Raw genomic sequence first — 121,896 nt, forward strand, 5'->3', positions numbered from 1 at the left:
GCTATGATGCAGTGCCCATCACTAACTCTAACACCAAATAAGAAAAGAGACATAGTTTTTTTTATTTGCCATAATACTTTCAAATCCAGAAATCTTGTAATAAAAGTTGTTCTTCTTTCTAGAGATGATCACTTAAAAAAATGTATTTTGAAACACCTTCAGGTTGACTGATTTGGTGCATTCAACTGAAGTAAAATGTTTTCATTTCATCTTTTGTTTCTACCTCAGTTCATTCCTCAATGTGTTTTTTGTCACTTGTGGCTTTGTTTATCCATCTGTCTGCTCTTTCTCTGATTACAATTTCCATTCATGTTTCTTGCAGAGATGGTTGGAGCAATGAACTACTTTTGCTGTTTTGTAGTTACCTTTATTATCCATCCAGTCATGTACTGTATATTTATATTCCCCTAATTATAATTCCGGAGATCACATCCTTACAGTGTTGCTATGGTACTGCTTAGTAAGAATGACAAAAAAAATCCTTTTTGGGGGTATAATATATTGAATTCAGTTTGTTCTTTAACAGAACGTAGCTGAATGTTTAAAATGAAGGTGTGAAATACTGATTTAATAAGAAGGGGTGCAATTGCAGCCAAGCTACCCCTAGGGGCTGCTGTATCACCACTAGCACCATGAACACTGTGTGACAATGTGATTTTCAAAACTTTCATCATTTATACAATAATTAAGCCAATTACCCCTTGTGTGGCTATTTACAAGTAGAGGCAGTATAGCGGCCTCTAGTGGCAGTACTGCAGTCTGTAATTACAGTCCCTTAAACCCGTCTACCACAGATTTTGTTTCCAAAAAAATTTGCACATTTCCATAAATTGGAAGGAAATCCTGCAATTTCTATTATGTGATGAAGAGCCTATATTATATGTCCTGTTTTTCTTTTTGAAGCTGGCAAACTATCAGAAATCATTCTTACTGTCATGTAGAACTGTAGGCTAACATATGTTTATTATGTGATAACATTTTACCCTTCTTTTGCAGCACATAATGTTAAAAGACAGAAATATTTATAGAGACTCAAATACTTCTACATACTTTACACATTTCTTGCCCTAGGCCATATAGCTACAAAAAGAACTGTTTCTTCTTCTTTTACAGTATCTTCTGTGAACTAATATGTTAACCATGTAGAAATTCAGCCTAGCCTTTCTAAATGCTTTTTATTTTTTTTAAACAATTACTAACTAAAGTTTTATCTGATTTACTGTTGTGGATTCATTGTCTATGAAGTCAGTTTTTAAAGTCAAATGTGAAATAACTTCTTTAACATTTTGCAGTTCTTTTATGTACAATACAATTCTTACAATCAATGATACAAATAACATTGTTCTCTTGATAAACAAAATATATTTACAGTTTTTTGGAATTGTGTTTTTTTTTTACCAGAAATGACATTCAGCATTTTAAATAATCTCATCACCTGTGTTATTTAGTTATTTAGTGCTTATGTACAGTACAGTACCAGTCACATATATGTGAACAGTAAAATGCACACAGTTTCATTTTTATTGTGATTAGGTGTAGTTGTTCAATGTTCTTTGAAAGGACCAATACTTTACCTGATCACAGTGAAAAAATAGACTATACTGCACAGGATATCTTACCATGATGATTCAATAACCCAATGCATAACTTTCATTGATATTCTTTAAACACAGTCTAACAGGGTACAGAAGACACATTAAGCCTTTGCAAAAAATGGAGACACCTCAATAAGAACTGGTGATGAAAGATCAAGAAGAAAAATTATTTTATGTGTGATCAAAAGCAGTTCACTTCTATACACAGATATTGTATCTGATGGAGAACTTGCGTAAATGAACAAGAGTAAATTGATTTTACGTTTGATGGATTTTTGTGCTTTCTGAATGCTAAACATAGTATATTCCATCTTCACAGTCGGTTTTCTTATTAAGACTTTTCTCTTGAAAACATTGACTGGAGCTTGTTTTCTGTTTTATATATACTGCCAGCTTTCGCCTACTCCTGCCCACATCCATTTTGGCACTGTGTTCTACATACAAGCAGCTGCAAAATTGGAAGCCAGGCAGCCCTGGCCTGGTTTTGGTATGGGACCTGGAGGGATTAGAGAGGCATTCAGATGAAAGACCAAGCTCCTCAATGCATGAGTAGAGAACAGAATATTTAGGCATATTTGATTGTGATATTTGCAGCTTTTTGGAAAACATTTTTTTCGTGTTACATTGAGTAAATAATGACATTAAAGGTTGAACTACCTTATTTTTTAACTCGCTTTTGTTTATATGACCTAATCTTACATTTATGAGTATTTTATGTATTTGCAATTATAAATGTAAATTAAGACATTCCAAAATAATAAAAAAAGGGGTTTAGGGTACATCCATCTAAACATTTTCCTCTGCCTGTCAGTGTCTAGATTTGTCTCCACTAAGGCCTTTAGACTGCATTTGGACTCAGCAACATCTGTAGAAGGAGCACCTGTGAAGTGTTAATGCTCTTTAATTTGCCGATGCCCTGTGATTGCACAGCCATTGTGTCCTTTGTGGTCTGTAGTCCCATTCCTCAGCTCCTGGCACACTCACAATCTCTCTAAAGGGCATGCTAACTTGTTTGTCCAATCATGCTTAATTTGTGCTGCAGCAGAGATATCCAAGCTGGGTCTCGAGTCCACAGACCTTGGACTCACCATGCTCAAGCAGCTGATATTGTCACAATCCCAGCATGTAGCCACCAGAGAGCACCTCAAACTAGTGCCTACTTCATCTGTGCAGCAGAGGTGTAGATCAAGCAGATGGTATTAGCCAATCCCTGCTTGCCCAGAGACCGTACATCACCATGCCTCCCCTCCCCAAACCTATTTAAACCCTTCTCTTTGTTTAAGCTGTGCTCAGTATTGTTTTCAAATCTTGAACTCTTGATCTAGCCTTAGCTGAATTCTCCCTGGACTCCTTGCGTGACTCCTGGATTTTGTCCTTTTTCCTGACCGTGGTTTTGGATTGTGTCTTTGGCGCTTGATACTGATTTGTGTTCTAGCTTTGGACTTTCGCTCGCCTCTTAACCCTGGCTTTGGACTTCCCTAATTTACTGGTTTAGGATTTTTGTGATCTTGAAACCTTCATAGGATCCTTTCCTTGTTTTCTGAGTTGCGGACAAGCTTAACAGAATGCTGATGTGGCCCCCGCGGAAACCAGCAAAATCCGTGCAGTGCTGACTCATTACCATCTCTAAATATCCCAAAGAGGTTTGATGGTACCCTGGTTTTTAAACTACACCTCAAGAAAAGATAGCATTCATTATCACTTTGTTACCTGGACAAGCCCTTGAGTGGGCTACTGCCCATCTGGGGAGAAGCCCCAGAAGTCTCAGACCTTACATTTTTTTTAGGAATGTCTCTGGACAGTTTTTAATCATCCTGTGCCTGGTCAAGTTGCAGCTCTTCGTCTCCCATCTCTTCAACAGGGCAAAAACAGGGCTGCAGAATATGCTACTGAGTCCTGCCCTAATTGCTATTTTTCATCATGGGCTCTCAGAGGAAATAAAGGACCATCCCGTACATCACCCAGTGAAGGGCAAATGACCCATACATTTCCTGGGCAAAAGGAGAGCTACTTCCTTGGGGATCCAAACGTCAATCCACTTGCTGTCACCTTCCATTGAAACTTGCTCAAACCTCTTTACCACAAGCTGCTCACCCTACGATTCCACCATAATATTCTGATTTATCAGAAACATTCAATGAACAGAAGGCCTTATCTCTGCCTCCCCATCGGTCGTATGATTGTGCTGTCGACCTCCTACCTGGAACTCTGCCACCCAAGGGTCGGGTGTATACACTGTCTCATCCAGAATCTGAGGCCATGGAACAATACATTCAGGATTCTCTCAAAGCTGGAACTATTCGATCTTCTACTTCTCCTGCATTTGCCACCTTCTTTTCCATCGAAAGAAAGATGGAAGCCTACGGCCTTGCATTGATTATCGAGGGGTTAAATTAATACCAGCTGATTTGGTATCTAAGATCACTTTATTAGCCATATACAATTTCTTGCATTAGGAATTTGTCTTTTCACATACCCCAGCTTATTCTCCATGAGACACACAGACAGGGAGAGAGAAGCTTGGGGTCAGAGTGCAGGATCATCCATTTATACAGCACCCTTAGAGCAGTTGGAGTTAAGGGGCCCAAAGGAGTAGGAATTCTCTGCCAGTCATGGGATTTGAACCGGCAACCTTCTAGCCATAGGCACAGACCCATAGCCACGGTGCCACCACTCCATCTAAAAAAAAAAAAGAAAAACTTGTTCCCCGAATCAGATGTGGACAATTTGTATGGCTCTCCACTCGCTATATACCTCTACTCCAGTTGTCCCGCAAATTAGGTCCCTGGTTTGTTGGACCTTTCCATGTCCTTCCCAGATCGCACCAGTTACCTACCATCTGGCCCTTTCACCTTCACTTTGGATTAATTCAACTTTCCACATCTCCCTCCTGAAACCTTATCACAGATCTCCATTATCATGACCACAGCCTCAAGCACCTCCACCTCCTGTGATTGATGGCCTGCCAGCTTACACTGTCAATGACATCCAATGACTCACGCTGGAACCATGGAAATCTACAATATCTTGTTGACTGGGAGGGTTATGGACCAGAGGAACTGAAGAGGACATTTTGGTCCGTTCCTTGATTGACAATTTTCATTGTCAATTCCCAGGTCATCCCTTGAGGGTGTCAGGAGCTGCCCCTAGGAGGGTGGGAAATTTAACAATCCCAGCATGTCGCCACCAGAGGGCACCTCAACCTCTAGTGCCTATTTCATCTGTGCAGCAGAGGTGTAGATCAAGCAGACAGCATTAGTCAATCCTTGCTTGCCCAGTCCCTACATAATCATGCCTGCCCCCCACACCTATTTAGTCCCTGTTCTTAGTTCGAGCTGTGCTCAGTATTGTTTTCAAACCTTGAGCTCTTGATCTAGCCTTAGCTGAATTCTCCGTGGACTCCTTGCCTGACTCCTGGATTTTAGCCTGTTTCTTGACCATGGTTTTTGGATTGTGTCTCTGGCGCTTGATACTGAATTTGGATTCTGGCCTTTGACTTCCCTAATTTACTGATTCAGGATTTCTGTGATCTTGAAACCCGCATACAGTAGGATCCTTTCATTGTTTTCTGAGCTGTGAACCAGCTTAACAGATATCATTCACAGATCTTCCTTGGATGTCTTCATCCAGAAAGCCAATCATTGAGCAAGCTATATGCTGCAGTGCCATCCAACTGCAGTTTCTTTTTCCTATTTGTGAAATGCACTGTTAAATCAAACCTAGGCATCCAAAAAAAATGTTAAATATATAGCTATATTGCAGTGCCTAAATCAATGGTTTAAATGTTTCTTTCTTCACATTTGTGAATACAGAATTTAAAAAATACTAAAACAGTGCATGGATGTAGGAAGAAAGCCTTGCTAAAAGGATAACTAAACTTACAAAGGGTAAAGGTAAATGAACAAGATTGAAGTTTGTGTCATGTGATGGCAGAATAGGGAATATATGTGTTCTTTAAAAACTATGTGAAGGATTAATGAAATAGCCTGTGCTACTGTGAGAACCTTCGTGTGAAAATGAAGGGAAAACCATACATTGAGAAAATGCTATTTAAGTAATTTTAATAGAAATGCAGCTCCTTCTGTCTGTGTATCTACTTTGGGCTAAACTTTACTTTGTTGATTTGGATTGCACCTGAGGAGGTGAAAAACATGGAAAAATGATGGATGAGGAAAACCTAGATTCAATTCCTTCTCAGCCCCTCCTGGTAACAAGAAACAAGTGCAGGGTGCAAAACAGATTTATTTTTAATTGAAATCGAGTAATGCACAAAACTATAAAGGTTTCAGCAACGATCACAAGCAAACAGTTAAAAGACACTTTTCCTTCTCCTAGAATACACTGTATATTTTATCTCTGTGCAACTCCAATCTGAATTCACTTTGTTAATACTGTATTTAGCATTTTGACACATGCATTTTAAATTTCATACTAAAATGTGATGATGGTATGAAGTAATGTTGTTGTTTTGTTTACAGTAGAAGCACCCTGCTCTGTAATAATTAAAATAATATCACTTCTTGGAATGATTCTTTATAAAAACCTACAGTACATTTCCTTTAAATAGCTGATACAATATAGTGCATTGTGTCAGTTTAAGGAAGATTTCTTCTTGCTGCACTTGTAAAAAGTACTTACTGTACAGTATATGCAGCTGAATATTTCTTCTTGGAAAATCTGAATTTTCATAAATTATTTTTAAATCCCCTTAATAATAAATGCACTTATTGTTAGATGGGCATTAATAGCATAGTGAATGAAATGGCATTCAACTTTTCCAGTATCAAAGTGAATAGCTCATCTTTTTAGATATTTTTTATAATACGATAACTGTCATTTTAATCCTGTTATACTGTACATGAGACAATATATAGTAATTGAAATGCTGTATTGTATGAGTAAAGACATTACAGGAATACTTGTGTGCTTAATAAGTATACAAAGTATTCCCTTTTTCAAACAGGTGACATGTTTCACACATTTCACCTACAGTATCTGAGAATCAAGATGATGTTAATGCCTTGGGGCTGCTGAGGTGAAAGTGCAAGGGTATTATTTAAAATCATTGCATTTCATTCGAGAATGATTCCATGTTTATACTTGGATATTATCAAGGCTTCTGTGTGAGGTACAAATTGACTGCGGTAATGATAAGGTCAATATTCTGGAATTTATAACAAAAAAGTAAGACTTAAGAAAGAAAAACTGCAGCAAATATTTTACTTTCAGTGTTCGCTTTTTTCACACACAGTTTTCATATACAGAACACTAAGGTATGACAGTTATGATCACCTATTCTCTGGCACAGGCAATCTAACTACAATTCAGCTCTTTCGCACAGTCCCCACTAGATGTTTGTGAAACATTTTAAAATTATTTTAATGTTTGACACATTGCAGCAATTTATGCATTTTTTAATTTTTACAATAAAGCTTTTCCAGATAATGAGTAGTGAGAGCTTTTCCTCATGAAATAAGACTTAAAATATGATGCAATGTCATTCAGACAGAATATACTGTATATATATTCAAAATATAACAGGAGTGTAGAGCAGAAATTTCCAGTAGAAAAATATGAAAGCTGGAATAAGAAACTATTTAATCACTGCTGTCTTAAATCTAGGTGATGCAGTACAAGCACATTTACATTGTGATCTTGAACTTCAACCCAAGATTTTATAAGAGGTCACGCCACATACCGTAGTGTCAATTGGTTCCATAATGTGCCAAAGCTAAACGTGGTTTGCCTAGAGTAACTAAAGTGAAGAGATCAGAGAGATACACATCTCCCCTGTTAAATGAGAAAAAAAGAATTCCATTTTAAAACATGCTTATTGACTTCTGTGAGACTGTGGAGAACCACATTTTGCCTGTCAAGGACATTAAAAAAGATCTCCTCTTAAATTTGCCTGTATTTGTGCAACTGCATATTGGCTTTTACAATGCAATTAAAATTATCGGTATTGTTCCAATTTGGTCATGACTGAGACTGGAAACCATAGAATGGAAACCATGATTTTGGTTATCTGCTTATTAAGGAAGTATGGAAGCAAGCAGGTGCAGGTGCTTGAAATTCTACAATGTGATTGTTTAAGAAACATTAATGTTATTATTTGAATGTAACTTCTGAGAGTAGGGGTGTGAAGAGAGAGACAGAAAGTGCAATTAAGAATGACAGGTTGCAGGTCAGGCAGTTATGAAGAAGATAATGGCAACCTGATGAGTTATTGCCATTGGCACAAGAAACTTTCTGCATGAGAAACTTAAGCTTCCTTTGCATAATTAACTAAAGCAGTATGACAAGCTACTGAACACATTTCATTAACATGCACTCGCTCTTGTAGGTTATGGGTATCATTTTTTTCTAGGACAATTTTTTAATTAAAATTTTAGAACAAAACAAGAAAATGTTTCATAAACCTGGAAATACCACAATTATATATAGCACTTTTTAAGCAGCGTGATTTTAATTCAATATTGCAACAAGTCTGGTGCATCCTCTGTTTCACAATATGTGGAAAAGAATATGAACTAGCTAAAATTGTAAATTATTTATGAACTGTGTTTTATTAGCTGATGTCAAGCACATGAAAACACTACAGTATAGTATTTCCAAAAATGTAACTGCACTTGTGCTTCTTAAAAGATACACACATTATTTTAATGTCTTTATTTCATTTTCCTTTATCTATTAAATTATGTTAGAATTTAAATAATTATTTCATAATGCAGGGTAACTCTTTGAGTGAAAATAAAAAGCCTTTAATCGGCAAAGTCAGGAATTCTTCCTTTCAGGCAACTGGTACCTGAAAACATTCACATTTAACGGCAACCAGTGGCATTTTCACAAATAAAACAGTACTAGACAAAACAGTACAGTATTCTCTGTTTATTACAGTACTAACATACTGTACTGTATTCAATGCTATCACTTTAAGATTCTCTTTCTATAGCTAAGGAAATGCAGTTCAAGATCTTTTGAAGTGGTTTGTGTGTTCATTTAGAATGCAAATGCAACATATACTGTATATAGTCCCTCAGTTTTTGTTTACTAGATGGTTTTATTTAAAATACACCAAATCCCTGTTTTGTTATGTAACAGTGTTGCCCAGTATTATAAATGATTGTCCTTTTTTTCTGATTATGGAGTAAAATATGCATCCATTTGTTACAGAATAAAGTAACTGTAAACTGTCAGCTGTTGTTTGATTCACTTTCTAATTGCATAATACCTCCAAGTAGAGTCAACTTAAAAATATTTTAGTTCTACATTCTAACTTACAAATGAGCTTTGAGCATTTCATTTCAAACAGAATTGTATCCCCAAGTTAAGTTAGCACAAAGAATACTGATCCGATTTCAAGGTTCTTAAAATACTCTAGAAATGTGAAATGAAAGGAATGAATTCAAATATTTTTTTCTGATCACTTTCTTTCATTTTTTCACTTTCAGATATTTTATCCTCCAAAGTTGAGGGTAAAATTAACTGCATCAAGACTTTCTGTAAGTTATTTTAAAAGAGTTATAGCCCATTTCCAGGTAATGCCCAGGTTCACCTTGACAATTACGCACCTGAACTAGTTCATTGTAGTAGCTGAAATGTCTGGCTTTCCTTCTGTGTGTCATGTTACTAGGCAATAGCATGTTCAGTGTGGGGAAATACATGCACCTCAAAAGGAAAATTATCTGCAACTGTTTGTGTTTTGCAGTGACACATTAAACAGCAAGCGAATGTGACTATGAATACACTTCAAAACCCAAATTTCAGGGTGGAGTTACACTGATTCAAGCAGGACTGGACTACTGAAAAATACCCATTAATGAAGTACTATGACAGCTTCCAAGAAACTCTCCACGGCCTGTCAGATTGTAATACTCATGCAAGTTTGGGCTTTTGATAAATCTCTTCCAGAATAGCTGGGATTGTTCAAGACAATGAGTCATACAATGTTGCCTCAATGTGCTTCAACATAGAGACAATTCCCAATCTTTAATTAACAGCTAACATTGAAACAAAAAAAATCAACAGCTAATACACAGCATTTTAACTGGTTTGTAAAAAGCAGAAATCATATCACAGTCTTCAAAACCTTTCAGACCTTATAATTCACCCTGTGTAATCTCACAGAACAAAATTAGCCACAGGCTGTAACAGCTGTTGTTCGCATTACTGCATAAAATAAAGAGAGTGCCCTTTTCCATATGTAAACTAGAACCAAAAGACAGTATTCTTAATTGGATGCAATTAGAAATGAAAGAAAACAAACCTGTGAATTTCACTTTGAACGCTGTAATTAAATTGGTTTGATGTGCTTACAATTTATCATAACATTTGTGGGTAATGTCTATTATTACAGTCTCCAAGAAACATTATGTCTGGTGAACAGTATAATGAATAAGATGAAGATTTTATTTTATTGTTTGCTTTGATATGAAACAATTAAAATTTATTTCCTTTTATCAATTAACAGACTTTCTCTGGGAACCACTCTATAACTTTTATACTTAAATGTAAAGAATCGGTAAATGATTTTTTCCTGAAATATATGTTTAAGTATGAAAAATTGCTTTTGTCTTAATATTAATTAACTACATATTCTACAAATGTGACAACTACATATTCTCACCAATAATTGTTTTTGTCATTTACTGTATTGAAATTATTGATAAAGTACGTACATTAACTGCTACAGTATGTACTACAGACATTAAGCTGTGTGTGCTTAATGAAATAGTAATTGCTCTAAAGCTGAGATGAAATAATAGCTATAGTTATATTGAATATTAGAAAAACCTATGCATGCCATTTAAAAGACATGATTTATTAGAAAGACCATTATAACAGAGCCTGGTATTTACATTTCTAATGACTTCTTTCATCTGAGAGTATTATAATGAGAACAGATTTATACTGTAAGTTATTCTATAAAAATTGACAAAAGCTACAGGCCTTTTGCTTAGATAATTACAGGCATACTCTATATGTATATGTGGCATCACTTTCCTCCTTTCTGGTAATTGCTATAATTGCTATAAAGGGCCCAACACAGTGTATTACATCAGTGGGTTTTTTTAGTTCCAAAAGTAGACTTTGGTGGTACAATAATCTTCTCAGGAATTGCACTGTAGGTCTACAAAAACATTATACAGTAGTATGTAGAAACAGATGAAAATTGATGTACATTTACAGTAAGTGCATACCTCACACACATTTGGTGTGATGTCACACTTACAGATTCTGCCAACCTCTGTACCTATCTGTACAAAAGGCCCATAGCATTAGTTTATTTTTAAATCATAATGTAATAAGAGTTGAAGGAATCAATTAAAAGCAAATATATCCGGATGTTTCTCTATACTCAGGTCTTTAAATTTAGAACCTACTGTATAGAAACATTTGTTGGTATACTTAACACAACCATAACACATCATTTCATAATATCTGAGAAATGGGAATGTTGGTATATTTGACACAGACAGCATTTTATAGCCAAAGAAAAACCATGAATTGATGTGTGGTGACCTACTTTACACAATATTATTGCACTCATCCCTTGAATTTCATAACAAGGACAGAACTGTTTTTTTTTTCCTGAGAATGTTTCCTGGGGTATAATAAAATGTGACCTTTTGTATTTGCATTAATGATGTGTATATTAGAATAATTTCACTGATGAATCAACAAAGCACAAATAAACGCAAGAGACTTAGATGAGAAGAAAATACAATTGAACCTGAACAAATCTCAGAATGCTTGTTTACTTTTTTAGATTCATGATAAATCTGTCACATTTAATTACTCATTTCTAAGCATAATCCTACAGTAGTTTCTTTACAAATCAACACATGGAGATGGACAAATCAGTTCAGAGCACTATTTTAGAGATGTGTTCTTGTATGTTCTTGTATATATAATTATCAGAAAGTTTACTAACTCTTCTTCCCCCCTATTATATTGTAGGACATGAAAACTCCAGAACACTGATACTTTCCGTTTTTTGGGATTCCTTTTCAAGCTACATTTTTAGTGGTTGGAAATCATTTCACTGTATGGAAAGAGGAATGTTATGGCACAATTGTACAATGCAGTAAAAGACCTAATTTAGAATATTATGTACATATTTTGATTGCAACATTCTAAAAAGATATTCTTGCTCTGAAATCAGTCCAGAACACCAACCACATCATTCATCCTGAGTAGAGTGACCCAGTACAAGTACCTTTTGAGACTCAAATAAATGTCCTACTCTGAAAGGATGAAAGAAATGAATTTTTACAGCCTTCAACAGAGAAGACTACACAAGGATTTCATACAGGTATTTAAAACTTGGAAGTTTCTATTTATGTCCCCTGGTTTCCCTGTTGATTCTGAAAATATTCACTGGATTGACTTTGTCCATGTCTTTAAAAGCAAGGCTGTGGGACAAGCTAGGTTGTTAAAGCTTTTTGGATCAATTAAGTTATTTTGCAAAACAGTCTAGATGGGTCAAATGGTCTCTTATTTGCAACCTTTCTTATGTTCTTAAAACAAAATGTATGTAAAACACAAAATTTAGCTACCAGCCTGTGAAACCATCATCAATACAGGAAAGTCTACTGTATGTCACGCCCTCTGCAGCCAGAGGGCGCTCCTTCTCGGTCCTGTCCCTAGTTTCCGGTCTGCTGTCCTTCCTGTCCCTCTCTTTCCCTTGGGCTATATATTTCCGGGTCTTGCACTCTGTCCTGGCTCAGCATTGATGTTCGGATGTCCTGAGACCCGCCTAGCACCAGGGCGCCCCACGTCTGCTCCCTGAGGGCATAGGTTTCTATATGGCATTCCTGAACTCTTTGCACTAATGAGCCCGGGCCTTTTTCCTGTCTCGCCGCTGCGCATATGGGTCTGTTTCTGCTCTCCTGCTCCCCACGGTTAGTCCCTTCGGACGTCCGTGACAGTCTAAGAGGCTGTGCAGATGGAGGGAAGAAAGCTATGGTGATGCGTGTGAAGGTCTTTGTAAACAAACTTACAAACCTGGAGCAAGTGGGAACACCAAACGACTGTACTGAGTCATAACAGGCAGAAGAGCCCATGGCCCTTGAAGAACATGTGGGTTCTCTAATGTCCAACTCACAGAAGAAGGCAGATTATGGAACTCACTGCAGCTGCTCTGAAGAGAGAGCAGTTAGCACCTCTGAAGCAGCCTCTTTGTCTCTATGCATAGCCTCAGAAAGTGACAATAACCACTGACAGAGTACAACCAGAGCAGCCTGGGTATACAGAGCTGAAGATTTAACTTCAGGCGAGGAGATTCAGATTATTGGTTGTCCCTGTGTTCAAGTTGGACGAGGTAATCAATCTCAGGCCTGTGAGCTGCCCAGGTCTCTAGCCAGTGAGAGTGAACCGGTGTGGGAGCCACAGAATATAAATTGACAGGCACTCCCCAGACGAAGCACGAGGTAACCATGGAAAGGCTGGGCAAGTCCCAGGACTATGGCAGCTTCCCAAGCTGCATTCCCAGTGGCAGCACAGGAGCAACGCCAGGATGTAGCCAAGTCCCTAGTGTAAACAGAGGACCCCAATGGGGCTGGCACAGACAGCTGGGCCATGGGCTGACTCAGAAGTCCTAAGGTCTCTTGCGGCTGCTGAACTCTTGTGAGGGGCTGAGCAGGACCATCACAGCCTGCAAAGAGGTTTTTGGACCTGGCCTAGGACTTGTGTGTGTGTGTGCCTGGTGGGGATAACCCTGCTTCACCACGGGATTCCAAAAATGACCTCTCTGGACCGTTTGAACTCCAGAATCCAGCACTTTAATGTGAGCAAGATGTCGTAGACAAGAGCTGAGACCTGAGGCTTCACTCAGAACTAAACAACAACTAAGCCATTGAGATACAGCTCAGGCCAGAGTGGGAGTCAAAAAGACATGTCTGAGAATCAGGTAGAAGTATATAAAGTACTGTACCAATTTATAAAATAATTGATTTAGGCTTCAGATATTCTAATTATTTATTTGGGTACACACTGGTAGGTGAGAAGATGTCCACTGTTATGTTCAAAGGATTTAATATTTTTCCTATGCCAGTCTTAACTTTAACAAACCTGATTTGTCATATTAAGAACCTTTTAGGTTAATATCCATAATATTTCACAACTTTTGCTCCTCATATCTAATTAGAGTCTTCTTTATTCATTAGATTCATTATTTAGATGAGTTATGAAAAATTAAACACATTTTGAGCTCTGCACCATGAAATTGCATATCAGTGAGCCTTATAACACTTCACACTAATAGATAGTAATTAGATTTAGTTATACTATACTTCTTAGTAAACAGTTGGTCTGTGTTTGGTAACTATAAAATATATAGCATATCAACAAATTAATATTTGAGGATAATTGTTTTTCTTAATAGTACACATGTAAGCAAATTTGATTCAAAATAGTTTCCTGTGCTATAAATACACTCCCATTATTATTTAAGTTGTTGTCTATCTTGATTCTTGTTATTATATACAATTTGCACAATTTTTAATGCATTTCTCTTAATGCATTTCTCTGCTGCTAAAGCTGTCCTTTCAGATTACCCTGTAAGAAGCAGTGTTTTTCTTCTTATTATCTCAGTGTCTATCCCATCACCCAGGAAACTGCATTAATGAATTCACAGCAGAGCAGTAACGATGATAGTCCAAATTCCTGTAATAATGTCACAGCTATGTCAGCTGTAGAAGCTGTACCGCAGTGAAGATTATAGTGGAAATTCCAGTAACAATGTCACAGCCACGTTAGCAGTGGAGGCTAACGGGGCAGATATCTTCACTTTAAAAAACACATCAATGACTAACAAAACTAATTACTAATTATTTATGGCAACATCAAAGTGTTTAGCAATGATGTTGTTCTGTCACATGGATATACAGTAAGTACAGTATATGCACATGAAATATAATGTCAATAATATAAAAACATTGATATAGTCTATGTTTAATAGTTTCTTCAAAAACACAGAAAAATCCTAGTAGTAGTCATCTCTGGTATGAAAACTAATTGTATATTTTAAAACTATGTTTGCTTTTCATTTTACAGTTGACAATAAACCTTTCAAGAAGTTTAATTGTCTTAACAATGCATTATAGGTTCTTAAAACAACAAATGTTGTTTATGAAATATAGAATACCACAGATAATCATAATTACAAATTTTGCAAATATTTCAGTTCTTCCTTCTTCCCCGAGAGCAAATACGATTAGCAATCACCCACCTCAGCTTTATTTACGGAATATCAGACATCTTTCTTCCATGAAAATTCTTATTATTTTCTTGGTTTTTGAAGCAGACAATACAAACAAGGCTCCATTCTGTATCTAAAATATTACTACCTACATTAATTTCTCCTATTAATTAAGAAACTGGAGGCAATTGTTTTTTTTTTAAATATCAACATTTCCCTTATAATCTTTTTTTTTGCAGAAACCATTATTATTTGCTGGTCAAACAAAACGAACATTGTATGGTTTAGGTTAAAAATGTGATTTCATTCTCTTGCACAGCTCTAAAATTCCCACCTGGGAACTCACTTGCCTCTATGTTTGTTCCTGTTTTCCTCATCCAATCAGCATTTGACAGCTGCTGGAACTTAATACCTAGGCCAGTAGGGACTAAGCAGTGTTTCTTTGTATGCCCACATTTTGAAGTGTTAGTAATTTGCCTGAGAGGAAGATATACCATTCATTTGAGTATTCATTGTTTTTTTTAACATCTGTTCTGGCTGTCCTACCTTTTACCAAAAATATGTGAAATTAATATCCTCAATTGTAAATGTGTATGAATGTACTGTGAGCTATACAGCCCCTGAAGAGTATGAGACCAGGAATGTATTAAGTCCAATGTACACGTTTCATTTGTGCCACTAATTTTGTGAAACATCATCACACTCAGTACTGTATGTATTTATCAACTCACACTTTTAAGAATTTGAAGACTAACAAAATGTCTTGCACCTTTATATTTTAGATAAATAAAAAGCCTTCAGTTAAATCAAATGTTTAACTCAAAATTCTCAACACATAGTACTGTAAATCTATTCAGGTTCAATACAGTATGTGAATAATAATACAATTAAAAATTTAGTTTAATAAAAAATAGAAAAAAACAATTTTAGCATGGTCAAATCAGGTTCTTGTATCTACAAGGTTAGAAACAAACACTATTACATGTAAATCATCTACTGTTATAGGCTTATTGTGGTAGACACAGGCACGTGAATCTGTTTCATCACCTTTCAACAAGAAAACACACTGCATAATACTGTGTAAGATACTGATTGGTTTCCCAATATACAGTACCTGCTCTAAAATCAAGACATTGTATACAGTACATATATCCCTCCTGCTCCTCAATCACTGTTCTACAGTCCTTAGAACTATTCTTTAAATAGGAAAAATCTAATTGTGTAAAATAAAAAAGTAAATAATTTAATACAATGATTTTTGACATGCTCTTAATAAAAAATAATTGGAATCAATCCATCTGGTCCAAGACTAGTAGAAGCAAAAACATACAGTAGTTTAGATGTTTGTTTTTTCCTGTTAATGTTTTAAATTATATTGATGGTACAATATTTTATAAAATCATAATAACATCTAAACAGATGATCAGTTTACAAACTAACAAATGAAATTAACTTAGACAATAAGATTTAAAATGGAAATACATATTTTAATCAGAATGTTTAGGAAAAAAAGCTGATTTCTGAAATTGTATGAGTATTATACAGTATGTGTCAGGGAATCTATTGGTAGAATAGGAGGATCCTTATGTGTAACCGTGAATCCCATAGAACACGGAGCAGCGCAGGAATAATCCAAAAGACAAAATCCAGGGCCTAGGTCAATTAGGGAGGCAAAGAGTCCGGTAACGAGAGAAATCCAAAAGGCGTGGTCAAAAGGCAGGAGCAAAGATTTGGTATCAGGAGATCAATCAAAAGGCACCACACACACCCACACACCCACACACCCACACACCCATACAGCCACACCCACACACACACACCCACAGACACACACACATTAATAATAATTGGTTCAGGAGTGAGAATTTGTGGAATCTAGTGCATGTGGGAAGGAATGTGATGGCTTCGATTAGGAATGAGATTGTGAAACAGTGGTTTTGGGAATGCAGTGCCGTTTGCGAGGGAGAGTGTGGGGCGTGACAGTATGAGAAGGATAGAAAAGTCAGACACTATAAGGTCTTATTGTTACACACCATTTGTATGACTACAAACTGCAGAGCCCAATGCAGCCAATAGATTACCAATGAAACATGTCTCCTTTTGTGTCCTGTTTTCTTTTATGTCCTCTGTGTTGGTTTTATCTCCCAATCAAGTCTCTTCAGATTCTAGCCTGGATGATTAGATTTATTTTTACTCATGCAATAAAAACATCTTAACCAACTCACAGCAAACAGAAAGAAATAATTTAAGAGTCAAAATACATTTCTTTGCTTGATATACAGTAGTATATGACTTACCCCAGTCTAACTGAATAAGTACGGAATATTAAGGATAGTATTTCTAAATTATCTCAATAACAACAAAGGATCAGTCCTTAATTATTGGGGGTGACACTTGTCACACATGTACAGTAACGTGACATGTACATTAGAGAGCTGAAATAAATTATAGGCATAAGAAGCGGAAGGGAGTAAGTTACTGTGCTATCTCAAGAAAAACATTAATAAATAGGTTTAAATCCCTTGTCTAAGCTCATAATTGCTTTAATAGTAAAAAAATATATAGTTTACAATACTTTACAATATACTGTACATACAGCAGGAGAGGTCCACTTATCATTTTATGCACTGTTATAATTTTTGATAGGTACACAACGTCTCTGTTTAAAATGTCACTGAATAAAATTTCTGAAGCCATTGTTAATTGTAGGTTTGTGTCAAGTATTTATGTTTCCCTTGTGCTACATTTAGTGGTAATGCAATTTGTTTTGTGGGACATTACATTAAAATTGGGTAGCACAATGAACAACTTGGATTTCTCTTTAAAGGTATTTAAAGGAGAATATTATGACAAATTAGAAAATATAGTGCTTTTAGTTCTAATGGTTATTTATACATATCCAAAACTTCAGATGTCTGACAACATGGCACTTTCCAATTCATCCTTTAATACACTGTGTATGAGTGCGTAACTCAACACATTCAAGCTCTATGATACCTTAGATATTTTCAAATAACTGTAGTTAAATATCCCAAAAATCAATGTTGGTCCTTTGCCTTATACAGTATATAGTGTCAATGCATTCAAAAATGTACAAGCCACAGAAACAAAACAAAAATAAAAGAAACTAAAAAGTGGGTGTCTACAATGAGAAATATTAATCAAAAATGAAAAAGCTTAATGTTTTCAAAAAGTAATAATCACATTTAAAGACCATTTTTTTAAAAAAATACAATAATAATTGATAGAACACAATGATAGTAATAGAATAGAAAGGCAATAGAAAATAAGAGGGTATTCTGTTGGGAATATAAGAGGTCTAAGTTTGTCTCTTTTAAAATTACATATTTTCATACTGTAGTACACTTTAAAATTGAACTGAAATCTACTTAAACTGCTAGGCATTCAAACAGTGACCCATAATTGCTAACTTATGAGTTATAAGCTGTCACTTCTGCATACACCCTTCAAAACATGTACAAAATGGCAAGGTGACAGTGAACGTACTTTAATATTTATAGCAACTACTGGACTCTGAGCAATCACTTCATATTACTGTACTGTATGTGTCTGATCTTTCAAGAAAGGTTCCTTAGGATAAAGATTTTCTTACATAAAAGAAAACTGTCCATATGCTGTTCACTTTCTCTGAATATTTATAGATATAATTGGTAAATTACTAAACGAACCACCTATTTACAGTAATTGAGCAGGTAAAATATTCCATGATTCTGAGAAGGTGTTCATTTGAAATGTGTTCTCTCCAGGAATAGAGAATCTTTGACTGCCTTCTCAAAGCCTTCCACACAGTGCAAGCATTAGGAGAAGACCCCGCTTGTCCCTTTTGCAGAAATCACAATTGTGTAATTGTGTAAGGCTGACTGAGTTTGTTATCAAAGTTGTTCAAAAACAGGGCTGTCTGTCTCATTATTTTTGCAAGCACACCCACACAACATGCAGAACATCAATAAAAGACTTTGTTGCCACCAGTTACTAAAACAGTTCTTACAATTATTTTCAAAAATAGTATTAAACATATTTGCAAGGGTCCTGGAAATCTGTCTCTGCAACAGATAAATACATCTGAGTAGTACATCAGCAATTTGATTCAATTATTGCTTTGAATAAATGGGTAGGTTGCACTGGTGACCTTAATGCTACAGTATACTGTGAATAACAAAGCTCACAGAAACACAATCATAGACTTTCATATGTGCATTTTTTTATATTTAAACCTATTCTTCCTGTGTTTTATAGTAATTGAAAATTGTTCTACAAAAGCTATGTTACTTGTCTTCTTGCTTACAGCAGGAATCAATATATCTATATTATCTATATTGAATAAAGGTTCCTTTATTTGTTGTCATCTCCCTTTAACTTTGATTGATTTCTAATCATCTCTTCTTAACACTTTTTAAAATATTTTGAAACCATAATTATTTGCAATTATATTGCATTTTTTATCCAGAAGAATCTCAAAGTGTTTTACATGTACTGTAGAAGCTGATCTACAGTATGTACAGTATCTCACAGCTGAAGGGCAGCCTTCACTTCGGTGATGTGTGACAACCATTATGCAAGAGCAGCCCCTCTTCCCAGCTGATCAGAAGGAGAGACCAAAAATTACTTCACCAATTAAATTAATGGGGGATTTTAAATAGGCCGAATTGTACAAATCTGCATTTAATTTTAGTTAGGATGCCCAGGGTTAATACCCTTTTTCATCCAAACAGTACCGTAGGGACATATTTAGTAAACATATTTACTAGCCAAGAAGACACAACCTCGGTTTTAGGACAGCACCTCCTAAATCTGAGGTTATATCTGCTTGGCTAGTAAATATGTTTACCCTATGTTTGGAAATTCTGGTCCAGAGGGAAGACTGCCACCTATTGATCACAAACTCCACTTAAAGAACATTCAAGAACATCCTGACAACCTGGTTTACTCTGAAGGCATCCTATCCTTGTATTGAACAGATCCATTCTAGTGGCATCATCTATATAATGATAAGCATCAGAATGGAGTAGGAGAAAATACCTTTCATTTTTTTTCTTATAAAATGTATGTGAAATTAAACCAGGATAAATCCAACCACTTTAAAAGGTTTAAGCAACGATCAAGTGGTACATAGGTGGGAAGGACTATAGAGTAACATAGGTCTATGGTGAAGAAACAGAGTATATCCCCTGAAATCTCTAAAACATTAGGCTAATACTATTTAAGACAGTTATCTTGATACTTCCCATAGTAATCTATTACTTTTCCATTTCATGATATAAACAGGTGCTTTCTTCATTTCTGTTTACATAAAACATTAAACAATCTTTATTTTATTCTCTTATTTTTGGTTAACGGTTGGCTTTGCTTCACATTTCTAAGTTTGGGTATTTTTAAATCCATAAGATACAGAGGTTCAAACAGAGCTTGTAAAAAGGCAGCTCTGCACAGGGATTAAGTGCATAATCCTGCAGAAAGCAGTATGTCATGCTTTTTGCCTCCTCTGGAATTGAATCTAAAATAGCTCATAAAGAGGCCTTGTCCTTCACAAACTGGCAATGGCTTTAATATTATAAGAAGTGAGCTTATGAGCATCAATACAATAGTAGTAACAAGGACATCTTTGGCAACTTATTCAAGTCTGACAGAAAAGTCCTTATTTAGGATTATTACAGAACCTTTTATGCATTGCTGTATGCACCTTTGATATATTATAAAGTGTGAAAAAATGCAACACTACAAAGAAAATATCTACAAATACCTAAACAATCTTATTATTGTTAACATTAATTGACTGAACACAAAGAGAAGGGTTCTATGATGTTGGTGTATTTTTTCATACCCAATTAAAATAGAGTGGAACTGTTACCTTATTTTTTTTTTCATTTCTGTGAGAAACGAAGAATATAAATTAAATATTATCCCATTAAAAATAAAATAATTTCTTTACGTCATGGTTTTGTTGCTACACTACACTACCAATATGTTGAACCTTAAATTGAGGATACTGAGAACTGCAAATCAAAATGTATAAAATTACCTGTGGAATGCGCTGAAAATAATTTATGTAAATGTGAAATCACATGGCATATCACATATTATTTGTATTGGTACATTTTCAAATTGGCTTTGAAGCCTTAAAACAATGGTGAATTACCATTGTCTTTCAAACCACATGCAATCAACGGCAAGAAGCTCAAGTTCATATTTATTGTCATACAGTATGTACCTGCATACTGTACAATGGAATGCTTATTTGCGTGTCTTTCTCGCAAACAGATTATATAAAGATGACATAACATTGACATAGAAAATGACATCACATTTCTTGGAGACAGGAACAGGGTAGCAGCTATAATTTAACCAGCATTTAGATAGCAGCTGTGCAAGATTCAGCAGTGCATTTTCTGTTCAGTGCAGAACAGAAGGTAGTAAGGTGGGGGGTATTAAAGAGGTGTTAGGTACAACACAGGTTTTCATGTTGTATCTAGCAATGGATGACATGTTATGATACAATATACTGGACACCATTACGAAATTTCTTAGAAAACTTCAACATGTGAAATATTTTGCAATGTATAGGCAGGATTATGACAGCATATTAAAGTTTAAAGGCCAGCAGTGACAGGGCAGCAATGTGGAGTAGTGGTTTGATGTTCTGGATCCCTTATTAGAAGGATAGGGATGTGGGTTGAAATGACAGCTGGAGACCACTCCTGCTGTACTTTACCTGCATTGCTCCAGTGAAACCGGGCTGTGTAAATTAATACAGAAATTGAGTAATTACATTACTTTGGCTAAACAACGAAGAATAAACACTGCATACAATGTAAGAATGACACGTATTTCATTGCTTCATTGTGTCTATACCCATTCCATATCACATTACCATACAGTCTAATGTAATGTAGGCCAAGGCGTGGGAGGACTTAAAGCCATTAAAAGAATGCAACTAAGGACCAAACATACCCCCCTTTATTGTCAGTAGTGTGATGCAATTGTTGCCCTTTGGGGACTGGTGACATTGTCAACATTTCTTTAACAGATTGTTAACAGCTTCCAGGGGAAGAAAAGTACAGTTAATGTGCACAAGAGACATAGGAAGAGGCTGGTTCATTGCTACATTCTGACCAACGATATAAATTTAACCAAAGATGTGGTTGTGTTTTGAGTGTTTTGCCAAGTCTCTGTCTGTCTGTCCCAGTTTACAGTTACCAAAACTTGCAAACACCCTGGAAATGCCTCTTGCCACCAAGGGAAAGGTAATTTGAACTAAAAATATATTTCAAAATCCAGTCCAATTTGATTTACTGAGAAGAAGAGCCCCCACAAAAGGGGATGAGATCAGGAAGCTTAACAGTGACACTAAACTGCTGAAACAAGCTAGGATTCTTAAGATAAAAAGAGCACTTACAAACACTTAAAATATCTGTGCATGTGTTTAAAATATCTGTATGATTAAATAACATTGGATTATGATGAAATAACTATTTAGCGCTTAAAAAATGAAAATTATATGTTGCTAATTCTTTAAACAGTCTAAACTTTGACTGATTTTAAGCTGTACATTTAATTTAAAACACACAGTTAAAAATTTAAGCATAATACAAAAGAAAAAATATAAAATATACTTATCCAACACTTTAGAGCTCAACATAGTTTTTCACTAAGAATGAAAACCATTAAGCAACCATTACACGGTTGTGACATTAAGACCTGTAACTGCCTTCTTGTATAGCTGACTTCTAAGCAATTAAAATCAATGTAATGGATTTTTATAACAAGGCTGAAATGTGTAAAAACTTCAAAATATAAAGATACATTTCCTGATTATATTCAAACTTACCATAGTAACCAGTTGGATTCTTAATTGAAGTAAAATAGACAGTATACTTCACACTTTAAAGCAAAGCGATTGCAAAATTGAAATATTTAGCACATTTATTTCAGTTTCTAATACGTAACTTCACATGTCAGGATTAATCTTCATTTCCCATTAGCCTTTGAGTACAGACCACATGCAATCTTCTGAGTAACCTGAATAAATACTTTTGCCTGACTAATGTTTTGCTCTCCAAACAGTAGGAATGGAGCACATCTAAAGTACAGTAGGTCTGATCAAAACCATGCTGAATAACTCCAAAGCTTTCTACTAGTGAAAATTTGAGACTTTAGACTTTAGAAATTGAGATTTTAGAAAGCAGGTGAGGACCACACCCCTATTCATATCAATGGGGTGGCTGCAGAGATTGTTAGCAGCTTCAAGTTCTGGACCACATTAAGTGATTTAATGTGGTCCAGCCCAGCATGTAGCTGGAGCTACAAAGAAGGTGTAACAGCGCATTTTTCCTCAGACAGTTGAAAAAATATTTTCAACTATTCTTCCTACATTTTACAAGTGCGATATCGAGAATGGAATTACAGGGTGGTTTGGCAGCAACTCGTTGTCCAACTGAAAGACATTACAGGTAAGCGTTATAGGAGCATAAAGGCACATACAGTAGGTCTACATTTAGAGGCAGTTTCTTCCGTGAGCTGTCATTTTGCCTCTATCACTGACTCACACTGATGTTTTTTTCACATTGCTTGCGATGACTTGTGTTTAAGTTGTACTGTATGTTACTTAATTTAGTTGTTGCTGCTGTTCTGTGTTTAGGTTTTGGTGTTTCCTTTGTATTGGAGCAGACATGCAAATAAGCATTTCACTGTAATGCAATTACACTATTTCATGGTAATTGTTCATATGACAAATAAACTGAACTGTAGTTGTTGTACATTAACTTTTGATAAGAGTATTTCTATCCCATTTACTGGATGGTGGTCAAGGAATCAAATAATGAGAAATAGTAACCTACATGACTGCAAAAAAACTTAAATGAAGATGACACGTCTAATGAAGCTCAGTGGACCTCTAGTATGTTTTTTGTGCGTTGTTCTAATTTTCTTTTTCCTTGCCACTCAATAGTAGTGTGGATCTGTAAAAAAGGGAGCAGTACCAAATGTTTTCCAAAAGTTAAATAATAATTCTGTGCAAACCATATTGCACCCAACACGTATCTCAAGTATTTCGATAGTACTGTAGGTCTGTTGTACTGTAGCACTAAGCTACAATTTAGAAAAAATAAAATGTCAAAAGCCCAATTACTGAGAATCTTTGAAGCCAGTGAATTTTAGGTTTTTAACATTTGGATGAAAAAATCTAAACTGCTTACTGTATACTACTGTACATAAGAGACAATAATGCCAAAGGAGCGACTTCTAACAAAGGATATCTGAATATATTAAAAAAATATGTGATGTTCAATTTAAACAATATTTCATATAAGGGATCAGAAAATTGTTTTTTCTTTTTTTTAAATAACTAAATAAAATCATATAAACAAGGTTTAAGCCTTAATAAGGTAATAATATTTCTTATTTATCCGTGTGTGACATAATATTAGGAAAAGTGTGTCAACAATTCTATTATACATATACCGTACTTGCCCTCCAGATGTATTCATACCCCCAATGGAAAAGGAAGAAAAAAACCATAGTGAAGTTACAGGTTGGATAACATGTGTTGCTTAAAATAATTTTAACAATGATATACTGTAATCGGAATAGTGTCTCACTGAGCAAACTCATATCTAGGGTTTATCATTTCTGAATTCTAGAAAACATTAGGTACACATTTAATCACACCACATCTCCAACTATTCTTTAAATAACATCTAACAAAAACACATTGCTCTTGGGAAGTGCAATTCAGGCCTCTGGTACTGCATAGATTCCCCAGAAATTTTCCTGTGTACCTGGAGTAGTAAAGAAAGTGACACATCTAAGACATGCATCATTATGGTTAAGATCAGAGAGCTCTCCAAAGACAAATGATCATTAACCTCTACTACTGGGGTAGTTATGAAAGAGTCCACTAACAACTGAATCTGCCACTTTACAGTCTAGTCTGTTATTCAGAATAGTACTGGTATATTAGAAACCCTGCAAGGGAGAGCAAGGAAGAGGACACATGTACTGTGCATCTATAATTTGAAGTATTAGCACCAATTACTGTACTTGATTAGCATTTCATAAAACCTTGATAATACTCAGATTGTGAGAATTTATCTTCTAAAGCTGCTGAATTATATCGCAAAGGTAGTGCTAAGAAAAAAAAGATCTCTCTCATAGTGTTTGATCTATTATTTATGTAATGTGTATCGGGTCTCTGATGTAATAAAACTGATATTTGTTTGCAGCCCCCAACCCTCATCATTTACCTTCCCTCTGCCGCAAAACCAAAGCTCAGATCATAACCATCCGGAAAACTGAATCTAACATCTTGTTGACTTCTTTCAGAAAGCACTACTTAGAAAAATGTTTGCATTTGGTGAAGCCCTTTCATTTTTTCCTAACTCGCGTTAGTATGTAGCAATAGTAGTTGAGGTGTAGATTTCAAGGTTTAAGCATTCATTGCATACTGTGACATTGTTAGCTAATGAAATCTGATCTACCTGGAATTGTGAGGTCAGAAGAATACTATTTTGTGTTTGAGGAAAGCTATGTGGATAATGTGGATATAGTCCCTTCCATTACTGCTATTGGATATTCTTACAGTAAGAAAATATAAATTACTTTCAGGCTACAAAACCCATTACTAGTAATGACTTTCTATAGATATTTTATAAGAAATCTTTTTTTATTTGCTATTAAGCGTGTATGATCGCAGAAGCAATTCCAATCTGATTTCACAGTGCTACATCTTTCCATCTGCAATAATGATAACGTTTATATTTGCCTGGAGATAAGTACTGTATATCTGGCCTTGCATTTTCAGAAGCGGAAATGTTGTCAAAAATTCACATCTCATATTGTGAGAAATTCTTTAAATGCCCCCGAGTAACCCCTTGTTAATGGGATTAGCTTTTCTGGCAAGGGACTCATAATTAGTAGATTTCTGAACTTGGTTTTTTGTCATGCTCTTCCTAACAGAATAATTAATTTTCAAAACAGCTTTATGTGTCTTTTCACTTGTTATCTAAAAATTATTTTTTCACAATTATGCTGCTTAATGTCAGAGAGTATGCCTGTGATTTTTGTATTCTCTGAAGACTGCTTTTTATCTGTGAGGATTGATAAGTAATTTTTTATCTTAAATATTCACAGCAGCATACAATAAACCAATATAAAGAACAAATTTTGTTTTTACTTTTTGATATAATGGGAATTTTAAATGTAAAAAAACATTAAATGTACATTATCAACAGCTAAGGTTTTAAAGTAGTAAATCAAATGAATACAAGGCTAAAATATATAATATATACAGTAATATATATTTAATTCATACTGTTCTGTGCATTCACTGAAATTACAAAGTAGTCTGATAATGGGCAACCATAATAGGTTGACATTTATTAAGGGTTTTAGCACTACTGCATGATAAATGTTTTCATACTTATTCAGAATTATAATTGCAACAAACTGCATTAATAGGAATGAAATCTGTACAGTTACAGTATTTCAGTGAAAGAAACTAATGGTACCTTAAAACAACATGACAGAAGCATACCAACCATCAAAACTCCCTTCTTCAGATCAAATGAAGAAATATTTATTGTATATTTCCTTAAGACGTACAGTAACTGTAAAAATAATTACTATCCACAGGGATGCTGAACAGCACAACTACGTTTTCTGTTCTAAAATAATGAGCTGAGAAACTAGTTTGAGTGTCATAGCACACAGGAGAGAAAAATATTGATAACAAGACAGTTGGAGACATCAAGTTTAATTTTTAAAGAGACTTGGCATTTTCCACAGGCCTCTGTGTTAATCCTTTTCAAAATTCAAACCTTACATTTAGGAATTCTGCCAGAAGATCCCCTGAGTCTGCAAGAAACTAAGCCCTCTTAGTCTTTTTCTGGATTATGTCAGTATGAATAATATATTTTGTAGAGAAAAAAAATGAACAGCTAAAAACGACAAAACAAATTTGTAAATAAAAATTGATTATTTCATTATTTTGAAAAAGCAGTTTTTATCACAGACACATATTTAACTTAATGAATTATTATCATGGATGACACAGTGGTTGCCTCAGCATTGATGCCCCGAGTTCAGTTTCTAGGGTACTATCTGTAATGAGTTTGTATGTTCTCCCAGTGCTTCTGTTTGGTCTCCACTGGGTACTCCAGTTTACACACTCATTTCAAAGACATAAGGGTAGATTAATTAGGTTCTGGGAGAACTGGTCCTGATGTGAACGTCTCTGTGTGCTTTGTGTGTCTTTGGGTGTATGCTGCCTTGTATTCGTTGCTTGCTGGGATAGGCTCCCAGCAAGCAACTGTCTGTTACGAAGCTGACATCTCTGACTCAGTAATTCTATTCCAAAGCTGAGTTGGTCGGAGCAAAAGTGGGAACAGAACTCTAATAAATCTGATAAATCTCAGCTTTTCTCAATGGCTTTGATAGTTTCTCACTCGCCCAATTTGGGTTGGGGAACTTGTCATTATCCGATAACTGGCAGGATTCATAGACAGGTTGCAAAACTGCTTAGTTAAAGCCCCAGCTAGGGTTAGGATTAGCGTTTCCCACACTGATTAGACAATTTTTAAGGTCAGGGCTGAATTTTGGGGCCCAAGCCAGGTTTAGGATGAGTGGTTTTTTGCTTTTATCTGAATTTTTTTTTCCCGGAAATTCTCTGGGGCCTGGATGGTGCGGTGCACCACCAGTCATTATATCGCAAAAATATGTCAGTCACATAAAAAGTTGTTGCCAATCATTACTGAATCCCATTCATTTACAAGGGCTTAGATCAATGGTTTTGATTGTTTCCCACTCCTACTTTTTGGTTGGGGAACATGTCAAAATCTGATGCCCAGAGACGTTCAGATATAATTGCGGAAATACTCGGTTCACACCCCAGGTAGAGTTAGGGTTAGCGTTCACGCACTACTTAGACAATTGTTATGGTCAGGGCTGGACTTGGGGCCCCAATTCAGGTTTAAATTGAGTGGGTTATTGCTCCTATCTGAATTTATTTTGGGAAACTGCTAGCTGTCTGGCTGGGGCAGTATACTGTTCACAAATTGTATAGCAAAGCTGATTCTGTCAGATCAAAAGTTTAACAAGACATTATAGAATCTTTTAAATTTCTACCAGCTTTTCTCAATGGCTTCTATTGTTTCTCACTAATACAATTTGGTTTGGGGAATGTCAAAATCTGATGACTGGAGATAGATTGCAAAGGTTAGCGTTCACACACTTTTTAGACAATTGTTATTGTCAGCGCCGAATATTGGGGCCTAAGACTCAAATGCTTGTTATAAATGCTTGTTTTAGCATTATTAAAAATAAGAAGATTCCCTTCAAAATTATAAGGGAACAGTACAAAACTAGAACAAAAACAAAATAAAACAGCTGAGAATTATCCACTGCCTTTCTAAAGACTAGGCTCTTTTCTGTTATGTGGTCATTAACAGATTTATTTCTGCTTGTGAATATGAAAGCAAGATTTTAGAAATTTCATTCTCAACTTTGGGCTCCACCTGCTTTTAAAGAAATTAATAAAGATACATGGCGCATGTGGCAGGGTATCCAGGCCATTACTGCCTACAGGGCTACTCCACGCACCAGTGACAGAGATGCCTCCCTTCTGGAATCGCTGAATAACTTCTATGAGGGATTTGAAACACTAAATACAGTGCCTGCGATAAAGACCATACCTCCTCCCTTTGATCAGGTGCTTTGCCTGTCCTCGGCTGATGTTAGGAAGACACTAGCAAAAGTTATCCCATGTAAGGCTGCTGGACCTGCCAACATGCCTGGTTGTGTGCTCAAGGAATGTGCAGCACAGTTTGCTGAAATTTTTTACAGACATTTTAATATCTCCCTGTGCCAAGGCAGTTATTCCTGTATGTTTCAAGACCACCAAGATTATATCAGAGCTGAAGAAGACTACTGTGTCCTGTCTCAATGATTATCACCCCATGGCACTTACACCATATGTTTTTCCTGTCTAGCAGTGCACAGCACTGTGTCAATTTGCAAGGAGAAAGTGATATAAAAACACCCAAAAGATTGCAAGAGAGCAAAAAATTAATGGAGAACGGCTATTTCTTTTTACCCGTGGGTCGCTTTATCACATTCCATCTAGTTTTGAGGATGTACAAATTGTTGTACTATAAATGTGACTACCTTCTCCAGGATTTTTTTTTTTGAGGCAGGTTTTAGGAGACTTTTATTTTGAAAGATGCTGCCAAACTAGCATCGCTTAATATAGCTGGCTTCACGCTACTACAGGGCATTTTGTCCTCCTTTCCTTACCGTCGTTTTCAAGAGCGTTCGGTTGCTAAGATACCTAACCCTGCAACAAAAAGTTAAAGTAGTACGCCTGGATTTAGCAAACGAAAGTCCATAAAAAGGAACAAAAAGGTTATATAAATAATTAAAAATATGTAATTATGGTTTAATTTATTTTTGTGATTGGAGTCTTGAAACGTCTGTTCTAAACATTTCTTGGTAAGTTATTAGTGTAATACAAAGTATTAAGAGTAGTTTGTCGTTCGTACCGTCTTTCTAACTGCTTTAGACAAGGAAAAGTCATGTAACAATAACGTTTTCATTTATTTAAATATGTCACGAGGCTTTACGGTTTGAGTTTTCTTTTATTAGATTTTCCAAAGCGTTGGCACTTGTGGAAGACAATGGATTTCAGCATTCGTCAGTTATTGGCAAAAGCCGAATCTGAACAGGGTATGCGCTCTAGCTGTCTCAAGTGTTTATTAGCTAATTTTATGTGAATGCATTTTTGATTAACTCTCTCTCCTATAGACGTCGAGGCTTTGAAGAATGCGTATCATTTGATCAAAGCAGCTACGGAAGAAAGAACAGCATCGGATACGACTGGGAGCTTCAGTCCCGAATTAAATGTTCTTTGTGCAGAGCAAGCGCTCCAGGTACAAAATCCAAATCCTTATTCTGTAATACCTATCAACAGATTCAAACTAACAAATCCTGGTATTGAATTCTTCCAGTTTTCTGATTTTGTGCACTGATTGAAACAGGCCACAGAAAAAGAGCAGCATCGGGTACATTACAAAAGAAAGTTTAACAACTTTAATGGAGACTCACTTTAAGTGTGTCGTTAAGTTTTACACTTTTCACCATGGAATAAATGTGGGGAGGCCTTTTATCCAGTCTGCTCCATTTGGTAGTTAGGAGCTATTTGATCCCAGCTGTTTGTGAGCACCAGGGTATCAGCTTCAGCAGTATGGCTGAATGGTTTGTTCCATACTCCTCCCACCCTTTAAAAAGTGTAAATAAGTATGTCCTGTCCTTAGTTTGAAATTAACTTCCAAATAATTTCTACTTCTGTCCTCTGGTTTGTGTTTCACTTTTTTTCTAGTGTATTCCATGTTTTATTTTGGAAAGTCAACTGGGTTGAGGCAAAGTGTCCTTAAGAATTCTGAATACTTGTATTAGGTCCCCATATTGTCTTCTCTGTTCAAGACTAAACAACTGTAGGGCAGGGATCAGTGGTCTAAAACTCAGGTCTTGGAAGGCCTTCTGGCTTTTGTTCCAACATTAGTAGTCAATTAAACAATTATCCTAATTATTTTTTAAATTCACACCTGAAGAAGGCTCCACGGCCAAAATGTTGTGTTTTCTTTCTTCTCTTTTCAGCATGGAATAAACCTATTACTTGTTCCTTTACAGCCTACACATGCTGGCACAGCTACCCACCTGAAACATTTTCTAAATTATACACATACAGTATATTTCTTATGATCTTTCCCAATTGATTACAAAAAGATGGAGTTGAGTATAAATCACCTTGAAGCCTGGTTAGAAGTTTTACATTTATGCAGTTAAATAAATGACTGACTCTAACTCTAGGCCCTCCAGGAATTGAGTTTGAGATCCCTTGTTTAGGACATTCCCTTCAGCCTTGGAATATTTTATGGTGTTTTCCTCTGTTTTCAGCATACATTCACTGTGCTTTACTGCTCTGACCATAGTATTAACATGGATCATTTCCCATTTTCAGGGAAGGCATATTGAAACTACAGGACAAAGCTACATAATAGCTACAGATGCCACAACAAAGCTACAGTATAATGATTTGTAAAAGCTGTTGGTAAATTATTTACCGTAATATTCAGTGGTTTTTGGATAGAATCAAAAAGTCCATCGTAGAAAGCAATAAAATCAATTGAGTTAACTTGAATATTGACATTATTTAAACCAGGAAAAAGCTTTCAAGAGATCAAATTCGAGCACTTCATTTTATACTGATGCCAGTCTCAATAGTCAGCATTAATTAATCATTACAAATTGATAAAGAGTTTGCAATGTAAGGATAATAAAAACATACCACAATTATGTACAGTTTCAGTATTTGAATGATTTTTTTGTTTGCTTTAAGCAGTATTGTATATTTTAGGTCATCTTGGATCAGAGGATATGCTAAGGTAGAAAAATAATAAACACTGCAAGGTCAGGAAAATATTTTTTATCACATTAATACTACCAATTAGACATTTGGAACTAAAAAAGTGACAGTGGGTCAGTGGGTTTCTAATTAGAAGAGTAACATTTTTTAGATCTTGGTCATTTCTTTCCAAGCTGTGGCTTTCATACATAGATGATAGACATGATGACATACTGCTTTCTCAAAATATAACATCTAATTTTTATAATGAAACAGGTGTTAGGTTAGCAGCAGGTGGTCTATTGTAGAAATATTATCACAAATAGAAAGCAACCCTTAATGTGATAAATAAATGTTCGTTTTTTAAAACCAGCTCTACATATGTTAAACATTAGCTGTCTACATTGTGTCAGACCCATATCACTGTATCTATAAATGTACATTTTATACTGTAATTGTCTTTGGGGAGTGACCTATTGGATATTTCACCTAACCAATCAGTATCACTGGATTATTATCTGTGATTATATATACCCAGGAAGTGAGGCTTTCTGACAATCTGTCAATATGACGCCTGAAGCGTAGAGCAGATCCTATCTGAATGCATTGTACAGGTTAGAACCTGGGTCATGTCACTAATACCTAAGCAGCAGCAAACATCTCTGCGTTGCTGAGTGTAGGTAATAGGGAATAGTCAGGCTCTCTCAGCTCTGGGTTAACACCGTGCCTGCAGCGGCTTCCAAAGTGCTTTCAAGTTTTCAGTGTTGCCAATCTGGACATACAGTACCTGCTGTCTGCGATGTGCTGAAAAAAGGTGAGGGGCTTGAAGGTGGACACATTGGAAGTGTTTGCCTACACTTTGCCGTTCTCCTCTCCCGTGTTAATGGGTTTGTAACTGTGCGCCAAGATATGAAAAACACAGAACTGGTCATTCCAAAATATGGTGGACATACCCAAAATATTTGGCAATTCTAAATGTAAGAAAAAAGAAAACTGCTGAATGTGATTTTCTGCATATTGTGTTTTAACCTGATATCTGAAAACAATAAGCAAATTATCAAAGTTGACATTACAAAATGTAATTCCCGTAACTCCCTGAATCCAACTGAATGAAATCTGGCAAGGTCTAGTGCACCTTAAGAAAATAGATTTTTGGGACAATTGTTTTTTGGTTAAGGGTGAAGTGGGAAGGGTTGAGCCATAAGTGTTATTAAACATAATCTTGAATATAATCATAAATAAATATTCTGTAGTCTCTAACACCCTTGGGAAAATTTGGTAAGTGTAGCCTTATGAGTATTGCAAAGTATTTGTGTTCTGAAGTTTTAATGACCTATAAACCTGCAGGGTGCAAAACAAAGATAAATAAATAATAAATTAATGCACTTATCAGTAAATGTAATTTTAATATTTAACTTTCAGGACTTAGTTTTAACAGTTAATTTTTTTTTTTACATTTCTACTTAGAAGTTGGATTTTTTTATATTATCTAAATACGATTAATGTGATTAATCATTTCTCAAATTAAATGTTTTTTTCCCAAGTTGGGCAATAAGGAGATCAGTAAGGACTGCCTAAAGATGTACTTTAAGGGACAACCTCCAAAAAGTCAATTTCTTGGCAGAGCTTATTTGTGCCAAGGCCAGCTGTTTGCTCCAGAAACTTTTGGAAACGTGGTAAGAGTACTTTTCTTAATTTTATTAAATATTTTTCAACCTTCAGTTGAAGTTGAAGAAATTCATTTAAAATAACTATGTACATTTCAATCTCCATCTATTCCTTTATATCTTGAGTTAATTTTTAAAAGCTTACTTTTTCCTCTGGCAGTTTGTTTCTGCTAAGTAGTGTTTCTACGACATGTATATCATATATTGTTTATGAGACAATACAAACAGTAGCACAGGGGATGCAAGCAATTTAACAATATTTTTAACTATAAATTGTAATCCACAAAATAAATGTACAGTACTAACATTTGCCTAATTGAATAATTACAAACAAATATCAAAACTCCACCCTTAAACACAATATTGTGCAAAGGTGACAAGGTATAAAATCCATCATCATTATTATTTAGGGTAAGCTTTTTCTATTGAGATCATTTCTCCTGTAATTTACAGTAAATGGTTCTTAGACTTCCCTTTTTTTGTCTGGAGCATAGGGATTTTATTACGGGGATGCAAATGATATGCAGTTTCATATTACTTTGGAATCATTGAATACCTATTTGACGTTCTCTAGTGTTTAACATTTTTTCTTGTCAAATTGGATAGTTAAAAAAACTTTGTTTTGGTTATAAAAATGCTGCTTTCATGTTTAATTTTATCAAATTTTCTGCTGATTTTAGGAAGAACTGGAAAAGGCAGCTGTGTATTTCCTTAAAGCAATTGAGATTTCAAAAGAACAGCCAAGGTATGCTATTTAAGCAGAAATCTGAGTTATCTTTCTCTGTTATCTTTTTCTGCTTAAAAGTGAATTATGGTCAAATTGTTTTAACTTCAGAAAATATATATTTTTGTATTTACTAGTATTATTCAATCAGAATTTGTATGTATGCAGTAATATAAACATAACTATGCCAGTAAGAAATGTAAACTGTTATTATTATCCAGAAATATTTAGCAGAACTAACCAATCAAAGGCAACTGCTTAAAATATTTATAAAAGTGTAGCTATATTGTAGGACTTCAAAGTTATGAAGTTTGCATGTCCATGGTGGACATTATTGCACAAACCTTCAAGATGTTCATTATTAACTAATGGTCAGGAGACAACACTTGAGGCCAATAGTCTTTAATCAACTTTAATGATAATGGTTAATTATTTTAGTGTTTATTCTGAAGGAAGACATTTCCTAGAATCTAGAATCCTTATTAATAATATTATTTAGTTATTTATTTAATTATTCTGAATATACTGTTGCTATTGATGTGTATTAAAGAGAAAAGTGGTCATTATAGACTGCTCAACTTTCTTTAACACCTGAGTTTCTGAGATGTTTATCTGAGCATAACTGTTACAAGTATCAAATGCAGGTAGTAAATTCCAGCCCTGTCCAAATCTATATATTTTAGATAATTAATGAGGGCTGCATTACTTTAATGCAATTGAATTAAGAGAAGGCAGTAGAACAAAGTTTAATATTCAATATTTAGATACTAGATATGGCCTCTAAACCTTTTTCCTACAATAAAATGTCAGAGGTATAATGTATTAATATGACCCCATTGACCAATTGTTTCTTTGTCTACTTAAATATTTAATTAGGGAAACTTTTACAGTTGATATAGAGTCAAATAAATTAAAATGATTAGAGTAAGACCATATTATCTTTCTTAATTGCACAATAAATGTGAAAATGTGAATTTTCATTTTGAAACTGTTTCTATCATGAGTGAAATTGCTTTTAGTGATTTCTGGTTTTCAAATACTGTTTTTTAATATCTATGTTTTTGCCCTTTTTTAAAATAATAGTAGTGGCTAAAAAAGAACTGATTTACATAAATAACATATATTAATTTGGTTTTTATTTTGAAGTTTTTTGTTGTTGTTGGTCATGAAAAACAAGTTTTTGATTTGCAAAAAGATACAAAAGTTAATAGAATTTTGTAAATTGTTATTGTATTTATTATAAAGGTCATTTTAGGATGGAACACAAAAGCATTTTGTAAGTTTTAATTATCTAATAATATAATCCAGACCCAGTTTTGTAAAAGAGCAAATTTACTCACTTGTGACTCCTCTCAAACCATCTTCAAAATGTTTTATTGTCCCACTAAGAATAAATGTGACATTTGTATATATTTAAATTTTTCCTTCACAGGTACTACTTTGTGATTTTCAATGCATCTGTGCTTTACTGGCAAATGGTCAGACCATTCCTCAGACCTGGATTTCGTCAATTTTTAATACCCACTTTAACTCAGGTCTGCAAATCTCTGGAGGAAATCGGAGAGTCAGATTACAGTTGGAGGGCACAGCTAATGTTGTGAGTTTTCAGTTGGTTTCACATTAAATTACCAAGGCCTGATTATTTGTGAGTTAGTTTGGTTTTGCACTTCAAAAAGGTAAACAATTTGCAAGCTCAATTAATTAGATGTTGATTTCTTGCATCAAATGTAATTTGATGTGACATTTTACAAATATGAACCTGGAAATTTTACTTTTCCAGTCTCAGTTTGTTATTGCAGTTAATAGGCTATATTCAGAATACAATCCAAAAACACCAAGAAAATACCTCTGAAAGATATACTGTGTATGTTGACATATACAGTATGTGCAAAAACTGCATAAAGATGATCAAGTTCACTAAGAGGTGCACAAAAAAGTTCAATCACAGGCCAAGAATGCAAATATAAAATACATTACACAGAAAATTAATAAATATATAATATTAATACAGAAAATAAATATAATAAAAAATAATTTCAACGTTTAGTGTCAGGTTACTCAAAAATAAAATTCCTGTTTTCCCATTAACAGAGAGCTAGTGGAGTCCTTTTTAGATGCAAGAAAAATTAAAGAAGCTGCCAGTTTTGCTAAAGTTACATCAGAATTCATTGAAGCAAATGCTCCAGATCTCTACCCAAAGATCTTTTCCCTTCAGGTAACTGTTTTTTGTCTGTAAAATAGTTGAATACTTCGTGAACAGTGTTTGGTAAGAAGATGAATGTAGACTTTCAGGGATGATTAAAGATTTTAAATATACATTTCATGGTTTGTTTTTAAGCTATGAGACTGCTTATTAAGTAATGACTTTTTTAAAACTTTTTTATTGGTTTTGACAATTTTACTACTGCATAGTGTATTTAAAATTCTCATCCATAATTAAGCGTTATTTCCGTTTGGTGTAATGCATAATTAAGCAATAATTTATGTAAGACATCACATTAATCATAGAATTAACTTGTCTTCCATCACTTTGATTTGAAATGAGAGATCTATTATTTTATTTTGTAATATAGTTAGTGTAAAATCTATTAATAAGAGGATATTATCTACATTTTTTTCAGGTACGCCACAAACTAATGGATCTTGCCAAAGCAGCCAAGAAAGCCAAAGCTAATCTTGGTTTAGCAGTTATTTATAAAATGCAGAAAATAAAATCGTAAGTTATTTGGAAATATTACCTGTAACATTCTAACATTTCACCAGATTTTGTAAGTAATGAGAGTGTCTTCATTTATAGAGGGTTCTGTCAAGAAATGTTTTTTGATTTGTTATTAAGTGCTTACAATAATATGTACACTGGTATTTTTTACTTTTATGAGACACCCATTATTATTTATTGTCAAGATACAACTTACCTCTTCCTCTCTTTTTCCACAATGTCTTATTTATGTAAATGAAATATTAACATAAGTATATAAGTATTAACATATGTATTATTCTCCATTTAGTCAACTGGAGACCAATGAATCAGTAAAAGACAGCGCAGCACAACTGAAAAACATTTACCTTCTTCTGGTGCAGTCTGAATTAGGACGCTCACTAAGTCCATTCCAAGGTTCTGCTTCTAAGCTGACAGAGAGTGTTTCTCAGATCCCGGTGTCAGAAAGGTATGTATATATTATCTGAAATGAGAACCTTATGGGCAAAAAGCACTATACAGAATAGTGAGGTTGCTTTAATTTCTGCCCTAACAGAAAATAGGCAATCTGTAATGAAAAAGTATTTTATTTCTGTAAAATCCATATTCAAAAAATACTCCCTGACATGAGCTCCGTGAAGTTGGTCCCCCTACAGACAGCACAAATGATGAAACCCACCTCATTCGTTAGTGTTACGTTTGTGCCGGCCTGTGCCATTGAAAGCAGCGTTTGTACTGCTTTCGTTTCCGAGATATAGCGCCTTGTTTTTCGGGGTCGTGACATCACTCAGCCCCCCTACAATGTCGTAGGGGAACCGGATCGGTCTCATTTGTTAGTGCTGTATTTGTGCCGTTGAGAGTAACTTGGTCTGGTCCATAGATATAACATCTTCTTTTCAGGGGGTGACATCACTCAGCCCCCCCCCCACAACGTCGTAGGGGTACCAGACTGGTCTCAATCGTTAGTGCTGCATTTGTGCCGTTTTTTCAAAGAACCTAGATATATGTTCACTTCTGTTCGGTGAAAATAAAAATATTTTCCAATATTGCCATGGTCTGCATGTGTGAGATGGTGGTAGACCCTTGTTTCTTGGATGTGTTATTAACTGTGTAAACTTTGTATATAGTGCCCCTTTAAAAAACAAAAGTCCTGAAGTCCTGGTTCCTTTTCATGTTGGCGAATGTGCTTTGCATAAAAAAGAGCAATGTCACATGCCCCTGGATGCCTATGTTTATTTAAGAAGACGACAATGTGAAACTGATTAAATGCAGCACTAATAATTGAGGCCAGTCTGGTTTCCCTACGACTTTGTATGGGGGCTGAGTGACGTCACCCCCTAAAAAAGAAGACGTTATATCTAAGGAATGAAAGCAGCTGGGAAGTTACTTTCAACGGCACAAATGCAGCACTTACAATTGAGATCGGTCCAGTTTCCCTACGATGTTGTAGGGGGGCTGAGTGACGCCACACCCCAAAAACAGAAAGGCGCTATATCTCGGAAACGAAAGCAGAACAAACACTTCTTTCAACGGCACAAACCGTTTACCATACATTTTGGTAAAATAGTTCATATGTTGTTAAAATTGACTATTTAATCCGATAATTTAGAGAATTCAGTGTACATCCTGTGAATTTGTTTTACTTAAACTGTGCCACTTTGGATTTGTACAGTACGTTATTTGTTTAGGTCAGTTGTACTTCTCTTTGATGATGATATCTGTGTTCCTACAAAGGAGTAAATTACATATAATATGATAGGTTTTCTATTTTTTTATTGAAAGTGCTGTATTCCAGCTCCATTTCTAAAAAATTAAATTTGAGTTTGATATGCGATTTGTTAGTGTACTGTATTTGATCCATTTGTAATATTGAGATTATAAAAAGAACATCTCCATGTGTTCTCCACTTACAATAACATAAAATCTTTCATTTTTTGGGGAATTTGTAGGATTTCACTGCTTAAGGAATTAACTCGCCTTTCATTAGAATTAAGATGCCCTCAAATTGCTGCTGAATGTTTAAAAGAACTGAAGCGAGTTGGACTTTCAGTAAGTGCTCATTTCTTTTTGTTTATCATTACCCCAGTTTATGACAGAACTATGAGTCATTATTTGCTTATATATCTGCTCTTTATCAACATAGTAAGTATAGTTTGACACACCATTGCTCTGATGTTTTGGTTTGTTTTCCATTGGCAATTAAACCACAATATCCTGAAGTGGTAATGCTTGAAAGTTAAAGTACCTCCTTTAGAATTCATTTAAAGTAGGAGCAGGGAATTAACAAGTAATCATATTTATTAGTGTATGTTGGTCAAAATTATACTTGTTGATAAAAGTATACATGGAACTTGTTGGTGGAAAGAAGAAGGTGAGGACGAATTTTAAGAAGATAATGATCTCAAGCTGTTTTGAGTATTACACGATTTTCAAGTCAGGAGTTAAAGAACTGTAACCAACTTTCTGTTGTAAAGGAATCATTTTGTATATGTACAGAACTCATGATTTAACATTCTTGAGGATCTGTTGTATATTTTGTGATAACTGTATTTTATTAGTTTTCTATAACATAAATACGCACCTGTCTGTCTTGTCTCAACTACAGACATTTGAGGGTATTCATTGTGGGTAAAACAAGATCTGTGAAATCAATCATAGAAAACTTTCTGAAGAAATTGGCAGGCAAACAGTAGTTATTAATAGTTTAAACTATTATTTCAATAGTATAATTGGTTACTGATGTTGAATATTCAGCATGTTATATAAAAATGTTTTTTCCTGTCACTGTATATGCTGGATTTACTTTGTACAATATTTTATCTTTGCTATTTTTGTCTTTTTTATATTTTTTTAGGATATTGGAGTTCTTATAGAGATAGAATGCTTGAATTGTGAACTTGAGCTGCAAAACCAAGGAACAAAAATTGAAGAATATTCTAGAAGTGCTGTAGAGGTATTTCCTTAACATTTGTTTTTCTTCAAACTTAATTTTGAATTTGACAAACATCCAGTGAAAAAAGCATAAGGTTTTATGTTTTGTATTTTAAATCTGTGAGGATAGTGAAATATTCAGATTCTGATTCAGCAGGTTTCCATAAAAAGCCATAAAAAATAAGAATTATTTTTATCTAGTCATTTCTTGGGGATTTTAGGCAGATTTACTGCCCTCTGAGTGCATTTATGTAGGATCAAGATTCAGATTACTCTAGGGACTTATCTGCAATCATCATTAATTCTGCAGTCTTTCTGTGCATTTTTTTTACAGACACATTTAAAAATGATCAAGAAATTAGATCAAACTCTACAGAATGCTGTAAGAGAGGGAGACATAAATGTAATTCAAGTTGTGTGTGCGACACAGTGGAACCTATGTCTGCCTCTTCTCCAGCCCAACTTAAGAAAGAACATTAGAAATCAGCTTACTCGTGTGGCTGAGGTCTTGGAAAAGACAAATAGGTAAACCATTTTTTTTTTAAATAATGTGGAACATTTAAGAGCATGGTAATAACAGTTTGAGTTATTTTGGTTACACTTAAATGAGGTTGCACAAATAGTTGTAAAATATTATTTTGCCACCATTTCTCTGTTATGCAAACAGTCTAATAATAGAAATGCAAAGGAACAAGTAATAGGTTTATTCCATGCTGAATAAAAGAAGAAAGAGAACACAACGTTTCGGCCATGGAGCCTTCTTCAGGTGTGAGAGAGACAGGGCAGTAGGTAAAGATAAAGTAGCGGGAGAACAAAGGTTGGGAGGGAGGAGGAGTGAGAGCCAGGAGCAGGGGACAGAAAGAGAGGCCAATCAAGAGGTGTGAAGTCAGAATGGCTGCAAAGAGGTGTGAAATGAAACTTCCAATGAATGGAGAAAATTTAAAAGAACAGTAGTCTGTTAAGAGAAGGGAGAATGTGTGATCCTAGCTGCAGAATAATTTTAGTTTCGGTGGTCTTTCTGATGTATGAGTTCGGAAAACCGTCTTTAAAAACACAGGCGGAGAGATTAGAGTGGTCGTGGCCGTCAAAGGTGAAATGAGAAACAATGGGCTTGGAGAGATCTTTAATCTTCACAGCCCTGACCTGTTCTCTGAAGCGGTCTCCGAGTCTCCTTCCTGTTTCTCCAATGTAGATGGCTGGGCATTTACTGCAAGAGATACAGTAAATAAGGTTGCTGGAGGTACAAGATGCTGTCTGGGTGATCCGGAATTGTCCTGAGGGGCCTTGAATGAGTGTGGTGGTGGCTGTGTACTTGCAGGTGATACAGCGAGCTTTGTTGCAAGGGAAAGTGCCTGGTGTGGATGGTTGTTGAGGGCGCTCATGGGAGCTGTGAACAAGGAGGTTACGCAGATTAGGTGGTCGGCGATATGAGATGATAGGGCGATTAGACAAGAGGGCCCCAATGGAGGGATCATCCTGTAGGATGGAAAAGTTGTGGTTAATGGTCCTGGGGATAGGAAGTGTGTTAAGGTGGTAAGGAAGCACCAAAGGAATTTGGTTGTTACGGCGGGAGTTCCTGATCGGGTTGATGGTCCGGGGGGTGTTTTTGGCTCAGGCAAGGGCCCTGTCAATCACACTGCTGGGGTATCCTCTGTTGATAAAAAAGGAGTACATTTCGAGGGCTTGGTTCTCGAAATCGATGTCGTCGCTGCATAATCGTCGAGCCTAAGGAACTGTGAAAAAGGAGGAGAGTTTTTAGTGTGGTTGGTGTGAAATGAGCTGTACAGGAGGTAGCTGTGTGAATCCGTGGGTTTGTAATAAACTGAAGTGGATAGTCGGGGGTAGTTGATAGAGAAGTTGATGTCTAGAAACGGAAGAGTAGTGGAAGATATGTTAAGCGTATATTTGAGGGATGGGTGGAAGTTGGTGAAATGGTGCAGGAATAACTCAAGCTGATCATTGGAGCATGTGGTGGCACCGACCCAGGCATCAATATATCGTTTGTAGAGGTCAGGGACATAGCTAGTGTAGGAAGCGAAGAAGCGTTCTTCTACCCAGCTGACAAAAATATTGGCATAGCTGGGTCCCATTCTGGTGCCCATGGCAACTCCACTGACCTTATGGTAAAAAAGATTATTGAAAGAGAATGCGTTCAGTGTGAGGACCAATTCTGCAAGGCGTACCAGGGTGTGGGTGGGTGGATCAAGCACTGTGCATTTGTCCAGCGTGTGCTTGATGGCTGTATGTGCTGTGCAGATCAAGAAGATCTTCCCTCATACATCAAAGTATGGCCCTTGCCCGAGCGAAAAACACCCCCGAACCATCAACCGCATTCCTTTGGTGCTTCCTTACCACCCTAACACACTTCCTATCCCCAGGACCATTAACCACAACTTTTCCATCCTACAGGATGATCCCTCCATTGGGGCCCTCTTTTCTGATTGCCTTATCATCTCATATCGCCGACCACCTAATCTGCGTAACGTCCTTGTTCACAGCTCCCTTGACCGCCCTCAACAACCATCTACACCAGGCACTTTCCCTTGCAACAGAGCTAGCTGTATCACCTGCAAGTACACAGCCACCACCACACTCATTCAAGGCCCCTCAGGACAATTCCGGATCACCCAGACAGCATCTTGTACCTCCAGCAACCTTATTTACTGTATCTCTTGCAGTAAATGCCCAGCCATCTACATTGGAGAAACAGGAAGGAGACTCGGAGACCGCTTCAGAGAACACGTCAGGGCTGTGAAGATTAAAGATCTCTCCAAGCCCATTGTTTCTCATTTCACTTTTGACGGCCACGACCACTCTAATCTCTCCGCCTGTGTTTTTAAAGACGGTTTTCCGAACTCATACATCAGAAAGACCACCTAAACTAAAGTTATTCTGTAGCTAGGATCACACATTCTCCCTTCTCTTAACGACAGACTACTGTTCTTTTAAATTTTCTCCATTCATTGGAAGTTTCATTTCACACCTCTCTGCACCCATTCTGACTTCACACCTCTTGATTGGCCTCTCTTTCTGTCCCCTGCTCCCAGCTCTCACTCCTCCTCCCTCCCAACCTTTGTTCTCCCGCTACTTTACCTTGACCTACTGCCCTGTCTCTCTCACACCTGAAGAAGGCTCCACGGCCGAAACGTTGTGTTCTCTTTCTTTTTTTCAGCATGGAATAAACCTATTACTTGTTCCTTTGCAGCCTACGCATGCTGACGCAGCTACCCACCTGTAATAATAGAAATGTTTTATTGTCCTATTTAATAGAAAGAAACTTCCTAAGTGTCTTTTTTTAGCCTTTTGTTTCAGTTGCGATGTCAAGTCCATACAGAGTTAAGTCTCATAGAAGAAGGTGAAGATCGAATAGAGACTGCTGTAGAGCATATTCAGAAAGCGTTACGTTTGGATGAAAAAGGAATATATCATGATCGTCTTCACTCAGCACTTCACCCACTTCAGTTGCGTAAGATGTTGTATGAGACTCCTGAAAGAAATGAAGACCAGGCAGCACTGTTCATAGAGCAGGTTTGTTACAGGCACCTAAAGGTATAGGTATAAAATATTTATCTGATGGGGTTGTGAAGAGGATATTTATTTTCTCAGAAATGTCCCAAACCTGCTTAAAATCTGTAATCACATTAATATTTTTCATCTCTTGCCCTGTTTAAATTCCCTGTTCTTTGTGATTAACATTATTTAATAATTGAAGGATTAAAAATATATTATTTATAATTCAAATAAAATACCAAATATCCTGTAGATTGTTATATTATTTTACCAAATATATGAATAAATCTGTTTTATTGGCCTATAATGCTGATTTATTTGTAATTAAATTCTAGCACATTTTAAATGAAACTGGAACATCTGAATACAGTTTTGAAGTCTTTCTAAGTCCATGTGTCACAACTAAAATAAAAGCAATATGGACGTAACAAGGGTTGAACAATAATAGTAATATACAGTAAGAAAGAAACGGCAGTCTGGGTTTCTATTTGTACGCAAACCAAGTGATCATCTGTTTCGCTATACTATAATTTTCTTGCCAATACAATGTTACCTGCTGAGTTTGAAGTTTGCTCTCTTTATGTACAAGACCTGTTTGTTACAGGCTGAATTTTGCCAAGGCCACGATTACCAGGTTTGTGCACCAGAAGTATTGGTGCAACTTGCAAGTCTTCTGCATATTTGAATTTTCAGGAAAGAAATGACAGTCAGGACAAATATCTGGACATTTCTTACTTTGACATGAACTGATGAATTGTATTGTTACTAGTATGGTACCTACTAAATTTGTAATTTATTGATTTATTAAAAGCAATTTTTGTTCAAGAGCATTTTGTGGTTCCGTTAAGCTAGTAAATTTACTGTCTGGTCACCACTGTACTGTATGTTTGCTCATAAATTGACCTGGACCTGCTAATCAGAAGTAATTTTGGTTGTTAAATTTGATGTTTTGACTCAGTCAGTATTGAGCATTTCCAAAGACAGAGGCCATTTTATTTGCAAGAACAAGATGGCAGTCATGCATTAACCTTACTACATGCTAGAGTGATAGAGTGTCATGTTATGGCATGCACAGCAGAATTAGTACCACATATGCAATTAACAGACCATGTGTTTTTAGACAGCAGGAGTTGGTGTTATGTGCTCTGTATTGGCAGTGAAGGAGAAAAGAAATGTGGTCATGTTTTATGTAGGAAGACCTTTTAATGTACTGTATGTTTATTCAGTTTATTTAAGACTTATACTTAGAAAAATTGGCTTTAATACAATAAACATTTTTTGTGCAAGAACTGGTTTATACGACTGGCCTTATTTCTCAACATGGCTGATGCTGTCTTGCATAAATTATGGTAAGAAAGTTCCAGGTACTAATTTTGAATTTATTTGGTTGTTGATGAAACCTTTAATTTAGTAGGGATGAATGTCTATGAGAATACAATTTTAAAAAGAATTATAGCTATGTTGGTCCAAATGTTATCTTGGGTAGCACATCACACATTGAGTGGCTTATCTGTCCCAGGATATATGTGTAGTATGAAGTGTAGTGCTTGACTGCACAGGTCTTTGGAAACAAGCAGTTTCAAAAGTAAAAAAAAACAACAAAATCCTTAAAATCACTATATAGTAGGCTTCTACTACTATTATTCTTTCCAATTTCTAGGCAAAGAAGGGAAACCCAAATGATGATGTGAGGAAGAAACGCCCACTTTTGGTAAATTCGGGTATAGCTCTGGCTCCTGATGCATTTCAGGTTGTTCTTGATGGAGACAACGAAACCAAAGGTAATTCTGGTAATGGCAAAAAGTGAAAGAGCTCAGTAAATGTTATCTTTAACTATTGTTTGTACAGTATTTTGTAAAACATACTCTGTGTCCTGTCACATAGCCTTATCTTGGAAGCTGAAATGCATAATGGAAGACAGCTGTTAGTGTTAGAAGGGAAATTGTTGTGATGAAACAAGACACCCTAACACATGACACAGCCTGTTGAAATCTGCTTCCAAATCTATAAAATCTTAGTTACAACTCTGGATCATACAATAACAAAAAGAAGAGCACTGTTGAACTATTGTCATTCTTGATGAAGTGCTTCTGTCTTTGGTCCTCCTTTCTGCTGTGGGTGTTGACTTTTGAGGTTTGGTCTGCCTTACCAATTAACTTGACTGGTTTTTCCATTCATTTGTAACTGGCTAATCGAAGTTAAGGAAATTTCAGTTTGTTCAGATATTTTCCCTCACTTCAAATATCCTACAATGCAATATACTGGTAAGTTAACTTTTTAAATGTTTTTGTCATTCTTTTTGTCTGCAGTTCCAAAAACTAGCAACAGAAATTGTCCAATAAGCCAACTGTGTGCTAAAGCTCAGCATCATATGTGTTGTATAAAGAAGGCAGACGGACACTTAAAAAGACTTGGAAATAAAAATGACAAAGAAAGGTTTGTGTTTCTAGTTTAATTTATGTATTGGATTCAAGCTTTTTTTAAACAAAGGTTTAAGGTTTTTATATTTTCTCAACTATGTAAGTTCCTGTTATACACTACTACAGGAACATTGTGAATAAGATTAAGGACTCTTTTACAGCATGTATCCACTGACCAATGCAAGTATGCATTGATATTTAGTTTCATTTTGTTAAGAAGTAATTTACAGTTGTATTGTAATGATCATAAAAACTTTCAGTATTTTTTAGTATTTATTTGTGTTAATCTATAGTTCATAATGCATTAAGTTTTTGATACCACCTAATCAGTTCTAATTCATCATCAAGTATTAAAGAAAGGATTGCTCCGTATTTAGATACAGTAGTGAGTTATTGGGGGCTGATTTATCAATATTTTTTTCTTCTAATGAAATTCCACATTGTATAAACATTCCATTATTAAATAAAGTAAACTCAGAAAAACTTACCAAAAGTAACATTTCTTAACTGTTTGGCCAGTTGTTTAAAATTAAAAAAAATTAAATTTGAAAATTACAAATGTAACTTCTTTAGAACCTTAAACTAAATATCATTATTTTAGGGTGAAGATATGGGCTGCTTTAGCAAAATTAGCAAGAAAACAGGAGGTTTGGGATGTTTGTCGTGCAGCTTGCAGGTTTTGTCTAATGTATGAAGATGGACGTTGGAAAGCCTCAAAAGATAACTGTAAGTATTAATAATAGTGCAATAAATCAAATTCTTAGTATCACCTATCTGATACTGGAATAACTTTGATAACAAATATTGTAGAATACAGTGTGTCCTCTCATACGGCTAAGGAGATGTTTTGTCAGAAGGATCTCATATTTATCTTAAGATGAATTCAGATTATTTGCCAGAAGTCATATATAAATTATTTTGTTATGTTTTTTCATTACTTTCCATGTAAGAAATGTACAGTGCAGTCTGTAAGTATTTGGACAGTGACACAATTATTGTTTTGGCTCTGTACTCCAGCACATTTGATATGAAATGAAATAATGACTGAGGTTAAAGTGCAGAATTTAAGCTTTAATTCAAGAGTATTTAAGTCTATATTGGATGAACCATATAGGGATCACTTTTTATACATAGTCCCTCTATTTCAGGGGACCAAAGGTAATTGGACACAATAACATAATCTTAAATAAAATTATGTTTAGTACTTTGCAGTCAATGACTGCCTGAAGTCTGCGACCCATAGACATCACCAGACGCTGGGTATCTTCACTGGTGATGCTCTGCCAGGCCTGTAATGCAGCCATTTTTGGTTCCTGCTTGTTTCGAGGGCTTTTTGCTTTCAGTCTTGTCTGCAGTAGGTGAAATGCATGCTCAGTGGGATTCAGGTCAGGTGATTGACTTAGCCAGTCAAAAACATTCCACTTCTTTGCCCTGAAAAACTCCATAGTTGCTTTAGCAATATGTTTGGGGTCATTGTCCTGCTGCAAGGTGAGGTCCAATGAGTTTTGAGGCATTTGGTTTGATCTAAGCACACTTTAGAATTCATCCTGTAGCTGCGGTCAGCAGTCACATCATCAGTAAAGACACGGAACAATATTTAATAATTTAATATTTAATAATTTAGCCATACATGTCTTGTTATTTTATGGCTGTTCCTTTTAATTCCTATTGTTCTGTGTATTTTGTGTTACTGGTTATTAAGCATTCTAGAAAAAATGGCTGCTCGAGCGTACACAAAATGTGATGAAATGTACAAGGTAGAACCATTGGGATGTAACCATACATGCAAGAGATGTACTCCGCAAATCAATTTCTCTGTGTCTTGTGGTGATCTTTTCACCTTATGAAGTTATGAAGTGGTCCATAAGTATAGTTGAAGAATGTTTATTTACCCAATATGCATGGAATAGAGTACTATCAGAAGTAGTAAATAAACCAGAAAATAGCGGAGTATATATTTTTGTTATTACACAGAAATGTAACTGGGGATTATTAATGTAAATTTTTGTCTTAAGGTGAACTGAAAGATGATGAAGGTACAGTTCAAAGAAATCAGACTGAAGGAAGTTTATCAACTGGATCAATACCAATGCAAAAGCAATGTTGTACATCTGAAAGGGATTTGATCAGACTGCTTGCAGAAATTCGATTCATAAATGCAGAGGTAACACTTTCATTCATAGGAGACAGAACTGCAAAATCTGAACTCATGGCAATATTGCTTAAATGTCTTCAAAGTAATTTGCATTTCAAAAATATTTTTATACTGTAAATAAGTTCTACAAGTATGTTTTGTCAGATGAGCTTGATATGTTTTCTAAAAAAAGTAGCCATAGAAATTTACAAAAGTAAATTATAGGAAAATAATTAACTGTAAATGTTATGTTTTCATGTCAGTCTTTATTAGATAAACTTTTGATAGATCTATAACGTGCTTTCCTCCTCATAGTGCTAGGATTTCCTTTGGTCTTTCAAATATGCTGCCACCTCCTTCAATAAAAGATATGCTTTTCACTTGTACTTTAAAATAAATGTAGTGAGTACTTACATTTTAATTTAATTTAATAGCTAAGACTTTTGTTAAAGTCTCCTTTTACAGTTCACTTCACAAATTTCTAGGCAACAGTTCACAAATTAATGTCAGAAGGCGTACAGCTTAATGCCAAGCCTGTTCCACAAGAAGATAGAAGCAAACATCCTGCAGGATACATTAAAAAAAATCCAGAAGAAAATCCAGAATGGCTAATCTACAGGTATGTATTTCTATGAGAATAGTGTGTTGAACCACAAGAAAAATTACAATGTTGCAGTTTACTTTATTGACAATTAACTATAATAGCGTATTGTACTTAACATAAAACTGTTAATATTTTGTGATTGTCATCCAATGTTTCATGGCCTGCAAATATTTGTTTCAGAGACTGGATTCAATACTTGTCACTTTATGCAACAGAAAACTTTTTGCGAGCTGCAGAGATGGGAGCAGAGTTAAATGAGTCTTGGATTGTTTATAATGCTGCTGTTTACATCTGGAACTACAACAGCCACCTTATAAAAGTTGGACGACAAAAGGAGCTTGTTGATACATTTCAGAAATTGATAGATTTGCTTAAACAGACGGGGCACTCTGGGTGAGTATAACCCCTATGATATTTGTGGGTGTTATTTAGAGATTTCAGTTTTTCAGATAATCTTTTGTATTTTAATTGATACCTTTTTTCTTTATTTTTTTTATCATTGTGTGTGTTGCTTCATAGGGAGACCATACTTCTAGTAATGCTCTGCAATACTGCTGCACAAGGCCTGATTCTTCCATGGATTCCAACATCGGCCAAAACCAGTAATGAGAAACGAGATCTCGAAAAGACTTCTCCCACTGATAAGAGCAAGAAAGGTGCTGTAAAAGGAATTGAAAAGGCAGGCAGTGTGCAGAGCTTTTTATTGGATCCCAGTGGAGTAGTAGATGTAAAAAGAGCATTGGAGGTAAAAAAATATTTCATGCAGTGTGTTGTAAATAGTTAACATTTCGTGGTTCATAATTTTCTATGTTAATGAGATAAATGGATTAGGTACACTGTGCAGCAGAGGTGTATCAAAAGCTGAATGATAATACATACTTATCAAAGAAATATAATGCATTGGCCCTCACTATATGTGAAAAATTGAACAGCACTTTATTTGACCACCTACCTAATTTATTTAAAATGTTCATTATGATTTGATGGTGTTTGCTGTGGATGGTATCTTAATATGTTTATAAGAAAAGCATTTTATGACCAAGATAGACAATTTTATTAGAATGTGTGTGTATCAATTCCCTCACATGCATATGTTTCCATTTAAAATTCATTTTTAAATTCTTTCTTTTATCGTCATTACGTAGATATCTCAATACAGCAGTAATACTAATTGAGAAACATATTGTTAGAAGGGTAACAAGTAAGAGTAGGGTGTTGTATTATGGTTTCTAACACCATATAGATCCAGCAACCATGTCAAGTATCAGAGTAAATCAGATTCCTGGTTAATGATATTCTGATCACTTTTGTTATGATTCACATTTATTTTTGTTTCATTTAAATATTCTTCTTTAAGGACCTTGTAATTGAGTATATTTTCCTCCTTCACTTATTTTTATGGCTTTAGGTTTGTGAATATGCACTGCATTTGACAATTGGCAATGTGCCTGCTAATACGGTGCCCATTGCTGTACGACATCAGATTATTGTTACTTGGGTGAGAGTGAAGCAGCTTCTCCAGCAACAAATTGGACTGAAGCTTGACTTTGATGATGAGGTACATATTTTAAACTAAAACTTATTTTTAACTTTTAAAGCTTTTGTTCAATTGCTAAGGTATAATTATTAACCTCTTTTAATTGCAATTGTAATGAATCAATTGAACCAAATGAGATTAATTTTTAGTTATGGCACTGAGAAATATTGTTTTCAAAAACTAAAACATATCAGTAAAAATCTATAACAGACTTTTAATATGTTGTGCAGCCCACTAAGAAAAAATGCATTCTGTTTTATTCCAATAATTGTGTACTTTCAGAGTAAGAATGATCGTCAGAGTGCTATGACAAAAGTGCTCGTTGGACTTGAAATGCATGCATGTAATAACTCCAAGTTAATGGAATTTTCTACTCCTACTCTTTCTGTGGTGAGTGTCCAATATCAGGCATATGTACAGTAGCTATCAAACTAAATCGATTACATGTTCATTGATTTTGAATATTTAACACTAGTTGAATCATATTTGTTACATGAGTTTTATGTTTCTGGAACACAAATAAGCCATTTCATAAGCCATAAACATAAGCACAAAATGTTGGTACCGACTTAAAATTAAACTTAATTTAAAACACACATTTAAATGTAGTACACAATGCATTATTACTCAATTTAATGGATGCCTGCCCAACACTGAAGTGACAGCTTCAAACTGAAAAAAAATAGGAGTTGATTTTTTTTAAGTGAAGATGAAAGGTTTGTGATGTCCACGAGCATTTCTGAAAGGAGGCTTCTTATAAAGAAGTATTTTTATTGTGCTGTTTTAAGGAGACTAAAACAAAACCAAAGAATTTGTGAGATTAATATTTTTCTCTGTACCTTTCCAGTTAGCCAAAATGACCTCAGAGTGCAAATGGACTGATCCAGTTGTTGAACTTCAGGTTTGGCTGCAGCTAACACACTTTGCTCACTTGTGCCGTGATCATGAATTAGTGATGATGTGCTCCCAGCGGGCACTAGAGCTGGAAGCTGCAGCTGTAAAAAAAGTAACTTCTAAAAAGCAAGAAATGTAAGTCGTGGATTACATGATATCTGTATAGTGGGCTCTGTGTATTTGGATGCTCACAGCAATATCTTCGGACTTAGACTTGAGTTAATTAAAAATGTAAAATGTAAACAGTGATGGTTGAACCACTCTCTTACTTTTCTCCCCTGCCATTTATGTCATACCATGTGCCAGAATTCTAATAAACCACATATTTCAATAAGAATACACTATCTCTTATAACTGTACGAAAACAATATTGGATTAACTCCGTGACCCGTAACATGCTATGCTGTCATATGGTTATAATGCCAAAATTAGACAAATTTGAAGATTGCTATATGTGAGTTAATGTAATGTCAGTAAGAAATAATCAATTCTATGACCAGGACTGTATTACTGTCACTCATTACTGTTTACTAACGAGATTTTAGAAAACACCATATTCTGCTTTAGATCACTAATATTTAAACATTGTAAATTGTGGCGGCTACCAAAGCTAGAGTTTAGTCCATTTGTTATTGTAGTGTGATTAGGTGGCTTCATGACTAAATTAAAAAGAAAAAACTATAACAATAATATTTTGTGACTTCTTAGCAGAGAATGCATTTTTGTGCTATGTGCGTATGTTTTGTAAAGGTCATTTTCTAAAGATCAAAAAAGGTCATTTTTAACTCTGAGAACAGAAACTTTAAAGACATGTTTAGGCATTCTTTTCAAAATTGTTTTAATTTAACAAGTTAAATGACAAAATGTGTTGGTATTGTATTGTTTATCTGAGGTTGCTTCAAATTTGCCCTCATGTCCTTGTCTATTATTATGTGCAGGATTGTAAATCAGTGCATGAAATAAATATGACATCTAGTGACCATTATGAGCACTGCACTTTCGGATACATGTATAATAATGATGGAAACTCTGATGCATAGATAACAGAAACTCTGAAAGAGAAAATTTGTTTTCATATATTTATTTTGTACATACGTGTACAGTCACAGTCTTGGATTCATACACCTGTCTTTACATTTTTCTTTTTTTAAAGATACAATTCCAAATTAGTCCAGGAGATGTTGAGTAATGCAGCTTGTATTAAGGGACAAAGTATAATGCAACAATCAACAGGACAGCCACATATATGTGACATGGCCTTGGCATCATTTGAATTAAGTGCCTGGTAAGCAACTCCCCAACCAACTTCTATTTTGTATTATGGGGTATTAAACTTTAAGAAGTGAATAGTTTTGGTGAATATTACATAACGTGAGTTGAGATGTTGCACAAAAAACAACGTAATTAATATTTTCTAGATTGCTAATTGAAAGCTTGCAGTTTATTAATCTATAATAAAATAAAATTCAAAATTCTTCACACTCTGAAGTATTTTCTAGTCCTCATTGTTTTTACTTTTCAGTTATGCAGAAAAGGCTGGCAGTCAGTCACTTTGCATGATAGCTGCACGACACTTCTGGAATGCTTGTCTGCCTTTTACACATTCGCCGTCAGGGAGAGAACAGTTAAGAAAACCCATAGAAAAGATTCTAAAAGCCATCTCTCGTACAAGCAAAAAAGAGAAAACGGTAAGGTTTTATCTAGAGGTACAATAAAAAATGTTTTTGTAACCATTTTCTCCAATCCTATTGATACTGTCATAATTTAAAATAGTGTACTTTGTGTATTTAACATTTTTGTGTTTCCTTTCTTAAGGGTGAATTGAGTAAATTTAATGTACCACAAAATACATTATCAGAAGATTCTTCTGTGGTAATTGGATCGGCATTTGAATTTTCAGCTACAAGTGAGTAAAAGTAATATAGAGGTTAATTTTTTTTTTAAATATCCATTATTAAATTAAATGCAGTTTACCTAAAACTAGTCAGTCTAAAGCACTAATTGCAAGTTACCCTAAACTAAAAGCTGTATTAGTTTCAGTTACTCTACAGTAAATGAATCTTTGCTTGGTGTTATTTGTCTTGTTTACAGTATGAGCTACATGCCTAGATAAAATTCACCTGGCCTTCTTTTTTTACCCAATATTCTGATGCTTATGTCTTAGAAACAAAATCCTATGAGAACTGAAAATGGGCTAGTCTTTAACTCAAGGGAGTGTTTCCCAAAAAATGTAACTTAAGAATTGAAAAAGTGGTATTCCATAGTCATAAAGAAGAATTCTGGTAAGTTATAACAATTGTTGTACAAATAATGCATTTCAAATAAGCAATTAAAAATTGGAAACATAATGTATAGAAATTCAATTTACTGTTCTGAACTGGCTGTTTAAGTATTATGACGGCTTGCTATTGAATGAGCTTTTATTTCATCTAAAGAAATTTACATTTTTCACACAGGTGCTCCTGTTTTCTTTCACCTCCCAAAGACATGCTAGCTAGGTTAATTAGTGTCCTTAAATTACACTTGTGTATGTGCAAGCTAAGATGCTTTCAGATGGTTGTCCCATGTAACACTATGTGCTTTCAAGATCAAGCTTTCAAGAGGCATCTCATTGCCTCTTTCCTTACCAGGAATAAGCAGCTTTCTGATAATGGATAATTATATTACCAGTACATTGTGTATGTGTAAATGCATATTAAGGGATTTCAAGAAGTCTCTGGTATCATATTTTTCACATAACATGTATAGGTTCAAGTATATTTATAGATGTGTTATGTATATAAATATACACAGTCTGTTACTACATATGATTTCTTTTGCTTTTATAGAAAATGCTGTACTTGTACAAACCTTTCCCATTGGAACTTTAAACCCCTTTTCAAAAATGAAAAATGTTGCTCTTTATCCTTTAACCATAACGCAGCCATGGTGAAGCATGTCTTACGAAACTTGAACTGCATTTGAACTAGAATTTTTAAGTGTGCAAGAGCAATTTCAAATTGATAAGGGATCGCACATTAAGGTGAAACCATATGTTATTTTAGTTTTTTTAATGTTGTTTTTCAGGTTTAGGAAATCCAGAGGATGATCTTACTCTGAGAGCTGCTTTATATGGACTTTTATTCCATATTCAGGCTGACAGGAATGACTGGGAATCTGGGCTTCAAGTTCTTGATGAAGCAATTAGGGAGATGCCACGAACAAAACATAGACTGTGAGTACGTTAGTAGATGCCTCTGCAAAATGAACAATCAATATTTTGCCTGTAATACTCCACAAATATGCTCTTTCTTTACGTTTCTTACATTTTGTTTCTCCTGTACACTCATTCTCAATCTGTGATGCTTTTTAAATAAAGTGTCGGATTTTAGGATGAATGTATGAATAAGTAATAAGTAAGAAATTGATGGGATTACATTGTCTTCTTGTAACTTGTTGGTTTTTGTCTTGTTTTCTAGCCTCATTTTCAAACACCGTGTTACTGTAAAGGCAAGACTTGGGCAGAGTACACTAATGGATATTCAGAAATTCAAAGACGAGAACGAAGATTATGTTTCCTACATGTGGCACCGTGTTGCTTTGTGCTCTAAAGAAACTACTGAACAACTGATATGTTTTCAGAATGCAATTTCATCACTGCAGGTTTCTGTTTTATTAATATTGTTTTATGAAATTAGAAAAACAATTAGATATATTGTAAAATTGCACATTAACCCTGATCAGCTTTTTTTTAAATTAAATTAGTATACACTTATTTGACAAATCTGTCAAGTAAATGCATTAGAAGCTCTTGCCTGCTTAAATTCAAAGCATAGATTTCTTTACTGTTCATTGAGATATCGTTATTTTTAATGTGTGCTACCATTCTAGTTTATAGATATTATACATAAAACATTGATGCTCACATAATGTCAATAGAGAGGTATATATTTTTTAATCTTCCAGAATTTCACAATCAATAAAGGCATATATCAATAAGTACAGTTTGAGTGTTAGAGACCACATATGACTGGTTCAAATGTGGGTCATGTTACATTCAAGTAATGGCATCACTCTTTAACTGAGTGCCCCAGGTTTATGTGGGCTTTACTGAACCAGGCTCTCTTTGGTTTTCTGAGCAGCACTCTCTGTGTAATCTGACAGATCCTTCACTGCTCCCGTCACTAATGAGGGATTTACATTGTGAAAAACAGTATAGCTTGACTGTGCATATTCTTTTTATGAAGGCCCTATCCTGGTACAAGGATTGTAGTGCTGACCCAGTTAAATTTACAGTTGGCCATTCCAAATTACAGAGTTTAAAAGGAAAAATAAATCTAGATTTTATTGATTTCAGAGTGTAAGAGTGGTTGGTGAAAAAGTGGCTTAAAAGAAAAATTGATTGATAAGAGAAAGGTTGATAAATAACACATTGAATTAGTACACTGTCATCGGAAAAAAATAGTACAAATCATCTACTGAAAACATGACTGAAAGGTTCTGCTAGTACATTAATTCAGCTCTACAGACTATTTTTTCTCAACTCTTCCCAGTGAAGGAAAAGTATAACAATTAATTTCCCTATTATGTATTTTCTCAAATATAACCATTTCAAATGCTTCTTTTTAAATTTGGAGCACTCATCAATTAATTTTTACTGAAGGTGCCCAATTTGGAATTGCCCATTTTGTCTTTACATTTCAGCTTTACCTAAGCTCAAAGTCAATGCCTTTATCAGTTGAGCCAGGATGAGGCTATTATAATCATTCTTACTATAGACAGAATGAGAAGTGACCGTTCTAAACTACAATGTGCATGAGAATATGTAATTTTTATATACTACAGATTCGCTTTCATTCAATGAAAATTTGTATTAAATTCTCATGACTCATGGTAGGTATTCACTCCTCTGTTTTGTAGAATCATTAGTGCTGCTTGTCAGGGTGCTATCTGTCATCTAGTATTGGGCCTTTCTTTTTCTGATCAATGCTTATACTCATAATGTTCCTTCAAGTATCTTACGCTGCTCAAGAGAAATTTAAATTTTCTAAAACATCTGTTTAGTAATGCTTGAACTACTTTATATTAATCTTTTAATCCACATAGGGAAACTAAAGCTTTATTAAAATATTGTGGAGAGAATCAGATATGATAGTCATTATTATTCATTATAGTGCCTGTACATTTTGGCTGTTATATAGTTATTCCCATAACCTCCACTTATTGAGGTTATGTACCGTACCATCTCACTCATGATACATCTTGTGACATTCCAATAAGCCCCACAAATATATATTTTTTTTTAAAGTGTGGTATATGTATTGATATATTGGGCAATCCTTTACATTTTGATTTGATACTCTACCACTACATTAAAATTTTCCAATAAATGAAATCTTGAATAGTTATTTTGTAAAATTGCTATATGTGTGTGTGTGGGAAAAAAAATATTTGGTAGAGTTAACTGCATATTAGAATGTGAGTGAATTACACTTAAGTACATTAATAGAATGTTTATTTTTCACACCTTTTTTAAAAATATTTTAACCTTTTTATAGCTATCACTTTGATTCACTTCACAAAATTGAATGATTGTTTTCACAGCAACCAGAAAATGACTGGCAAAAAGTGGAATACCTGATTGAATTTGGGGAGTGGCTCTACTGCAGTCAGTTCCCAATCTCTGATGCTCTTCTGCAGATTGACTGGGCTATTGATGTTCTCCTGCACATGGAATTTGAAGACATGAAACAATATGGTAAAAACATTATTTATCACAGCACCATAAATACTGTAAAAAACATGAGTTAAAAATTAAGTATGGGTCCATATTTAAAAAAATTGCTTATTAGGCATTCCTTTTGTTTCAGTGTTCCAGTTGTTTGTAAATGTCATAGTATATATTGTTGAAGATGTTAAGTCATTCTCCCAGTATCGTAATGCATTTTTTTAAAGTCCTTTTTATTTTCTTAGAAATTGAAGAAAAACAGATCTCTAGGTCAGTTGGCATGCACACAGCAGAGAAAGAGAAGACTGAAACTCATGAGCAACCAAAAGCTTCTAAAATGGGTACTGTGAGGTTGCTTTTTTACCTTCCTGCCCAACACATTATTGAAAACTAAACTTTTTGAGTGCTTCTTCCTAAATTCTTAAATATCATTTGCTTTTTTTAAGTTAATGATTTTACATATATATAGTTAAATTGTAGTTTAGTAATCCCTATGTAATTCTGTTTTTTCCTTCTTTACAGAAGAAAAGGCTAACATGAACAATCAAGTATCTGTGAGATGTCAGTCAGAGATCGGTGTGAAAACTGCAAATTCCAATCTGTATGTTGCTGAACTAAAAAATGTGAAACAGCTTGAGGCTCTATTTAGAGCTCATACATTAATGGCAATCATTGGAGGTTGTGCTTCGCCTCAACACCAACAACATTGTCTTATGGCTTATACTTACATATTGCGCATCTGGCAGGTAATGATCTGTAATTCAAAATTATATTTAATTTTAAATGAAATTTAAAAATTTCAAGGTGAATAACAATCAAAATAACTCCAAACTAGTGTCTGACAGTGACATGACTATAATGTGTTTTCTTTTTAACTAACTGTGCTATAACTTTACAACAGGTATCTTTAGCAACTGCTGGTGCACTTATTAAGGATTCACTGAAGAATTCATCTATCCCTCCTTCTCAGCCTACACCAGTTGCAACACCAAAGAAAGACAAAGGAAAAAAATCTAAAGAGGTAATAAACATGAAGGCTTGCATTTATGCGCCTAAGTGTATAATATTGGAAACTCAAAACATCAGAATGTTTTTAGCCAAAATATATGGATTACATTTTGTTGTAAATTTGTAATAATCCAAGATTAACAAAGTTTGCAGTGAAATGCTTATAAGTACCAGCTTCAAAATTTAAATATTTTGTTGGATCAGTACAGTATTGTAGTAGCTCCAGCTATAACTGTTAATACTTTATATTTAGGTATTAATACTGCGTACTTGACGTAGAAATATACAAGAAGGCTCTTCCTAGTAGTGTAGTAGAAAGCACCCTCTTAGCATTTTCTTAGTGAAGTGACAAATATGATTATTTTTATATACAGCCACCACTGCCTCCTCCTGTCGTTCAAGAAAAAATTAAGCGAAAGGGACCCCTGGAAAATTTGCCTCCTAACCCTGAAGAATGGGCTGGCTATGACTGTCCTGAGGAAGTCAGACAGGCTTTCAAGCAGGATACAAGTTTGTGTTCCGTGAATCAACAGAGCTTTGCAAAACCTGTAGGTGAATCCAGTATAGTCTACCATAAGTGTTTTAATAAAACATTTTAAATAGTGTATATGTAAACTGATCTTTTTAGTCAGTTTTGTTGTTTTCATAACCTACTGTCTTCCTCTTTTTTTTTTTTGAGTCTCTGAAGGGTGAAGATTAAATTCAATATCTTAATAACCACCATTTCCCCATTAACTGTTGTAGATATTATATGTAGCCTAACTAGGTATGGTTGGTAGCAAATCAATTGACTGAAAATGTTGTGTACTCTACATTTATTAATATACACAATGCTTGATTTTTTGCTTTTTTTGAATTTAGAGTCAAAGTTTATTCTTCCTGGATCAATTGGTGAAAGAGCTAGAGTCATTGTCCTTAACTCACTTGACATTACCTGTTCTACAACTTGCTGAAGTAATTGCTTATGTGGTAGCAGACTCCAAGAGTCTTTCTGACCTCTATCATCTGAGGTAATTACATTATTTCACTGTAATGCTTGTTTAAACATTGTATTTTTGGTTGATGAATATACTGTATGCAGATTTTGTTACTTGTTGATATTTTTTGCTAATTTGTATAACCATGGACTACATGTAATTTTTCTGTGGTCAGAGATGTATAATTTAGCAGGGCAACCATAGCACATATTGCAGATCAGACTGTCTACACCGTAATTGGATAAAAAAGAAGGAAAGTATACATATTTTCATTTTGTGCATACCAATAAATTGTGTTAATAGGACTCAATATGTTGTTTTGAATGTTTTCTCATTCACAAATGCTTTATAAGGTTATATTTAGTATTCTTTGCTGTGTGGAAGTTAATACAAATAATATTTTGAATTTATAATTTTGTAGGTTAACGATTTCTGCAGTAATAACCTCTTTTTTTCTTTTTTTCAGAGTTGCAAAAACGTCTTCACAGCTTGGCCTAAATTTGTCTGCAGCATACCATGAGAAAGTTGTTGGAGCAGTATTCATATATGAAGAGGAACAGATGAAGTATCTATTTTCAAATCAATCTATCAAGTGTCTTTTCCATGAGTAAAAAAAAAAGATGTGATATTTTTGTATTTTTCTAACTCATCAGTCAAGTTTGCCTGTTCTTTTGTATTTAGGTTGCAGTTATCAGTCAGATAAATCTAATCTTAGATGTCAATAATCTATTACAATTGAATCTGAATTCTGAACAGAATTCTGAGTTCTGTTTATTTGTTAAATGTTTTACATGTAATATTTCTCCAGGTGTCGACAAAGTCTTGCTTTGCAGAAGGAGACAGATGGAGCAAAGATGAATCCCCCTGAAAACAATACAGGCAAAGTAAGTCTTCTCATCATTGTTTTCAGTTTCAATTGTACTAACCAGATTAAAAAAGCCTACCAATTTGATTTATATCTTATGTTACACTTTTGTTCCTCTTCTAAAATAAGTAGGCAAAAAACAAACCTATTCTAACTCTATTTTTCCTCAGAAAGTATTTTATGACAAAAATAATTTCCTTGGGAGAAAGAAATTAAGTGGATTATGTGTTCATGATGTGTGGCTTGACAAGGCTGAAATATTACTTGATATGGGTTTATACCAACCAGCAAGATTGCTGTTGTCTGAAGCCCATATGGTTGCCAGGGTAAGTAAATTATTGTTGACATGTTTTGAAGTGTAATCATGGTGCTGTTTGTGTCCTTCAGATAGTAGGCATGGTGGTTGAATTTACTGTAGCTAAATATAACTTCAATTTTTCTGCTTTTGCAAATGTTTAAGTCCATTTAAATAATTGTTTAACTCTGATAGAAAAGAGTTTTAAAGGTTTCAAAGGTTATCTGTGGTGTTCTGCAGGAACTTCATGACAAATCTGCAGAAGCACAATGTTTACTTCTTTTTGCTGTTTTGGCCAATTATGAAAAGAATCACAGTCAAGCCAAAGCACTGTTAGAAGAGGCACAAAATATTGGTGGTGATGAAAATTTCTGGTTCAGAGTGACCATGTGTCTCGAGAAGGCTACATTAGGAGGAGATGGCGAAAACAAGGAAGCATTGGTAAATGTATACACTTATAATATATATATTGATGTGATAATGTTTGAAAGCTTATTGCTAAAATGGGGCTGTACAATGGCATGGTAGTTAGCATAGGTGGGGAGCTGCGTCAGCATATGTAGGCTGCAAATGAAGATTAAAGATTCCTCCAAGCCCATTTTTTCTGATTTCACCTCTAACGGCCATGATCACACTAATCTCTCCGTCTGTGTTCTCAAAGACGGTTTTCCGAACTCATACATCAGAAAGACTACAGAAACTAAAATTACAGCTAGGATCACACCTTCCCCCTTCTCTTAACGACAGACTACTTTTATTCTAAATTCTCTCTATTCATTGTAGGTTTAATTTCACACCTCCTGATTGGCCTCTCTTTCTGTACCCTGCCTCCCACTCCCTGCCTCCCGCTCCTCATCTCTCCCAGTTTTTGTTCTCCTGCTACATTACTTCTGCTTACTACCCTGTCTTTCTCACACCTGAAGAAGGCTCCACAGCCGAAATGTTGTGTTTTCTTTCTTCTCTTTTCAGCATGGAATATACCTGTTACTTGTTCCCTGGTAGTTCTTCTGTCTCATGGCTTCAGTATTCAAAGTTCTTTTACATCCTTCGGTACCGATCTATGTGGAGTTTGCATGTTCTTTAAGTGTTCACATGGCTTTTTTTGGGGTACTCTGATTTCTTTACACCTGTCAAAGACTTTAAGTGAATGATTGATTGAACAGCCTATATACTGTAGGTGCAAGCAGAAATAAGAAATAATAAAGAAGTTCTGCAGTACTATAATTCACAGATAATGAAGGAAAGGAAACCGTGACAACAAATGTTTTGTTAATTTCACATTGGTGTTTTGTATCTTTAACAGGCTTGTAAAATTTTAGAGCACTCAGTGTCGATTTTCAAATCTGCATTTGAGGAGCAACGTAACAGAATTCATGCCCTGAGATTCATGATAGCATCTCTGGAGACCAGGTATTTTTTACTTTCACAAGACCTAGTAAATTACTAAAAGGAAATATTACAAAATGACAATGTCAAATGCAGGGTGACTACTTAAGTGTTTCTTTCTGGATTAAAAATAAAAAATACATTGACACCACCTGCTGGTTGAATTTACACATATTTTCACATGTTGTTAAATTTTAAAATGATCCTTGTAATCCAGACAAATCCTTTAGGCACTGTAAGAATAATACTTAGTTTACATGCGTGGAGTTTTATGTTCTAAATAACGTACATTGCTTTTATCTTTGTAGAATAGCAACACTACAGATTCAGTCATTGAAACATAACAGCAATAATCAGAACAGCATGCACACAGACCCTGAGACAATAAAGACATTGATGGCAAGTTGTGATAAATTAAGACAAATGACAAAAGAGTTTTCCCAGCTTGGAAAAAGAGAACAAGAAGTGGATGCAATGATCACACATGCAAAAGCATTAAGGTAAAGTTTTTTATATACATATTGTTGTGAATAATAGTTGCTTTTTTCAGATCAACTATTTTTTATTTTCAAAAGATGCAGAATAAACCAAATGCCTATGGAAGCCCGTTTCCGCCAGGGAGTAAAAAAAAACGCGCTATGGTATCTCAGAATTGCGACTTAGTATCTCAGAATTGCGACTAAGCAAGTCAGAATTGCGACTTGGCATCTCTGAATTCCGACTTTATATCTCACATTTGCAACTTCGAAATAGCCATATTTCATTGTCCTTTTGTTATTGTAACGGATTCGGGTTCTAGGGCTTGTGCCCTCGCTGCTCCCACCCTAGTTCGTGCCTCACTGCATTGGCTCGAACCTGAGTCTTGCCAGCTGAGCTAAAGAACACTTTCTTTAACCGCGGCGGCTAGCATCCCTGTTATGCGCAGGGGAGGGCGGTGCCGTCACCACACTGCAACCAGATCGTACACCCTGTATTACACTATTTTCATGAATCATACAGGATCATAGGATCTATAAGCCTGAAGACTTGTCTTGTACACTGCCCTGATACAAATCAAATTAATTACACTAATTTTTATAGAATCCCATTTCCGCCAGTGAGGCTTCCATAGTACCCGGATGGAATAGTGCATGGTGGGCTTTTTAAAAATAGTTTTTATTTACGGAATATGAAATAAGATACAGAAATAGGCACTTCGCATCCAGAGGAATTCACAATTATAAAAGCTGAAACATACTTTTTACGTATTTCCATTGTATGTCCTTTTTTACTTAAAAAAGGTCTTCTTTAGCTCAGCTGACGAAGACTCGGGTTCGAGCCAGTGCAGCGAGGCACGAACTAGGGTGGGAGCGGCGAGGGCACAAGCCCTAAAACCCGAACCGTTACAATAACAAAAGGACAGACAATGAAATATGGCTATTTCGAAGTCGCAATTCTGAGTTGCTAAGTCGGAATTCTGAGATACCATAGCGCGTTTTTTTTAACTCCCTGGCGGAAACGGGCTTCCATAAAATGCACCCCCCGAACTACTTGCCTTAACTCTCATACCCATGACATAACAAAGTATAATGCACATGAAACTAAATCAGACATATAATGTATGTTATTGGCTACTTAGAATACAATTGCTGTTTTTTGTTATTTTCTGAAGAATGCTTGCACGCCACACTGGTGACAAAGATGGCCAGCATCGGTACCTTTTAGACTCCTACTTACTGATGCATCAAGCTGTGGCACTGAAGGAGGAAACACTTCTCAATATACTCAGCCTGCTTCAGCTTCAGGAGGTACTATGCTTTTTTCATTAAATCAGGAAAAGTTTAAATAAGACTTTAAATATATTGAGGAGATGGTCATTAAACTTTTTTTATTTTTTCTGTAAAATGTTTTTTTCATTGTTTCAACCTAACAAGAATTACATTAAAATATACAGTATTATCTGAACTATGATTAGGTTTCGAATTATTACATGGTAGTACTGTAAGAACCAAATATTACTTTACAAATCTGACACATATCAAATAATATAAAAACATTCTTTTTTCAAAATTGGGTGTACTCTAAATGTGGGTTACGGGGATTCTAACGATAAATCTGCTAAATTAAATTTATTGGAGTTATCTTCTGAAAACAGTATCTACTAAAGCAAAAAAATAAATAATAAGATATTTGAATTTGTAAATAGCTTAAAGATGCTGAACTGATTTATGTATTAAAAAACCTATGACTAAAAATGTAAAAAAACAGCTATAAATATTTTTTTAAGACAAGCCACGTGAAGGGTATGCTGCTTGGTTTCATAAAGACTCCGTTCTGCCAAACTTTATAGGTCATTTTATTTCATCTCATGATACATAATTGACCATAAAATTAAAAATAGTTTTTTTCATTCAATGGAATGTTGTCTTTTTGAATATGAAGTGTATGGATTTATGAAACTGACAATTATGTTTATACAAACATTTACAATATTAGATCATTCAATTCAGTTCATTTAACAAAACAAATCTGTAAGAGTATTTAAGAAAAGCAATTAAATATTAATTGTTTTTAACAATTTTTAATTTATGAATTAACGGTTTTTAATCTTTATGAATGTAGCATGCGTTGTAATGACATGAAAGATCTAACTTTTTAAAACCAATAGATGGCGCTCATACTACAATTTTAATGTCAGCCACTCAATTGTACTTTTGCAAACGTAAGAAACAGGCACATGACTCTGGATCAACAGAACATGTTAATATTGTTGCAAAATGTTTTTTGCACCATGTTATTGGTTCAAATAAATGAGGGATACATTTCCATGTTAGAGGGAATCGGAGAAAATCATAATCCTTTGTTTTAAATCTACTATTTCACTTAAGGTCACAATGTTTCTGCTGTCATTAATGGTTTGTCTAATTAGCTGCATGATTCTCTACCAAGACCATGTGGTAATACCACCTTGAGAAAAAGGGGGATGCTTTAATACTGCACAATCACCTTGAAGTAATTCAATTTAGGGTTTTACACAGAAAATGATATATACGTCTAGGAACTCTTGATTTTAAAATGAATAGCATGGATGCTGAGATGCTTAATGTTTATAATAGTCATGGTGATTTTTTTCCTTTGGGTTTTTTGTGAAAGATTTTTTTAGAGTACATATTAAGTAAAGGAAAGAATATTATCCAACTATAAAAAAATAACTATAGTGCCTTACAAAAGTTTGTAGATACTTCTTACAAATTACAAAATGATGAGTACACTGAAAACTAATGATAAGTTAGTGTAAAAATATTTTATTTGTGCAATTATTCATACCCATGAAGTCAATATTTAGGCAGCAATTATAGGCTCAGGTCCTTTAGTGTAAGTACTAACTTTGTACAGTACTTAGTGCAATTTCTGAGCATTCTTCTTGACAGACATGCTCAAGCTCTTTCAATGTGCTTGGGAATCACCGTGGACAGCAGTTTACAAGCCTTTCTACAGATTCCCAGTAGGATTCAAGTGAGTTCTTTGGCTGGGCCACTCAAGGAAAATCACTTTCTTATTCTTAAGCAACTCCATTGGAGCCCTGGTGCTTTGGATCATTGTCCTGGTAAAAGGTGAATTTTTGCCCTATTTCAAAGTCTTAAGCAGAGTCAGAAAGGTTTGTTTCCAGTATTTGACAGTACTTTGCATTATCCTTTTATTTCAATCCTAGAAGGCTTTCCAGTAACATGATACAAAAGTAAAATTTGATGTTACACTCACAAAAAAACGTAAATTCTAAATTTAAGTTAAATTCTTTCAGACAAGAAGAATGACCTTACCAGCGATGAAGAATCTAGCTATTTTGAGACTTTCTCTGGTGGACATGACCTTAGATATGCTTGATTTTCTATGCAAAGAAGAGAAAAGACAAGCTTTAGCTGCTGAAAGAAAAGATCATGTTCAAAAAGTGGTAGATGACTTTGTGAGACCCACTCCTGACTATACATCTGTACAACAGGTAATTCCATCCAATTTTTGGATTGTACATTAGTTTCTCTGCATAGCTGAGGATAAAATTCATGTTAAATACTATTTTGTCTGTTAAAATGCCTAACTTGTAAATTGAAATTTAATATTTGTGACGGTTTTCTCTTCTCCATGTTCTTTCAACTTTGATAATTTATCTGTAAAATACTTTAAAGTCATTAGCTTTTGCAGGCAATGATTACAATATGCATACAATACTTTTTGAAACATAAAGTTCAGTATAAGGTGTTATCCAGGAATTTGCATTACATTAAATATGCAGGAAAATATTGGAAATTCTCCAAAGAAAAATCTCCCCACTTTTAGGACTGGAGAACTACAGGCAAGACATTGGGACAAGTAGCTCTGACTCAATTAGAAGCTATAAATAACTTTTGTGTTGGTCCTGTGGAAAAGAGGACCAGGTCCTTGTGCCTGCTGGGAAAGTGTCTGAGATGTCTTGCTGTTCAGGTGGACCCCCTAAATTCTTCAATACAGTGGGACACTTCATTTATGGTATGGAAACTTTGTTACTTTCACCAATCCAAGTTAAACAGTAATTACCTGTACACATTTTTATTTGGCTTTTATACTGGATTGAAAAGGGTTTAATTTATAGTTTTTAGCACAGTCTCTCTGAATATTTAGAAAAAAGCAGCTATAAGTATTTTGCATATTCTTGAAGCTAAAAAAAATCAAAAGAGACGCATTTTATTGAAAGATAAAATTGAAATTAAAAAAGTAATGATTATTGTCTCAAACTGATTTAAAAACATTTCAATCGTTTATCTTAAATACTATTATAAGAGCAGAAAAAATATAAAAACATGTTGTAGTTAATTCAGTATTCATAGGTGCAGAATCATTTTACAATGCACAAGTCCAATGCTACTGTAATACATTTTACAGAATGAAGGAAAAAGTAGTTTACAAGAAGATCCTGCTGGAACGGAGAAAAAGCTTTCATCAGGACAAAACTTGGAAATTGGTGGACGCCAGGAGGAACAGCAGTATTCATTAAAATCTGCTAAGATTAGGGTATTTTGTTATTATCATTAAACTAAGTGTACAGTATGTATAAATACATTTAAGAGGTGTTTTGTTATGAACAAAATTATTTTTTTACAGCAAAATTAGGAATATTGTCATCACAATAAATTAGGGAATTGCTGACATGCCTATTTTCTGAATATAAACAAGTAGAGTTCAGTTTCATGCTGAAAAGTGCAATTACAATACACAATGTGAGTATGGGCAGAACAGTGCAGTCAGAAATACACTGAAGAATAGAAACAAAATAGAGATATTAGAGGGATGATACACAAGAATGATCATTAGGAGCAAATTAAGAGCCATTGAAAACTTTGGAAAAGTTGTAACTGGTTACAGTTTAGCAAAGGATACACTAAGAAATGTGTTACCCATTGTGATAAGATTTTATTCATTGAGAAAACAAGTGGTCAAGTTTTAATCAGTCTTGTCTGTTTATGATATGATAAAATGTTGTTTGGCACTTGATTTATAAATGCCATTTAGAATAATTACATATTCATCCCCTTCAGTATGTAAAAATGTAGGTTCACCTGGAAGTTAACCTAAAATATGTCTTTAATATGTTTCATTCATCCTAAAAAGAACAACACTGTTGGTCATCATTAATTTCTTACAAAGCAATTTTAGCATAACCATGACTGTTTTGCGTAAGATATTACACAATCAGAAACATTCAACTTGCTATATTTGTTTATGTGTTCTGTTCTTCAGAGTAGAAGAATTGTGGCCCAGCAATTCCTGGCTCAAGCAAGTGAAATACTGGCACAAGCTGTCAGTTTATCGCTGAACAATAAATTCACTGAAATCCTTGCAGAGGCGAGTCTTAATATGCTTGAATGTTTTGGACATTTTGATCCAGCTTCTTCTGGTCAATATTTGGCCCTGTACCAGGTATGACTTACGTACAAAGGTATTAACAACTGACTGGATTTAAGTCATCTGGGAAGAAAAATATATGCAGTTATTTGTTGTTATTCACTACAAGTAACTTTTAGCAGCTGTTTGATTGCATATAGTGTATATGGCCAAATTTGTATTTCAGTGTTTTTAAATAATTTTATTAAAATATATCGGTATGTAATACATTTAATTAAGAAATCATTTTGTTTTTTAAATTCATTTACCCAAAATTTGCATTTACGTTTTAAAGGATGTTATCTTTAAAAATATAAAAATGTCAATAAATGTGAGATTTAAACTGTATACAACTTTATTTTTTTTAACATTGTAGACTTAATACAGTGACTGTAGTTCTTAATATTTTAACAATATCTGATTTTTTTCAGAGCTGTTACTGTTCACACATGATGAGTGAGATTCTTAAGACTGTTAACAATGATACTAGTAGCTCCCAACTTTCTGCATTGCTGAATCTCTATCATAATTTACAATCTAAAAAGAATGAAGCACCAAGTGATCTACAGAAAACTGTTGAAGAGACGCTAAGTGGGATTTCAAAGGTAATATATTAATAAATACTATTAATATAATTAATACAATAAATAAAATAGTACAATGATATAACATTGTGAAGTATTGCTATAATGGAACATGAATTTTCAATTTAAAAGTTATTTTTCACAATGATTTATCTTGCATAAAGTGATAATGTACAGTATGTTAATTGTAGTGCTTTATCTGCGATTTCTTAGACATTAAAATATTGATTGGGAAAAAAAACATCCATACCTTTTACCTTTTGTCTTTTACAGGCATATACAAACCTGAATATTCATCCACACCACCTCAACCTTTTGAATGAGCTTCCAGTTAACTTTAAAATTGTAATACTTCAGCATTCAGACAATGGGTATGATAACCATTTAAAATACGACAGTTTGTCTATCTCTAGATTTTAGAAATATGCAGAGTAACAATGCATCTGTTGTTTATATAGAAATATGCAGAGTAACTAATGTGTACCTTATTGTGATATATTGTTTATATAATCTAACTTGTAACAATTACAGTATAATAGGGGAATTAAATGTACATATAAAACAGCTCATTCTGAATGCATTGCCAGAGTTCCTAGATTTTGTCACCAGGGGGCTGCTTAACAAACAGTAGTGATGGAATAATATCTGTGTTTTCTACCTGTTCTGTGACTACTGTTTCTTGGCACATTTTCATGTTTTATCCTGCCTTGCACCATTTGCTTGGTGGGATAGGTTCTGACTCCTCTGCTGCCCTGTATTAGATAGAGTAAGTGGAAAACGGATGGATGAACATGTTTTACAATGTTTATAGAAGATGGAATTGTAGTATTTTCTAGTATTTGTAATACGAGGGCTTTATCCACAGCATTATTTCTCATTAATTTCTGGAATTGTTTTTCTCCATGTAGAAACTTTTCCATTAATCCACATAAATCCACCATATTTGTAAACTGATTTTTGGAAACATTTTAGCTTTATATTCAAACACTAAAACATTGTACATGCCACAGCAATATATGAAATCACTTAAATTATTCAAAAATCCACACAAAAATCTGTCATTACCACAGGTCTGTATTGTATGGAGCGTTTATTGAAAAAACAAAACCAAGTGACAGTCAGAAAGGAAAGGGGATTCAGCCATCTGGTAAGATTTGATGTTGGTCATCTATTTTATCAATATCTTTCTTGTTGTGGTTACATTAATTGAACTGTCCTCAAGTGTTTTGTCAGTAACGTAGATTTAAAATACAAAGCAGGTTATTTCTTTGTCATCTTTTTACTCTGTTACAATTTGAAAAGTAAACCTAAAACAGGCTCATCAAGGTAATGTGCACATGGAAGGCAAACCTTTTTAAGGATGTCTTAAACTGAGAACCATGTGGAGAAGAGCATGTTTAAAAAACACATTTTTGCATATTGTAGTCTAAGAGAAGTAACCAGTTCTTTTTCCCTCACTTTTTCAGTGTTTTACCTTTTACATTTCCCCTCTGACAGACATTACTACCCAAACTAAGTTGATTGTGGAAATGTGCTTGTCCTGTTGTCTCCTTCCTTCTTGCTTATTTATTAGCAAGCACGCTGTCAGAGGATCTCATTAATTTCTGAATCTGAAATTTAGAATCCAGAGTAACTTCACCCTGCAAGGAATACTCAATTTCCAAATGGAAAACTGATATTTGATCGATAGGAATCTCATAAGGATCACTTTTTAGGGTTTTAAGAGCAAAAACTCATTTTATTTTTCTATCAATAATGGTCTAGCTGATTCACAGACCTGGAATACAAAAGTTTCTAAACAACATTCTAATGTCACATTATACACTGTTTTGAATTTTTCGGTTTTAATGTGCTTTCAAATATTTGATTCCAAAATAAATGTATTAATTTAAATTATCATGTATAACGTGATGTATATCATGAAATTAATATCTGTTTTATACATGTCTGAACACATTCTGTCCTGCTGGGGCTCATTATTGTTTATGGTTCTTCTATTTTGAACGTAACTCACTAATGACTAATAAGATAGTTGTTGTTGAACAACAACACTCAAGTTATTCCATGGTTCAAAGCTTAATAGGATATATTACTTCAACTTTAGATTGACAGTGTGATGCATAAAAGATAATGTTTTGCAAGTTAATTGAATTTGCAAGAAATTGATTTCTGTGTATAAGTATTCTAATGTCTAACTGCTTGCTTTTGTCTCAGTTCTGCTAACATGTATAACCTTGGATATTATATACCCAAGGTTAGCTAGGTCCTTGGTTTTAAACACAGCTGTTTTTTTAACTTCCAAAACAAACTAGTAGACTACATCATAACACTCTATCATCAATTCCTAGATCATCCTCTCTGGGAATTACTTCCCATTTACACAACCTGAAGCAAATTGGTTTGGAATAAATCTACAATAATGAATGATAGCTTAAGGAGATTGATATTTGAAGAAACAACTCATTGGGTCTATTATTTGCATTTTTCTTTATGACAGGTACATTGGTGTGCACTAAAGTTGCAAAAACAATTGTAAATCCAGAAATATTCTTCAGGCTCCTTACAAGCATTCAATTTTATAAGGAAGAGACAATGCATATTCTTCTAAAGGAGCAATATCAGCTCAGCCATATTGCACAACATGGAAACATGGAGCAAGCATTAGAAGATTGTGAAAAAGGAACAAATCTAGTAAGTCTGCTGTGTTTTATTGGTTTGGGGTTTAACTTTGTAAAATTATATTGTAGAAACAAAGGTGTAGAAGATGCCAAAGGATGGGAAAAAATCTGTTTATTCTGAAACCCTGGTAGTGCAGGCAAAATAGAACATTGTCTGTATTTTGTTGTGTTTGTAGAGAAACACATGCACATTGTAAAGGCTCTTAGCAAAAGAGGTGGTATTTTCAGATTGGATTCAAACAGGCTGTTTATCAATTGACTTTGTATAGATTATATGTGATAGAAAAGAGTGATGCCAGAATAAATGTTACAATACAGTACCTCAACATTTTGCAAAATCTTAGCTTTTGTCTCAGCTGTATATCTTGACAAGAATAATATGTTCAAATGCATTTCTGTTTAATTTCTTGATGGAGAAAATCACCAAAGAAGATGAACTTGCATCTCAGTTCAATGATACTGTTAAACAAATGGAAGATTACCTAAATCCTGTTCTTTCCCAGCTTGGCATTTCTAGTTTCAGGTAAGTAAAGGTGATATTTATGGTTAAAAACTTCTAGTAGCCTGCATGCTAATGTTTATGCTGTACTTTGAGAATCTAAAGCAACATGGAAATTGATACTAACAGCTGATTAATCACCTTTAAAAACTTTGGTAAAGTCAATACAAGGTGGTGAATACAGGGATAATAAAAAAAATTGTTGATTGAGAATCAGGCTATTAAACATTTAACATTTGTTACTTATTAAAATATGTTACTGTGTGTGTATGTATACTGTGTATATAGTTCAAGTAGGTATCTGCGTCAGCATGTGTAGGTGGCAAAGGAACAAGTAAAGGTTTATTCCATGCTTAAAAGAAACAACGTTTCAGCTGTGGAGCCTTCTTTGGGTGTTAGAGTGCAAGGTCAGCAGCTGATATAGCATAGAAGAACAGGAGGCGGGAGCTGGGGGGGGAGGCCGAGTGGGCACTCAGGTGGCGTGAAGTCGAGAGAGGCAAAGAGGTGTGAACTCAAAACCTGTAAATGAATAGAGAGGATTAGAACGGGGAGGGTGTGATCCTAGTTACAGGATAATTTTGGTTTCGGGTGTCTTTCTGCAATAGGAGTTGAGCAACCTCTCTTTCTCACACTGGAAGAAGGCTCCATAGCTGAAACGTTGTTTCTTTTCTTCTCTTTTCAGCATGGAAAAAACGTTTACTTGTTCCTTTGCAGCCTACTGTACAGTATATATATATTTTAAGCCTGGAAATATCGCTGTTATGAAATACAGAACCACCTAACTTACAAATTGATCATATAAAGTTGCATAATATTGATGTTTGAATTATAGTCTGTGGAATTGTGCCTGTTCCATACAGAGTGTCTTTTAAAGGTAGTCTTAGCAGTTATTTTAGGGTACTTTCCCAGAGACCCATTAAGGATAAATCTTACATGCTCAAGTCAGTGCTGAAGAAATAAAATATTGTATTAAAATATTTGTTTTCTGTTTTTTTAATTAATGTACAGTATAATTTAGTGTGCCATTTTTTATCTATCTCTTCCAGGGTACAGACTCCATCAGCCTCCATTTTCCATTTGCCAGAGTCTGGCAAGATGAAAGACAGAGAGGAGAAATCTGCAGTTGACAAAGGTTTATCTGGTGTGTACCTAATCAGTTCATTAACACTGTGTCCAGCATCATAAAGGATGGAAGGTTTTTCACTTTGTCCTCATGAACAATAACAAGGTGGCAGTGAAAGCTGATGCGGTTAACCTGTATTTGGGTTACAGATTGATTTGCAGATTGGTTTACTGAGTGTTACTGATAAAATCTGAAGCATTTCAAAGATGAAAAAAAATACAGAATTATCAGTGTACTTATATGAATTAACTGGTTGATATTTGCTGAGATGGTTGAAGTAGGTATATCTCAAACATGTTTTTTTCTCTTTATTCATTGAGTAGTTTTTATTTTGATCTTTCACTTTTTCATTGATCCTTTAGCACTTGAAACATTAGTTTAATATATCTAGTAGACAAGAATTAATTATTTTTAATAATTCATTAAATCTTTAACATAATATTTCAGGTGGGTAGCTCCGTCAGCATACATAGGCTGCTGAAAAAAAGAAGAAAGAAAACACAATGTTTCGGCCGTGAAGCCTTCGGAAGAAGGCTCCATGGCCGAAACGTTGTTTCTTTCTTTTTTTTTTCAGCATGCAATAAACCTGTTACTTGTTCCTTTAACATAATATTGCCACTCGAAAGCTTGTATTGAACAAAGTAGAAGCATTATGATCAGTAAGTATTTTTTCTCGTACCAGGTGCACCTACTGATATGGGAGAAAGTTTCATTGTACTTGCCGACAAATTGCTCATGGAGTTGCCTTTGGAAGCATTGAGTGTTCTTCAGGAGGATGGCGTTAGCTCAGTTTCAAGAGATTTCTCATTGCAGCTTCTCTACAACCGAATTCAAAGGGAAGAAGCAGGTAAAAGCATTAAAATGGCATACCATATGTAGACAATAGTAAATCAGGAAAAAGTGGTGCTTCTTATGACTGTACACAGCTCTAGGAACAGCAGTTGAAAATTCTCTAGTTTTATGTTTATCAAAATTGACTGCCACATTTTATTTAAACACATAATACATGAAAGAAAATAATATTTTAGATCTGTCATATTACATTTGTATTATTCCAATTAATGAAAATTGAAATTGAAAGTATTGGATTATTAAGGAAAAAGGAAAAACATATTGCAGCTGTCTTCATTTTTATCTTTGTTTATGTAGACTGCATTCTTAATATTACCTAATTTGAATACATTTATATCCGTTTATATATTATGTATATAGTTGTTATGTCCCAGTGTGTGTTCTGTGTGTGTTTTTCTGTTATGTCCACACTGCGGACCCTTGATTGTTCTCCCTTCCCCATTGGCCCACCATTACACCACACTCTCAGTATGACATCATCATCAATCAGCCTCTCAGCCAATCAGAGTGCATCTTATTCAGTATATAACCTGGAGGTTTTCAGCAAGGAGAGGCCTTTCGTTTGACTTTGGTCCCGTTCGGTTATGGTTATCGCTTCGCTTCGCTTCGCTTCGCTTCGCTTCGCTTCTTGTTATTGCTTCGGCTTCGTTTGTTGGTTTGTTTTGCTTTGTGTGTGTGTATTTTCGTATAGCTTCGGCTTTGTTGTTTTGTTGGATTTACGTTAGTTTCTTTGTACTTTCGTTTGCTTGTGTGTTCATCCTTGTTTTGTCATTACCTTGCCCCAGTGTTACATGTTCTTTTTGTACCCCGCTCCTGTTTATTACTCTTGTTTTCCCTTATTTGTCTTCCTGGTTCACTTGTGTTTTTGTGTGAACTTTTGTATATAAGGTTAGTTTAGGCTGTTGGGTACACTTACACACTTAGTTGATTTTGTATTAGTACACTAGTTTAGTATGGGTGAGTGCCATTTGTCTTGTATGGTTTTGGGTAGTCAGTGAAGGTTAGCTGGGGTGTTGGAGACGCCGAAGACCGTGTGTTTCGGGTTTTCTTTTGTAGTCAGATTAGCTTTCCCTCACTGTCCTAGCCAGCTCCATTTTGTTTGTTATTTTCTTTCCTTTGGCACCACTCTAGTTTCTTACCCTTGTTATCATACTTCCTAGTCCCTCACCAAAACCCCCCCTGCTTCCAAAAGAATTATCCTAAATGTTACACCCCTTTTCCCCTAGACAATTGGGGACGTAACAATAGTATACGTAATTTTGTTTATACGTGCAGTGTGAAGAGTTAAGGCCTCCATTGTAATCTCCTGTTACGTTACCTAAAATAATATTAGAAATAAATTAACTTAACTTTCATCTTAATGTTTAGATAATATCAACAGCTTTGTGTTTACTATTTAAGAAATATATGCAATTTACATTTACCTTTGATATTATTGTGACTCTCAGTGACAAGAAAGTACATGGAATATAATAGTCCTAAATTAACATTAACAAAATGTAAACCCTGGAAAGCAGTGATATACTTATATAATGACTATACCTATGTATAATGACACAGATTAGCTTGCTGTAATTAAAAAGAGGATTCTTGCTTACACAAGAGTAAGTAAGTTTGTCTACAAGGGATACAGTGTTTTTCAGTGGACAGTATGCTGTGTGTTTTATGTCAGAAATACTGCTGTATATTTTAGTAAGATTAAGTAGTCTAAACTTTTTCTGCTTTTCTTACATGGAGCTACAGATGCAGAGCATTCAATGCCTGCAGAGAATAGAGGTATTCCATATGAAGCCTAAACCAATTTTAAATACAGACATAGGTCAAATTAAACATGTTTATTTTTTTTTATTAATAATATTGTGTATCTTAGATTTAAATTAACTTATAGATCGATTTTGTATTTTTAAAACGAAGGCAACATTTTCACATACTGTTGCTGTTTTTGCATTCAGCCGTGGAAATAACATTGCTTTAGGCAGGCTTAAATATATCTGGGAAGCTTCTGCCATATGCTTGGTAATCTGTTTATATCATTCACCAAATGTTCAAGGTGCCACAATTGAATTTGAATACTAATGATATTTTATAATGGCATCATAAGCAGAGTCCTATACCTTTCTTGGTTTATCCTCCCTAATCTCTTTAAAATTCAGATTACAAAAGTACTTAATTTATTTTAATATATCAGCAGTGCTGTTAGAAACTTGTTACTGCATGTAATTTGGATGTCCTTTTGAAATTCACACTCCGATCTGTTTAATTGTGAAAGCTGGCCAAAGTAAATAACTTCCTCTAAGGATTTACAATGTTAAACAGGACAAAGGACTTTTCATCTTTGAAGTAGCATAATAACTTTCACAGCAAAAAATAAATTTAAGTCTAAATTTAATTTAGACTAGACATCTAGTTATGTGCTTTAGCATTTTAATGATAATGTGATGTGCAGTATGTAGAAGGCATATGTAGTAAAATGTGCAATTTTATTTTCAAAATGGACTATTAAAAGGTTTTGAAACATAAGCCTTACCTGTTATCCCAAAACACCACCTGTTCATCTTTTCTTATGCACGTCTTGTTACTATGCCAGCATAAAAGTATGTAAAATTAAATCTGAGAACTCCTTGCACATCTTGTACATTTTTGTCTATCTATCAATAGGCAAGAACCATCTTTTAATGTAGTTAGGTTACAATCCTGGAATACTTAATGAACTAAGGCTTCTAAATCTACGCATAAGTACATGTATGGGTATGTGCTAGTAAACTAATGAAAAAGTATTTTTTTAGTAAAAGCAATAACATTAGCAATTTAGCAAAATAATTAACTTTCTAGTTTATGAAATTACAAATTAGAATATATCATTTCTGTTAGTCATATAAGGATTATTTTGAATAGGTTGTTCAAAAATGACCTAGAATATGGCGCTAGTCTATTAACTGCAATTTGTATCTTATAAAGCTACTGTATTATTGTTTGGCACTCATCTCGAAATTTATTACGTTAAATTTAAATAGTGAACTTGACAGGTTGGTTTCTTGTGAAGATTCACAATTCAGTATAGTAGAAAAAGTTACCTTAACTCTCTTCACCTAAGACCTGCATTACCATAATTTTGACAACTGCGGTTTACCATTTTGTGAAGAGGGCATAGAGCCCAAGTGTTATTAGAATAAGCCAATTTATTATCCTGCACCATACTTTGTTTTTTTTATAATTATACATGTTTTATTTAAAACCAATTTTTTTTAAAGAATTAAACATAATTCAATTTAATAAAATGTTTCCCACAATCAAGAATTATTGTGTGGCCACATTATTTCTTTGTTTCTGGTACAATTTAATGACTGCTTAATAAAGCCTTAAAATGCAAGGTTTGTTTACAGTCATTACAAACTAAACCTAAAATACTGCACACATTATTATTTAGAAAGACTACAAGTCCTTGTGTCTAGGTCTTCCATAGTCCAAGGTTAACTTCACTTGTCCTCTCAAAGGTGGTCTTCTAAAAAGGCCATTAATCTTGCAATATCTAACTACTCTGTATTTGGTCATGTTTTACACAAATGTCCGCCTATTTGTTGTTCCGACTCAAACATTCATTATGGTATCTCAATCTTTTAAAAAATTTCCAACTTCTCTTTTCCAAAATCCAGCTAAACACTGGCTTGTAAATCAATTGTTAACACATACACATAGCTGTTCGGGATTCTGGGTGGTGAACAGAATGCTGAACAGCTATGTGTAACCCATACTGGTATCACTAGTATGCCCATGACACATACAAATATTCATTGTGACAGAATATGCTGGAAGATGTCCCCTGTTTATACAGTAGAAATAATGATGTAAAGAAAAAAAGCAGTTTGCGGCAGAGCAGATTTTGCATCTTATTGTCCTTCTCTGAATCTCATTCAAACTTTTGAAACTAAGTCTATTTTTTATTATTATTAGATAACCTTCGGCTTGATCTCTATAATAATTTTGGGAGTCAATAGGGACAAAAGTATCTAGAAAAAATAAGATGCTTTCAGTATATATTGGGGTATATCACACAGACATCTTTGGATATAAAGTATATAACAATGTTCAGGGTTAAGAGTTTGTATTATTTTAAACTTTAAACTTAGCACAATTCTTTTTCGAATATCAGTAGTTATGGCAAATTTCAGGTTAATATGGTTTATTAAAATGTTTACTTCACCTTCTGTGGTGTCATTTACATACGGTTTACTATATGACACTGTGCCATTGATATATATTCATACCATTTGAATTTGTATATATGTTGTAGTTGAAGGTGACAACAAAAAGGAGACCAAAGGTACAAAAGGGGCAAAAGGAAAAGGAGATCAAAGCAAATCCATCAAAGTGGTAAGTTGAGCTAATAAATCTGTTAGTGTGAGATAGAAACTCAATAGTTTTCTGCAAACAAAATAACTTTTTAATACAGTTTGTTCATAAATGTCACAATGTTTATTGATCTCAAATTAGGATCAGAATTATGTATTTCCATTGATGCCTGTTCAATCTTCTTTTAAACTAGGTGCCTGTTAATCGTGCTTTGCCACCAAGCTGCATCCCAGTAAACACTCACAACTTCAAATGTATCCTTTTATTCCCCAATTTACAGAATGCACAAAAACCATTAATCTAGAAATTGAAATAATTAAGTAACATTTTGCCAGTCAACGGAGGGATTATTATTTTATTGCAGATAACATCCCCTTCCATCTGCAATTACACTAACAGATACTTTCTCATAATTGTTATGCAGGATTCACTGTTGAGTTTGTAATACTGTTCAAAAGTAATCCGAATACTTTGCCAAATAATAATCTGATTCAAATCAATATTATAGAAGAAAGATGTTATTAATTCAACTCACTAGAATGTAGAAACTAACCTGCAATTTTATAAAGTGTTTTTCTCAATTGAAATGTTATTTTTATTTTGTACTTCATAAGCACCTTGTATCCTTAAAATATTAGATCTCTTGTCAGATTGAGATATGGGTATTGAACCAACCAATTGGATGACTTACCACTGGTATCATGCATTACTAGCTGGTTTGGTTGAACTGACCATTTGTGGAACTGTACTTTTTGTGGTGAACAGGCTGTATTTTTCTTTTTAGGTTAATCGCTGTATCATAAAATGAAAATGTCTGTCATTTTGTAACAGACCCTAAGTTTTAAACATAATAATTTTATATTACTTTATCTTGCCTTAACAATATATTTTAGATATTGTTGACCCTTATAATGATGCTAGAGAAACAGGTAAGTGATTACTGACTGAGAAAATGTGTGCCATATATATGAATCTATACCATGTGTGCACTTATAAAGGCTTCAAGTTTATCCAAGAAATCCTATTGATGGTTTGTGTTTTAAATGCATTTTTGCGCAAATATAACTGTTTCTACCCTAGCAAAGGTAGAAGGACCATACATATGTAAGTAAACCACATTAAGTACCAGCTATCCTTTGCTAGGGTAGAAACAGTTATATTTGCGCAAAAATGACACATTGTGTTGTTAGCATGATGGCTACAATTGAATTGGCTCTCTCATTAGTCACCAAGGCAGATGTCCTTTATTAGAATGAACCCTGCTCTCCTAAGTATTCTAACTGAGTTTGAAATATGAATTGAAATTGAAATATATAAATAGTTCACATTATTTAGTTGTAATGTTAGCTTTATTGATATACAGTAAATATCACAGAAAGATCTACATTGATTAAAAAATCATTGTTTATTTTACATCTTGTCAATGTGCTCTTCTTGTCAATAATGCTGTTTACATGTCTTGCAATATTGTTGTCAATGTGTTAAATGGATTTGAAGTATGAGGCTCTTATAATAAACTCCAATTACTAAAACTAGATATAATTTATGGATATAATTTGCAGTTTTTTTTTTCCTGTGGAGTTCAAGGATGTTTCATCCCAGGAAAAAGAAAACCAGTACTGGTCCTCGAAGGCTTTTCAGTTTTCGGTCCAGCTGTGCTCATACTGACCAAAATCAGCTTTTTATTGGCCTAAGCAAAATTAACATCACCCAGTTCTTTGGAGGATGGAGCTTTAAAGTGATACTGTGGGAGATGTACTATGCATGCCTATATCAATAGAATAATTGTTACTGTCTTTAAAAAGAGTTGGTATTGCTGTTTGTTTGATGTTCTTTATTGTGTACTCTGTATATATATGGAATTTTATATAATAGTTTTGCTTAAGTGCAAAATGAAAGAATGTGAATAAAGCTCTTTAAAGGAATATACTTTATTTCTGTAACTGTTGACTAAGGTGAGCATCAATTGATGTATATAAGAAATTCTAGCAAAAATTGCTTCATGATTTATGTCCCATTTGCTGAAACGTATGCAAAATAGCTGTGCTGTGTCTGTCATGGCTTTGTTTTAAATATTTTCTTGGATGTACACTGCACTGCAAAAGTATAAGACATCTTAGAGCAGAGGAACAAGTAATAGGTTTATTCCATGCTGAAAAGAGAAGAAAGAAAACACAAAGTTTCGGCTGTGGAGCCTGATCACAACCGAAGAAGGCTTCACAGCCGAAACGTTATGTTGGAATAAACATTACAGCCGAAACATTACAGCATGAAATAAACCTACTACTTGTTCCTTTGCAGTCTATGCATGCTGACACAGCTACCCACCTGAACAACAGAACTATCAGGTCTAACTATTATCTTAACATTAAAATGTCAGTAGAAGTAGAAGAGCCATAAATGTGTTTGTTCATAAGGAAGTAAGAAAATTGAGTGAAAAATAGCTAACACTTTTACACGTTGGTGTAGCAAGATAATTTTTTCGTAATTTGAGATTGACAGCAAGATATAATAAGTAATTAAATGGGCTGAGTGTCATTACTATGGCGTATCCAGTTATAACTGCTAACACAAGTTTCTGAAGTATCCCTAAAAACTAGTATTTGCTGGGGCATCTATGCCAATATGTCAGGACCTTATGCTGCCTTGGGATATTTTTTTTTTCTGTGAAGTCTTGAGAATACCTTACCTAGCCTTCCTTAAAGGGATACCTTTACGTATAAAACCAGATTTGTCCATGTGTTATTAATACCTAGGATCAGACAATCCAGTGGATAAGATGAGAAGAATTGTAGAAGTATACAGCCAGCAGTTCACTCCTCATTGGGAAGGAATTATGGGCAGTGGACATACTCCAAGGTCAGTGTCAATGATTGCAGGCTATGTAACCAAAAATGTTACATACCTGCCTGTTCTTTAATTTAATCAGAATCATTTTGAAGTTCAAAATTGAAGTATTATTTTAAATAATATATTTCTCCATGTGATTTCTAGAGTTTGTGTTTAATTGATCCCATTTGGGCTTTAAGACACTTCCTTGCATTAAAATGCCCAAATTTGAAAGTGGCATGCCTCATGGTAACTTGGTTACCTTCCTCATAAATACTGCATATTGTTTTTTATGATTAATCACTCTTCAGTTTTTATTGACTAATTTTACCCTTAAAATAAGCCATTATTTGAACATTCAACATCCTTTTCAAATAGTTTTTTATCTTTGCATAATAAGGAGTAATGCATTATATATATATAAAAATTATGGACTAAGCATCTGGTATTTTCCCCTTACCACCTTACATGGTGTCAATTTGATGGTCTTTATTGAGTTCAATTTCAAAACGTAAAGTGGAAGAGTCAAGCATGATTTACACACCTCTTTCCACAATAAAAGAAACATACAAAAATACTATTCTTCCAATAAATTCTTGGCATTTTTAATGATTTATGTGGCTACCATAGTTTTCACAGCACTGATCAGTAATAGAATTTAAGTATCTTTCTAAAATAAGTAGCTTTCTAAAAGTAAATAATTTCTCTTGTTGTTTCAGTCATGCTGAACTTGAAGAACTGATGAATAACTGCAGTGCATTCATTTTCTATGGGGCCGAACGATTTCTAGCGAACATCATAACTTCTAAACTTGTTGCCATGAATTTTCAAGGTATAATTATACTCTTAATAATGTTATGCATTTTTAGGGTGCGCTGTTTTGCTTTTCAACTGTTATTTCAGATTTCACCATAAGTAAATAAATGCACCATAAAATGTGTGCCTTAATGTTGGAATACTATAACATATTTTTTTTCTTAAAAGGTTAAAGGTTAAAAATAATCCCATTAGAAAATTTAAACGAGCTATTTTGAATTTGAAACAGCTGTATTATTTTATATAACTTAGAAGCAGCCTGAACCCAAATATATTATTTGGTTTATGTAATCCAATTTGTAGGAAAAAGCATACTCTTTAAACAGCTTTAAAGAATAAACAACTTTCCGAATAATTTTGCAATAAATGGATACTGGCTCTTCAGGTGTGTAAGTATAGTCTGACCAATAAATAGCAAAGAAAAGTACATAATCAAGCCTAGAGGCTCATCAGGCTAGAGTCTATCCTGGTTTTGTAAAATTAAGTGGACTTGAGAGTACATGGCTCCCTCCTGGAGGGGAAACTAGTCTATCGCAGGGTTAATGTCAGCAGAGCTGGTCCCCACTTATTCATCTGGTGGACAGAAGAATTTTAGATACCTTAAGGGTTATAAAGTTTTTTATATATTTGTATAAACTTTATTTTTATACTGAACTGAGGAGAGCTGCATGTTTGAGAGCCAAAAGAGATCACCCATTGTTCAATTGCAAGAAAGTGCAAAGAGACATCTGAAGGCTTCAGTGTATTTTGTGATTAAGCAACAGTTGTTCAGTCTTGGTTTGATTTCTTCTCTGTTACAGTAACATTACAGTATATCAATTTGTTCCAAATGCAAATTCCTCACACCACACTCTTATTTTCTACCACATCATTCCTTTCATTTCTCCTTCGCTAAAAATAATTCTACATGAAGATGGCCATTGAGTGAAAGGGTATCTAACCAATGTCACCATCTAGTTGAGAACTTAGACTCTAATATGCTAGTCAGTATTGTTTTTTCTAATTTTCTAGAATTTCACTTTACAGTGAACAATAACAACTGTCACATGTCTGGAAGAGAAAGTGTGATTGACTTTCACACTGTTTTCCTCCAGAGTTTATTAGAGATATAAATACTATAGTGGTTACTAGTTTTAACATATAAACTAGTTATGAAGTTGTCTGTTCAAAAACAATTGCAACTGATGTTTGTTGTAAGGCAAACTTTGATAGATAGATACTTTATTGATCCCATGAGGGAAATTGCAGTGCAACAGCAGCTTTACATAGACAACACAGCCACAGTGTAATGAATGATACAATAATAATAATAGTACAATACATACAATATAATCAGTACAGTGAGGGGTGCACTAAAAGAGTTACTCACAATCCGGACACACTAAGAACAAACTAGAACAGAACAGTACGCAGAAAAAATCGTATCACACATATGAATATAAATATAGATGTAAATATATAGATATAAATATAAATGTATCGCATGGGTCCCTGGCATATATTGCACACACAAAAAATGGTTGTAAACGGGAAAAGCAAAGAAAGAGAACAGATGTAGCAGTAGATGTGTAGATGCGTTCAGTTCAGAAACCGGTCACTGTCAATGTTGCCTCTGCCCAGACGTAAGGTGGATGCGTTGTACAGTCTTATGGCAGAAGGCAAGAATGACCTCCTGTAGTGCTCCCTGTCGCACCGTGGATGAATCAGTCTATTGCTGAGCGTGCTCTTCATTTCTACAATCCTGTCATAGAGGGGATGGGAGATGTTGTCCATGATGGCCTCTAGTTTGGACACCATTCTCCTCTCAGCCACTAATTCCAAGGGGTCCAGGTCAGACCCAATGACAGATTGCTCAGCCATTTAGAATCCACTGCTCTAATCCCAGGGCCCCACCATACCACTGCGTAGAAAATGGTGCTTGCTACCACCAACTGATAGAACATATGTAGGATCTTACTACATACATTGAAAAACCTGAGCCTCCTCAAGAAGTAAAGTCGGCTCTGACCCTTCTTATAGATGGCCTCGATGTTCTTTTTGACTTATTGTATTTTCAAAAGTATTTGTATTTTAACACTTAAGATTCAAAGATTCCTACATCAATTTGAATACATTGTCTGCAATCTTAGCAGTCAAACAGGAAATTACAATTCCAACCTTCAGTAAAATGAAGCAAGCTAGACAGTGAGCAGTGATAGGTTATAAAAATGAGGAAGAGAAACTATCGAGGCTAATAGTATATTCATAGTACAGTATATCACAGACTAAGACAGTATTTATATGCTTATTAAAACAGCACTGGAAAATAAATTGAAACCATGATAGTCATCAGTATATAAGTAGCAGTACCTGATAAATATAAATCTCATTCTACTTGTATGAGCACAAAAAGACCTAGAGATGAAGAGAAGTGTAGGACATCCTGGGAAGACTAACGACAAGTCAAGTTTAACTGTTCATTCAGCCTTTTATTAGACATGTTTTAAGATGTGTTAAAACGATTTTATGAGTAGTTTTAAATTCTAATCTAATATTTTACACTTTTAAACCAGGTTTCACATGATCAGCATTTGAGATTATTGCCCTGATAAAATGTTTATTTTAACTTTTTAACTCTGTGTTCAGTATCTTTTGTAATTTTCTTTTCCAGAATGCCAGCTTGTGATCATTTTTGATCTTGTTCAGAACAGCTTAAGTGTACGTAGACAATCAAAACTGGATATAGAAAAAAGGTAAAAATATAACTGCCTTTTTCACACCAATGTTAACTGTGATTGATTAAAAATATTTAGTGTGTATAGAGAAAAGTTTCGTCTTTATTACTCATATTGAACTAAGTAAAATGGTTAAGACCTTGGTTCTCCTTTGTAAATTTCCTAGCATAAGTGCAATCATCTCAGATTTCTTTCCCAAAATATTGACCAACCCATCATTATATGCTGTCATCATTCTTATATACTTATAAAACTTCGGAGACAAATAGGAATTTGAAATCATATAAATCTGGTGTTTGTAAATTGTTCTTGTCAGCATAACTGTAGTATTTTTCCTTTAATATTCCTTCCAAACAGGGCGAGAAATGTTTTACAAGCTAGAAACACTTTTATATTACTGTTGAAGTGTGCTTTCTTGGAAAGTTTATAAATGTATTTGTAGAAGTACCAGTAGTAAACTTTTACTTTTAATTTTAATACTTTTTTTTTCTCTTTCAGTGCTTTGCATTTGTCATTGGAAAGACCGCTTGAAACAGCTGTTCTTTTGAGTCTTGCTGGTGTTCGCTCCATAATGGCTAACCAGTGGCATAGTACTTTTAAAAAAAATACTACCAAGATGGAATTACTTATAGAAAGTAGGTGTTTTACTATAAAAAGATGGAAAGGTCAAAACTAAATGCATTATTTAGAATTGTGTATGCATGAGTTGGGATACAAACATAACCATAGGTACAGTACACAGCAGGCAATTATATTGAATGTCAAAAGGATGCATAAGAGTTTCAAAAGCCTGTTTTTTGTTTTCAAATTTGGATCTATGTTCCTTATAATGGAATGCTGTCTGAAATAGAAACAATCCAAATTATCTCATATGGGTTAACTGTTGTTTTTCTCTTTAGATCTCTTGAAAGTGGGAATGACTTCTGGCCAGGCAGTTCATGTAGCTCGTAAAAGTGAAAGTCAAAGCTTTCCATGTGAAGAAAGGGAATTGGTTACCCTACCTGTTGAAAATGAAGGTACTGAATAAGCATTTCTCTATTTTCAAATTTCCATCATTTATTTTTATTATACCCTAATGGACAGTACATTGTATCTTTGGCAGGTAATCATTAAATTACTTACATTAGTATCTAGCATCTTTGTGGGTCTTATGAAAATCTAAATCAGCTCAAGCTCCTGGTAGACATATAAAATTAATCTATCTGCGCTGTTGTGTACCTCTGATATAAACACTTATGAAACATACAAGTTTATATTTCTAAGAACTATATATATTATTTATATACCTAACATTATAAACCCTTAACTGAAGTAGTACAACATTTGGAAAATTGACAGTTTTAACAGTTTCGAGTCACGAGAAAAGGTTTTAGTTTTCAGTGATTCTGCTTGATTACTAGAAGTGTAGGTGGATTGTGTCCCTTTGACAAACCTCGCATTCACACACTTTTTGAATTAATTATTCTGATATTTTTTTTAATTTTGATTGTTCAGGTGTTTATTTTAAGCATAATTTTTCTCCTGGATAATCAAATACAGTAGCTCATATTAAAGTTACTAAATTTAAAATATTCTAAACTTGTATTTTTAATGTGGGCTGTATGCATCACCTTTTTTCCCTCCGTGTTCTACAGTAACTTTGCGAAATTGAAATTTCTGAGAATAGGTCAGGATGGGTGTCTGTGGGACCCTTGACTTGCCATTTAACAGCAGCCTTTACTACTTGCTGGGTGAATACAGGATGGTACACTGTTCAGATGTAACAGGTTCCTTTGTTCATTTTGGCATGTTTAAGTTATTAAAGGACAGTTTTATAATAATAAGCTGCCTTTACCCCACAGGTAGTCTCAGAATAAACCTGTTTCTTACCACTCTCTGGTACAGAGGTACAACATAATAACATCTATAATAACACAATAATTCCTGTTGATGGTTTATTTCATGGGAGACCAAATTAAGTAAAGGTCCGATGATCAAGAGTCGTGAATAAGAGCACACTGTATATACTGGAATATATGTTTTGGTATATATTTATACAAGAGTTCTCCTTGCATCCAACCTGCAGTTAATTTGTAGTACTTTTCAACCAATGGCCAGCACCAGGTAGATTTTTCATAGGATTTCAATGCAGTTTTCTTTCGCAGATCTAATTCCCCTTTCTTGTTATTTGGGTTTCTACAGTAACTGTCCAATTAGTTCAAGTAATTTTAATCTTCCGTTGAACACTATTCCTTTTATATGTCTTGAAATGTACTGGAATCAAGTGGTTACCAAATATGTTTTCCTGATAAAATAATGGTTGACTGAAAATATTTTGTAAAGGTGTATTCTCAATATAAATCTATCAGGATTTAAAAAAGAAAATACTTTCTCAAATGGATCATCAATTTTATAACCTTCGCATACAGTAGGTTCTGACAGTTAAACAGGTAAAAATACCATTTTAGCAAACGGCTGATTTCCTTAAAGGAGTTTATCTGTTTTAAATACAGTTTAGATTTTTGTATTTAAAAATATAAATTTCACTATACATTTTTCCTGTGATTTCTTCTGTGAAAAACAATAATTGAGCTGTAAAATAAAAAGGGTCTCATTAGAAATTTCAATCAATTTGTACATTTATAAATGATTGGCTCTCCTTCTTTCAAAGACTTAACATGTTTCCTCTACATTTCCTCTACATGTCTTTCTTTAGGTGCCATGGATCCTGGAAAAAAGAGAGATGTAATCAGTTGTGTCAAGCATCCAAAACATACCACTCTTTCGCCATCAGCTTTCAACTTCATTGTTTATGGGCTTCCTAACTTGGTTGTAACATGATGTCTTTTGACACTATATAACTGCTTACCTTAAAATAAAGACAAAATGAGCAATATTGTGCACTCTGCCTTACTTAAGATAGTTATATTGAAAATATTAACATTATCTAAGTATATTCCATATACAATTCAAATAGTCTTCAAAGTTCATAACTTAGTGCAGCAGTAAACTGTTTGAATTGACTACTGTGTTTGGAGTCCAGAAAAAATATATTATTTGCTGTAAACCCACAATGTTTTATTTTATTCATTATAATAAGCTATTAATACCCTTGGCTCAAGCTTCAGGCATGCTGCAGGACATTTAGCAAAAATATCTCTGAGCTAGCAGGCCTGTTGGTGATTTGGATTATTGTACAAGTTTTATAGCATTGTTTGAGTGAACCTGAACATGTTTTAATAAAATGAAATTACAGAATAACTCATATAATTAAAATCATCCCCAAGATATTTTTATATTTAAACACTTCTGTCAAATTCCATTGATGTCATTAGGATACAAATAAAATGCATTTTACAATCTGTGTGGATTTACAATCTGTATGTTACTAAAGCAGTTCCAAAATATATTAGTGCAACATGTGCTTACATGTGAAATGATGCAACCTACAAGGTAAACAGTGTTACTATTGAATGGTTAAATAATAGGTTTTGTCAGTTGTATTATATTTAGATATCACAAATATTACAGAAGGATGATGAATTTAAATTGCAAAATTAAGTCTGTTTTCTAATGTACTTTAGGCAGTTTCTTACTTGAGCAAGCCTAATCAGATGTGACAAATACTGCACCTTTATTGTGTGCTGACTGTCGTATGAACAATTAATTTAACCAAGAGATATAAACTAAAAGGATACATTATAGCAGAGAAGTTAAATAACAGTACAAGTTTGCAAAGATTTTTATAATCTAATAGTATTTCAATAGCTTTTCTTTTGCATTTCCACTAAATATTTTTGGGCACTTTTTTTTACAGTCGTGAAATGTGTATTTGTGATCAAGAGATTAATATAAATACATTCGATCATTTTAGACCAATAACACATTCTGTATTCAACCCAGTGATTTCTGGTTGCCATAGTTAAGACATTCACTTTGTTGCATATCCATTTGAGGCAATAACTACATGAAACCTGTGACACATTGAGCTCAGCAAACTGATACGTTTGAGATACTTTGCAAAGCCTTTATTGCAGTAGCCTTTGAGTTATTGCCTATTCTATGGGGTGTCCTGAGTTCAGTATTTTCTTTAGCATGTAAAATGCAATTTAGAACTGGATTTAAATGTGGGAATAGGCTTGACCAATCTAAGATTTTCCACTTTTTTCTCCTGAAGAACGCCCTTTCATTAGCCATAAGTTTTGGGGCATGAAAACTCTGCTCAATAAGTTAAGTCTTCTACATTACTAAACAATGTTTCGATAAGCTTCAAAATTCAGTCTGCTGCTGTCGGTAATAATCACAACATGATTAAAGACAAGTGAATCAGTTCCAGTGGTGGTTATGCATGCACAGCCCATGACATCACCTACACCATGCTTCTCAGATGAGGTGATGTTCTTAAGAGTATATGCAGTTCCTTCCTTGCTCCATACCTTCACTTTTGGTAAACGTTTATCTTGGTCTCATCTGTCCATCAGACTTTGTTCCAAAAACCTCATGAATCATCATTGAGCTTCTGATCTTCTGTTTTTGGTCCTAGTCAGAGATTAACATTTTACAGCATAGCTATTGAGATCCTGCTTTTTCTGTCTTTTACAAACTGTTGATTTTTATATTTTTCACCCCTGTGGCAATTGACAATTAACAGTTGTTTTGGAGCTGCGATTCTTATTGAGTTTTTCTTTCCTTTGAACTTCAAAATTGTCTGCTTTTCATTAACAGAAAGTGTCAGGAGTTGGAGCGCAGCAGCTGGTTAGGACCCTATGCGAGGCTGTGGTTGGTTAATCCCGGAAAGGTTCAGGAAAGTTCCAAAAGTAACCAAGTCTAAAAAAATGTAAAGTAATGCTGTTGTCAAGGGATTGAGCAAGGGTTTCAAGACCCAGAAGACTATTAGGTTTAAAGTGCTCTTTCCCAAAAGGTAAAGCGTGGGTTAATCTTGAAAGAGGGACCCTCAATAGTGAGACTGAGTGGAGTGAGTTACTGTATAATGACCAAATAACAGCATCATTAGATCCAGAGGGGCCATCTGAAGGATTGTTTCTGCTAAATTCAATTGCGTTACAGAAAAGTCTGTGATCAATATCGTGCATGGGGCCTGCTAGAGCCTAACCCTTACTCCTGTCGACCTCTGCCAAATAATATTACTGATCTAGTAGTCGTTTGCCTATTGGATAGAGTGTGTCCTTGTGCTCCAAAAGCAAACTCTCCCCCTATTACTAACAGTCATTGTGTTCGTGCTTTTGTACAAACTTATTGTGAACAGGCCAGGTATTGAACATGTGCACCATAACACATCCTACAAACTGCCATGAGAAACATGCTTCTATATATATTGATAGCATTATTTTGTTAATTCACCTTGTCTTAAAATTTCACTTGTCATTTTATGCTCAGATCTTTTTATTTGGTTCTGGCTATTTTAGAATAACTTCTAACCGGTGTGGTAGATACTGTAACTGTTGTACCTTGTTAATGCTGTACTATATTGATCAAACACTCTGTAGTATATTGTGTTATCTTGTAACTAAGCATTTCAGACTTATGAGGCTTGTGTACCTTGGGAGGTTGACACTCTTTATTGCATGGAAACCAGTTTTGTTTAATTGATCTGTCATATTCTTTGCTCTCAGAGTTCTTAGCTTCTCTCCACTCTGAACTTCCAAGTAATTTTGCAGTGTGGTAGCAAAGTTGATACTGAGCTAAAGACAGCATATTCAGGGTATCCATGGAAAAACTGAAAATAAATAATTACAGAATCTAGAAAAAATGTCTAACAAAGAAAGTGATTATTCTAAAACAAAACCAGGTATGTATTTTTGTTGTATATGTTTTGTTGAGTCTTATATTTATGTGTTTCAGAGAGTATGTAATCTGGCATTGTGATAGTTATTATCTGTCACCTGAATAAAGTATGTGTGAGTGTCATTGCTCATGTAGTACAATTTTTTATGTTTTGAAGACATTTCTATCTGTTGCAGAACAGAAATGCACAGGAATGATTAAAAAATATGAAAACATCAAAATTAGCTCTATTTCTGTTACAAAACCCAGTCATGTTTTCTAAATTCCAAATTATGCAATGAAAGTAATTTAGCAAATCAAATTTCAGATTGCAGCATATGGATATACAGTTAAGAAATAACATTATATAAAGCATGTAATCGTCTACTTTCTAGTGTTTGGTGTTATATTTCACTAGGTTTTTATCAATGGATTTGAAAATGGTAATTAATTACCACATAAGAGGCTTAGCTTAAAAATATGATTTGTTTTTACAATATTTGATTTGTTTTAAAGTTTGAATTGTGGTGAATTCACATAGCTAATTCCCAATTGGACACAATTTGATCCTGCCTCATTGACTATCCACACTTTTTTCAATATATTTACTAAAGTCATCCATCTCAGTAATCTCACTTTATTAAATAATGCCTTGGTTCTCATTGAATCTCTCCACCCTCAGTAATCAAAACAAAACACAGTGGGCAAACTGATCTCACATGCAGGTGTGAAATCCAGTAGGGTAAACAACTTCTGTTTTAAAAGATTTCAGATTTCATTTGTTTTAAAGTGTATATCTGTTCAAACTATTAATACAATGGTGAATATAAATGTAATTCTACTGTTTCTAGTAGTCATACTTGTGTGTTGTGCTAGTGATGTGGTTGTTGGGGGCTACACTTCAGTCTTAGCATTCTCACATTGAAAAAATGTATGATATCTGTTAATGTTAATGGTTTTATAATCAATTATAATTTCTACTGATTCATGGCATATTTTTATTTATTGATAAGTCATATTGTTAGACTATATACTGTTAAAAAAATCATTAAAATGACTTTTCTCCCAATGAGGATTTTTTTTATCTTCTAATTAGAACTTCATATACTCTTACAGTATATAGGACTTTTGATACTACTGTTGTATAGGGCAGGCTTCATCAAGTGCATATTTGTAAGCAACATACAGTGAATCTTTGTTCTGGTTATTTTCCAAAAGTATTTCATGTTCAAACACAATTGCTCATATTCCTAACAATTTTAGTATCATTTTCTATCAAAAACTGTATGTGAAGTACCTAGTTTAATATAGTGTAATCCACGTGTATTTTAGCATATCAGTTATCTCCAAATGAAAAATGTAACATATTTGTAAGAAGAAGTATGACTTGCACATTGTCTGGAATTAAACCCTGATCCCTCAGTGTGGCAGAAGAGAATTCTACCACTGAACCACCAATTTCAACACATGCCCTATTAAGCATTTACTACATCACCTTGCAGTTTTACAAAGTAGTGCAGTCCTGCCACAAATTGTGATAAAAGGTGTTGGGTGTTACCATCTTGTGTAACACATCATGTACTTTGTACTATGGAGCATTATGCCTATAGTATTCTGAGTGGCTGCATCTGTACATTTATACATATATAGTGTGTGTTTGATATTGTGGTCATGTGCTGTAAACATACACACTTTTTGTTTTTTTATATTGAAGAATCGTCTAAGAAACCTACAGCTGGCACTCGATCCACCAGTAACAATAATGACAGTGACAATGAAGGTAAAGAATACATTTTTGTGAGTTAAATAATTCAGTTGATTTGAGTGTAGCACAAAAATCAGCTCACTTACCTTTGCAGTGTTTTAGTAACTGCAAAGCTTAACTTGCCTTAAGTTCTAATATCATTCGTGTTCAAGTTGTAAATGGTAATGTAAAATTTAATTTGTACAATTGAATGTTTATTGTAAGAAAATTGTGTTGTGAGTCATAATGCTTTGCTTTTCCTTATTTACCCTGCAGCTGATGTTTGTACAAGCAATAAAGGCAAAATAAGATCTGGCACTAGTAGTGTACTAGTATGTGCCACAGAAGTCAAATTTAATTAGAACATCACAGTGTGTGTTGTTTAGGTACAGTATGATGGGTCATGTCTCTAGGAAGCGGGTATCCAGGTTAAGAATTAGAGGACAAGTTTGGCAAAATTCATTCAAATGCACCGCATTGCACCACTTCATCTCTATGCAGGCAGGTTGTAGCAAACTGCTAACTGTATCTATATATACAGACAAAAAGAGTGGTTTAATGTTAATGTATGACTTTGTATTGATAAAAATTATTATGGCATTGCATGTGCTTCATTTTCAGTTTATTTATAACAAACTTCTTTAAATTTAACAAAACTTTGTACTATATATAATATATATGATAACCTCCAAGTCCTAAGGTAAGATTTTTTTTAAAATTTGGAATCACATTTCACAGTTTGACCATAATTTATTTTACTGTAAGACTAGAAAGGTATGTTGCAACTGATTAAAAAAACACCCCTACCCACTGGTTTATTGTGTACAAACACATGTGTTGGTTTATTTTTGGTGAAATGTGTGCCACTCAATAGTAGAGTAAACCAAGCTGCTTTTTTAATGACAGGGAATAGTAATGTTTTTAACTAAGCTATGTACACAACTTCTTGAATTATATTATTTTTACATAGCTGTTCTGTTGCTTGGGCACTAGGGATTCTCTTTTTCAAATGTAGGTCTTTCCTGTTTAGTAAATATTAAATATTTAATTAATACCCTTTACAATATATGCATAATTCACACTTCATATAACTTTGAAGTGATGCAATATATTCCCTGAGCTATAAATAACATATATAAATCATTTATCTTTCTTATCTTTATAGTTTGAAGGTTTCATTTCAGTTACAGTACCTTCCTTGGGATAGCAGACCCTTTGAAAAAAGTACCAGGATTAAATATGATTTCATTCAAATACCTGAATTAAAAAAATATCTAATATTTTTATTTCATTAAGGTATTTGAATCCCCATCATAAACCCCTTGTTGGTTAAAATTTGCTAATCATAATCTGTTATTCATATATATTTAATATATTTTGATATTTTTAGGTACAGTACTTCTCAGTATGTTGTTACAGAGCTGCAGTTAAAATCAAAATATCTTGGTCAATAAGTAAACATGTATTTAATATGTAGTTTGATTCTGCAGTTTTAAATTACTAAACAATAAGTAATACATTATTATTAAATTAAATAAATTATTATTTACTTTTAATATGAACATCTATTCATCAGCATCCTTGGAAGCAATTCCACAGAAGTGTGAGTTTTGCTTTTATGATTTATTTTATGTTGTGTAATTTTTTACTTTATCATCATTTCATATTGATGTATTTACTTTAATTTTTACATTAAATACTATAATTTAAGATCAGATATTATCTGTGCACAAATACTATAATTTAATATAAAATATTATCATTCATGTACATTTCTTACAAAAAACAGCCTTCTCTTTAATGCAGGTGAGAATGAATTAATCACTCTACAACGCCACTATCACAAACTTGAAGTCCAGAAAAAAGCAGAAGAGAAGGAATTTTGTTACACAATCCGAAAGCAGAGGTATATAATTTATAATCCTCATTTATACCGAAATTGTGTACAGTGAAATCAAGGTAAAAAAATCTAAATTTTGTGAAGGAACTTTGAATTGTCCAAATGCAATTTCATGGTGTCCTTTGGAAATAATGTTTAAACGTAAAAAGAAAATGTTTGCAGCTCTGAATATGTAAATAGAAACTTTGTTTAAAAAGTACATTTTTAAATCCAAAACAAAAACTAGAAGATTTTGGATATGTGACCAAACTAAAACTTTATACTGAAAGATAATGTTTTTCCATTTGCTCCCTTTTTAAAGTCAAGGCTTAACTTTACCTATTGACTTTCAGAATTAATTGCCTTATTCCTGGACTATACAGGAAAGATGTCTACATGTTTTAAGCCAGATGATAAATTTGCATAACAGCATGATCAACATTTCAATTTTTCTTGCAAGCAGTCTTTTATCTACAAACTCAAAACATGTACTGTACACTTCTTAAATGTTTAAACATACTGTTACAAAATGTGCACTCTGCTCAAGGTAAATACACATGTATAAACAGTGCCTGAAAATTATTTAAGTTTCAATTGATGTTCTAGTTATTACATAGTAACTATAAGAAGTTATGTAGTTATTGTATACACTAACTAAAATGTTCTTATTTAATTTACAGAGAATTACTTCAAAAGTTAAATAAAGAAAGAGAAGATATTTTGATCAATCTCGTGGGAAGTCACGGCCAAATTAAAGTGTCCAAAGAACACAAGGTGGCAATTGCAATAAAATCATTGCTTGAGAAAAGTGAAGATGTTGATGACAAAATTAAGAACGAAAATGAAAAACTGCGGGACCTTGACATAGAGGTACTGATTTTTCACTTTAAGGGCTCTATCACTATCACTATCACCATGTCTCAGCTGTGGACTGACTAATCTCCAGACTTGATCCCTGTTAGGACATGTGGGCCGTCTGATTCTAGTGAAAATGTACCAGTATTTACAAGTATCATCAGTACAATTGTATTCAATCAGTGGAATAAACTGATTGCTAATCATTAACCACACATAGTGTACTGTGCCAGTGCTGTGAGTGTAAGTCAATAACTAAAGGGAATTTCTAAAAGAGATTCGGTTTATTTTTTGACATGGCGCTCTTTCAGATCCACACACGACTTCAACTGTTTCACAAGGCTTTGGATCCTAATATAATAAAATCCAAGATGGGTGGTAGAAGTAGTTCAAAACCATGCTGCTCAATACACTATATTTTGGGTCTTCCCAAGAGAACATTGCTATGCTACAGGATGATGTCCTGTCTTCTTCCTCAGGTCTGCAACCATGCAGTGAAGGCAGCTCTCCAGGGTCAAAACTTCCATAACATGTGTAACAGTGACAGAAATGTTCAAGGAGACTAATTTTAAAAATGAAACCGATTTCCTCACCTGTAAATTATATTTGCAGGATAACTCATATTTTACTTATCCTCACATGGATGAATGCTCACATATAAGGAATGTTTTAGAATGCATACAAGGAAGAATTATTTCATACAGGGCTGGTGGGAGGAATGTTGAAGAAATGCAACTGCAGCTGGACCTTGGCTTGTTACAAACTCATTTGCTGAGTAATGGGATGTATGGGGGGATGATTACTAGACACGCCTCCCTAAAAAAAAAAATCAGCGGGATCCCTATAATGCAAAAGTAAAACAAGAAGCCAGCTGTGTATTCTGTGCATTCCAGTGCATGGCCAGCAGCCATATCACTCTGAAACTCAAAACTGTCAGCCCACTGAAGCTAAGCAAGTGTGAGCCTGGCCAGTACCTGGATGGGAGACCTCCTGGGAAAAACTAAGGTTGCTGCTGGAAGAGGTCGGGGTTGGGGACACTATACTGTAAACAGGTGCCGTCCTTCGGATGAGACGTAAAACATTGTCCTTAGGATGAGACGTCTGTGGTTATTAAAAATCCCAGGGCGTTTCTTGAAAAGAGTAGGGGTGTAACCCCATCGTCCGGGCCAAATTTACCATTGGCCCTTATCAATGATGGCCTCCTAATAATACCCATCTATGAATTGGCTTAATTACTCTGCTCTCCTCCCCACTGATAGCTGATGTGTGGTGAGTGCTCTGGCGCGCTATGGCTGCCGTCGCATCATCCAGGTGGATGCTGCACATTGGTGGTGGTGGAGGGGAGTCCCCATTACCTGTAAAGCTCTTTAAATGGAGCGACCAGAAAAGCGGTATATAAGTGTAAGCAATTATTAATTATTATTATTCAGATATCATTAGTTGCTTATGTCAAGTCACTTCATATACAGTATATGTATACAGCTGAGCACATTGCTCAAGGTACATTTGTACTGTAAATGAAAATTCTAATTTTGAACTGCATTACTATTAGGTATATGCATAACACTCTTTTTTAAACTCAGATTTTTGTTTAATTTTAATTTGAGTTTCCAGAGCCATAATCCCACTATTCACGCTGATAAAAATGTAATTACATACTGTAGAAGTCTTCGCATATGTTAACTGGGACGTACAATTGCCTAAGTCTATATTAAACCTCTGATATTATGTTTTTTGGGGAAAGAATGTCTTGAAAAGTGTATCCATTATACTTTTGCATTGAGAACCATTTGTGAAGTTATATAGAGTGTGAAAGCCTTCCTTTCTACCCTACTGTACTAACTTGAGAGCATATAGCTAAGGGTCTAAGTCTCAGTTTCTTTGCTGATTAGAACCCTAAATTTATTAAACTTTGAGCTAAAACTTTTTGGTTGTGTAATCCTTTAGAATTCAGATTTTCTTTCCCTTGAAAAAGCTATTTAATAGTTTCCTTTTGAATTTTAAATGTGGATGTTTAGTCTTTAACATTAATTTTAAAGGCTATTTAATTCAAAACCTTTCTTCAGATGTCAGGTGTTTTTATCTTTCAAATGCACATTTTGAGCAGATTTCAGAGACTCAGACTTATACACAATGTATAATTTCTGCATAAGGGTGAACAGGTTTCAGGTTGTCCCTTGAAACCAAGGTCCCTTAAGTTTTACTTTTGTAAGGCCAACCTAATATAAAAAAATTGTCATGAATAAGTTAGCATATGTATAAAACTTTTTTTTTCATTTTTGTGAATTCTCAGTAAACTTAATATATAATATTATACATATAATGTTATGTTGCTGGTATCCTTGTAGTAGGATATTTTTGAAAAAAAGTACGTATTTTGAAAAATCAGTTGACATGGCAGTCCCCAAGGAGCTGCATTTGAAACTGAGGAGGCATATCTTTATGCAAAGAGTTGCGGGAGTTTGAAACAGGCTACCTGGTCATGTTGTTAAAATCAATATCCTAGCTTCTTTAAAGAAACAGCTGGATAAGATTCATGGATTGAAATACTAACTACCAAATGGTCTAGATGGGCCCATATTTCTAATCATTCTTATTTTCTAGCCACTGCATTACACAACTTCAATTCAATATTTTTATATAGCGCCTTTCACAACAAGGTTGTCCTTGTTGTGACAATATATGGCGTTACAATACAGAAAGAGGAAAAGCCAGAAAAAGCCGGCGGAGAGGTACCAAAAACTCCTCTGTAAGAGAAAAAAAACCTCTAGGGGTCCAAGGTCAACTGGCTGCCCAACCCCTCTGGGCATGCTAACATTATACAATAAAAAAAAAAAACTACTAAATGTGGAGTATGAAGTCTTCCATCATGTCCTTCTGTGTACCAGTACTCCATGCAGTTCTCTGTAGACCAGCAAATCATCCTAAACAAAAGCTTTATTCGTGGTGTCCCTCTTGGATCCATGGCAGTGATGAAGCATCCAGCAGATGGTGCCCAGCCCGGTTTGGTCAGAACACAGTATCTACCTGGCAGGCCAACACCGAGACACAAAATGGCATGTACAGCAGTACCAGCTGTCGTAGTTGCTATGCTATGATGTTAAGTGTGAGTAGACTAGGCTGAAGTAATAAGTTTTCAGTCTTGATTTAAATCCTGTGTCCTGTACATAGGCTGGCAGACTGTTCCATAAACTAGGTGTAAACTGTTTTTTTATTAATATGTGGAATAAGAAGAAGACCTGCGTTCTGTGATCTAAGTGGGCGACTTGGATACATTAATCTGCTCCACTAAATAGAGAGGTGCCTGACCTCAGAGAGCCTTATAAGTAGGTAAAAGAATTTTGAAGTCTGCTCTGTACCTAACAGGAAACCAAAGGAGAGAGCTAAGTATACAGTAGGTGTGATGTGGTCGTACTTTCTACTCCTAGTAACAATTCTAGCCGTCGCATTTTGAATTCACTGTAAGGTGTTTACAGTGCGATATGTGCTCCCTGATAGTAGGGCATTACAGTAATCTAATCTGCTGTATACAAAAGCATGTATTAGTTTCTCTGTGTCTTGAGTGAAGATAAAATACCTTAGTTTTGCAATGCTTCTTAACTGTAGGGAAGCAAGCTTTCGATACTGCATTAACATAAGTGTTAAATGAGAGCCTTGTATCTAAGATGACGCCTAAGTTACGTGCTGAAGTTATAGCAGTCCTATCCGCACTGTTTCCTCCTAATAACAGAACCTCATGTTTGTTAGAGATGAGTCACAAAATGTTTTCACACATCCAAGACTTTACTTCATTAATGTAATTAGTTAAATTGACAATGGACGAGTTGTCATTAGGTGTAAATGAAATGTATGTTTGAGTGTCATCAAACATGACACTCAAACATAGGAATGAAAGTTAATATTATGCTGTCGTATTATCCTACCTAGCAGCAACATGTCCAGGGAGAACAATACTGGTCCAAGCACTGATCCCTGTGGTACCCCAAATTTGACTGGCGACAGTGACGAGGCAGTACAATTATTAGATATTTGAACATAGTGAAACGGTTCATTTAACAGTTAGTTAAATAGGAGGTAAACTACTAAAGGACGGTTCCACATAAGCCAACCTCAGGCTCAAGCCCGTCTAACAAAATACAATGGTCAACTGTGTAAAAGGCAGCACTAAGATCTAGGAGCACAAGCACTGTTGCATTCCCTGCGTCAGTTGCTAACAGAATATCATTTACAACTTTTATAATTAATAATTGCTTACACTTATATGGCGCTTTTCTGGACACTCCACTCAAAGCGCTTTACAGGTTATGGGGACTCCCCTCCACCACCACCAATGTGCAGCATCCACCTGGATGATGTGACAGCCATAGTGCGCCAGAACGCTCACCACACATCAGCTATCAGTAGGGAGGAGAGCAGTGTAATGAAGCCAATTTATAGATGGGTATTATTAGGAGGCCATGATTGGTAAGGGCCAGTGGGAAATTTGGCCAGGACACCAGGGTTACACCTCTATTCTTTTCGAGAAACGCCCTGGGATTTTTAATGACCACAGGGAGTCAGGACCTCTGAATCTGAAGGACGGCACCTGTTTACAGTATAGTGTCCCTGTCACTATACTGGGGCATTAGGACCCACATGGACCACAGGATGAGTGCCCCTGCTGGCCCCACTAACACCTCTTCCATTTCTCAAAGATGAATTCTTGTACTGTTCAGTGATCTCTTGCCTTATCCAATCCATGAATACAACCCTGCAGCTGTTAAGGTACTTTACTAATTCTCATAACTCTTTGCATGTCTGCTCGATCAGGTTGTTGAGATCTGTACCATATTATGAATGCCCCAATTATGAATTCCTTATTTTCTCCGTTTTCTCACTGCACTGACAGCTGAAGGAGTCTGCCATATTTTTAATCTAAAATTCTATATCAATTGTACCATATTATAATAGATTAAATACATTTGTAAACTGTAAACAAAAAATTATTTCCTTTAATTGCATGTTTGATTATTTACAGATTTCCCTTTTTCTTTGTTTCAGATAAATGAAGTACAAAAAAAACTCCAGAAAGATCGAACAGGCTTTGCCCTGAAAGAAGATTCCAGCAGGAAAATACAAAGGCTAACAAACCAGTTAGCACAGGTTGGGTTATTGTTATAGAAGTAGTAATATTTATGTAGGCATGCATGTATACAGTATGTGTTTTTATTCTGCAGTTTCATTTCTGGCAGGACAAAAGGGGAGCTCAACTGTACCACCACCCAAAACTTCGAGGATTAAGTTGAGAAATAGAAAGAAAATTAAATAAAATTAATCTGGCACCAATATTAAACAAATGCCCAAAACCTCCTACCTTTCCAAAATACACTCACAGAACAATGTAAATAACAAGGAAATGTACAAAGCTGTTCTCACCTCATTCCATAAAACATGACATGCTTCTAATATTAAAAGATTGTATTATTCACATGAAGTCAAATGCCCTGCTAAGTACATCTACAGAGAGTTTTCATTATACGTTCAACCCCTGATTTATTTTTTTAAAGATTATTAATTTTCCTAACTTTGGATTTCCCTAATACACATGGTGAGCAACTTAAAAAAAATGCCTTGCAAAAGATTGGATACCTAAAAAGAAGATACTAGACTTTGAAGTTCATTGTATGATACATGAAGGGGGTACATACAGTACAATGAATCTTTCTAGAGTTTATTTTAGTGGGCGTAGTTTGAGCTTCTGTTTGTCACCACTGGCATCTCCTTAAAACCAGCAACATAATCTCTTCTACAGGAACTTAAAATTAGAAATAATGTGAATTTCTTTTTTTTTTCCCACAGAAAGACAGAAAATAGTCTCATCTATTTATTTATGAAGCATTAACTTGTCAAAGCACTGTCAGAGCACTTTATTAAGCAAAGTTGTATTGTGTTTTCTACAGTTTCTTCTAACCTGACTGCTCATAGTATTACCACTAAGATTAAGTCAATAGAATGTTATGCAGTTCTGATATATCAAAGCTGTCATGGTATTTCAGGTTTTTTCACTGGATTCATTTTCTGATTTTCGATTACATGTTCTTTTCCAGGATTTTGTAAAAGCAATTTACATTGACAAAAACTTCTTTTAGATCTTTTGTCATGTTATATGTCAGTATAGAAAACTGAGGACTGCTTGGTGTTGCTGCTTAGCACGTAGCCACATTTAAGAGAGCAGTTGGTTTAAGTTAAACTGTTACTGCAATTCCTTTGAATTCTGTAGAGCATATTTCAGTACACTTAAAATGATTAAAGGAAGTAGTGATTTTAAATTACTACTTCCTTTGAGTATATATAATAATTAAATGTATTATTCTTAGCATAGAATTGTTGATGTGTTTCATAATAAATCTGCTAAAACATTGAATGACTGATATCACTTTATTTTAATTCAGGGGGTATAATTCATGCATTTTCAGAATTTTTGAAATTCACAATTCAGAAATGCATAAATACAGTAAATCAATTACACAAATCAACATCAATAAAGCTACAGTACATCAATACAGTTACAGTACAAATGGCAAGTATATAACTTCAGTTAAAAAACATGCAATTAAGCATAGTTAAAGTAAAGGTCACATACTTGTGTAATACTCTTGCATTCTATCATGCTCTCTTAGTATATTAAAACATTAAGGGGTTTATTTCTAATACCTTTGAATACTTTGGATTAGAAGCTACGTGGATTGTTACTTTGGATTAGAAGCTACGTGGCTGATTACTTTATCTTACATCAATCAGAATCTGTTTCACATGAATTGTTCTACTTCTTACTGTCTTTTAAAACATACCCCAAGTTAAAATGGAATTAGCAACTATTACATCTTCATTTGATCAAAATTTAGAAAAGCATATTCATTCCCCCACGCATATTCATTATTATTAATGTTAATTATTTAAAATAACATAGTTGTGTTTATTGAACACATACAGTACTTAACATTTATACCACTTAATAACACTTTTAAAATAACCAGCCACACAAATACCTGTTTTTGAGTTTACACTTAGATGTGCAAGTTTACAAGAGCTGAAGATATTGTTTAACAGAAGTTAAATGTCTTGTTATGTCTCACTTTTGCTAATCTTTCAGGCAAACAAAAGATTCTGCTCTGTATTATCCAGCAATTCGAAGTTACGTCAAGAAATACAGACCATGCAAGGAGAAAAAGAGAATTTTCAGAAGTTGTATGATAAACTTCTTCATGTGAGTGTGCCAAGCAGTCAGCTGGGCCTTTTATTAGAAACCAACCCTAAATATGCCAACCCTATTTAAGAAATATAAATATTAGAAACATGTAAGGCTACTGAATTGTTAATGTTATTTTATTAGATAGTATACATTATATATGATATAATGTTAAAATTATATACAATTATAATATAAATTCAAATGCTTTTAAGTTTTATATTAATCAACTTATTAATGATTGTGAGTAGTAATACATCTTTTTTAAATCAATACATGAACTCTAAAATACAGATTGTTCAGATAAGCACTAGGCATAGATACATTTTTGGGGAATTCTACAGGAACTACAGGAAACCCGAAAAAAGGCAGATGTCATCCTTGAAAAGGGAAATGAATTCCATCACACAAGGTACAGTACTGAAGTTTTTCTGTTATTACTCCCCACAATATTTCTTTTTGTGACCTTCTTGTCATACTTCTACCACATTGTTTATTAAAGTTAAAATATCCAATGGATACATTTTCCCATGGGTCTTCCTTACTTTTGTGCCTCTGACTTAAAGCACACTTTTATTTGGACATGATATTGGATGATGTTGGTGTATAGAGATAATTTAGAAAACAAATCTTATAACTGGGTTAAATCATATTCTAAAATATAGATTACACAAATTCTAAAGTGTACTAAATGTGTTCTCCTGTAATTATTTAAAAATGTGTCATCCATGTAAAAAATAAAACAAAAAGAGTAATATTCTGAAAAACAGTGATCTTGATTGACAGCAATAAACCAAATTTTAATAAACAGGTTTATTTGGTATCCTGATGTTCAGAAATGTAAGAAATCTGTCCACCCAATGGACCTGCTGTTGTCTGGCATTTTTTGGACCACTGTCACGTCTCATTAAAACAGCCATCTGTGACCCCTTTATTGTCTTTCACTTAAAGATAAACTCCCCATGTGCATTCAAGATGGTGACATCTGCTGTATTTGACAGTTCATGCAAAATTTGAACTGTTATTTCTTGAGAAAATGCTTATCATAACATTGTCAACATTGATCCATGCAATGATCAGCAGGAATACTTTCATAATCTTGCTAAGACAACATTATTATTAGAATTTTGTTTATTCTTCCCCTGGGACTTGGGTACCTTTGTAGTATACATTTGTTGCATAAAGCATTATGCTCATTCAAGTCATTTCTTAACAGTAAAGGCCTAATTCAATAGAGACTAGATTGACACTGATAGGTTGAGGTAGATGGTATATATCTTACTCTTTACTGTATAATAGGTCCAAAGGCTCTAAACATATTTTCTGTGCATATTCCATAAGATTCAATTCAATTCAAACTTTTTAGTCCCCTAGGGGAAATTAGTTTTACGGCACAGTCAAACACAACACGATGACAAATAAACATCACCAACAGGAAGAGAATATAGTAGTGTTACAGGAGATAAACAAGAGAAAAGGTAGTTACTGTGCATTGCTTTATTGTGTAATTTCATGGGGAATGAAAGATTTCCTGAGTCTGCTGGTTTTACACCTGGGTGCACAGAGTTGTCTCCTAGATGGGAGAAGTGTGAATTAGCAATGGACGTGAACACACTCCATGATGCTTTTGACTGTCTTAATCACTCTCTGTTTGTAAAGGATACTTAAGTTGATCTGATTTGATTATACCTGAATATTTCTACCACTATATTCACTAATTTACCCAGCCTATTACAATTACCGGTACATATGTTGCCAAACCAACAAGTGAAGCGGTATGTTAAAGACACTTTCAGTGAATGATTTCAATTCAGTGAGGTCCAAATAAACAGAATGCAATAGTGCCTTCAGCTGGTAAAGGGTTTCCATCAATTTGTAAAAGTGATTTTGTTTTTTAATTGTAGCTGACATGACATTAAAAATATGTTTGTACTAAGTTTACTTAAAATTGTAATGTTAAAGTTGCCAGGACCACCATACTATAGACTATTATCAAGACTTATAGATACCAGGATTAGAAAGCACTGATATTAAAAATGAAAATGGATGCTGAAGTCTGTATCAAACATAATTTAGCACATATAAAGTAAAGCTGTAACTTGAAGCATGGTACTAATAGTATTCTAAGAGTTATTTTTTGAAAAGCTTATTTTATTTCTACAGATCTGTGTCCTTGATGCAATTATTTCTTTAGGTAGAGTGTCTTAATGCTTTCCATAATTCCCAATCTGTCAGAGACTTGGTATATACAGTAAAACTTTGGTACTAAGTTTGGTGCATATGAATACTTTTAAGAACATAAGAAAGTTTGCAAGCAGGAGGAGGCCATTTGGCACATTTCACATATTTGGTTTTTAGCAACCAATCCAGTCTTTTCGACAGCATGGCCATGGAGAGTATTTCAGACTCTGATTGCCCTTCTGTGTGGTCAGCTCACCTAGACCATTACCAAGAGGAGGCCCCGGCAATGTGGCTTTTGCTTCTGCAAATATCGGTACTGCATATTTCTCTCTGGGCTCTGTCAAACATGTTTTCTATATCTGATGTTGTTTAAGAAAATATATAAGTGGTTTTAACCATGTAGTTTATTCCCTGAGTTAGTTGTTCCGAGTTTGGAGATGGTGTTCACCAGCAAACATCTTGTCTGTTTGATAACCAGAGGCCTTATGATAGGAATAATTAAAAATATAACATTTGGGGGCTTCATTCAAATATAAAATTTAAAAAGTTATGCCTGTTCTTAATAAAAAAAGACATCAAACATACACAATAACTGTATTTAATTTATTAGTAACTTTTGTATCATACAAAGACTTTCAACATGTTCAGTGGTGCAAAATTTCTTTGACGGCTCAGACAGTGACGGTTTTAAGCAATGGAAGAGGTTAATAGGCTGATGACAATAATGTTTGTTGTAACAGAGAAGAGGTCCAGGCGAAAATCATACGGATTTATGACCAGCAGGAAAAGGATACTGAACTGTATAATGCAGAAATGAGGGAGATCCAGAGAGAGCTGAACCATGTTCACAAAGTTGAAGCATTCCTGCAGGAAAAGACAAAAGAAAGAAGACATGACCAGGAGTTTCTTAAAGCCATGGAAAAAAGAGGTAAACTGCTCTTTATGAAAGAGGACTTCTCCATAAATCATTTGTTTGTATGAATCTACTTATGTATAACATATGAAATATACTGCTATATCATTCAGCTTTTATTTTCCAAATACTATAACATCTTGTTCTTCATTAAGAAATAATATTTCCAGGCAGTACCATAAATATATCAGAAGGACCTTACCTGTGCATTAAGAGACCTGAACCAGCAGTGCTGGTATTATACAGTTACACATGCACATGAGCTCCATGCATGCACGACTAGGCAATTTAAATACAGGGGAGATCTTTGATGCATTAATATATTTTTTTAAAGATTCTATTGAATATAGGTTATATGTGACAAAATAAACATTCAATTTCATTCTTTCAAAAGCATATCATACTAATTACAAATAATTGATTATATGGAAATAAAACCCCACAAAATTGCATGCCTGAATCAATTATGTTTTTTAAAATATAATGTACAGTATTTTAATTGATGACATATCAGAAGCATTTAAATGCATGCCTCACATTATATGCTTTGATTCTGAGCACACACAGAGCTTCTTCTGTGTGATAAACAATGTTTTCTTATGGCTAATATTATGCTTTTGCATTTTCCTGTTCAATTGCAGAGGCCAAGGAGAGAGAGCAGACAATTGAGCTCAAGGTCACCCTGAATAAATATGAAGAAGCTATTGAGAAAATCAATGAAATAATTGAAAAGACAACAAAGAAGAAAAATATAAATCAACAGAGAAGGAGCAAAGCAGACAAACACACCGCTGAAGGGAAAGCAGATGATGAAAGAAAGCATCTCTGGGAATTGGGTAGGACTGCATAATCTGCTTGTTATAGTCAATCCTTGAATGACTGAGTTGATGTGAGGAGTCAATAGAAACCTTAACATAAAGATAAAAACAAGATATCTTACAAATGAGAGAAGGCCATTTGACCAATCTAGCTGGTTTGGTCTAGTTTGGTTGCTAGTATCTAACTGATCAGACTGGTTTGCTTGTTTAATAATCCTTTGTGTAAAGAATTGCCTCCCGTTCTCAGTTTCAAATGGGTTTCTCATTAGTTTCCAATTTTTTTTTCTGGTTCCCTTAGTTTCAAATTCTGTCATTTGGGTCATGTTACAAAGTTCTTTCTGGAGAAGTGCATAGAGCTGACCATGTCCATTTGAAAAATGTCAAAATTGTGGACACTGTGCTGTGGGAGATGCCATCTTTTAGATAAAATGAGGAAAATCCTTAAGATAAAATTAAAACCAATGTTATCGTTACTTGGTCATGAAATACCCCTAATCACTGTTCAGTAGAGTAGATGGGTTAAACTTGGATAGTTTAACTCTGGGCCTGCATAATCTTGCCTTGCTCATGGACAGTGCTCTCTGGGTGATGGGTAGACATAAGGTCTAGGTGTTGGGAGCACGGGTGAATCACCAAGGGGCATGGGGTTATCTCATTTAGGCAAGTCACATTGTTCAAATTCTTACGGGGAAATCACTGAATTGGCTGCACCTGGAGACTCTAGCTCCCTATAAAAGCAGTTCCTGAGGCAGTCAGGGGTTGTCTTTTCACAGACCCTCATGGTTTTAAAAAACTGAGCATTTAAATACGATTTGGAGGTAGAGGTTTTCGTCTGGCATAACAAATCAGAGAAAGCTTATAGCGGGATAATATTGGTAGCAGCCTCGTCATTTTCCATTTCGGGAAGCTGGTAAATAAGAAGATGGTTACTGAGCACACTTGGCCAACTAGAGAGGCTCTTGCCATGGCTATCCAGGGAAGATATGGTTAGGGTTCATGTGGAAACCCCTTGCCACACTATCAGAAAGGGGGATCTTTCACACCGTGCTCTGCCCCTCACATGTTTAACCACTGTGTCATATAAAGTACTGTACCACCCTATACCATCCCCCAAAAACTTGCAACCAAGAGACTGATCTTCACAATAAACTAAGCAGGAGCGCATTTAGCTAGACAAGTTGAACTGTGAACCCCTTTCAACCTATTTAAAGAGACTGTTATAACCTGCAACAGCCACAGTAGAGTACTCTGTTGCTTCCACATGTACCAGTGTGCACATTCCTGAACCTATTTCTTGAAATCACCCTTAAACCAAGACTTTTATCAGTCATCTAAAACCTTTTGCAGATCCTCAAACTAATGAAATCGCAGCAGCTGCACCTTCACAGTATGATTTTGTAGTGTTGAGGTTATAAGATATTGCTTTGACCTGCTACAGAAATTATTTCCTCTCAATTTTAATCGGTGTGAACAGCTTCAGCTCAGCTGCATTGTATCCAAGATGAACTTTTTAAAGCGAGTGTTGCATAATTTTAATTGAACTAAAAATTACAGGCAGATTACTTAAACACTCAGGATATTTGCTACTGCTATGTTTTTTTAAACCTTTTTCCCAGCCCAATAAATGTATGTAAAAATCTAAACGTTTTCTACTCCCATTACTCATCCAGTACAAGTTAACATCCATATATATATGTAGATATTGTAGATATCAAGGAACAAATAATAGGTTTATTCCATTCTGAAAAGAAGAAAGGAAACACAACGTTTCGGCTGTGGAGCCTTCTTTGGGTGTTGTTTCCTTTTGTTTTTCAGCATTTAATAAACCTTGTTCCTTTGCAGCCTACGCATGCTGATGCAGCTCCCTACTTGAACTATTGTAGGTATCCTTTTTTTTTCAGTGAATAATTTCTCTTTCCAAAAAATTAGCTATTTATATTATTTATGACTTTTATTCTCAGAGACTGCCACATTTTATTAAGGAGACCATGGCTGACAAAATGTGTTGAAATAATAAGAGCAATGTCTATGAAATCTATCCCTTGTCTTATCTGAAGGCTTTCATTGCTGAATGATAAAGTTCAAAGAATGTGAAAAACAAAACAGAATTTTGCACACCTTAGGCCTTTCAAGAAAAATCAATTTGCCAAAAATACTTATGATGGTTACACAGAAATATGGAAGTGTTTGTATTACATTGTAAGAAGGTTTAACTAGTATTAAGTGGCATAATAATTCAGCAGTGTTCTGTCAACTGATATTCTTTAATAACTATTTCACAAATCACCTCATTTCTAATCAAGCATAATTAAAATATCCAATACAATAACTGAATACTGCCAGTACAAGTGCCTGATTTTTTACCACGATGCTGTCTCTGTATTTGACCATGTGGAAATGCCTTAATTGTATTTTTCTCTCCCCCATCTCCCTCCATGTTTCACCAGTGTAGATTTTGGAAGAAAGATCCCTGATATTGCACCAAAGCCATATTTCTGAACTGAACTATAGACAGAGGGCAAGTGATTTTAGCACAACAGAAATACTTTTACTATTCCAGGTGCTTCCTTCCTTTGGTTGTTGCCTTGATGTCAGGAGAGGTCACTTTTTTGGGGTCATGCACAATATTTATGAAATCTCTTCTGCCAAAGGCTTCAATAAGTCTTTAAAGTCTCAAACAAAAACTATTTATCTTAAGACCATGTGGAACATAAAACAGAAAGTATGTTTAGAAGGCCACTTGGCACAATTAATTTGCCTTGTTCTTGTTGGATTCTATACAATCCTCATGGTTTATCTCTATACCCATCTGTTCATAATTTCAATAAAAAAGCAGTCTAATCATGTATTTTGCACTTGCCAAGGTTAAATTGTTTGATTGATCTTCTGATTAAAAGTTGAAACTGCCAAAAAAGGCTCTGTATTTTTACAGAATTTGTATTACAGCTGGCACCGTTGGCAGTCCTTAAAAGCATCACCCCCTACGTAGAGCAACAAGTGTTCATTTTATTACCCTCAGTGCAATTGTAAGGTTAAGGTAAAAAAGTAACTTTTGTTTTTCAATTATTCAACTGACTTTCAAAGCACAGCAGGCTTTTTCATTAGAAAAAAAAAAAAACATTTTCTTATTGCTATTTAATTAATTAAAAATAATTAAAAAAATAATGCTAAAGGATTTTTGAAGAACTAATAAAAACTGTTTTTGTTTCCTAGTTAACAGAAGGAAATCTATTATACTGAGTCCACGGTTTAAAGAGGCACTGGGAGACAGTGACACTGAGAGAAGGAGCAGAAGGGGCACTGAATATAGGCGGAGGTCTACTTTGCTCCTGGGAGTGTTGCAGGAGGAACAAATCAGACTGAAAGAGCTGATGAGCAAACCATTGGAGCAGCAAGAAAAAATAGATGAAAAAGATTTTCCAGATTTTGATGCTGAACTGTTCTTTAATATTTACATGGAAAGTAAGTTTATGCTCCCTGTAAGGTACACCAAATTAGGTGTTTTGTATTATTTTATAATTTCTGGTTTTGATAAACATTCACTTTCTCTGTAAACAGGATTGTTCATATAAAAGGACAAAATTTAACGTTAATGCTCTAAGATGCCTTTTTTATCATTAATATGCAGAGTAGATTTTAATAATATTATCATAGATTTGTCCATCCCTCACACCTAAGTCACACCTTATGTTCTAGGTCTGTAAATTATAAGATTGTTATCTTTTGTTTATATATACTGTATATAGGTTAGCATTGAATAAACCAAGTGTAATGTGTTTGTTAAAAAAAAACAAATACTGCTTTTCGGGTGTCTTAGAAACACCACTCTTTAAATCCAGTTTATTTGGTGTTTAAGGGTATGTTTTCAAACCTTGCTTTTAAGGTTAAGATTCTTGCTTTGAACTGCAATGAAGAGAAACTGATAGCATAAAAAGTCTATCATTTGGGCGATGTAAGCATTAGCAGTCTTTAAAGGACTTCGGAACATCTTAGAATCAAACTGTATTAACTCTGTTTTAAAAAACTACGTTATTTTCAGGGGAAGACCTCAATTTTGCACTATTTAACTATGTCACTGAACAGACAAGTGAAATAGAGGACATTCGGGAGCAAATTGAACAGGTATTGTAACAATTTGTATTATAATATTTGAATTTATTTTATTTAAACTGAGGTTTTATTTTTAATGTTTTCATTACTGTACATACTGTATAGCCTTTGGCTTTTGAGGCTTACTTATATCACCCATAAGTGCCCTTCCAATTTATATATGCAATTTGACAATTTCATACATTGTTAAATCAAATTTAAAAAACAGTAGAGAAACTGGCATCTGGCATGTTATTATTTGATTGTAAGCATTCTATGCTTCCTTACTTAGTTCCTTTTTTTTGTCCCAGGTGGGAAAGTTGCTTCACAGGCAGGTAAAAGAAAATACACAACATGAATGACATGACATAAGCCCATATACAAATAAGAAACTTACATGTTCGCTGAGAAATCCAAAAATCTATAATGTTATATATAAAATCAATTGTCTAAATTAGGCAGCTTAATAGCCGAGGATAACTTAATTATTTTGAACTTGAAATAAATAATTTTTCTCAATGCAGAAAAATTTAGATTCGTCTCAATTAGTTCATATAGATTATTTTCTTATGTACTGCAATAAAAAGGTTAGGGAAATTCTTCCAGAGTAGAAAACCCAAACAAGGTAAATAATAATTTTTAAATAAAAGTTGAAAAATTTCAATCCATGTATTTTTTCTCAGCATTCATCATTACAAGTTAATTAACCACTTTCCTCTTTCTTGCCTTTGGCCCCACAGTCAAATTATGCTTTTCTGTAATAATAATAAGTTCAGATGGAAAGAAAAGTGTTTCTCACTATAAAGTTTGAAAACAATGTCTGAAGACATGTATTTTTAATGGTCTTTGAAGACAGAGACTCATACAATCTCAGTGTGTTCGTTCAGAAATATGTAGTCTGTAGAATTGCCCAGTGTATTCCATATTTTTGCTTGTGAGACCTTTGAATTAGGCCAGACAGTGCTTACTTAGTGTTATTACACATAAAAGACTGCTAGATAACGTGTTGTGATGTTCAATCCTTACACCGTTTCCAGAGTCCTGTCCAGTTCTCCTCAGTCTTTAGCCACATTCCCTTCAGTTTCCCTATTAGTCTTCCACCAGCAGGACCCACTGTGCTTTAGGAAAGCTGGCCCGGGATAGATAGTTCTCAACACACCCAGAGGCATGAACCTTCAAAGACACAGCATGTAGTGTTAGCCAAAGCAACCTTGATTCAAACATCAAGTTGAGATACAACTGGTGTAAGAAAAATAAGAAAGCAGGAGAAGCAAAATCTAACCTTCAAAAGCACGACAGGCAGCATCAGGCAGAGCAGCTTGACGCCAACCTAACACAGCTGGCTTTCAAAACTACCAGAAATAGAGTTTTTCCATCCCAGTCATATGACTTCCCAAATTATTCTAATGCAACAAAGAAAGAAAATAATAAAACTTGTGCTACAATTTAAATCAAGGTAAACTCAACTACTTTGCTTTAAAATGTGTGCCTATCAGTTTGCAAATCAAGTTTAGCCCGACCTATTTCTTGTAACTTGGCATTCGTTTCTGATCTCTGCACCAAGGACTTCTTTTCTGTAAACTGTCAGGTTTTTGTTTCTCATTCACAATTGTTTGTTATATACAATGTCACCCCATAAAAGTGCAAAATCTAGGATATCTAGGATCAGAAATGCACTATAATCAACGTTTTATTTATTAGTGCATAAACCAAAAGCTTACACAATGTGCATAACCTACAAAGCTAAATTCACATACATATTTTCTGTGAAAGTTCAAAGGTACTGCATGAAGGATGAAAAGTAAAATAGCTTGGAAAATACCTGTACATGGGAGACTCTTATGATTTGTAATATCACATAAATAATATCCTTCAACCATTGTATATTCTATAAATTCATTAAATTAATTCTGGAGAGAGTAACTAGACTTGGCTGCATGCATGCTGGGCTAAACATTGGACTTAAACAAGAATATAAATATGTTTTACAGTTAAACAGTTCGAGGACCCTATTAAATATACACAGAGACATACAGTACACACACATACTGTACAAGCATCTTTGTGCTACTTCTTCTTTAAGACTGACTAACCTAGTGTTCATAAAAAATACTATAATAAAACATTAAGCTTTCCATTAAACATATCAATTATGTAACTATTTTTGACTAATCAGAAACAGTGCTGGTATTTTCAGCAAATTTCCTTTGCAGCAGTTCAAAGCACCCACTCAACTGGCAAAAGATAATTAAAACATTTAAATTATTGAATAGACAGAATTAAGATAGCCTACTGCAAAGTCAGCAGAAGCTCCTCATTCAGCTAATTCCACTATCTCCTGGGTTTAATCTGAAATTGGATACTCTATCTTATTAGAACTGACATTGTGTGTGGGCATATTTACCTATCATTGTGTTGAAAAACCTGAGAACTCTACCCACAAAGATAGTAAATCCTGGCAAACAGACAACGTGGGGACATCTCCCTAATTTGACTATTTTTATAAAACGAAATTGCATATTCTTTTAAATTCAAAAGTGCCCAACACATTTAATTTTGGTCTACCTGCATTCTGTCAAATTCCATCTAAGTGGAGTATTGAATAGAAACGAAATATGCAGGTTTGAAGGTTTCTAAGCTAGTCTTTTATTCACTTACTATACTTTAACAGTGTGAGTGAACTGGAAGTAAACTATTGAGAAACTAGAAAGTTGCTTACCGTGTTTTAAAATAAATTATTTGACCAAATTAAAAAGAAAAGCGGATACTGTACAGTAGAATCATCGGGTGTGATTTGTGAAACCGCTCTGTGTACTTACTGTATATTATGTATCCTTGCTACCGGTGAGGTGCAATTAAGAAGGAGATCTGGATGAGATGTCTCAAGTCAATTGGTGTAGCGAATCACAAAAGGAAGTTTCTAAAAGGAATTTTAAAAAATGGATTCTTTCTTGGATGCTGGACCCCAGTTTTTGTCACAAATATGACTTATCTATCCCATTATACCTGACTAGCCAAGAGGCTAGGCTGCACAGTTGTTGAATACACTGTGCAGAGTTTCAAAAGTGAGCGGAAACAAACAAAAATCCTTATAATCTCTCAAAGCTTCAACTATGTAAAAATCTAAAAACAACGGGATTTCTTTTAAATACACAGGTGTATGAATAGGGTTTCTGAGATTAGATGATTAATCTAATTCCAGTATCTCCTGGGTTTAATCTGAAATTGGATATGCTCTCCAATTTCTCCAATACTCTCCAATACGGTAAGGCATGTGAAAGCAATAAGTACAGTATTTCAAGAAAAATAGTTTTTTTAGAAATAGTGGCTCAGTTTAGCCAAACTAAATTAGTTTTTTTAACCATAAAGGGCAATTATTATGTTTCTTCATATTGTTATGTTGCAGCTCAAACTGAATATTGAGTTACAGAGAGACAGAGATTGTGCTGTAAGCCAAGAGCGTATGAACATTATGAAAGTACTTGAAATGACCCTGAAAGATGCTGTGGAGGCTTCAAGCAAATTTAAAACAGATGTGGGGAAATATAAGAAGATTTTAGGTCATATAAGAAAAGGTATGCAATGTTGTTTATTCTAGAATTTCATATTATGGCCATACAAGGTAAATTCATGTATTGTATTAAGAAATAATATTCTTAACATTTCATTTCGTACCTACAGTATATACTGTGTTATTAAAACTTAATATTACCTCATTGATGATTATCTGTGGTATAACTTATTTAGTTTGTCCTCATAATTAATATAGCATGGATATGGAATCTATTTTATAATAAATGACTAATTTTACTAGGTGTCATAAATAAATACTTTAAGTAAAAAAAAAATCCATGTTGCTCTGTTCTCTCTGGAGGACTTATTTACAGTAGTGATTTCAATTCCAGTCCTTGGGGCAAGTGTGTCTGCAGGTTTTCAGGTCTCTTTAAACCAGCAGCTGCTGAAGAGCTGTGGAAGGCTGATAAATTAGGTCACTAAAAGCTGAATTGGAAAGAAAACCTCCAGACACACTGACTTTCCAGGTCTGAAAGTGAGTTCCGCTGGTCCGTAATAAAGAATTATGATTATCAGCTGTAACTGTGGTGGAACAGCTGTACTTATTGAACCCCTGTGTACTGGCCCAAATACCCCTTGAAGCTCCACTCTTATTCCAGACTGGTAACAGCCTAATTAGATATGACCTATCATAGACCACAAGTAAAAAGATTAAACTGTTTCCACATTAGTAAGGGAAGATAGATCTTGCCCAGGTGAGCTACAGAAAATCAACTAAAGGTCATTTAGTTTCTAGGACAGTGCCATTTAAAAGCCTTCATAAGATAAGATCACTTTATAAGCCATATATAATTTCTTGCATTAAGAATTTGTCTTCTCACATACCCCAGCTTGCTCTCCATGACACACACAGGTGGGGAGAGAGACGCTTGGGGTCAGAGGGCAGGGTCAGCCATTTATACCACAACCCTGGAGCAGCTGGGACTAAGGGCCTTGCTCAGGGACCCAGTGGAGTGGGATTCCTCTGCCAGCCATGGGATTTGAACCAGCAACCTCCCAGGCACAGATCCTTAGCCACAGTGCCACCACTCCACCCAGCACGCTAGAGAGAGATGAGATTCAAACTGTCATGAAAACTGTCCGTGATTTGATATTTTCAAAAATTGTTTGTATTTTTAAATATCCTTGGACATATTATTGCTGGTTAGAAATTACCACAATTTTAATCCTCTTTCGAATTGGTTTCAACAAAAGGAAGCACCGCCAAAAAGTGATCTAAAGATGATTTATTTCCACAGTTGCAAGACCCGCTCGAGAACATTAAACTCCAAGTACCTGTTCCTAAGTCAGTGTGGTACTTTATATGTTTCACAAAACAGGTGTACTGGAACTGGCAACAAAGATTGGGGTTAATACAGCAACCTTTGCCAATTCTCTGGGATGGAGGGGTGACAGATGCTATCAATAGTCAAGTGATTGTGAGCCCAACTGAAAAAGCATGATATACTGTACAGCAATTTTCATTTCTTTATTCAAAAAAATCAACATGTGACAGAATTGATATAACGCAGGTTTCATTATAACAGGTTAAATTGGTACAGTACATATGTTGTAAAATTAAGTTTATTTCTAACTTCCAGGTCAGTCTTTCTTTTGTATATACTGTAGCATTCTTGAGTTCACGCAGTACAAAGGACAAGTGGAGACGAGATAGCAAAACAAGCGACTGCTTTTTTTCTCCCATCAAAACCAGAAACCAACACTGGATTTACACACAAATAAGGGGACCGATGGAACACGTACACAGGTTTAGGGTGGTAACTCGTTAACAGAAGACTACACACTTACAAAGCTACACAGGACACTTAAACTAATGTAACACTATTTACATAAGCAGGGTCAGCTGCTGGTCATCGTGCTGACCCTCAGACTCCCCCTGGCTACAACTCCCAGCCTGCTTCGCAGTACCCTGAGAGCCTAGGTGCGCTTCCTCCTCACCACCGGGCGAGGACGCTAAAGTACATTGCTGTGCAAGTCTTAAAAATGTTGCAATTACCAGTTACCACATAAGTATTTACAATACGGATGACAAAAATCAATGTCATCTGTGCAATCTGTGTATTTTCTGTCATTAGAATGACTTTGACTTAATACAGCTTAGTGTGTGTGGATAAACCAAGGTTTTCATTTAGCTATTTTTAATTCATATTGATCTGAAACTTTAATCATGATAGCTTGAGAGGAACTATGTATTAGTTGCCAATGTGAAGTTTTGTATAAGATAATCTATCACATTTGCAATTTGCAATCAAATTTAATTGGGTCATTGTCAAATGTTCCATTCTACTCATTCATGAAACTGTTAATGTAAAGAAAATCACTAACATTACTGTGGATCACTGTGGACTTTGTTCTACTATAAATGAAAACTGAGTAGGTTTCTCATTCTTTAACCACTCACTAAATGCAGGTAAAAAATCAATCTTTTAGTAGAATTTGTGGTAGTATCTATTTTTTTAATGAGTTATAAATGTAAGAAACATCTCTATTAAAATGATACATATGCAGAGTTCCTCATCTTTATGAAATCATTCACAGAAATTTACAGGCCCAGCTACTTGTATGAAAATTGTCCTCTATATATATTCTGTCTGTGCTGAGTGTGTTCAATACCCAAACAAGCAGAGGAGAGTTCCTTTAAAAGTAATGTAGTTCAGTGGAAAACTGATATTGAAAAGAATAGGGAGGGAGTAGAGAACTTGAAACTCAAACTTTGCAGGATAGCTATTGTAGTTGTTTACTGGGATTTTCTGCAGTGCCGAAAATTGTTTTTTTTTATTGAATCTCCTTCGATTCATTTTTATTACACCAATAATTTTATATTTTTAATGAATCAATATGATCTTTTATATTGATGAGCTTCTTCATAGTGCTTAATCCTAAATGTACTTAAATATATTGAGTATTTTCAAAATGAGGTATTTCTTAGCTATTGAATGAGTATAAAAAAACTTTGCTTAAGAGACTATTGATTCTTGTTGTTGTTCCTATTAACAACATGTGAAAACTGTATTTTTTGTATTGTAAATGTGTAAGGTTATCCAAGTAGATAATTTTACATCAACAGTGAAAACTTCACATATGCATTTATTTGAGAATTTTACAAAATATTTTAAATATGAAAACTGTCTGTCATTTGACATTGTCATGAATTGTTTGTATTTTTAAATATCCTTGGACAAATTATTGCTGGTTAGAAATGACCACAATTTTGATCCTTATTCGGACTGGTTTTAACAAAAGGCAGCACTGCCAAGAAGTGATCTAGAGATGATTTATTTCCACAGTTACAAGAACTGCTAGAGAACATTAAACTCCAAATCCCTCTTCCTAAGTCATTGTTGTACTTTATATGTTTCACAAAACAGGTGTACTGGAACTGGCAACAAAGATTGGGGTTAATACAGCAACCTTTGCCAATTCACTGGGATGGAGAGATGACACTGGCACCCAGAATATTCTCCCTTGTCTTGGGGAAATTGAACAGAGAGTCAGTGAACTGCTGGCTGTGTGGTCATATCAGAAGTATCAGGTGACAAAAGGCTTACATTTTTTTAATTAATTTCCAAAAATCTAAGACTATGCAACTTATAGTCCAACAATGTCATTAGATAACTGTTTCTCTTAAAACAAACTGCTATCTGCATGAAATGAGTACTTTTAGCTTAATGTACTTCTCACTGGGATAAAAATGGCTTTTGTGCTCTTTTAATAAGTAAAATCTGAACTCTTCTTGACTACTTCTTTCAGAAATTTCAGTTTTTTTTAAAGTGACATTTAAAATGGTCATTCACTTTAACATACACAGAATTCAATTCATTTATTTTATATTCATATTGTACTTATCTATAAGATTTATGTAGATACTATTTTTAAAAAGATTAAAAAGGCTTCATAAATACCTTTACAATTACAAATTACTTTGTATGATCTCTCCTATAGGATGCTGAGGGGACTGATGAAAGAACAAAATCTGTTCTCACATTCTTAGGAATTATAGCACCTCCAATTCCTCCAGATTATGAACTTCAGATTCCATCTACAAGGTAATCCAGTGATATTGCATGTGCAGAGAAAAAGACAGAAAGGGAATGTTGAATTCCTTGCCTAGCTGCAGAGGGAATCAACTACTCCATCAATTTTTAGATGGATTCAATCCCTACTGAAAACATGTCAAAAATATATTTATTTCAGTTTCTAAGTAGCACATGTATTGTCTTAAATAATGTACTCTATGTCCTGAAGTGACTTTAATTTATTTATTTTTTTTAAATTTGAATCAAACCTTTTCGAACTTTGGACTTAAGTCCACAATTAACATCTGCAGTTTAGTTTTCTAAAGCACAGTGAGATAAAACATGGTGCAGAAATGCATAATATATTTTTGGTGTTTTTATTTTTGCTTTATGTCAGAGGCATCCTATCGTTGTGCCACAATTAAGCATTCTCATCCTGCAAAAGTTTCCTGTTTCTGTTTGGTAGGAAGTTATTGAAAAAATTGTGGTCTACACTGAAATACTATGTATGTTTACAACGCACATTAGTCCTTTGTGAATTGAGGCCACTGTAATGAATAGCATACCAGCAGGCTAATAGTTCAGAATGCTGAGCAGTAAGAGAAAAACAAGTCATTTATTTGAAACCAGCTGGACATCTGCACTTTCAAAACAATGCTTTGATGAATTATAGGTTTCTTTTTACCTCGTTCAAAGTCAGAGTCAGGTTTTACATCACAGGTAAAGGGTGCAATGAGGAAATAGTAAAGCTGTTATGACTAAAGCAGATCAATTGTGTTGAGTGTTGTGTGTATGAAGTGAAACTTCTAAAATGCTTACCAAGACAAATTGTGAATGACGTGTGTAATATGTCAGCGAACCCATTCACAAGATTTCCATGGAGAGTAAGTTTAATGTATCATGCTCAAAGCTTAAGGAGGCATTAGATCTTTGAAGCTGACACTGGTTGCAAACTAATAATAACATCTAAAATAACCAAAAGACACAAAATACTTCTTTACACGTCATTAGGTCACTGTATCTAAAATAAGGCATTTGTCAGACTTTTTTTAGTACAGTCAGTACTTGTTTGAATTTTGCTCATTTATGAAATCTTTACTTCTGTTTAGGGATATAAATCAAAATTCACAAAACTTTAGACATACTTCAGATTTATTAAGATAAATGGATTAGCAAATATATATTTGTTCAAATAAAGATAATAGTACTTATTCACCAGAAACTAAATTAACTAGACATGTCTTGGTGTTCTTTCAGTATTTTATTTGTTAAACATTTCTGGAAAGTTGAATTTCCAAATTTGGGGAATATTTGAAAACAAAATCTCTAATATATGCTCATGCAATATTATACCTTAGATTTTCATTTGGTATAATAGTAAATACCTGTACTTGCTCAGGTTTACATTTGTGGCATGATGGCACAGGAGTGCTGGGGCCCTGGTTCAGTTCTGGACCTGGGATGATATCTGTGTGGAGTTTGTATGATCTTCTCGCGTTCACTTTGGTTTCCTCTGGATGCAGTGGTTTCCTCACACAGTTAATTATTAATTGGTTAATTGGCTTCTGGGAAAATTGCCCCGGGTGTTTGTCTGTGTGTTTCTGTCTGTCTGCCCTGCAAAGGACTGGCGTTCCGTAGGGTCTATCCTGCCTTGTGCCCGTTGCTTGCTGAGATAGGCTCTGGCTTCCACCTGACCCTGAATTGGAAGAAGCAGTTAAAAATGGATGGATAAATAAGGTTCACAAATTATTTCGAATAATTTAAGCGTTGGGCAAAAATGTGCATTCTGTAAGATCATTTTAAATGTTTTACAGATGTAAATACACATACTGTACAATGTGAAAGTGCATTTAAAACTGTACTAAATGGGCTACATGGCCTCTTGGCCTTTTCTTGTTTGAAACCTTTCTTATGTTTATGTACAGTATGCCTGCTTTTTCGGAGATTGAGAGGTTCTTCCTGAAAGAAAACAAAATGTCAGAGAGCTGACTATTCATTCAGCATTATAGCAAGCAATAAAGAAAAAAAATTCTATAGCAAAAATGTGTATTTTTAGAAAGGTCAGAATAATTAAATTGTGTGTGTCTACGATAAGGGTCAAAAGTTCACAGCCTCTGAAATGGTATTTATATTTCTAAATCATTTAAATGGGCCCTCCAGGATGCAACTTTTTTAGATGATGGAATCACATTAAGTCCCACCCATGCAAATAAAGGTATTTGATATTATATTATAAAGCTTATATGAACCCTTTAAAATCAGAGAGTGGAAGTTTATATTGCTTAACAAGATATTTCAAAGCAAGAGTGAATGTATGCTCTATGCTATTGGTGGACAAAATCTTTTTTCCAAGAATGGTTTCAGCAAAAGAAATGCAATCTGGTAAGGACTTCATGCTGACCTTTCTAAGTCACCCTGATCACCCTCACAATCATTTCTGCTATGACGACAGCCACCTGCTAATTATCCATCTGTTATGGAATATTTTTTGGCATGTGCAGATGGCCTTTTATTAATTCTTAAACACATCTTGAGTGCATTTTTAATTGAAGAAATTTCTTTAAGGAATTCTATAGGAAACAAAAATATTTTCAACTCTGTATATAAAAACTTTCATAATTATAAACCTTTTATTAAATATTAATATAATTTTAAAATAAATTATGGTATAGCTTTCATATGTTATATACATACAATTTTAATATAGCTTTGTAAAAAGTGATTTTGGTACTTATAATTTGAAACTGTTATTCACTTAATTATTTAATAACATATTTTATTAAAATCTAGCCATAACTTTTTTAGGCAAAGTAATTAATTGCAGACAAGGCATAGCAATAATTATATTTTCTGTTCCACATATGTGTGTCACCTGGCGGTTCTCTGCTTCTTGCTAGGATGAATTAATGACCAATACAGTTATAATAGATGTTCTGGAGGAAGGCTACATCCTAATATTGCACACTTCAGATGGCCTACTTGTACAAGTCTTGTACCCAGGACTTTCTTTTGCACATCTCTGTTGCCCTGCCTCCACATCTATACCCCTGCAGCAAACTCTCGTAGTAGTGGGGCTACACTGGGGCAGTCTATCTAGCATTCAGTAGGCTACCATTCCCATAGCTAGGCGAGCTTTGCCAAATACTGTACGTTATACTGTACATTTTCATTTCTCTTTCACATTCATTAGCATCTAACCAAACTTCTGATTTACATTTTAGTTGGAAATCATGATGCAAAGCTGGTCGAAACATAACAGAACTAGTTTCAAACTGTAAGTCTAACAGGCGAAGCTTAACATTTTTAAATTAGAAAAGAAAAGATTATGAGAATGACTGGGCCATTGTGAATCCTGAAAGCAACTAACAAATGTAACTAAAACTCCCATCTCAAACTAAAAAAAAGAGAATGAGGACCAGAGTCAATGAAAGTGAACTGTAAAAACAGGGTTCTTCAATACATGTTGAGCCTCAGTGGCAAATGATTTACTTGACCCCTTCTGAAAAAGCTAAATCCAAGTCCAAGCAATTACACAAGAAGTCTTTTTGCAGGAGTGTTCTCAATATTTTCTCATAAATGAAATTGTTGCCAGTTTTACAAAGCTATACCAAATCCTGACACTGCAAATAAATACATGAAAGTCTTTGTTCTGTTGGCTGTTATTAACACAACACAGACCCTTTATACAGTATACCAAACAAAGCCTTATTAACCCCATATGAGAATGTGCAATAAAATAATTACATAATTGATTGTAGATACAGGTAATTATTCAATAAAGGAACAGGTAAAAGTAAATTCAATACTGAATGGTAAAGAAAATAAACATTTGGCCGTGGGTCCTTCTTCAGATGTTGAAAATGAAGCCTTACCATATTCTGGACCTTAAAGCAACCTGGTCAGTAACTGGATGGGAGACCTACTGGGAAAAACTAAGGTTGCTGCTGGAAGAGGTGTTAGTGGGACCACCAGGGGTGTCTTGGACAAATTTCCCATCTTACCAATCATGGCCTCCTAATAATCCCCATCTATGAATTGGCTTTATTACTCTGCTCTCCTCCCCACTGGTAGCCGGTGTGTTGTGAGTGTTCTGGCGCACTATGGCTGCCGTCGCATCATCCAGGTGGGGCTGCACAGTGGTGGTGGAGGGGAGTCCCCATTACCTGTAAAGTGCTTAGAGTGGAGTGTCCAGAAAAGTGCCATATAAGTAAGCAATAATTATTATTATTATTATTATTATTATTAAATAGAAAGTTTGTATACAGTAACATTTGCTGTTGTTCCCTTGTAATAATAGTATCAGCTTGAAGCTTTGCTTTTCTTTTTTGAATTTGCATTCTTCTCCTGTTTGTGTCAAGTGCTCATTGTCATGTAATGCAATGGGAATTTTTTTGTATTAGTTGTTGCAAGAAAGCAGCTTCTTAAATTAAATGTCTTTTTCAGGTTGCTTCTTGATAGTGATGAAGAGATTAATGAAGAAGAGCTGAAACCACTTTCAAAGGAAGAACTGCAACAAAAGGCAATAAAATCTCTATTACTTTCCTATGAAGTATCTAACACTCAGTAACTCTAGCAGAATACAATGGGCTACATGGCCTCATACCCCCACAGTGTTCTGTCCCTTGGCTTAGCTAGGGAAATACATTTCAGAATTCACCAGCTTCTTTGAACCTTGTCATAGATGTAAGAATCAGATTTCCTTCCAGTTTACTGTCTCCTTTCAGTTCTTCAGGAACATGCAAATCTGTTAACTACCATGTTCAATTTGTGCAATTACTTAACAATTACATGAAGTAACTGAAATTAAATCTGCAACATATTAGACTGAGAAATGTTTCAACTTCAAGAAACATCATGAGAGTATCTGTTTTGGATGTTGAAAATTAAACTTCAGGATTATTGACCAGCAGAAATGTACAAAACTCAAGGGATCATCTCATTTTGATATGAATGACCCAGTTCTAAGATTATTTAAAATTTTATTAGTCCTTATAGGTTCACTAAAAAAAACTTTTCTCACATTTGCATTTCTAATTTAAAAGCTCATAAAGGTCACAATTCCTGTCGTAAATCTATTTTAATGACATTTCAATTGGAAAAATAGAGAATATTTTTTCAACTAAAAGCTTTGAAATATGCCTTGGTGCAGATTCTAAAACTTGTGTTTGAATGTGAAAAACACTGTTGTTGAAATTTCTAAGGACTCCATTCATACACTTGCAAAAGTGAGAAATTGAAAGATTAAAATTTGAAAGCATAAAAAATGATATGTTATGAATACATACCTAATTTCAAAATGTAATGAAAATAAAAGGGTAAATGTATTCTGCATCATTGTATAAATGATACAGGATATTTGTTTGCCTTCAACTATAGATTGTGGTTGTATGTATCAATGTGATCAACTTCAGCTCAAACAAGTTTTGCCTTTCATTGGATTGCATTCATGTCAGAACTTATCTATAAGTGAATGACAGAAGTGTCCCTAGCTGGTTTTCCCTTTCATGCTTTCACTGTTTAATTAATTTTCACCTCATACCATCCCTTACCCTGGCATTGTGGAGTTTCAGAGTTAAGTAGAAGGTTGTGTATTTAAACTGCAGGTGGGGAACTGATGTTGTACCCTTGAGTAAGGTACGTTACTCCTACTGCTCCTGTAAAATGCCCTAATCTGTAATCTTTTTATTATAAATAAGAATTTCTCAGTTACATTATCTGATTAAATAATATGTAGTTACTATAAGTAGTTGCCACTTCAAATGATACTAATGTACTTATGTATATAAAATCTAAATTGTATATTTGTTGAATTTAAATTTGGAATCAAGCATACAATTTATAATCCCACACATTTATACTATTATCTGTAAAACATGAATGAAAAAAACAATCTCTTTCCTCGAACATAAGCCAAGCAGATCATATCCCTCTGT

General features: G+C 34.5%; 2 protein-coding genes and 1 long non-coding RNA gene across 8 annotated transcripts; all 3 read left to right on the top strand.

Annotated features, from left to right (window-relative positions):
- The first annotated feature begins 29,139 nt into the window (after positions 1-29,139).
- LOC102691875 (cilia- and flagella-associated protein 46) lies at positions 29,140-86,245 on the top strand. Of its 6 annotated transcripts, none has more exons than XM_069188973.1 (61): positions 29,140-29,295; positions 29,449-29,529; positions 29,608-29,732; positions 32,752-32,883; positions 33,555-33,619; positions 35,031-35,195; positions 35,690-35,813; positions 36,220-36,314; positions 36,607-36,765; positions 38,246-38,345; positions 39,151-39,249; positions 39,538-39,752; positions 42,527-42,755; positions 44,398-44,518; positions 45,047-45,173; positions 45,759-45,883; positions 47,173-47,321; positions 47,777-47,910; positions 48,076-48,288; positions 48,415-48,640; positions 49,304-49,453; positions 49,715-49,822; positions 50,280-50,461; positions 51,480-51,611; positions 51,849-52,014; positions 52,142-52,232; positions 53,393-53,540; positions 53,785-53,968; positions 55,910-56,063; positions 56,279-56,374; positions 56,556-56,779; positions 56,935-57,054; positions 57,416-57,589; positions 57,903-58,051; positions 58,485-58,583; positions 58,827-58,902; positions 59,054-59,209; positions 59,419-59,619; positions 60,482-60,588; positions 60,873-61,064; positions 62,216-62,351; positions 64,346-64,543; positions 64,879-65,067; positions 65,461-65,589; positions 66,316-66,495; positions 66,891-67,064; positions 67,317-67,414; positions 68,114-68,190; positions 69,541-69,734; positions 70,132-70,244; positions 71,267-71,361; positions 72,026-72,190; positions 76,487-76,566; positions 76,739-76,799; positions 77,439-77,474; positions 79,302-79,404; positions 80,094-80,206; positions 82,841-82,922; positions 83,403-83,539; positions 83,804-83,920; positions 85,600-86,245. In XM_069188973.1, exons 2-61 carry the CDS (start codon positions 29,481-29,483, stop codon positions 85,722-85,724), a joined length of 8,163 nt encoding a protein of 2,720 aa, XP_069045074.1. In that variant the 5' UTR covers positions 29,140-29,295; positions 29,449-29,480; the 3' UTR covers positions 85,725-86,245. The 6 variants fall into 6 exon arrangements, with proteins under 6 accessions (XP_069045074.1, XP_069045076.1, XP_069045075.1 ...); XM_069188975.1 differs by having other exon boundaries at positions 70,138-70,244; XM_069188974.1 differs by having other exon boundaries at positions 56,559-56,779.
- Positions 86,246-90,328: 4,083 nt separating this feature from the next.
- On the top strand, positions 90,329-113,355 carry LOC107077326 (coiled-coil domain-containing protein 63-like). Its single transcript, XM_015346565.2, has 12 exons — positions 90,329-90,447; positions 92,218-92,317; positions 92,971-93,160; positions 98,186-98,287; positions 100,278-100,391; positions 100,718-100,785; positions 103,295-103,482; positions 104,109-104,303; positions 107,499-107,747; positions 108,325-108,407; positions 111,781-111,949; positions 113,267-113,355. Exons 1-12 carry the CDS (start codon positions 90,339-90,341, stop codon positions 113,353-113,355), a joined length of 1,656 nt encoding a protein of 551 aa, XP_015202051.2. The 5' UTR covers positions 90,329-90,338.
- A 1,987-nt stretch (positions 113,356-115,342) lies between these two features.
- On the top strand, positions 115,343-120,482 carry LOC107077332 (uncharacterized). Its single transcript, XR_001478379.2, has 3 exons — positions 115,343-115,479; positions 115,890-115,993; positions 120,407-120,482. It is a non-coding gene; the product is annotated as an uncharacterized lncRNA (long non-coding RNA).
- Positions 120,483-121,896: the final 1,414 nt, after the last annotated feature.

The sequence above is a fragment of the Lepisosteus oculatus genome, chromosome 4 (genome assembly GCF_040954835.1).
Source record: "Lepisosteus oculatus isolate fLepOcu1 chromosome 4, fLepOcu1.hap2, whole genome shotgun sequence".
NCBI lineage: Eukaryota > Metazoa > Chordata > Actinopteri > Semionotiformes > Lepisosteidae > Lepisosteus > Lepisosteus oculatus.

What these genes read in the sequence shown, in the direction of transcription:
- LOC102691875 (XM_069188973.1), top strand. Translation starts at nt 29,481, where the DNA reads ATGGATTTCAGCATTCGTCAGTTATTGGCAAAAGCCGAATCTGAACAG. An exon ending in AAACAGACGGGGCACTCTGG is followed by an intron (nt 48,289 to 48,414) that starts GTGAGTATAACC and finishes GTTGCTTCATAG; the next exon opens with GGAGACCATACTTCTAGTAA. An exon ending in TAATGATGCTAGAGAAACAG is followed by an intron (nt 77,475 to 79,301) that starts GTAAGTGATTAC and finishes ATTAATACCTAG; the next exon opens with GATCAGACAATCCAGTGGAT.
- LOC107077326 (XM_015346565.2), top strand. Translation starts at nt 90,339, where the DNA reads ATGTGCTGTAAACATACACACTTTTTGTTTTTTTATATTGAAGAATCG. An exon ending in TGTATGATAAACTTCTTCAT is followed by an intron (nt 100,392 to 100,717) that starts GTGAGTGTGCCA and finishes GGAATTCTACAG; the next exon opens with GAACTACAGGAAACCCGAAA. An exon ending in TTTAGGTCATATAAGAAAAG is followed by an intron (nt 111,950 to 113,266) that starts GTATGCAATGTT and finishes TTCACAAAACAG; the next exon opens with GTGTACTGGAACTGGCAACA.